The 144179-nt window shown below is 46.0% G+C and overlaps 2 protein-coding genes across 7 annotated transcripts; one reads left to right on the top strand and one right to left on the bottom strand.

Annotated features, from left to right (window-relative positions):
* Nucleotides 1-68113: 68113 nt before the first annotated feature.
* Nucleotides 68114-80378, top strand: PNOC (prepronociceptin). The gene is made up of 2 exons (XM_007192722.2): nt 68114-68239; nt 79974-80378. The coding sequence occupies exons 1-2, from the start codon at nt 68114-68116 to the stop codon at nt 80376-80378; spliced, it is 531 nt and encodes a 176-aa protein (XP_007192784.1).
* A 6627-nt stretch (nt 80379-87005) lies between these two features.
* On the bottom strand, nt 87006-126983 carry ZNF395 (zinc finger protein 395). Of its 6 annotated transcripts, none has more exons than XM_057548735.1 (11): nt 126948-126983; nt 103218-103464; nt 101631-101863; nt 100253-100360; nt 99133-99242; nt 94635-94870; nt 94085-94185; nt 93095-93374; nt 91657-91749; nt 90669-90772; nt 87006-90441 (listed from the first exon to the last, which is right to left on the bottom strand). In XM_057548735.1, exons 1-11 carry the CDS (start codon nt 126953-126955, stop codon nt 90330-90332), a joined length of 1632 nt encoding a protein of 543 aa, XP_057404718.1. In that variant the 5' UTR covers nt 126956-126983; the 3' UTR covers nt 87006-90329. The 6 variants fall into 6 exon arrangements, with proteins under 6 accessions (XP_057404718.1, XP_057404722.1, XP_057404720.1 ...); XM_057548739.1 differs by lacking the exon at nt 126948-126983 and adding an exon at nt 126560-126598; XM_057548737.1 differs by lacking the exon at nt 126948-126983 and adding an exon at nt 126289-126416.
* Between the last annotated feature and the right edge of the window lie 17196 nt (nt 126984-144179).

The following is a 144179-nucleotide window of genomic DNA, read 5'->3' as shown; positions in this document are numbered from 1 at the left end:
CTTTCCTTCTTGGTATTTGGACCAATTTTGAGAGAATGGTTTGGATGTTCCAGTTGTCCTAAAGAGATAATTGGGAAAGTTTGAACAGATGTAGCAAAGAGAAGTATTGAAATGATCTGGTTAATCTCAGAGTGACCTCAGAGTTTGTAGGTGGTAAGCAGAGCAGGTGAGGGTGGTGGGAAAAGTGTGAAAGCCGAAGAGAGTGCCCCAAATTATTTTGGAAGGAGAGAAGAATGCAAGGAGTCATCCAACCTTTAGTGAAATTTTTGCTGGTAGGAGGGGGAGAGGAGGACCAATATAGATACTGAGGTGACAGCAGCCCACATTCTCTTTGTGGTGGTGAACTCTGTGTGTCAATTTGGCTGGGCTCTGGTGCCCAGTTGTTTGGTCATACACTAGTCTAAATGTTTCTATGAAGGTATTTCTTAGATGTGATTACATTTAAATCAGTAGACTGTGAGTAAAGCAGATGACCTTCCAGAATGTGGGTGGGCCTCATCTAATCAGCTGAAGACCTTAAGAGTAAAGACTGAGGTTTCCCAGAGAAGAAGGAATTCTCCTCAAGATGGCCGGATAGAAATGTTACCTGAGTTTCCAGTCTGTCACCCTGTGGAATCCAGGTTCAAGAGGGCGGCATCCACTTTTACCCAGCTTAGCAACCTGCCCTACAGATTTCAGATTTGCTAGTGCCCACAATCACATGAGCCAATTCCTTACAATAGATCTAGAGAGATAGATAGGTAGGTAGGTAGGTAGATAGATAGATAGATAGATAGATAGACAGACAGACAGACAGATATGTATATCCTGCCATTTCTGTTTCCCTGGAGAACCCTGACTAATATACTAATAAACTTTCTGTTTCCCTGGAGAACCCTGACTAATATACTTTTCCAGCACCCGTGGGCCCCAGATGGGAGCAAGTTATACAAAGAGGGGCCTGGACAGAAGAGAAACTCCAAAAAATGAGGAAAACTATGGCTGAGGACTCCAGTTCACTCCATCCATAGATCTCTCTTCCAAAGACAAGAAGAGACTTCTGAGGTTATTGGACAGCCCTGGACACCACACTTTTCTTTTCTTTTTTTTTTTTTTTGGCCATGTGGCATGCAGGATCTTAGTTTCCCAACCAAGGATCAAACCCACGGCCCCTGCAGTGGAAGCACCAAGTCTTCACCACGAGACCACCAGGGAAGTCCCCGGGCTGGCCTTGATATTGCTTTGGGCAGCAGAATGTGGTAGAAGTGGCCTTGAGTGAGTTCTAGAACTGAAGAGGTCTGCAGCTCCCACTCTCTCTTTTTTCACAATCAGTGTGTAAAGAAGTCTACACTCTCCTGCGGGAGAGAGGTCACACAGAGGGAGGGATCCCGAAGGATGAGAGGCCGTGGGCAGAGAGAGGTCACAGGAAAGAGACCCAAGAGCCCCCAGATAAGAGCCCCACGAGGCTCCCTCGACGCGAGGAGCTCAGACTGCATCCCTGCTGACACCGCGTGGAGCAGAGACCAGCTGGCGTCACTGAACTCTGCCCACATCCCTGACCCACGGAGTCGTAAGCAACAAGGTAGGCATTTGTGCCCACAGAGTTCTGAGGTGCTTTGCTACCTGGCAATAGATACCTGACCCATGGTGCCAGAACAAGGAGATGAAAATACAGCTCAGTTAACTGAGAGTTTTCAGGACCCAGTCATGGAGAGCAAACAGGAAGTCAGACTGTAACTGGGCCACCTGACTCTCATCAACTCAGCCAAAAAAAGACAAATCTGACACCAAATTCTCTGTTTTTTTTTTTTAATTTTTTTTTTTTTTTTCTTTCGTGTGAGGGCTTTCTCTAGTTGCGGCAAGTGGGGGCCACTCTTCATCGCGGTGCGGGGGCCGCTCTTCATCGCGGTGCGCGGGCCTTTCACTATCGCGGCCCCTCCCGTTGCGGGGCACAGGCTCCAGACGCGCAGGCTCAGTAGTTGTGGCTCACGGGCCCAGTCGCTCCGTGGCATGTGGGATCTTCCCAGACCAGGGCTCGAACCCGTGTCCCCTGCATTGGCAGGCAGATTCTCAACCACTGCACCACCAGGGAAGCCCAAATTCTCTGTTTTTTAATTGAAGTATAGTTGATTTACAATGCTGTGTTAGTTTCAGATGTATAGCAAAGTGATTCAGTTATGCATATATATATACACATATATATTTTTTTTTCAGACTCTTTTCCATTATAGGTTATTACAAGATATTGAATATAGTTCCCTGTGCTATACAGATAGTATAGGGGAAGTCCACCAGGGAAGTCCATCAAATGTAATTTAAACTAGCTCATCAATTCAGGTCCATTCCAAGAAAATTGACATTTGCTGAGATAAGCTGGGGACATTTGCATACTGAGCCCAGCCAAACTGGAAGCAACATCAAATAATAAATTACTAAAAATATAAAAATTATTTTAGGGACTTCCCTGGTGGCTCAGTGGTTAAGAATCCACCTATCAATGCAGGGGACATGGGTTCGAGCCCTGGTCCAGGAAAATCCCACATGCTGTGGAGCAGCTAAGCCTGTGAGCCACAATTACTGAGACTGCGAGCCACAACTACTGAGTCTGCGTGCCACAACTACTAAAGCCCGCATGCCTCGAGCCCATGCTCCGCAACAAGAGAAGCCACCGCAGTGAGAAGCCCGTTCACCACAACGAAGAATAGCCCCCGCTCGCCGCAACTAGAGAAAGCCCACGTGCAGCAACGAAGATCCAATGCAGCCAAAAATAAATAAATTTTAAAAAATAAATAAAAATGATTTTATAGTTTATACCCAAAAAAGTAATAGACTTTGTTTGCAAAGTGATAATAGGACTGATTTTTTTCTTCTACTTTTTCAGTGTTTTCCTAATTTTCTTAAGTAAATGTGTGCTTAGTCATAATAAAAATTAACTTTTAAATGAGTAAATCAGAAAACAGAAATTAAATTATCATTATGTTTAGTCCACTGGATGCTTTTTTTCAAAGTGGTATTAAGGCAGATGTATTGTTTCTTCAGGCTGAAAGAATCATTCACCAGTTTTCTGATCACCAGCTAAATATGATGTGTGGTCCAGCTCTCTGACAGAAAGAAGCCAAGCATCTAAAAGCCGGTCAACCCACGTGCCCAGCTGGCCAGCTTCCCTGTTTCCAGCTGATCCTTGGAATTTAATCTCAGTCCCAGATTTATGGGTGAAATTCTCCCATCATACCCCCCATCCATATGAATGATCAAAATGGCTCTAGTTTCATTATTTGAAATCTTTTCAAAGTTAAACTTCAAGAAACACCTCTGTTCTTATTTGAGGATCCTTCACCTTGATATCTTTCCTTAAGAGAGTCTAAAGTTGTCTTTAAATTAAAATAGGATCTTCACTCCTCGATCTACCATAAAAATCCTTCACCGCCTGGTCCAGTCTGCCCTTTCAGCCTCATCTCTAGGTTCTCCCTGGAACCCTGTTTCTCAGTGTGGCTGGTAGAGCACCCGTATCAGAATCACCTGGGTCTGATTAAAATGCAGATTCCTGAGCCCATGTACTGATGCAGAATTGAAAACAGGTTCCCCAGGTGATGTTCTGGTCCACAAAATCTTGAGAGTCACTGCTGCAGAGCCAGAAGACTGCTCACCATTCTTCCAGCATAGCATGTAGTTTTGTACCCTCTGCCTAGAACGCTCTGTCTTCCTCCTTTGCTGATGCCTGCCTATTTTTCTAGACCTTGCTTAAATGTCACCTGCCCTCTGAAGCCTTCACTAGCCCTCTGAGTGTAGACTGAATGCTTGTATCCCCCAAAGTTCATCTGCTGAAGTCCTAACTGTCATGTAGCTGTAATTAAGTTTACATGAGGTTCATAAGGATGAAGTCCTAATCTGATAGGATTAGTATCCTTATAGGAAGAGACACCAGAGAACTCACCCCCTTTCTCTCTCTGCATACACACAAAGAACTGGCCTCCAAGCCAAGACAAGGGGCCTCAGAATGAAATTTACTCTGCCTGAACCTTGATCTTGAACTTCCCAACCTCCTGAGCTGAGAGAAAACAAATTTCTGTTGTTTAAGCCGTGCAATCTATAGTATGTTGTCAGGCAGAATAAGTCATTTCCTTGACTGGTCCACCACACTGATCACTTTGTACTGTCATTAGCTGGACACTTCTCTGGCCTCTGCTGGACGGGAACTTTGTGAGGACGGGGATGCCTTCGTCACAGAGCACAGGGCCCCATCAGAGCTGAGTGCAGTAGAGGAGAGGTCAGGCTGCAGGTAACTTAGGGCCAGGCCAGGAGGGTATCGAGTGCGGTCTAAACACAACGTGTTGGCAAGACCATGAACTTTCAAGTCCAAAAAACTGTTTCAATCCGGCACTAGTCCTTACTGGCTCTGTGACCCAAGAAAGTCACTCAAGCCTCCCTGAAGCTCCACTTCCTCATCTGAAAAATGAGGATGGTACCACCTACTTCCCAGGTGGGGTGTCAGATAAAAGGCAGGATATGCAGTTAAATGTGAATTTCAGATAAATAACAATTTTTTAGTATAAGCATATTCTGTGTAATGTTTGGGACATACTTCTACTGTGAAAAAATATTATTTCTTCCTCTGTAATGAACTATATGGGAAAAGAATCTAAAAAAGATATATATATATGTATAACTGATTCACTTTACTGTACACCTGAAACTAACACAACATTGTAAATCAACTATACTCCAATAAAAAAAATTGTTTAAATATTATTTCTCTGAAATTCAAATTTAACTGGGCATCCTGGTTTTTTGTTTGTTTGTTATTGTTGTGAAATCTGTGAACCTCTCCAGGGGTATTGTGAAGATTAAAGAAAATAATAACAGGGGCCTGTCAGCAGCATGCATACAGTAGGCGCTCTGTGGTAGTACTTACTAAATAACAGGACACCGTGAACATTACTTGAGCAAGAGGATGACAGAACCATCCATCTTAGAGGTTCTAAATTTAGCTCTGGCCAAAAACAATTATTTAAGATTTCTTAATGTGCCTAGAAGTATAAAGTTGAACTCATTTAAAATATATCACGTAAGTAGCTTTCAATTATAACTTCATCTTTTGCAGGTTCTGCCCCAGCAACTTTGTAATCTAGTGGTTTTTGAAGTGTCTGAAGTCTCTGCACATAATGAATGGGGATAATCATCCTCTCCCAAAATGCCTTGGCTTTGATGATACAGTGTTAGACATATGGCCTGACTCGAATGACAATTGACTAAATCATTGTTTCCGCTCAATTAACTTCCAGCCCCGGGGAACAGAGCCTGAGTTCTGAGCTCAGGTCTCCTGACAAGCCCCCTCCCCATTAACAGCCCCAGATCTCAACCCCAGGCTTTACTTGAAGAATGGAATATATCTTCCTTTCATAGGTGACCCCTGCAGCAAACAAAAAATTTCACAAATTTGCAGAGAAATCATGTAAAACTTAAAACAGGTGTATTTAACTCTCGCATCACTAAAAACACGATGCACAGATCCACTAGCCAGCTATCCCCCAGTTATTTCTCCTCTCTTTCCTGGACACGTGGCTATACAGCTGGAGACAGGCTCTCCCAGTTTCCCTTGCAGCCCAGTGTGTCCATGGACTTGTTCCAGCCCCTGGGTTGTAGATGAAATTGACGTGTGTGAGTTTCAGGCACGTGGTGAGAACCGCACCTGCTACTCTGGGCTCCTGGATGAGGTCATGGTGCAGAGGCCACCCACCTGCCCTGGACCAAATTGTGAGAGAGGAATAAACTGCTATGTTCTCGAAGCCATCAAATGTTCTCGAGTAGCTTTGTTACATCAGCCTCACGTTTACTCTAACTGTGAGAAAATTAGTCCATGTAACTCGTTTCACTCACATCAATTACGAGTGAAATCCAAATGCCTTGATCAAAGCCTACAGGACCGCGCATGATCTGGCGGCTCCACCTGCCTCTGCAAACATGAAGCCCCTGCTTCTTCTGCTTCTGCCTCCTTTCTGACTCCTCCTCAGTAAGTCTCACTTGCTGCTATGGGCTGAATGCTTGTGTCCTCTCCAGATTTATATGTTGAGCCTCTAATCCCCGGTGTGGCTGTGTTTGGAGGTGGGGCCTTTGGGCAGTAACTGGGTTTGGATGAGGTCATGGGGGTGGAGCCCCCAGGATGGAATTGGTGCCCTTCATAAATGGATGAAGAGACCAGAGCACTCTCTCTGCCAAGAAGGCCCTCTGCAAACCAGGAAGAGGGTCCTCGCTAGAACCCAACCACACTGGCACCCTGATCTGAGACCTCCAGCCTCTGGAACAACAAGACATAAATGTTTGGTGTTTAAACCATCCAGTCTATAGTTTTTGTTACAGCAGCCCGAGCAGACTAAGACACCCAGCCAACAGCTCTAAAGTAAGTGTCTCACACCCTATATCTCTACCTGCTCTATTGATCTCCTTCTCGGCATTGATCACACTCCGTAATTTTCTTGTTGATGTATTCTTGTACTCGCTCATTGGTTCTGTCACTATGTAGGCCCCCTGACAGCAGCAGTATTCCCTCTCTTGTCCCCATTGCATCCCCAGCACCTGGAGCAATGCCTGACACATAGCAGTGCTCCATAAACATGTATCAAAATAATGAATTATTGATTATTTATATAGAGAGAGCTAGAGATAGAGATGGAGGCCAAGGGGCTAAGAATGAGGAACGCCGGACCTGAGGATGCGAGCAGACATCTGGAGGGGACACCAAAGGGATCCCTCCACCTAGACAGCTGAGAAACTCTCCAGAGACCGTCTCTCCACCTTGACTTAGCTTTCTACCCCCTACCAAAACTCCAGGTCTGCTTCTGTCAGATTCCTGAGGCCAAAGGAGAGAGGGCGAATAACAAAGGAACAAAGTAGGATTAGACTAACCTGGCCCTCTGACGATTATAATTCATTGAGTTTCAGGTCCTGTTCTAAGTGCTTCTATTTAATCCTCACTGTGGGGTAATCCTATCCCTGAGGTAGGTCCTGTTATATCTTTCGAAGGGATGAGAAGACAGACACAGAGAGGTTACAGGATAAGCCCAAGGCTGTACAGCCAAGATTTGACGTTTGAGGTCTGGCCTCAGAGCCTGTGCTCTGACCCCCTTTGCGCACTGAGGGACAGAATACGTAATCCACAGCCTGCACACTGGCCCCGTGCTGGAATGAGGGACACCAAGAGTAGCTAACTGCAGCAGAACGGCAGGACAAGGAGTCCAAGAGAGGTGGCCACTCGATGCTCAGCAGCACCAGGCTTGTTGGCAGGAAGCAGAAAACACCATATCGAAGCTTGTGGGGATAAACAATAAGGTCCTACTGTAGAGCACAGGGAACCATATTCAATATCCTGTGATAAACCATAATGGAAAAGAGTATGAAAAAGAATGTATATATGTGCATAACTGAGTCACTTTGCTGTACAGCAGAGATTAGCACAACATTGTAAATCAACAACACTTCAATTTAGAAAATTTAAAAAGGAAAACAGAAATGCCTGTGGGACCTGGCATGAGGGCAGGGCCACTTCCAAAGGGAGGGGAAATTTGTCTACACTCTGGACAGGGTTATGTGTGTAAGGCTGCATCTATGCTATGTCTACGTGATGCATCGTGTGTGTGTGTGTGTGTGTGTGTGTGTGTGTGTGTGTGTGTGTGTGTGATCAGAATAAAGGTTAGAGCTGCCTTAGATACAACTCTAAGGGTAAAACCTAACTAGAGAAACATCGACTTGTGACTTGGCAACTGAAGCTTCTGTGCCCTGAGCCAACAGTCTCTGTCATCACTGACAACAAGGATTTGAGACCCCGATGAGAGGCAGGAGCTCTTCCCTTTCTACCTTGAACCCCACAGTCTGCTCATAGAAACTGCCTTAAGATGCTTCTATTTCATTCTTCAATGCCTTGGCCCAGCTCTTTGTCAGTTTGGGAACTGATTAGTTCCAGAAGCCCAAGTAAATTCAATCTTCAGTTCACAAACCCAAGGTAGTGAGCATGGACTGAATAAGTGACCACACAGACCTAAGGAAAAGTTAAATTATTTTTTTCTGTTCTTTCTTTTTCTTTCTGATATCATCTGCAGGGACATGCCACAGTGAAAGGTTAGGACTGCTTGAAATGAGGGTTCTTCCCTCTACTGAACTAGTGTCTGAGTTCCCAAGATACAATCATATCTGAACAGCAGGGCCTTGTTGCTCTCCCTGGAACGCCTTCTTAGAGCTGCTTCCCTGTAAGTCACTCTCTCAAGCAAGGCCCAGCATCATCTTAAGAGCTAAGATACTCAGCACAGCAGCAGCCGTCTCTCACTCTGGGTGTCTTGTGGAAGTGAGAAGAACCATGCTGCATGCAGAAGAAACTGAAATGGTGACTCTCTCTTGCTTTCTCCTGGCACACTCGACTCAAGACTAAATTTGTTCCCGCAGAACAATAGGGAAGAAGTATTCACTGGGTTGAGTGTGAGACACCATTTCAACAAAGAGAGATTTCCAAGCTATTGACTCTAAAGAGTAGAATGGGGTCCCCAGCCAAGAGGCATCAGATAACAGTCAGAGAAACACAAAATAACAAGAGAAAGGGAAAAAAGAGCCACAGACACAAGAAAAAGAGCAGGGAAAAAAGAGAAAACATCCAAGAAAGTAAGAGACTGTGGCCAGCAGCAGCAGCAAAGGGCTTGGAGGAGAAATAAGGGGAGAAGATAAGTTACTTGAATCCACATAAAGAAATTGGGGAGTTCCCTGGTGGCCTAGGGGTTAGGATGTCAGGTTTTCACTGCCATGGCCCAGGTTCAATCCCTGGTCAGGGAACTGAGATCCTGCAAGCCACGCAGTGTGGCCAAAAAAAAAAAAAGAACATCAGTAAATGTAACTACATAGGTAAATATAAAAGACAGTTTAAAAGGAGTCAAAAGGAACAAACTCCCAGTTATAAAATAAAAAGTAGGGCATCCCTGGTGGCGCAGTGGTTGAGAATCTGCCTGCCAGTGCAGGGGACACGGGTTCGAGCCCTGGTCTGGGAAGATCCCACATGCCACCGAGCAGCTAGGCCCGTGAGCCACAATTGCTGAGCCTGCGCGTCTGGAGCCTGTGCTCCGCAACAAGAGAGGCCACGATAGTGAGAGGCCCGCGCACCGCGATGAAGAGTGGCCCCCGCTCGCTGCAACTAGAGAAAGCCCTCGCACAGAAACGAAGACCCAACATAGCAATCAATCAATCAATAAATAAATCTTTAAAAAAAAAAAAAAAAAGACATCTCCAGGGCTTCCCTGGTGGCGCAGTGGTTGAGAATCTGCCTGCCAATGCAGGGCACACGGGTTCGAGCCCTGGTCTGGGAAGATCCCACATGCCGCGGAGCAACTGGGCCCGTGAGCCACAATTACTGAGCCTGCGCGTCTGGAGCCTGTGCTCCGCAACAAGAGAGGCCGCGACGGTGAGAGGCCCGCACACCGCGATGAAGAGTGGTCCCCACTTGCCGCAACTAGAGAAAGCCCTCGCACAGAAACGAAGACTCAACACAGTCATAAATAAATAAATAAAAGAACGTGAATTTCTTTAAAAAAAAAAAAAAGACATCTCCAAATGGGTCATGAATGATATGAAAAACCAAAATCAGAGCATCATCAGAACCTGGGAAGCACCTAGAGAAGTGTAAGTCTGGTAGAATCAGGGTAAATATAATCTCTGAGCCACACTTAACTAAAGGTTTTTAGAAGGCTCTTTGTAGGGAAGAATTAAAAATTAATAATACTTTTGCATTAATATTAGGCATGAGTTAACTCTACCTTAAAGTATATTTAGATTTTTTTCAATATTTTTGATTCAATTATTCTTATGTTCTTGACTTCAGAAAATTTTAGGTTAAAGACTCTACCATTGCAGTGATCCTTAAATTGGGGACAGCCATGGACTTATTTGATTATCTATTAAAATGCATACGTTCTTTTCACTAAAAAAGGAAAAGAAATAGGGGAGAAGAAAAATGACAGGTAAGGCTTAGAAGGAAATAAACAGACACAGTAAGAGTCAGCCAGAAATGGTGATAGAGATAGACACGCAGAGATAAATGCAAAATCCACAAAAAAACAATAGGCAAAATGACCATAGGCAGAGGTCCTGTGTCTTAAAATAAGCCAAAACAGGGACTTCCCTGGCGGTCCAGTGGTTAAGACTTTGCCTTCCGGTGCAGGGGGTGCGGGTTCTATCCCTGGTCGGGGAGCTAAGACCCCACATGCCTTGCAGCCAAAAAACCAAAATATAAAAGAAAAAAGAAGCAATATTGTAACAAATTCAATAAAGACTTTTAAAATGGTCCACATCAAAGAAATCTTTAACCACCCCCCCCCGAAAAACAAAAAATCTTAAAAAAAAAAAAAAACCCAAAACAATCAGTCAAAGCCCTTGGAGGCAAGTATGTCATTGAAAGACCATCTTTTAAGGGAAGACTGCAGGTGAAAGTCCACGGTATAATTTCATCCCACCTGTGTCTCAAGTATGCCATCCCCAGTGGAAAAGCCTGGAAAGACAGAGAGCCCTCAGGCTCATGCAGCCAAGTGAATCTTGCACAAGTATTCATGCCCTTGAAGAAGAGTGGGTGATCAGCCACAGGTAACAGCGGACCATTTCACTTCAAGGTAATATCAGATGTTCTTTCCCATCCACCCTCTTCCCTTTGTACCCAGTGAGCGTGTACACAGCATCTTCTGGAAGGTTCCAATGAGCATTAATGGGGGTAGAGATGTGGGTGGGAACGTGGACCATGGGCAAGGTTGAGGGATATTTTCCCTCAATGACTGTCAGGTTTTCCCCATATGTTTTGAAATATTTCATTTTCTGTTTCTAAGCTCTAAATTGCTGATAAATACAGAGGTCCCTGGCTATAGCCTGGTTACTAACCTCAATTTTTTCCTGGCTTCACCATATTTACTCTAAAGGTCTAACTGGTTGCAAATAACCTCTCTTTTGCAAAACACTCAACAGTCATCAGAATGTATTCATATACACTGAGTAAAGGATGTTCACAGAAACACTTTAAAGAAGGTAGGGCCACATATGAATTTTCTCTACTCTACAAAAGGAAGCCCAGAGGAAACTCGTGGAAGAAATTCATCCAAGGTCTCACAACCCAGCCAAGGCAGAGACAAGACCCAAATTTAGGTCCCCCGCCCAGTGACCTTCACTGCCGACTATATTTCCTTGGCTGTATCCCTGGGGTACAGAGCTTCTGATCTCACCCAGTTTCCCTCCTTTTGCTTCAGATCTTTGTTGTTGTTGTTAAATTTATTTTTGTTGAAGTATAGTTGCTGTACATGATCTTTGTTGTTTTTAATTAAAATATCACATTACTTGAGTCCCTACCTAGATCCCATCATCTTTCCTCCCTCTCCAGAGATAACCACTCTCCTGAACCCAGAATTTGTCCTTTCCGTGTATACTTGATAGTTTTATTACTAGGTTATATACATACAAATAACCTAACGCCTTGTTTTGTAGATTTCAAAATCATTTCTATTATTCCGCAACTTGATTTTTTCTTTCCACAATTGTTTCTGAGCTTTGTCCATACCTGAGCTCTGATTCATTCATTTAAACTGCTATTAGTATTCCATGGCCTCACCTGTTTTCAACAGCCACAAGCCATGCTGCAAGTCCAATGTTTCCCTTTTTTCCACCCTCCTCCTCAGGACTAAGCATCAGAATTTGGAACCAGATGGGCTCCATGAGCCCTCCTGGGCTTTCAGTGGGCCCATCTCCTGCTGTGTTACAGCCTTTACTAATTTCCATTGGGGTTTATCCTGAGTGATTGGATTAATGAGACTTGATATTGTCATTTCACTGCCATCTTCATAATTAGTTCTCAGTGGAAATTGTTATAGTCATGACCCTTCTCAGTAGGAAGAAGTCAAGATCAAATTTGGGAATAGAGCTTTTGAAACTACGTGAAGCAGGAAATTTGAAATGGGACCTGACTCATTGCTCCTCAAGAAGATGACTAAAACTAGGTAAATAAAAGTAAAGTAAAAGTTGTGGTTTGGGAATGTTGGGAAAGCATGTGTATGTAGGGATGTCATATTCTAAAAATATTCTGATATAATAATTAAACCAAACAATCATTATCTGAACACTCATTTTGGGGGAAAACCCTAGGAATTATATGGCATAACAAAGCAATAAAATGGCTTGTTTCTTGGGATAGGTGCTCATGAGAGTTGCTCATTGTCTATGCTTACCTCTACTGCAGCCCTCAGCATTACATGATAGCTGTTTACAAGCCCATCCCTCCTACTGCAAACTTCATGATGGTGGGATCCATGTCATTGGTCCCTGGACCCTGACACATATTTGGAGTTCCATTTGTCAAATGAACTGTTTAGTAAGAATAGAAGAGTAGCACCAGTGAAGTCCTATTGGCATGTAAGAATCTCCTAGAGGCTGCCCGTGAAAAAACGAATCACACCAAGCTACTAAAATCGCTGCAGAGCAAGCTCAAATATGGCAGCCATGAGAGGAAGGGGCAGAAGCACATTTACAGATGTGATGAAGCCAAGTTCATTCACTCAGCAAACACCAGCTGAGTGAGGACCTGAGGAGGAACAGAAACAGTCGAAAGGGAAGGGAAGGAGGGAAATATATAGTTACTGAACCTCTACTTTCTAAGCTTATTTATGTTGGATATAATATTTACCACACAGAAAAGTGGGTACAATCTCTATTTACTCATGAAGATACCAAGTCTCAGGGAGGCTGCCTTAGATAACCACTATCATTTCGCTCATCAGTGATAAACCCAGGATGCAAGCTCAGTTCCATCTGACCTGAAGGCCAGTGGGCTTTCCATAGCAAACATGGCATCTCTCCAAGGTGAGGAATAATTCCTAACTTTGAGGAGCTTATGGTCCAATAAGGGAGATTATTTTGGCTTAATAAAAAAAATAATAATAATGACAAATTAGAAAATAAACACATCGCAAGAGGGAGGAGATATGGGGATATATGTATACATATGGCTGATTCACTTTGCTATACAGCAGAAACTAACACAACATTGTAAAGCAATTATAGTCCAATAAAGATGTTAAAAAAAGAAAAGAAAAGAAAAGAAACAGAGACTGAGATGTCAACATTCCTCATAACCAGGTAAAGTTTAGCCTATTAAATTTTGCCTCCTACTACTTTTTTCCTACCTTCTAGAAAAACACCATGTCAATGTTCTCATTTCTTCTGTTTCCTCTACCTAGGATGCTTTCTTTACTCACTCTACCTGACCACATGCCTTGCAGGTTTGTCATGGACATGTTCACTTTTGGACCACCCAGAATCTGAAACTCTGTCCAACATTTGGGAAATTCCCAACCTTATGAATTTTAGTGAGAGGCAGAGCCCACCTCCCACTTCAGAGGCCAAAAATGTCAATTGGTCACCTTCTGCCTACCTTGCAGCTAGAACACAGCTCAAGTTCTGCCAATCAGGCATACTCACCACAGACTTGGAAACAGGAGCAAGTGAGGTGAAGAAGCAAGGACCACAGATGATTCTGTCTGGAAGCTTAACAAGATTGAGGTTCTAGAGTGAAACTGAACAGGAGTGGGCACAGAAGCCTTTCTGTGTCCCCCATTTCTTGTTTGTAGGGAATAGACCCCAGCCACCATGACCTTCCCTGAGTTCCAAAGGGCAGATTCAAACAGCTGCTAATCAGGGAAGGGAGGGGTTGCAGAGACAAGGGAGGAGCAGGCAAGAAACAACAGTGCTGCCTTGGGGCAGGGTCCTGGTTCTGCCTCAAGGGATACACATAACAATGTCTTTGAGCTCTTTACAGAACCAAAACCCCCAACAAATGGAGTTAGCATTCTTCATGCCAGAGAAGACCACCTGAGGCCAGATTAAAGGAACCAGAGAAGCTCATCAAGAGATTACCTGAGGCCAGATTAAAGGAGTGCAGGCCCTGCACACACCCTAATCTTATCAGTAACCTCACCCTTGAACTATTGCTATAAAGCTCCTCACCAAATTCTCCCAGGTTGGGAAACACAGTTTTCGAGGGCAGGAGCCCTGTGTCCCCCTTTGCCTGGCAAAGCAATAAAGCTATTCTTTTCTACTTTACCCAAAACTCTGTCTCCGAGATTCAATTCAGCATCACTACACAGAGACTGAATATTCAGCCTCAAGAGTAAGAGTGGTGAGTACTAGTGGTGGCAGCCTGAGTCCAGAGCCAATGGTCTTGGTGCTGCAAGACATGGTCCAGTACTCGGCAGGACAGCAGTGGCGTCCTCCCCAGGCCAGCTCTGTGTTGGAATGGCCTGAGATTTTACCCCTTAATCCTGGCTTGATGGTCTCAGAGCCCACATCTATGTGCCTCTACCACTCCAGTAAGCTAGCTGATATAATTTCTCATAACAGTTTAATTCAGTGAGCAAGATGTCAGGCATAGTGGGTACAAAGATAATAAACCTCAAAAGTAAATCTTTGACAAATCAGCTAAATCCCACTTGCCTCTTCCCAGCAAGGCAAGCACGCTGCTCTGAATTGGTATTCTCATTCTCAAGCATCTTTAATACTTTACTATACATGTATGTAACCCTGAGCACTAGATGGTAATCATCTTGTTTATTCTTAAATTTCAAATAAATGATGTCATACTATATGTATCCTTCTGCAACTGGCTTTTTTGCACTCAACATTGTGATTATGGAATCCTTTCAGGATGATATATGTGCCTACTAGTTCATACATTTTTACTGCTGTGATGTTATAGAATTCCACTGAATGAACATGCCACAATTTATACATTCCCTTATGGGCAGACATTTAAGTTATCCTAATTTTATGCTAATAGATATACTACTGCTACAGACCCTTCTGTACATGTCTTCTGGTGTGTGTGTGCAAGGGCTTCCAGAAGGTATATTTCTAGGAGTAGAATTGCTGGGTCATACCATATGAGCATTTCCAAGTCTCCTAGTTATTGCCATATATCTAGTCCTCTAAAGCAGTTGTATCTTACATCATTTTAACAAGTTTCTTCTTCTGCTTAAACCAGCTAGAGTCAGCTTGTAACCAAGAACGCAGATGGATGCTGGGAAACAATTATCCATGGGTCTCCCACATTTCTGCATGTCTTAGAGCAGAGGCTCTTACTGTCTTTATTTCCAGCCTATCTTTTTAAGAATGTTTGTATAGTGAACAGCCTCGGGAAACAGAGATAAGGTCTCCTTCAGGAGCGGAAGGGAGGACAGATTGTTATTGTCTAGTTTAATAAAGACAATGTCTCCTTCTAGGACAAAAGTCAGGCAGGCTCACGTCCATTATAAAAGATACAGTTTACTTAAGCTTAGGGCTCCTCTCTTGAAATTCACCCCACTGTGTGTGGAGGTATCATCTGGACCTCTTTGCGTCCCCCTGTGGGAACTGAGGCTCAGAAAACTGGTGGAAATGTTGATATTCTGGTTATTGACATTACAGTGACCAAGGAAGGAGTTTCATGTCTTCTGCCAGCACCTATGAAACTTGGGAGAGCTAACTTATTAGCTTGCAAGTAGGATAAAATCTCAGACTTTTCAGTTTTTGACAATTGATACAGGAAGTGGGGTGGTTTGGAAAATGAACCATCAGGGAAACCAGGAGAGGAAAATAGGATTGGTTGTCTGAAATGGTCATAGCTTAAGACAGTAAAAAATCCCACTAGCATTAACAAAAGGGACTTCAGCAGTTCATGTGATTCCATTAGGAACACTTTCTGCTCTAAGTCATAGAATATTCATGTTAATAGTGAAACTGAGCAGGACCCTGTGGGGTTCCTGGGCACAGAATTTCCTTGTTTGTAGGGAAGAGAGGAGGGAGGGGATGAAGAGACAAGGGAGGAGCAGCCAAGAAACAATAGTGCAGCCTTGGGGCAGGGTCCTGGTTCTGCCTCAGTTCCATAAGCAAGAAAGGAAAAGCCAAAGGAAAGTGGGATGAATGTTTATCAAAGATCCAATGGTGTGGCCATAGTCTACCCATGAGACCAGCCAACATCTCCATATGTGACAATCGAGCTCAAAGTCCAGTATCTTAGACCCAAACATGCCTTCTCAACGTCTGGTGACCTGGAAGCTTCAGAACACATTATTTAATTCACTCAGTTGAATTCACCCAATAAATAGCAATAAGGAAGGCATAGGATAAGTGAATCAACATTATGCAGAAAAGGGAAGAATGGAAAACACAAAGCAAGCACCAGTCCTAACATGTGTCATATTCCACTGAATAGGACAGGTACTCTGGTTGGCAGAACAGTGAGTTCCTTTGCGGGTTAATCCAGAAATCCCTGGTTCTACTTTTGGAATGCTCCTCTTTGTCCCCTGGCCTCTGCGATCCCTTGTCCTGGCCTCTGAGAGAAACTTCCAGGCCCACTGTCCTCACAGCCCCCTCTGAGGTGGGCCTTGAGGAAGACAGCCTTCTGGGAGGTGCATGGCTTTCGTGGTCTTTTTAAAATTGATGCAAGTAGTTTTTATTATTATGAGTAAGACTACTATGTACATTCTGCACAGTTCTTTCTGTGGATATCAGAGACCATCTTTCACTTAACAGATTGGAAAAGATCAAAAACTTTGATAACACACTGCATTGGCAAGCCAGTACTGGCAGACACTTTCATATATATGCTGACAGGAGCATAAACTGCAGCTCCTTCCATGGAGGGCAATTTGACTAAATATATTACTCATAAGTACATATGAGTAATTTTGAGATATATATAGCTATCTATCTATATACATTTGGTTATATACATATACATTACTCATGCAATATCTTTTGACTAATTCCACTTCTAGGAATTGATCACACAAACGTATTCACACAAATAAAATGACATTTCTGCAAGATTATTCACTGCAGCTGTGGTTCTAAAGCACAAGATTGGAAACCACCTAAATGACAATCAATAAAGGATGGTTAAATAAAGCATGGTACACCCATACGATGACGTCCTATACAGCTACAAAAAAAGAATGATAAAGCTCTTAATTTAGGTCTCCTAGAAACATTGTTAAATTTTTTAAAAAACAGGTGCAAAACAGTATAAGGTAGTAAGTGTCACCTGAGTCAGAAAGAAAGGACAGTCACACATCTCTGGGAGGACCCCCAAGAAACAGATAACAGAAGTTGCCACTGGGGAAGGGAGCTGGGTGGCTGTGAGCATGAGTGGGAGCAAAACTTTTCACTGTGTTTCCATTCTTTTGTATTTGAGCCATATGAATACGTAAGCCATTTAAAACCTTTTAAATTGAAGTATAGTTGATTTATAATGTTGTGTTAGTTTCAGGTGTACAGCAAAGTGATTCCATTTTATATATATATGTATATACATATATATCTATTCTTTTTCAGATTATTTTCCATTATACGTTATTACAAGCTGTTGAATATAGTTCCCTGTGCTATAGAGTAGGTCCTTGTTGTTTAGCTATTTTATATATAGTAGTGTGTTTCTGTTCATTCCAAACTCCTAATTTCTCTCTCACCCCCCTCACTATCCCTTTTGGTAACCAAAAATTTATTTTCTATGTCTGGGAGTCTATTTCTGTTTTGTAAATAAGTTCATTTGTATCACTTTTTTAGATTCCACATATGAGTGATATCATATGATATTTGTCTTTCTCTTTGTGACTTACTTCACTTAGCGTGATAATCTCTAGGTCCATCCATGTTGCTGCAAATGGTATTATTTCATTATTTTTTATGGCTTAGTAGTACACAGCCGTAAAATGTCAAGTGGTACACACTTGACTTTTAACCCAAGGTCACCTCATGGTCCGAGATGGGTACTGGAGTGCCAGCCACCACAACTAAGTGCAGGCAGAAGAAGGAAAAAGAAGAAAGGACAAAAAGGAACCTGTAAAACTGAATTATCTCCCTTTGAAATAGCCTTTCCAGAAATTCTGATATCTCACTGACAAAACATAAATCCCATGTTCAACCTTACCAAGGGGACTGAGAAATGTAGTCCTTTATTCCAGAAAGCAACATATTCTACAACGTGTTACTAAAACGGGGAAATGGATTTGGGGATAAATAACCTTTAGTCTTGCTAATAGTGGGTAAGGCTGCTGCTGACACTGGCTTCCGTTTGGCCTACAGAAGTTGGCTTTCCCAGTCCCTCCAGGCTCCAACTGTAGAAACTTCAGTTAATGCAGACATCAGGCTATAGGAAAAGAAGATCTCTCTTTAAAAATTTCTATTTTCTTTTCTCTCTCTCTGCTCTAAATTATTCCCTCTTTGGTAGGACTTTGCTGAAATCTAGATGCAAATGAACTAACACAATTTAGTATCCTGAATTTCCCCTGCTATTTGCCCCAATACTAGAGGCCCAGGTCTCAGAGGAAGAGCCACCCACGCTTCGTGGAAGCAGCAATGCCACTTGGCCTGCCTTGTGACCCAGTGAGACCTGTGCTGTTCCATGTGCCTGGGCCGAACTCACGTTAACCTAATTACAGACCCCAGTGGATGCTCTGGGGCCGCAGCAAGCCCAAGACGGAGAATCTTAGCAGAAGCCCCGAAGTTATGGAGCAAAGTCATATTCCCTCTTCAGTACATAACCATTTTCCTTTTGAGGAAGAGAACACCTGATGGGGGGCCCCAGGAGGCCATGGCAATGAAGTGTTTATGAGCTAGATTATCTGAACCACCTAGCAGCCATAAAATCGGAGGAGCTCAGCACCAACAGAAGAAAGCGGTACATGCAGGACAGGACCAAGCAACTGCGAGCCCAGTTTCCTGATGTCTCAGGGGGAAGTTACAGGTAAAAAAGGAAGACTATGGTGAGCCATGTGGTACTGGATAAGAGTTGAAGACATCAGTATGAACTCATGTTAACCTTATTACAGATACAGATATATAGTACAGTTGAAAAGATACAGAATGATTATAGATATATGTGTACACATGGATTAGTACATACACATATATTTCCTAGCTCTGCCCACAAAAAAGCCCAACGGCAGTAACACCCAAGTAGCAATAAGAACACCCAGCCCCCAAATCTTGTTATCTAAATACCATTTCTCTGCCTAGGGCTGAGGAATGGAAAACACAAGATGAGTCTGGAGTATCTTGTCGTGCCAGAAAGTAAGAAATTGTTCAAAAAATAGCAGAAGAGGGCATGTCAATGGCCAAGGCTGGAACAATTTAATCAGTGAGATAAATAACATAATACTGGATTATAATCCAAAGTAAAACATTTCATAAATAAATAAATGGGGAAGAAGAAGAAGCACATCATCCTTACAGAAGGATTCCAAATAATTTATGTAGATGATGCCCCGTGCCAGAGGTGGAGTTTAATCCACCACTCTCAACCTTCACCCCCACATCCTTGACCACAAGTGTGGACCAGATTTATGACTTGATTCCAAATATCAGAGTGTGGAAATGGGGGAAAGGTAACTTGAGACTGAAGAAGCCTGGCAAGCACAACCTTGATCAAGGTTAACCTCACCAGTGTTAAGTCATGTTGATATCGTATACCCTGTGATATGATGTGACAAGAAGCATGCTTCTCCTCTTTGGTACTCTTCCCCAATACCAATAACCCAGGCTTATTTATTTATCAATAATTTGATAAATTATTTTCATATAAGTAACAGAAAGGAAAACCAACATGTCGGACAAACAAGGTCCTGAAGCATGAGCATCGATCATTTGGTCAAAGGCAGGGGACAAAACAAGCAGTAACAAGAAGAAACAAACCAAGGCAGGTCCCTACAGTCTGTCCTAAGGAAATAAGATCTTGTAAGGGGCGGAAGGGAGACAGACCTGAAAACTAATCTGAGTGCAAAGGGGAGTGCAAGAGGCATTCTGCAAAATACGTGACCAGTACTCCTCAAAACTGTCAAAATGATGAAAAACAAAGACTGTTACAGATCTGCTATAGAATGAATGTCTATGCCTCCCCCCAAAATTCATATGTTGAAATCCTAACCCCCAAGGTGATGGTATTATAAGGTGGGGCCTTTGGGAGGAGATTAAGTCATGAGGGTGGAGCCCCCATTAATGAGATTAGTGCCCTTGTAAAGGAGACCCCACAGAACTCCCTTGCCCCTTCTGCCATGTGAGGACACAGAGAAACGATAGCCATCTATGACCAGGAAGTGGACCCAAACCAGACGCCAAACCCTCCAGCGCCTTGATCTTGGACAACCCAGCCTCCAGACTGAGAGAAACAAATGCTGTGTCTATAAGTTGTCCAGTCTATGGTATCCTGTTATAGCAGCCTGATCAGAAGGCAAGATCAGAAGAAACTAAGGAGACATAACAACTAAATGCAAGGTGGTATCCAGGATTAGATCCTGGAACAGAAAATGAGCATTAGTTTAAAAACTAATGAGATCTGAATAATGTCTAGAGTTTATGTATTAGTAATGTGCCAATGCCAGTTTTCTACTTTTGACAAAGGTACCATTGTTATGCAAGATGTTAACAATAAAGGGAACTGGGTGAGGGGTAAACCACACTCTCTGTACTAGCTTGGTGATTTTTCTGTTTTCCCAACATTTTTAGTTAATTTCAGAAATAGAATTTGTCAAAATAATCTGACTCACCTAAATTTGACAAGGGAACTCCTTCCCCCAGGTACTCCCATAAGTATGTCCTTCAGGTCTCTGCCCAAACGTCACCTTCTCAAGGACTCCTTTGACCACCCTATTAAAAATAGCAAACCCTATCTTACCTGGTTACTCTAACCTGCTTTGTTTTTCTCCCTGGCACTTATCACCATCTAATACTCTACATGTAATTTATTGGTTTATTTTCTTCCTTCCCACCTCCTCCAGCCAGAGGAGGGCAGGAAATTTTGTTCTCTGAATCCTCAGCACATGGATGGGTACCTAGTATACAGTTAGCACTCAGTAAACATTTTTCAAATGAGTGAACGAACCTTCTTTTAAACTATTTAATTGGGATTTCTATTACTTGCAGACAAAAGCATCCTAACTAATATGCATGTACTGTGGTTTAAGTCAATGGAGAACCAGAACCACCTGACACAGGCAGGGCCACCATGGCTTCAGACTCTCAAGAATGATGATTTGGGTCACCGTATGGAGTGGCAAACCCCAGTCAACTGACAAAGAGAACAAGGGTTGGATGGTGCTGCAGAAGGACAGTCCCGATTATCAACCATGGCCTCATGAGTAGTCTAGAAACAAGAACTGTAACATCTCACCCTAACTTTTTTCCTAATGTGTCAAAGAAACATTTATGTATTTTAACTAATTTTACCCCTGGTGTCCATCTCCCTTTTCCTCATCACTCTATAAAGGATTTTGGTAGGTGGTCTACAAGAACGGCTTCTATCCCAAGACACTATGATGGGACCAAAGAGGTAATTGATGAGTATTTGGGTCATTCCTCTTTGGGGGAGGGATGGATGCATTTTCTATTGTACTAACGCTGCACTATGTGAGTCTGGAGTTGTTAAATTTCTATTTGAAAACGTAAATATGGGAAGAAGTGCGTGTGTATGTGACATTGGACAACCATACTGGCGGACTCTGATGGACATTTATCTATCTCTTTGGCCACACAGCATTTGAACTCCCCACTTTTATAGCTAAGATTTATTGAGTGCTTATCATGTGTCAGGCACTGTTTCAAATGCTTCGTCTATGTTACCTAATAAAATCCTCACAGCAACCCTATGAGATAGGTACTATTATTCTCCTCCTTTTACAGATGAGGAAACTGAGTAACAGGGACATTTCATAATTTAACAAAAGCCATACAGTTAGTAAGTGACAGACCTTGAATTTGTATCCAGAGAGTTTGATCCCAGTGTCCACACTCTTAACTACTACTCAATATTGTCCTCACTATATTGACTATATTCAGAAAATTTCCCATCTTGTGGTTTCTAGTGGAAGGCAGAACCCAACTGCCATTTTAGAAGCATTGAGAAAATTCCAGAAATTCACCTCCCCAGGCTCCCTGCAGGTCAGTCATGAGTACAGAATCTAGACTCCATCAATCTGAAGCAACTGCCCCAGACTCTAAGTCAGTAGGCATTTTGTAAAGATATAAAAATCACGGAGAATTTTTTCTGGAGGCAGTGGCATTGTACCAAGATTGAACTCCTGAGCTTGAATTCCTACTGAGATTGAACTCCTGAACTCCTACTGCCCTGTCCAGTGTCAATGGTGTTACCCACACATGCAGTGTTTGGTGGTGGAGTCAGTCTGTCAGATAGATAGAACCAGTCTACAGCAGTAATTTTGATCCTGACTTCTGGCTGTATAGCCTCCAAGTCTAGTTTTCCAAGCCACTTCCCCCATGTGCTTCTCTGAGCTACCCAATATCTTTTTATAAGAATGATTATTATCTTATTACTGAGTTTATTTTTTTCTTTTTTAATTGAGCTATAATTGACAGTTAACATTGTATTTGTTTTAGACATACAACATAAAGATTTGATATATGTATACATTGCAAAATGATCACCACAATAAATTTAGTTAACATCCATCACCTCACATAGTCCCAATTGTTTTTTCTTGAGATGAGAACTTTTTAACTGTCTTAGTGACTTTTAAAAATGTAATACCATAATGTTAACTGTAGTCACCATGCAGTACATTACATCCCCAGGACTTATTTATCTTATATCTGGAAGTTTGTACCTTTGGACCACCTTCATCCAGTTCCTCCAGCCCCTACCACTCACCTCTGGCAACCACCAATCTATTCTATGTTTGTTTGCATTCCATTTTTTTTTCAGATTCCACATACAAGTGAGATCACACAGTATTTGTCTTGCTCTGTCTGACTTATTTCACTTGGCATAATGCCCTCAAGGTCCATCCAATTTGTCGTAAATGGCAAAACTTCCTTCTTTTTTATGGCTGAGTAATAGTTCATTGTGTGAATAGACCACATCTTCTTTATCCATTCTTGCACTGATGGACATTTAGGTTGTTTCGATGTCTTGGCTATTGTAAATAATGCTACAATGAACATGGGAGTTCAGATATCTTTTCAAGATAGTAACCTTGTTTTCTTCAGATAAATACCTAGAAGCAGAATTGTTGGATCACATAGTAGTTCCATTTTTAATTTTTTGAGGCACCTCCATACTGCTTTCCATAGTGGCTGCACCAATTTACCTTCCCATCAACAGTGCACAAGGGTTCCCTTCCCAATATGATTTTAAGAAATGCCTTTGCTACTAATAGCAATGAGAATCAACTTCTGTTGCTTGCAGCCAAGGACCTTGGTATATGAGTCCTTTCCTGAGGATGAGAGACCCAGAAACATCTAGGCTCTAGTCATACCTGGGAAGTTGGTGGCACAGTCATGCCAGAAGCCTATCAGTACAGGACTCATGTGGGCTGTGGTGCCTCTTGGAAAGAGAACTTAAGCTCTATTCTCTGCTGGACCTCATCCATATCTTGTATGGCAGACTGATGGAATGGCCACACGTAATCCTCTGTTCAGGAGAGCTGAGGACCCTGTGATGGTTCATTTTATGTACCAACATGACTGGGCCACAGGGTGCCCAGACATTTGGTTAAATCTTATTCTGAGTGTGTCTATGAGGGTGTTTGGTGATGAGATGAGCATCTGAATCAGGAGACTGAATAAAGCAGATTGCACACCGCAGTGAGGGTGGGCCACATCCAGTCCACTGAGGGCCTGAATAGAACAAAAGGCTGAGCAAGCCAGAATTTGCTCTCTCTCTCTACCTGACGGTGTTCATGCTGGAACATCGGTCTTCTTCTGCCTTTGGACTCGTATGGAACTTACACCATCAACTCTCCTGGTTCTTAGGCCTTTAGACTGTATATCTTTGGACTTCTCACCCTCCATAATCATGTGAGCTAATTTCTTAATAATGAATGGATGAGTGAATGAATGAATGAATATTCTTTTGTTCTGTTTCTCTGGAGAACCTTGGCCAATACAGACCCCCTTGAGAGAGAAATGATCCTAGGGGAATAAAGAAATGTACTTGACCTAGTAAGGAAAGGAAAGGCAATTCTTTAAGAAGAGTTGTTATGTTGAACCAGGATTTCTCTGACTTTGAAATCCACAGACCACTTAACGAGCCAAAGTTTAGGTCATTTCTAAAGAGAGTCATCGTGATTTTAATAATAAACATAAAAACCTTTAAAATCAATAGTTTATTTCATATCAATTGAAAGGGTTGAGACTTTGAAATCTTTCACTCTTTGGCTTGGTGACGTAGTTTTGTCACCAGATTCCACATCTAATTGGTTTCTCCTCTCTATTTTTTTCTACCTAATTATAAAATTCTAAATTCCAATTATAAGTTATTGAGCATGGCAGGAAGAGTTAGGCTCTGTCAGATAATGCTAGGTATTTGGGTTGAACAGGGACACGGAAGTCATGGAGAGATGACTCACTGAAGTCTTCTTTCAGCTTTGCATCAGATGCTCAGTCAATAAGCATATCACACTCAAAAGCTGGAGGAATGACTCGCAGCTTGGGAATCGGTGCTGAATGGATTCCTAATCTACTCTTTGGAAAGTAGCTTTTCATGCGCCCTTGCAGCCCCTGGACATAATTTTAAAATATGGCCAATAATACATCATTGATTTCTTCTCCCTGAGAAGGAAATCAGCAAGTGCTGGAGAAAAGACAAACTTTCTGCAACTGAGCTATTTGCACCATGAAGAAATTCTGGTATCTTACCCTCAGTATTAAAATTTATGATCATTCAGCCCTGAGGCAGTAGGCTCAGGCTCTCAAGACAATAAACACATTGCTGAAATACCCAGTTGAGCAAAACACTTGAAGTCCTAGAAATGGAGTTTATGACATTTATCAGTGTCATAGACAAATGTTTTTATTTCCTTACTGACTTCAAAAATTCTTGAGCTCCTTTCTCTCTGACAGTTGGGTACTTCAGTATGGAAGAAGTCTTGTACTAGGTGCCCATTTCTTGACATCCCACATTAAAAAGATATGCTGCCAGTGGGTATAATTTGAATGGATTCACAGTTTTCACTATTTCTATTAACTTTGAATCAAGATCAAGATGTGTTTGAAAATGCAGGCTTTATTATTATTCGGGTATGATGAGGCCAATAGATCAGGCGAAGCTTGCCATTGAAAAAAATAGATTTGTTATACAGATCCCAAAAAGTAAGGGCACACCATACCATGAGGGGGGCCACGTGAGGAAACACCAGGGTTGGTCACAAGGCAGAGGGAGAGGGACTTCCCTGGCCGTCCGGTGGTTAAAACTCTGAGCTTCCACTGCAGGGGGCACAGGTTCAATCCCTGGTCAGGGAGCTAAGATCCCACATGCCACGTGTGGCCGGTGAGGGGGCGGGGAAGGCAGAGGGAGAAGGAGAGAAACCTGAGCAATAGCCTTTATTGCGGTTCCCACGGGAAGGAATATGTGAGGCAGGGTAAACTGTTTTAGGATTGGCTAAATTAATATTTCAGCAGGCCCTGGGGCATAGCATAGGGACTGTCCCTAATTTCTGCTATGTTGTCTTGGAGGTTTTAGAGCAGATGGAGAGTGGCCCGGAGTGTGAGAGGCTGATAAAGAAGGTGGTTGGAGGTATGGGCTCTGGATTGGTTGGTCTGCATATAAAAGGCAATTCCGGTGATTTTCATGTACTTTCTCTAGGAATTAGCTATCCTGGGAGGGGTAGTCTCTCCAGTGTCAGCAAGGCCCCAGATGTCAAAGCATCAGCACACAGACAATGAAAGACACATTGAAGATAGGATGCATACTGTTGGCCAACAATTATTCTCAGTAAATAGAGCAGTGTGGGCACGACATTACAGAGGACTTTTTTTTTTTTTTCAGGTATAATCTCTATGCTTTCTTCATTTCTTTTTCTTTTTTTAAATTTTTTATTGTAGTACAGTTGATTTACAATGTTGTGCCAGTTTCTGCTGTACAGCAAAGTGAATCAGTTATACATATACATATATCCACTCTTTTTTAGATTCTGTTCCCATACAGGCCATTACAGAGTACTGAGTAGAATTCCCTGTGCTATACAGTAGGCCCTTATTAGTTATCTATTTTATATACAGTAGTGTGTATATGTCAATCCCCACCTCCCAATATATCCCTCCCCCCCATTTTCCCTGGGTAACCATAAGTTTGTTTTCTACATCTGGAATGCCCCTCCTTGCTTTACACACAGCTATGTATATTCAGGGAAGGTCCCAACATTTATTTTCTAGTCTACACCATCACTCATGAACCAATCAGCAGCTAGGTGAAAACTCTCTTCTGCAGCACATGCCTTTTGACTGAGAAACAAGACAAAAAGTCTCTAAACACTTCTCCCTCATGTTTGCATCACACGTATTCCAAGAGCTATTTCACCCTCTATACATCAGTAGTTTCGTCCAATCATACATGATGATAATTGCTCTTTCATGTGATATCCAACAGCATCATTTTTTAAAATTTATTTATTTATTTTTGGCTGTGTTGGGTCTTCGTTGCCGCGCGCGGGCTTCCTCTAGTTGCGGCGAGCAGGGGCTACTCTTCATTGCGGTGCGCGGGCTGCTCGTTGCGGTGGCTTCTCTTGTTGCAGAGCACGGGCTGTAGGCGTGCGGGCTTCAGTAGGTGTGGCTCGCGGGCTCTAGAGCGCAGGCTCAGCAGTTGTGGCGCACGGGCTTAGTTGCTCCGCGGCATGTGGGATCTTCCCAGACCAGGGCTCGAACCCGTGTGCCCTGCATTGGCAGGCAGATTCTTAACCACTGCACCACCAGGGAAGTCCCAACAGCATCATTTTTTTAATGAATTTTTCAATAATTTGTTATGCTTTCTCTCTGAGTACAATTGTCATCGTATTTAGCTGGTTTTATAAGCTTCCCTTCAATAACATAAATAATACCTCTTTTTCCTCTGAGGATAGCAATTCTGAATGATGCCTCTAGTTTTGGTCTCCCTTCTGCCTTTAACGGGAAAATTAATCAGTTCAAGGTTTACTAAGGAGGTTTCTGTGCTTCATTTGCAAGAAATTTGATGGCTCTCTTTCACTACTTGACAAAGTTTCAGACAACATATGAGGGACTGGGGGAAATAGATGACCTGTCCAACAAAATCCAATTTCTAATTTATTATCACGCTTCTTTGCACTCCTCTTTTGACAAATTGTGTGGTCTTACTTGTTCCAGCACATAGACTCACATACTACATTTGAGTTGTACTCTTTACATTATTGTTTTCACCTCTATTTGTAATGCTTCATTGAAGCACTTCCAAGCCATCTATCTTTCTTTGTAAACTAGGGAAATGCTACAACACATTTTAAACTAGAAATTTTCCCTTAAATGTTGCTTTCACTGTGTCCAACCGGTTTTGACATAAAATGTTCTCCTGTTCTCCACTTCACTGGTTTTCTCGATATTACAATAAAAAAATTAACTATGACAAATGCAAACTTCAACAAATGTATACACTAACTCACGAATGACATGGAAGTACGATGAGCTAGATGAACTGAATTCTATTCACTGAAACTTTACATGAGATGATATAGCAAAATTGGAGGAAATACACAATACATTTTGTAATAAATACAAGATGTTTAAGAAGACAAACAATAATGTAGTGAGATTTTAGTTAAAATTATAACTGAGATTATAAATTTGTAAAACTCAGATGAATAATATCGTCCCATTGTTTTTTCTTTTGAAAGTCCCTGTGAATCACTTGATAGCTGGACAGGGATCACAATAATCACAGTAGGTCTGGTTTCCCTTTTGATCTTCCGGATAACTAAATCAGTCATGTTTGTTCCATTGTTTCAGGTACTCTGTTCACTTTTTTAAATTCAGAAACAACTTTGTATTTCCAGAAATTTTTTTTTTCTATTTGACTGTTCCTTTGCAATATAGTAAGATTTGTATAATTTTTTTAATCTCTAATTTCTTCCTAAGTCTGTGTCAGAACTCCCTATTCTAGTTTTGGTTAGATTTGCCTTCTGGCTACTGAGCCCATTATATGATTCAGGGGCTTTCTTTGCCTGTTTGCATCACTTAATGCAAGTCAGGATGCTGGGCTCTTGCAGGCACTGGGGAGCTGACTGCTTCAGAAGAAACTGCTTCTTCTGTAGGTCAGAGCCAAACAAACTGGCAAGCTGGGACTTTTTTTTAAAAAAACAGGGTATTTATTTATTTATTTTTGGCTGTGTTGGGTCTTCATTGCGGTGCGTGGGCTTCTCATTGCAGTGGCTTCTCTTGTTGCCGAGCATGGGCTCTAGGCACACGGGCTTCAGTAGTTGCAGTGCATAGGCTCAGTAGTTGTGGCTCGCAGGCTCTAGAGCACAGGCTCAGTAGTTGTGGCGCCCAAGCCTAGCTGCTCCACGACATGTGGGATCTTCCCAGATCAGGGCTTGACCCACGTCCCCTGCATTGGCAGGCGCATTCTTAACCACTGCGCCACCAGGGAAGTCCCAGCACACTCATTCTTAAGTGTGAAGGAAAGGAGAGAAAGAAAAAAGAAGAAAGGGAGGGAGGGAGGGAATGAAGAAGGAAGGAAGGAAGGAAAGAAAGGAGGGAGGGAGGGAGAGAGGAGGAAGGCAAAGAAAAAGAGAGAAAGAGAAAAGCAGCATAGAGGACATTTTAAAACTTAACCAAGAGGATGGATTTTTGTATCCGCATGACAACAAGCCACTACATGATTACCTAGTTTCCCAAAAGATAAGGGTTTGTCCCGAATCAACAACGGAGATACCACCATTGCAGGCCACTGTCAGAAAATACAACCTTGAACCACCTACTCTGCTCTTTTAGAAAGTCTTGCTAAGAGGTGTGGCATTTAAGGGGGTCATAGAGCCACCTACTTCTAACCTCAGTCCTACCAATTGTTCAGGTGAAGCCACCAAAAGGCTTCATACTTGGCCCCCAATAGCCTGAGCTACAGAACCATCTTCACTGAAGTGTTCTTAAGTTTTAACATCAACTTTCATTGAGCATTACTACAGAGACAGACGGTGTATGAAATGTGATTTTGCTTTTGTTAAAAATCTTGTTATTAAGTAAATTATTCAACATTCCTGATAACAAGGATAACAACAATAAAAACCCTGTGTGAAGGAAAGCCTGAGAAACTCACAATCCAGAGGAAACTAGGGAGACCAGATGACTAAATCCAAGATTCGGTCCTGGATATATGGATACCTGGATACCAGGACTGAATCTTGGACACCCAGATACTAGAACTGAATCTTGGATGAGAAAAAGTATGTTAGTGGGAAAACTGGTGAAATCTGAATAAAGTTAGAGTTTAATTAATATTTATGTACCAATGTTAATTCCTTAGTTTTGGTAAATGTTAGGGGAAATTGAATGGAGAGTCTGCAGGAACACTATTATCTCTGAAACTTTTCAGTAAATCTAAAATTACTCCAAAATAAAATATGTATTTAGGGGATAAAAAGCTCACATGAGAAGCTTAGAAGCTTAGAAGAAAAAACACATCTCCCAAGAGAGCCCAAGAGAGTCTTCTATGCATTCCTCTTTTTTAACAATAAGTTCCCATAACTTACTGTCCTTATTTTTATGTTTGCTATTCAGAAGCTCAGAGCCAAATTCCACGCTGGGTCACATCAACTTCATTAACCCTTAGAGTTATCATATTTGTTTCCTCATTTTTCCTGATCCTGATTTCCCATTTCAGTTAGGAATAAAGCCTAACCTTGCTGTGTTTTTGCTATTGTTGTCCTAAGCCACCTCTAATCCTTTCAGGAAGGAGGCTCTGCATTAATTATAGATGTGAAAATTGTCCTAAAGCAGGGAAGCAAGATTGTGAAGGCTCAGAAAGTCATGGGTCACAAGGAACGGCTCCTTTAGGCAGAAAGATGACTCAGGGGAGAAACAATGGTTGTCTTCAAATAACTGAAAGATTGCCCTTGAGAAAGCAGGAGAGACTTTCTCCATGCTGCACCAGAAGGCCAAACCCCAACCAGGGGTGCTCATCACCAGAGGAAGACCCTCAACTCAAAGTAAGGAAGAACTAACAAAGCTGACCAATGGGGAAGTAGTTAGTTCCCTGGCCCTAGAGACACTCAAGGCATATCTAGATTATTTTAGCAGGATCCTCTATTTTTTTAAATGCTATTAAAATGCAGTAAGTCTGATTCAATGGGTACCAAGACTCTAGTCTAGACCATCTGTCAGGAATTCCTCATTGAAGAGGTTCAGCTAGGAGATCTGAACATTTCTTTCAGCTGCGTATTCTGCATAGTTCATACTACAGTTCTGGGATGTAGAATGAATAAACGTAACAGCAGTGGGTGATATTAAATGCATACTCTGTGTCAGGAGCTGCGGGGTGTGCTTTGCATCCATTATCTCTAGTAACCTTCCAACAACTCTTCCAGTTGGCCCAACAGGAGAGTTTATGCCCTCCTGGCCATGCCTTTTCACACTGCTCTTGTCTCTAGTGGCAGTGTTGGTAAGATAGCTGCAGCATGATACCCCAAAGGCAGAGTCTGAGATAGTTACTTGTGTCTTTTTGGAAAGAAGTATGGGTGACTGAGTCAGGGGACCCATTTAGTCGATGGCTATGGCCTTAGCAATCAACTTAATAATGTATTGAGGAGATGGCAAGTCTATCTGTTCAGGAAGAAAATCTCCTTTCCCTCAGCATCCCTAGCCTCAAGCAGAACTTCCTCTTCTTTCTATATTTGGGTGAGTGCTGTGTAATATATATTATATAATATGGCATCCACTAGCTGTGTGACCTTGGGCCAGTCACTTAACTTCTGTCCACCCCTCACTTGCTCCAGGGGGTCAGACAAATATTTTTGAGAACCCTTAGTGCTAACATTACCAATGATGGACTTCCCTGGTGACGCAGTGTTTAAGAATCCGCCTGCCAATGCAGGTGACACGGGTTCGAGCCCTGGTCCAGGAAGATCCCACATGCCGCGGAGCAACTAAGCCCGTGCACCACAACTACTGAGCCTGCACTCTAGAGCCCGCAAGCCACAACTACTGAAGCCTGTGCGGCTAGAGCCCGTGCTCCGCAACAAAAAGAAGCCACCACAATAAGAAGCCCAAGCACCTCATCGAAGAGTAGCCCCAGCTCGCTGCAAGTAGGGAAAGTCTGCACGCAGCAACGAAGACCCAACACAGCCAAAAATTAATTAACTAATTAATTTAAAAAATAATAATAACATTACAGACAATGGATGGAGGTGAACTGGTATTTTCAACAACATCCAAAAGTCAAGTAATGAGTGAAGGATCATCTGCATGTTTCATCTTGAGGTTTAAACTTTTTTTACAAAGTGCTCATTTGCCAGCGATTTTATTTTTATCCTTACTACCCCTTGAGAAGTAGCTATTGAGCTCCATTTTTAACATCTGCAAAATGGGGACATGGGCCTTACCCAATGACTCAGCCCTTCTGACCCTGGTGGGTTACCGGGCTGGGTTCCAGGACAGTGAAAACAGAGCTCTTGTGAAATCACAGTTTCTGCCACAGGAAAGGGCTAATGATATCGACTGTTATTACACCATCCAGAGGAACATTTGGAAGCAGAATAGCATGGGCCCTACAGAGAATAAAACACAGGAGTTTGTGGAAGGGATCTTGGTCCCTAAGAGGAATAGCTTGTAGGAAGAGAATCAGTGATGCCCAAGGTTCAAGGGAGAGAGAACCTTGTTAACAAGGTAACAAGTTATAACAATTTGTAACAGTTATAACAATTTGTCTCTCAGTGCCCAGATGGCATGTGGCATATACAGATCCATCAGACACCTTCCCTGCCCCTAATTACCAGCAGTTCACAGGAAAGGCAGAAAAACAACCAATAAACAAGGCAAACTGGGTTACATGGAATAATAATACTGTGCCCGCAGAGAAGAGAACAAGGTGGATTCAGAGAAGTCTTGATAAGCTTTTTGAAAAAAAGCGGCATCAGAATTTTGTCTTAGGGATGGTAAGAGTTCTATAGATGAGTTTAAGGGAGGAAGGAGGAGAAGGAAGATATTCTGACCAGGAAGACAAGTTATAAATAAAGACACAGAAGCAGCCAAATTAAAATTGTGAGTTTCTATAAGATGAGGAAGAAAGGGGATACAGGAGATAAGGGGGAAAAAAGCAAGGTGAAGGCTAAGGCTTGCTAAGGAAATCAGCTGCCCTCGGAGGGTTTGGGGGGATTTGGAGAGTTTTCAGCCAGAGGAGAGGATTGTAGCTGTGTTTTAGTAAGACTGCTCCAGAGGCTGTGAAGAGGTTGTGATCAGATGCAGAGATTGAGGCAGGAAGCTCAGGAACGAAGCTTTTATAATGGTCCAAGTTCACAATATCAAAGGGCTCGGGTAGGGGCAGGGCAGTGAAGTGGAAACGGTGCGTGTGGAGCTCTATGGGATGCCCCCCAGGGTTGGAGGTCCAGGTTTCTGGAAGACATTGGTGACATAAAGCAAGAGGGGACACATTTGCTCAGCACTTGCGTTTCCACACCACTTCCCCTTCCTTTCTCTCATCCCTGAGCCACCCCCGTCTCCCTCTAGGTGTCACTCCCCTACCACCCAGTCTCTACTGTGATCCATTCCCAAGAGGCTGCTAGAATCACACTCCAAACACATTTTCCCACTGGCTCGAGAACCTGAAGTGGTTCCCAGATCAACCCCTCAGATTCCTGGCAAAAAATAGAGAGGAAGGACTTCTGATTATTAACAGTGGATCTATTTCATCCACATTCTTTCCCCACTTGGGCCCCGGTGCAGCCAAGGCCTGTTTTCCAGCATGTATGAGTGACCAGTTGAGTCCTGCTGCTGCTGGTATTTCCTGATGTCATTTGCCCGACTCCCCTCCATCCGTCTACACCCCTCTCCTTCTTCAAAATCCAGCCTGGAACTCACCCCTAGGAAACCCGAGAGTAGCACACAGATGACCATTATCAACTGGACATGCCCCCCACTTTGGGCTCCCTGTCCCCCCCTCACTGCTGAAGACTAGCAGCCCCAGAGGTGGCTCTTCTGCCCAAAGGGACCCCATCTACTCTCCCACACCTGGTGGGAATCAAGGCTCCCTGAATCTCTTCCTGACAGAATTGTACATGCTGCAGAGACGTCCACCATCCAAAGTCCCTGGCTTCCCCTTTACCTTCCACCTGTTCTCCAAGGAGTCAGGGGGCAGAATATTTTAAGACACGGGCACCTCAACCTCACTGAAACTTGACCGCCAGGAAGACTCTCAGGTCTCTGGATGACCTACCATCCCCTTCCTGCCAGCAATCTGCCAGAAGCAGTGAAGGTGCCAAGATTTCTTCAACTAAAGAAAAGAGGATCCTCAGCCAGGCAGAGAAAGATACTGTAGATAACTGAATAAAGCGCTTGAAATCACTCAGTGGTGCAGCTATCTTTTAATTACCTTGGAAACAGGAGATAAGAATAACGGAAAGCTACAGATAAGCCATTAGTTTCAAAAAAACCTTCCACGTCAAATGCGCAGTTTAAGTTGATGCTTATGAGACACAAAAGAGGCCAGGGAAGAATTTTCGGAAAGGAAGTAAAATCCAAAAGACAGGAAAGACACAAAAACCTTCCGCGGTTATTCACTGAAACTCCGCACACTCTTTCCCATTAACGGAAACGCTAAAGCTTTTCCAAGTATGACAAGTAACATCTGATCACTCCCTAGGGATTCTCTGTTCTTTAGCCACTTAACAGTCACAATTTTCTGTAGTTCCATTTAAAACATTATTCTCCGTGGGGGTATTCTAGTTTACCTTGAATAGCCTGTGACAAATACCCCAACCAAGAGCAAAAATGCTTAATTCAACCCACTGTAAGAGGCAGAAAAGTCTGCCCAGCCCAGGTAACTTTGTGAGCCAGGACAGAGGCTGGTTCCAAGTCTAATTCGGCCCTCTCGCTTTTACAGGCAAGACTGTTCAGTCCAAGAAAGGGGAAAAGACACGCCCGTGGTCATATAACTCATTAGTGACAGAGTCTGCTCCAGGTCTGGGTCCCTTAAATCTGAGACCACCTCCCCAAGAATCCTTCCTTCCTACCCCTTACAGCAGGTTGTGCCAACTACTGCTTCTGGAAGCTGTGGAGAATGTAAGGTCTTGTGTAAGTGACTAAGTAGACCTGTTAAGAGCTTTCTTCTCTTTCTACTCCTAACCCCCTACCCCTCAGCGGTAGTTAGAGAAGTCCCCCAAAGAAACCACTGTTTTGACCTATGAGGCATTAGAACTAAGCTGTTCAATTGGTAGCCACTTTTTTTTAATATATAAAATTATTTATTTCTTTATTTATTTTTGGCTGCGTTGGGTCTTCGTTGCTGTGCTCAGGCTTTCTCTAGTTGCGGCGAGCAGGGGCTACTCTTCGTTGTGCTGCACGGGCTTCACATTGCAGTGGTTTCTCTTGTTGCGGAGCACGGGCTCTAGGCACGCGGGCTTCAGTAGTTGTGGCACACGGGCTCAGTAGTTGTGGCTCACGGGCTCTAGAGTGCAGGCTCAGTAGCTGTGGTGCACGGGCTTAGTTGCTCCGCGGCATGTGGGATCTTCCCGGACCAGGGCTTGAACCCGTGTCCCCTGCACTGGCAGGCGGATTCTTAACTACTGCACCACCAGGGAATCCCCGGTAGGCACTTTTTAAAGTGGCTAAATTTAAGCCTTATTAAAAATTCAGTTCAATTATATTAGCCACATTGGGAGTATTCATGTGGCTGGTGGATTCTGTATTAGACAGCACAGAGATGATGAAACATTTCCATCATCACTGAAAGTTCTACTGGGCAGCAATGCATTAGAATACTTTTGCATTACCCTTCCTCAGATCAGTTAATTTTTGTTAGAGAATATTGATACCTTAATTTGATCAGTTACAATGTTCCATGAAAAATCTTGAAGACACTTTTTTATGTTCTTTATGTCCTTCACCACAAACAAATCTTGCTTTGCTCATTTTCAGTTTCCTGTAAAGTTTCTCACCTTCAAAAAAAAAAACATCTGAGACCACACCTAATTTAAAATAGAACTTTTCTTCCTATTTTTCTGTCCCTCCTGTAACCGCCTGGGATGGACGTGGGGAAGCACCCCCCTGGACTCCCTTTCAGGAAGGACAGTGGCCCAGCTGTGGGATGCATATGTGGTCAGCACACAGCCACCGGCTTTCAGCTCCTTCAGGGTCTGCCTGCGCTGTACAAGCCTATGCCACGCAGGGTCACACCCTTCCTGGGCAGCCTGCATCCACTGACTGAATGAAGCGGAGTGTAAAGACCCAGCCATGTCTGCCCAACAGGGGCAGCGCAGATAGGCAACATTCACTCCAGAGCTTCCTGCTGGGCTAACCAGGGTTTTATCAGACCCACATCACACTGTGACTTCTTCCTCCGCCCGATCTTGTTTCTTTCCCCTTTCTTTCACAGATACTGATCCCTGAGACACACCTCTCACAACCCAGACTCCTCCTCAGTACCTGCTTCTGGAGAACCCGACCTGCCCCACACCACACCCCAGGCCAGGCCACCCCACACTCAACTGGCGGCCCCCTGTGCTCGATTTGTTCTTCCCTGACTTGCCCATCCCAATGCTAGGCTTGAGCTGTAGGCCACCAATTCAGGCAGTCTTTCTTTCCTCACTTTGTACCCCAAGTCTTCCCCTTGACCCTGAACTGCGGCTCTCTGGTGTGTGGTCTTCCTGCCTCTCTGAAATCAGTGACACAGCACAGCAGAAGAGAAGCTTAGGACAGCTGGACCATCTCCTCACAGGCCTCTGCCCACCAGCCCAAACCCATACACAGGGGCCTCAGCTCACGTGGGACGAGCCAGGTTCCGGGAGCTGGTAGAGCAGCTGCGTGTAAGTGCGTGTGAAAATGCCCCTTATCCTGGGGCGTGTGGATTGCTCATGTACTTATGGCTCCCTTAGCATTTGCTGGGTTTGCTTTAAGGGACAGGAAATTTAAAAACATAGAGTTACCATATGATTCTGCAATCCCACTCCTGGGCATATATCCGGAGAAAACTCTAATTCGAAAAGATCCATGCACCCCAGTGTTCATAGCAGCATTATTTATTGATACAATAGCCAGGACATGAAAGCAACCTAAGTGTCCATCGACAGATGAATGGATAATGAAGATGTGGTACATATATACGATGGAATACTACTCAGCCATAAAAAAGAACAAAATAATGCCATTTTGCTGCAACACGGATAGACCTAGAGAATATCATACTAAGTGAAGTAAGTCAGACAGAGAAAGACAAACATCATGATATCACTTATATGTGGAATCTAAAAAAATGATAAAAATGAACTTACTTACAAAACAGACGTAGACCCACAGACAGAAAACAAACTTATGGTTACCATAAGGGGAAAGGGGGCTGGAGGGATAAATTAGGAGTTTGGGAATAACAGATACACACTACTATATATAAACTAGGTGAACAACGAGGACCTACTGTATAGCACAGGGAAATATACTCAATATTTTGTAATAACCTCTAAGGGAAAAGAATCTGAAAATATACATACATATATATATATATATATATATATATATATATATATATATATATATATCTGAATCACTGTGCTGTACAACTGAAACTAACACAACATTGTAAATCAACTACACTTAAATAAAATACAGTTTTTAAAAAAGAGAAGTTTAAAAATTAAGGCAGGATTTTGGTGGAAAAACACTTGTGTTCCAGTGAAGTTTGCCTATTTGTGGGTAGAGTGCCCATAGGTCTGGTTTACCTGGAACGGTTCTGATTTAAGCCTGCCATCATGGTATAACTAGCAAGTAGCATCATGTTTCAGTCTCAAGTGTCCTGGTTTGGTGATAATGAGGTCACCCAGTGTAAAGGCCATGTGACTTCACAGCAAGTCTCTGTCTGTCTAACCGCCCCCCCCCCCCTCAATCTTGGCCATGCTGAGAGAGAGGGATGGTGGTGCTCTAGGTAGTGAGTGGAAAGAACATGGTCCCAGGACAGACTTGGGAATGAGTAACCTCTGGACCAGGCACCAGCTCAGACACTTGGATGAGTTCCTGAGTCTCCTCTTGCTTTATCTGAAAAAATGGAATAAAGTACACTCAGCCTTTTACACGTGGTTGTTGAGAATATCAAGTAGAATAATGGATGTAAAGTTGCTCTGAAACTATAAAGCCCTATTCAGATGTCAAGTAGGAACAAAATGCCCAACATAATAAATAGTTGCTAAATGAGTGAATGAATGATTAACTGATTGATTGAATGGCAAGGGAGAGATGTTAGGTATAATTATTATCAATTTGTGGGAATGAAAACCAGCATTTTTTCCTAAAAGTCAATGGGCCTCCCGTCAAGAGGTAGAGTCTAATTCCCCTACCCTTGTATTGGGCTGGACTTAGGGACTCACGTCTAATGAAGAGAATGCAGCAGAGGTGACACTGTGTGACTTCCAAGGCTAGGTTATAAAAGGTGCTTTAGCCTGGCTCTCCCTTTCTTGGGATGCCTACTCTTCAATCTCAGCCGCCATGATGTGAGGAAGCCCAGGTAACAATGGAGAGCCCAAGTGTAGGGTTTTCAATCCTCAGCCTCAGTCAAGGTCTTAACAAACAGACAGCTTTTGAGATGACTCCAGCTCCGGTCACTATCTGATTGCAACCTCAGGAGAGACCCTGAGTGAGAACCTCCTCAGCCCAGTCAACAATAAGTGATCGCTTTGTTTAAAAAGAAGAAGAAGTCAATGGGCATGTGTTCTGAAAACAAGATGCTTTTCTTGGTACAGACTACTTCCCAAGGATGTAAGAAGGAGCACACTAAATGTGACTTTGCCTACACAGCTAGAAATGTATGGCCCTGACAATAGTCTTAGGGAAGGGCCACTCAAAATATTCTTTTCCTTTTTAATAGCCAATTATGACTGTCATCTCCACATTTATCTTAATCTTTGAAATTACATTTTCAGGCAATACCACCTCTTGGGATAATAGTCCCATAAGCTTCTTGCCTATGAAACACTTCCAGAATTTGAAAAACAAATGTGTGCTCAATTTCTGTACTGCACTTAACCATTTCAGAACTTACAATCCCATTCGCTCTCAAATTTAACCTTTCCAGACTGAGAAGTCTGGTATTTTTCATCACATCCCCTATTGGCAAACAAACGTGGCACCTAAAACACTCAAGGCCTGTGAAGTCAGTGCAAACTCCCAATGAAATGGAGTTTAACTAAGTAGGTTATTTGTTAATATGTGTATGGTTTTAATTGAGTTTGAAGACAGCATGTGGGTTTTTAATTTGTGTAAAAGAATGTAATACATACTGGAGTACTTGAAAATAAATGTATAATGCTCTGAACTGAATGTTAAGATTCTTATGTGTGATTTTTATTACACATTAAAAACTAAAATTTTTCCTTGGGAATAAAGCATCACAATCATAGTATAATAAAAAAAACAGCCAGAAAATGTTTGAATGCATCAGGCCACCCCTGCTCAAAACCTTTTCTTTTTTGTTTGACTTTTTACATTTTTTTCCCACCTTTGAGATATTATTGACATATAACATATGTGCATATGTACATATATTGACATATAACATGTACAATGTGATGATTAGATATATGTATATATTGCAAAGTGATTACCACAATAAACTTAGTTAACATCTCTTATCCCTTCACATAATTACAATTATTATGTGTGAGGTGCTAACATTTAAGATCTACTCTCTTAAAAACTGTCAAGTACATAATACACTATTGTTAATTATAGTCACCACGCTGCACAAAATGTATTTAAAACAATGTAGATGTCCCTCAATTTACTGGTCAAATTATGGTGCTTCCATACTATGAAATGTTATTCATTTGTTTAGAAAAATAAAGTGAATTGATATTTAGAAAGTTCTTCATAACATACTACCACTTGATTAAAGTAGGCTAGAAAATAATTATTAATACCGTCGTGCAATTTATGAAACTAAATGTATTTTTTAAGTCTAGAAAGGTATAAACAAAAAAAAAGAACAAGAAAAGAACTTAAAAAAGTATAAACGAATATTTATATATAAACAGGTTGGCTATGAATGGTTGGACTGTGAATACCTTTTTCCTTCCTTTTGTTTCTTTTAAAAACCTTTAAGAGTTACTACACCCTTGGACATATACACACTACCAAACGTAAAATAGATAGCTAGTGGGAAGCAGCCGCATAGCACAGGGAGATCAGCTTGGTGCTTTGTGACCACCTAGAGGGGTGGGATAGGGAGGGTGGAAGGGAGGGAGACGCAAGAGGGAAGAGATATGGGAACATATGTATATGTATAACTGATTCACTTTGTTATAAAGCAGAAACTAACACAACATTGTAAAGCAATTATACTCCAATAAAGATGTTAAAAAAAAAAAAAAGAGTTACTATGACTTGCCTTGCAGAATCGAGTCTACATTGCTCAAATGGATGGTGTCCACAATTGGACCTCCAACCAGATGCTCCCTACTTCTCAACAAAACATCAGATGTGATAAATAGGATCTACTTACTGATTCCCATACACACAGGGCTACGTTGCCTCTCCCCGTCATATCTGTTTGCCAACCCTGCCTCCACAGCTGGAGTGTCTGTCCATCTTCACCCACTTTTCCAAATCCCCTTTTGCATTTCTTTTTTGAGTCCTAACTATTTATAAGGATTGATATTTTAGGACTATCTTCTTTCTTAGAGGTCTTCCAAAGAACAAAAAGAGAATTCCCATAGTTTTAATTAAGTAAAAACTTCTATCTTGCCATTACCATATGGACCCTTTTATCTAAGGGTAATGTGTCTAAGATACAACGTGGGATCTTAATGATCTTATTTTCCCTACATCTTAAAACATGTTACTCTTCCATTACCTGGGATATTGTTGCTCATCTTTCCCCATCATTACTCATCGACTGTTCCCAACTATGCTAAAAAAGATGAAAATAATTTTTAAATGGAAGGATGACGGCATTGCCTAGGAAGATGGTGCAAAGTGAAGAAATCATCATTCTTTTGTTTTCTTGTTGCCAAAAGAAATACATCATCTTTTAAGACGGTATAGAAGAAGGCAGTGGACACAATCTTTGTAGTCTGCTCTCAGCCTTCATTAAACACAAAGGACAATTTGGAATTTTCACCTTCCTACCTTTGAAGGCAAAGAAAATAAAACGAACAGAGAAAGACATTTTAAATTATTAGACAAACCAGAAAACGAAATGAAAAGCGACAGACAGCAGCACCCTAGACTAGAATCATGATGGGAAAATGTAACCTGTAAGTGAAATCTCAGACTGCAGGTCATCAGATGATGGTATCCTGATGATTCTTCTCAAATTTATGAACCAATGTGTGGACAATGTATTTTTAAGGACAGAAGGGAATACAGTATTTTCATCATTAGTCTGTCAAAGGATGGATAATTGTTACAAGCACCTGGCCTATCCCATTTTGCTAAAAGGACATGTGATAGCAGTTTCATTTTTTATGATGTTTGTGACTCAAAATTTACTTGATACAAAGAGGTTTACTATGTTTGAATTCTTATTAAAATTTCTAATGAAGTTGTTTTTCACTATTCCTTTATGTTCACTTCAATAAAGTATTCATAGAGAGACTTAAAATATAAAAAACAAATAAATAAACCATTGGACCCTGATGGTGACTATTTTTCCATCTACCTCCTGGAAACCTCCCTTCTGTTCCAGCCCACCCTGATATTCCCTTTCTAGAATTGCTGTCCCCAAACTTCCACCATAACAATAGTTTCATGTGATTTTTACATATGCTTGGTTTCTTACCTAAACCAAATTATAATGCTCTTTAGGGCAAAGATACTCAGCCAACAAACATTTGAGTGCTGTGACTGGCCCTGCAGCAGGCCACAGGGACACAACAGTAAGCACATTACACATCATCCTTGCCTCTATGGTGGTGCTTACTTCAGCTGTGGCAATGCCAGAAACTGACCAAGGGGGAGCACAGTGAAAAACGTCATAGCTTCAGTGTGAGACAGACCTGGATTTGAATTCTGGTATCACCACTTCCTACCTGCAGGACTTGGGAAAGTTTCTTTGCCTCTCTGAACCTTGGTCTCTTTATCTGAGAAGTGGCGGTCCTAGTTCCTTCCTTGAATAAGTGTGTATTAGTTTGCTAGAGCTTCCATAACAAAATACCACAGACTGGGGGGGCTTAAAAACAGAAATTCATTTTCTCACAGTTCTGAAGGCTGGAAGTCCAAGATCAAAGTGGTGGCAAAGTTTCTCCTGCAGCCTCGCTCTTCGCCTTGCCAACGGCCAACTTCTCACTGTGTCCTCACACAGCCTTTCCTCTGTGCACATATCCCTGGTGTCTCCTCTTCTTCTTATAAGGACACCACTCATACTGGATAGGGCCCCACCCTTATGACCTCATTTAACCTTAATTATCTCCTTAAAGACCTTATTTCCAAATATAGTCACATGGGGGGTTATGGCTTCCACATATAAATTTTGGGAGGACAAAACTCAGTCTGTAACAAAGCATTATGAGGATTAGAGCATATACCATATATAACATACCTGGCACACAGTAGATGTGCAATTTAAAAGTATGAATTATCATTAAAGTCTTTTAGCTCCTGGGTCAATACTTTTTTCACAAAGTCCTTCAAACAAGTTGAAATGACATTTCACAGTTGCTACAGAATTGACTCATTTGACATTTATATGGCACTTTTTTTCACATTCTTCAAGCCAACATGCACCTGTTCCTCTGTACAAGTCTTTCCCGGTGTTTCCCCTCACTTCCAAGTGTGAGTATAACGTCCTGAACAATGGGAAGCATGTCTCCCATTCATTTGTACATTAACGAGTTTAACACTCAACACACAGTCCGTGCTTAATAAATGCTACATCCTTGAACATGCCTGATGCAATACATAGTAGGTACTCAGGACGCACTTGATTGACTGTAGCAGGGTACCTGTTGTTTACACGTACAGGGTCATATGACACAAGAGCGAAAGTGCCACCTTTGGGGTCTCAAGAACTGGTTCAAGTCTGGACTCTGCCACTTACTAGCATGTGACCTGGAGCAGGTTTCCTAACCTGACATTCCTTCCCTCTTTGTAAAAACAGAATAATAGTATCTATTTTGCATGGTTGTTTTGAAATCTAAATGAGATACTGGGACTTCCCTGGTGGTGCAGTGGTTAAGAATCCACCTGCCAATGCAGGGGACACGGGTTCGAGCCCTGGTCTGGGAAGATCCCACGTGCCGCGGAGCAACTAAGCCTGTGCGCCACAACTACTGAGCCTGCGCTCTAGAGCCCGCGTGCCACAAGTACTGAGCCCACGTGCCACAACTACTGAAGCCTGCACACCTAGAGCCCATGCTCCGCAACGAGATGCTACCGCAATGGGAAGCCCGCGCCCCGCAACGAAGAGTAGCCCCCGCTCACCGCAACTAGAGAAAGCCCACGCGCAGCAATGAAGACCCAATAACGAAGACCCAATTCAGCCAAAAATAAATAAATAAATTTAAAAATAAATAAGTAAATGAGATACTGCCTGTGACATCAGCTATCCTGGCAAATAATGGGAGATCAGTAAATATTAGCTGAATTTTGAGAGTTTGTCTGCATATGGACCCCTAGGGGGGTAAGGGGCCCAACAAATAAAGCTGTTTGCTCCCACCAACATATTCATATGGGTAAACCTGGGTTCAAACAAACATCAGAGGTAGGTTTGAAGTAGAAAAATGGGATGGACGTGTCTCAAAAAGGTAACATGCGGAAGGCTTGGGGTAGGCCCTTGGTCCCAGTCCTGATGTCCTGGAGTATTAAACCTTCCAGATTTTTCCAGCACCCAAGGGAATCCCCTCCCCTCTAACACACACACACACACACACACACACACACACACACACACACACAAGCAGGAAGGTTTGTTCCATGGGCCCCTCACCTCGCACCTCAGCCCCCTCCATAGCCACTGGGGTAAAGGGTGGGGGGTAACATATTCGTGTTAAGCCATTCAGATTCTCTCTTTTGGTTGGTCCCAGATCTGGGGTGAGGAAGTCCAAGATAATTCTGGAACATATTGTGCCAGAAGACACAAAGTATTCATGGGGTTAGCTCAGGACACAGGAGCCAACTTGAAGGACTCCCACTGGCCAAATTTGGGGCAACGTATCAAAAAAAGAGTAATTACAGTAAGTATTGACAGTTTTTTTTTTTTAAGATATAAATTCTATAACGCTCCTAAAGAAAGAGGAGGAAATAGAAGGAAAATGGGGGAAACTCTTCTTTATAAGACTGCCATGTAAAAATAAGGAAGGACTGATAGAAAATCATTTTGCAACCTGCAACACAGTAATTAATTTAGGCAAAGATCATCAAAGAATATTGGGTAAAAGTTGCAGGGAAACAGAATATTCACACTGCCTCCAAGTTATCACCCCACAGATTGTTTACGGATTAGAAAAGCCAAATGTAACGTTACAATAGAAGAACTTGGTGGTTTCTATATTAACTAAATAATCAAGTTTAGTCTCACCAGAAATTGCCTCCTGATGTGTGAAATAGGAAGTATACAACATCACCAAGTTCATTGTTTTACCAAAAAATGTTTAACCTAAATCTAATCATGAAGAAACACCAGACAAATCCAGAATGAAGGACATCCTATAAGACAACTGGCCAGAAGGTTTCAAAATGGTCAATGTCGAGAAACATGAAAGAAGGCAGAATGACTGTTCTAGATTTTTAAATGACCAAAAATATGCAGCGTAATAACCTTGACTGGAGATTATCATACTAAATGAAGTAAATCAGTTAGAGAAAGACAAATATCATATAATATCCCTTTATGAGGAATCTAAAAAAAAATGATACAAATGAATTTATTCACAAAACAGAAACAGATTCACAGACTTAGAGAACGGAACTTAGGGTTACCGGGGGGAAGGGTAGGGGGGAGGGATAGGCTGGAAGTTTGGGATTGACATGTACACACTGCTAAATTTAAAACAGATAACCCACAAGGACCTACTGTATAGCACAGGGAACTCTGCTCAATATTCTGTAATAATCTAAATGGGAAAAGAATTTGAAAAAGAAAAGATGCATGTATATGTATAACTGAATCACTTCGCTGTACACCTGAAACTAACACAACATTGTTAATCAACTATACCCCAATATAAATAAAAAATTTTTAAAAACCCTTGATTGGATCCTCAATTTAAAAAATTATAAAGGGAAATTTGGGATACTTGCAAAATTTTGAATATATACTGGACATTACATGATATTGTTGAATTGTGGTTAATTTTCTTAGGTGTGATGAGGGTATGGTGGTTCAGAAGAAGAAAATCTTTACCTTAGGAGGCCGTGCTGAAGAATTCGGGGGAAAGCATCATAGTATCTACAACATACTTTCAAATGGTTTAGTCAAAAAACAGCGCACGCGTGTGTGTGTATAGGGTGAGAAAGAGAAAGCGCATGAACATGGCAAAATGTTAATTGATGAATCTGATTGATTGAAGGTTCATTGTTCTATTCGTTCAACTTTTCTATGGGCTTGAAATTTTTCAAGATACACTTGGGAGCAAATAATCTCTTTCCTGGGAATTTGCGATTCGGATTTAGAAATGTCGTTCTAGGTTGATCAATCAAACCTAAAAATTGAGTTTTGGGTGTTTTTTTATTGTTTTTTTATTTTTTGTTGTTGTTGTTTTTTTCTCAAAGAAGACAAGTATGTAAATCCAGAAGCTAAGGGCAGCTACCTTCTACCACATGCTCGGAAAAACAGAGAAAACAGCCCAGATGAAGAAACGGAAGAAACAGACGTCCAGAATGATACAGAAAAGAGAGACCAGGCAACCCCAAAGACAGAGAGGCTGATAAGAGCATCTCCTTGTTTCTGAAGCCTTAGTTCTTGGTCCCAGTCTAAAAAGCCAGCCGCATGCCTGCCATTGGGTTCTTGGAGACATTCCTATAACTAATGTCCTCCTTTTGCTGAAACTAATTTGAGTGAGTTTTTCTGTTACCTGCAACCAAGTGGTGGTGGTAGGGGGGGTGGTTATGTGGTGAGGAGAAGGTGGTAGGGTTTTATTTTAATTGAACATTTTTTATAGTGGTAAAGTATACATAGCCTGTGGGATTAACAGGTACAAACTACTAAAATAGATAAGCAACAAGGTACTACTGTATAGGGGCTTCCCTGGTGGCGCAGTGGTTGAGAATCTGCCTGCTAATGCAGGGGACACGGGTTCGAGCCCTGGTCTGGGAAGATCCCACATGCCGCGGAGCAGCTGGGCCCGTGAGCCACAACTACTGAGCCTGCGCATCTGGAGCCTGTGCTCCGCAACAAGAGAGGCCGCGACAGTGAGAGGCCCGCGCACCGCGATGAAGAGTGGCCCCCGCTCGCTGCAACTAGAGAAAGCCCTCGCACAGAAATGAAGACCCAACACAGCCAAATAAATAAGTAAATAAATAATAATTAAAAAAAAAAAAAAAAAAGAATCCGCCTGCCAAAGCAGAGGACATGGGTTCGAGCCCTGGTCCGGGAAGATCCCACATACCGCGGAGCAACTAAGCCCATGCGCCACAACTACTGAAGCCTGTGCACCTAGAGCCTGTGTTCCGCAACAAGAGAAGCCACCGCAATGAGAAACCCGCGCACCGCAACGAAGAGTAGCCCCCGCTCGCCACAACTAGAGAAAGCACGCGCACAGCTACGAAGACCCAACGCAGCCAAAACTAAAATAAATTAAATTAATTAATTAAAAAAAAAGGTACTGTATAGCACAGGGAACTATATTTAATATCCTGTAATAACCTATAATAGAAAAGAATATGGAAATATATATACTTATACATAACTGAATCACTGCTGCACACCTAAAACTAACACAATATTGTAAATCAACTATACTTCAATTTGAAAAAAATACATATATAAATACATAACATAAAATTGACCATTTTAACATTTTTTAAGTGTACAGTTCAGTGGCATTACATACATTCACCTTGTGCAACCTTCACTCCCACCCATCTCCAGAACTTTTCCATCTTCCCCAACTGAAACTCTGTACCCATTAAACAACAACTCCCCATTCTCCCCTCCTGCACCCCCTAGGCAACCACCATTGTGCTCTGTGTTACCATGATTTTGAATCCTGTAGTTATCTCACATAAGTGGAATCCTACAGTATACGTCCTTTTGTGACTGACTTATTTCACTTAGTATCCTGTCTTCAAGATTCATCCATGTTGTAGCCTGTGCCGGCATTTACTTCCTTTCTAAGGCTGAATAATGTTCCATTGTACGTATATACACATTTTGTTTATCTATTCATTGTTGATAGACTACCTTTTGACTATTATGAATAATGCTGTTATGAGCATGGTGGTAGGGTTTTAAAGATACATGCATAAAGAAAAGTTCAGTAGTCTATGCAATCAAATATTAATAGAAGTTATCTCTAAGAGATAGAAGTAGAGATACATTTTTTTTAAGATTTTATTTTTTTAGAGCAGTTTTAGATTCACGGCAAAATTGAGAGGAAGGTGCAGAGAGTTCCCACACACCCCCTGCCCCCCTCACATGCACATCCCCTCACCATCAACAATCCTCACCTGATGGTACATTTGTTGTAATTAATGAACCTACACTGACACGACATAATCATCCAAAGTCCATAGGTGACATTAGGATTCGCTCTTGGTGCTGTACCTTCTGAGTTTGGACAAATGTACCCACCATTATAGTATCATATAGAGTACTTTCACGGCCCTAAAATCCTCTGTGCTCTGCCTATTCATCCCTCCCTCTCCACAACCCTTGGTAACCAGTAATCCTTTTACTGCCTCCACAGTTTTGCTTTTTCTAGAATGTTATACAGTTGGAATCATACAGTATATAGTCTTTGCAGATTGGCTTCTGTCACTGGGTAATATGCATCTAATCTTCCTCCATGCCTTTTCATGCTTGATAGCTCATTTCTCTTTAGCACTGAATAACATTCCATTGCCTGGATATACCACAGTGTATTTATCTATTCACCTACTGAAGGACATCCTGGTTGCTTCCAAGTTTGGGCAATTATTATGAACGAAGCTGCTATAAACACCTGTGTGCAGATTTTTGTGTGGACATAAGTTTGCAACTCCTTTGGATAAATACCAAGGAGCACAATTGCTGGATAATTTGGTAAGAGTGTATTTAGTCTCATAAGAAACCACCAAACTGACTTCCAAAGTGGCTGTACCATTTTGCTTTCCCACCAGTGAAGTGTCTCTTAAAGTCTTTGGCTCATTTTTTATTCTGGTTGTTTTCTTATTATTGAGTTTTAAGAGTTCTTTGCATATTACAGACAATAGTCTTTTGTAAATATTTTCTTTCAGTCTATGGCTTGTCTTCTCATTCTTTGACATTGTCTTCTGCAGAAAAGTTTTTAGTTTGAATGAAGTCCAGATTATCAATTCTTCCTTTTATGGATCATTCCTTTGGTGTCATCATATCTAAAATGTCACCTTTATACTCAAGGTCATCTAAGTTTTCTCCCATGTTATCTTCTTGGAGTTTTATAGTTTTGTGTTTTACATTTCAGTCTATGATGGATTTTGAGTTAATTTTTGTGAAGAGTATAAGGTCTGTGACTAGATTTTTTTCTTTTTCTTTTTTTTTTGCATGTGGATGTCAAGTTGCTTCAGCACCATTTGTTGAGAAGACTGTCTTTGCTCCTGTGTCAAAGATCAGTTGACTATATCTATGTGGGTCTCCAGATAAATTTTTACTTTTATTTTTATGCTTTTTTTGTATAGTCTAAATATTATTTGTTACAATGAACACACATTGCTTATATAGTCAGAGAAAAAAAACTACTTTCATTTTGGGGGAAATACCATTTTCTGTTCCATAAGTGGTCATTCCATCCCTGAAAATTACTGGAATAATTGTCTGTGTGATGAAACATTCATTCATTTAGCAAACATTTCAGTATGAGAGAATATCGTATTGCTTGCAAAGACTCTGGATAGATCTTGAAGGTTTTCTCATCTAAACTTACGTTTTTTTCCCCGTTTTACTCTATAAATATTACTGTAAGAACATGAAATAAAACTTTAAAAAGAAGGAAAAATCACCACGTTGATTTCTTTCTTGTTTCCACCCCCCCCCCCACCCCATCTGTGTCCGTATCATTTTACCCAGTTGTAATCACCTGGCCTTCCTTTTAATTCTCTCTTCGGAATCTATCAACCCATTCATTTAAAACCCTCCAGAATCTATTCATATTTGGAGCATGTTCTGCTTTGTGTTCATTCTAAACGCATTTTTCAAGCTTCGACAGTTACTGTGTGCTAGAGACGGGATCTTGTCTCCTTGTCTGTGTGCCCAGCCCCGAGCACAGTGCCAGCACAGAGGAGGTCAGTAGTCCGTGTTCGTCGAATGCATGAACAGGAATACGGACAGTTGTGTTGGCGGGGGAGGGGATGGTCTGTGTGTGTTTAGACCAAGCACACGTGCAAAGCTATGGAATTGCAAATGAGAACGTTTCCACCCCAATCCTGAGCCCTGACTCAGAGGCCTCTGGTGTCTTTTGTCTCCAAGCTGCAGGGAATCCAAGCAGAAAATTCACTATTAATGGTTCCATAAAACATTCAGGTCCTGGATGCAGCCCCGTGGAGGCCACGTGGCAGCCCGGAATACAGATGTGCTGGCTCAGGAGGGAGTCCCGTTCTCATTTAGTCTTATCTGTCATTAGGGCAGGAGCCTGAGCCCCCGAGCCAGGCCTGGGGAGCTCTTCACCATCGGAGGGTAAAACGGAGCCAAGTTTTGGCCAGCCCCGGTTAGTGTCTGGAAAAGTTCCCCTCCTGGAGGTCTGCACTGGGTTTTGTTATATATGACACAAGAGGCTAACCTCCTACCTTTCCCTCAGAGGAACAATTCCATTATCTTAAGCGACCATGTGGCTCTGGATTTTTTTAGGCGCTGGGCTTGTGTGACTCAACAAGACACATTTTGCGAGTAATTCTGATGGCATCAGCTCATGTGGGTGGTTGGGAAAAGCTCTCTGATTGTAATGGTGGCAGACAGAGCTGGGGGTACCAGCTGTGTGCGAGTGCGTGCGGCCGGCGGAGGCCCAGCGTGGGTAGAGGACACGAGGGAGGGAGACAGTCACGACGAGGTTCTTAGGACATATCTTTTAATTGATGCAGAAAACTTGGACTTGGAGATCTAGTATTTCATTTTGCAAAGAATGAAAACAATTTCCTTTCTCAAAAAAAAAAAAAAAAATATATATATATATATATATATATATATATGTTTTGTATTCTCCTCTCCCGAAACCATGAAATAGCTTTGGGGAGATAGTCATCTTGTGTGAAAAACAACACAATTTCGTGAAATGGCATTCTGTGAACTTTGGGGAGAGGGAGGAAGAAGGGGCCCAGACACTCTCCCGCTTTCTCCCAATCAGTAAGTATTTCCCATCTGCCCTAGCGTAGCGCTCCCCAAAGACTGCCTTGAGCCTCTCACCTGCTGAGCAAAAACTCTCCATGTCTTCCGATCGCCAAGACAGAACACAAATCATTGAGGCCACCATTCCAGGCCTGCGACTGTCTCACCCAGTGGGCCTGTCCAGCCCCTCCTCTGACCGCCCTCTTCTGCAAAGCCTCCTCCACTGCAGGTGAGCTGGCCTGTTCGCTGTAACCCACTTCCCCGCATCTCCATCTATCCGGATCTCACCCATCGTCCAAGAGCCGGGTCAAATCTTGCCTTTTGGCCAAGTCTTTCCCACCACCCCAGCTGGAGGGGGATCCATCACCCTTAAACACCCACGTGTCTTTTGTAACAGTCTTATGCATCTTTTTCCATTCCTGCAGGTCATCTTCCAAGCCAGACTGTAAGCTCTTTGAGTGCAGGTATTTTTATTATAGTTCACTGAATCTCTTGCTTATTCATATGTGCCTCGTGTGAATCAAATATCTGATGCTCAGTCAGTGTACGTGGGATTGGTTGACTTCAGTGTGCTTGACACCGTGCTCCACTGGAGAGGAACAGGAGAGAATGTAAGCGCGTCCCTCGGGTGGTTTACAATCCTCCTGGACAGGCAAGATGTGACACCGGCAGAGAACAGCAGGGGGCGCACCATGCAATGCAAACTGCAAATCTGAATACCACAAGCAGTTGTCAGGAAAAGCGTTAGGGAAGCTCAGGAAAGAAAAAGGCCAGCTTTTAATTAGTTGTAAGAAGTGGTTGTGCTTGAGATGGCCTTGAGGGGTAATTATATTTTGTAGTATTTGTGTGGTAGCTTAGTGTTTTCAAAGCCCCTTTACTTACACTGGCTGAATAAATGAATAACAACACCGCTGTTGTTAGGGATTACTATTTTAAAGAATAAGAGGACAAGGTCCTGGAAGCAGGAGTGATTTGGCCAAAGTCACATGGCAGGGGAGGGGCAAAGCTAGGACTCAAATCTGGGTTTTGGAGTTCAAGTTCACTGGGCCCCCACTGCCTTCCGACTCTATCACCCTTTGCCTTTAAATTAGAATTTTGGAGCAAGGTAGTGAAGCAAAATGAAAACGTCATTTAAAAAAATATTGGGGGGGGGGGCTTTCCTGGTGGCGCAGTGGTTGAGAATCTGCCTGCTAATGCAGGGGACACGGGTTCGAGCCCTGGTCTGGGAAGATCCCACATGCCGTGGAGCAACTGGGCCCGTGAACCACAACTGCTGAGCCTGCGCGTCTGGAGCCTGTGCTCCGCAACAAGAGAGGCCGCGATAGTGAGAGGCCCGCGCACCGCGATGAAGAGTGGCCCCCACTTGCCGCAGCTAGAGAAAGCCCTAGCACAGAAACGAAGACCCAACATAGCAATCAATCAATCAATAAATAAATCTTTAAAAAATATATATATATTGGGGGCTTCCCTGGTGGCGCAGTGGTTAAGAATCCACCTGCCAATGCAGGGGACACGGGTTCGAGCCCTGGTCCGGGAAGACCCTACATGCTGGCGAGCAACTAAGCCCGTGCACCACAACTACTGAGCCTGAGCTCTAAAGCCCACGAGCCACAACTACTGAGCCCACGTGCCACAACTACTGAAGCCCGCGTGCCTAGAGCCCGTGCTCCACAACAAGAGAAGCCACTGCAATGAGAAGCCCACGCACCGCAACGAAGAGTAGCCCCCGCTCGCCACAACTAGAGAAAGCCCGCATTCAGCAACAAAGACCCAACACAGCCAAAAGTAAATAAAATAAATAAATTTTAAAAATATATATTGGGCACAAAAACAGAATCATGGACATAAAGAACAGACTGGTGGGAGGGGTTTGGGGGAGGGATGGAGATGGGAGGTGGGGTTAGCAGATGTAAGCTTTTATATATAAACTGGATAAACAACAAGGTCCTACTGTGTAGCACAGAGAACTATATTCCATAGCCTATGAGAAACCATAATGGAAAAGAATATTTTAAAAAAAGAATGGATATGTATGTATAACTGAGTCACTTTGTTGTACAGCAGAAATTAACATAGCATTGTAAATCAATTATGCCTCAATATAAAAAGTGATAAAAATAATAAATTTTTTAAAATAAAAATAAAAAATACTGGGCAAGCTGCTCTGTATAGGATAGATTGAAGGGGAGGGGCCGGTTGGGAGCTCTGACAAATGGCAATAAAGATGAAATGATGACACTTGATAACACCCTGGTTACAAAGGCTAGGGAAAGAAGGGGGCGGAAGACGACTCAGGTTGTAGGGCTGAGTGGACGTGCGGGTGTTGTTTGCAACACTGGAAAGGTGAGGGAGGTGGGCTAGAGTAGATAGGACAGCATCCCTGTGGGTGTCGAGGTGACATTAGTGAGAACTCCTGAAGGCATTGGCAACGTGGCACCGGAAGTCCAAGGGAAGCTTTGGGCTGAGGGAGACCTAAGGATCCCCCCAGTGGGTCAAGGAAATAAGCTCACTGACGAAACTTGTGCCTAATTTAACAGACGAACCAGCTCGAGAGGGGTTTTGTAGCATTATTTACACGAAACGATGAAACATAAGGATGTTGCAGCCATGCCCCGGCATTCAGATACTGACCTCAAGTGGCTGCAGGCCTTCTTCCTCTGAGCATGGCACTCCTTAAGTTTCCATGATCTTCACATTCCAAGTTTCAGGATACACCTCCCTATAGGGATGGGACTCTTAAGACATGGCCCTGAGAACGGCACGGGTGCCAGGCACACCATGATACAGCAAAGCGGGACATGTATGGTCAGGGGTTGGTGTCCGGGGTTACCAGGGTCTGGTTCTGGGGGTCTGGGCGGGGGAAGGAACCCACTGTGCACATGAGTCGCCAGGTGTCCCACAGTGACCTTTAGTTCCCTTTCTGGGACTTTATCCCCATTATCTGATGGGCACAGTATCATTTCCCCCATTACAGGTTGAATTGTGCTCTCCCATCCCCAGAATGTGTACGTGGAAGTCCTAATCCCCAGGACCTCGGAATGTGACTGTATTTGGAGAAAGGGTCATTACAGGAGGTGATTAAGGTTAAATAAAATCATCAGGGTGGGCCCTCATCCCATATGACTGGTGTCCTTATAAGAAGAGGAGATGAGGACACAGACACACAGAGAGAGAAGACCACGTGAGGACACAGGGAGGAGAAGACAGAAGGAGAGGGGCCTCTGGAGGATGCAACCCTGCTGATACCTTGACCTCAGATATCCAGCCCCCGGAACCGTGAGAAAATGAATGTCTGTCGTTAAGCCACTTGGTCTGTGGTGCTCTGCTGTGGCCACCTGAGCGGACCAATATACCCCCGATCCTGATACTTACCCAGACTGAAGCCCAGCTGCCCCTTTTCTACCCACTCAGAACCTGCAGTTGATCTTCAGCTTCTTAACATTTCGTTCAAAAAATAAGACAAACATCCTGTCTCTCCCGTCTCACCCGAACTTTTCTCTCACTTCCAGGCAGATCTGCAATTAGCCCCTTATGACGTGCGCTCTCATTCTCTCATTTCTAAGCCACCGGAGTGTGTGCTGTCCTGTCCCGCAGGCTCACTTCTCAAGGGCGGGACACCTGAGTCCGTCTCGCTTTTGCTCTCCCGTCACCTGGAGTAGCACTGGGCTGAATGCTTTGGGTCACAAAACCTACCCTTGTGACAGTAACAACGGGTTCTTTGCCTTGACATTGGATTTGCCTAACTCTTCATTTAAAACGATCACTACCACTCAACTTTCCCCCAATACCCCCAAAAGCCCATCCATTTGGGGAAGCAAGGTTGGGGAGAAACAAGGGAGTCTCTCCATTTTCAAAAGCTATCTGTGTTCTGATTTAGGGTGTTTTACAGTGTGAAGAGGGTTTGCCCTCTTTGAAAATATGAAGCAGCTTTTCCAGCTGGGACCCTGCTCGCATGGTTACTAAGGAGACCAACTGGCCTAGGTGCTGTAATCACTAAATTCTGAGCAGCCAAATCCCCAGTGATGAGGGCCTCTTTCCTTCGAGAGGGACAAGTGCTGGGTAGGTGGAAGGTTGAGATGTTCACGGTGGAAGCCCAGCTCTGGCTGTCCCTTCCCCCTGCACTCCCTCCACCGAAATTTGCCAGCGGCTGTTTTAAGAGCTTCTAGATCTGCTTCCAAACTTACCTGTCAGAACTGAATGAAGAATAGATATAGGGACTTCCCTGGTTGTCCAGTGGTTAAGACTCTGCACTTCCAATGCAGGGGGCCCAGATTCGATCCCTGGTCAGGGAACTAGATCCCGCATGCCGCAACTAAAGACCCCGCAGGCGGCAACGAAGACCCAGTGCAGCCAAATAAATAAATATATAAAATTTAAAAATTAAAACAACGACAAAAATGGAATAGATACATGTATATGTATAACTGAATCACTTTGCTGTACACCTGAGACTAACACAACATTGATAATCAACTAGACTCCAATATGAAATAAAAATTTTTTTTCAAAAAAGAACTGAATGGAGTCTAATGCTTGCAGCCACCCTGGCTCGGGCCCCTTGGCTGCAAGAGGATGGGGAGCTGGGATGGGCAGAGGTGACCTCTCCTCTCCAATGATTTGAATAAGTAGGTGCTGTCAGTCAGAAGAGCAGAGGGCAGCTTGCTTTTCCAAGACCAGGTCCCACCCCCGAGGGAAGCCCACGGGCCTCAAGGTGTCTTGATTCAGCCACCAAGTGCAGAGGAGAAAGCCTTTAAGTGACCCTGACCACCCAGTTTGCACCCACAGTTGGCACCCCTGCTAGTTCACTCCTGCTGTTCCGAGAGGCAAGCTTCTCACACTCACACACACCCCCCACACACACACACACACACAACTGTGGCCGTAAACTCCCTCTGGGCTCATTCCTGCCCTCCCTTCCAGGCGGTACAGGAAACAACCCCCCACAAAAAGCAGCTTCATTCAACCCAGGAGGAACGTCCGGCTCATTCGGTTCAACGCTTCCATTTGGTAAAGGAGCAAAGAAAAGTTCAGAGAAGTTAAGAGGCTTTTCACTCTTGCTTTTTCTCTCCCTCCACTGCAAGGACAGAAAAGCATCTGGTCCCCCCAACACGCAGGGAACGATGAGATGCTCGAGGGCAGGGAGATCATGGAAGATGCTTTTCTACTGCGAGTAACAGAAAACCCAAGAAGGGTTTAAACAAAATGTGGTGGCTAAAGTTAGCAATGGGGCTTCCCTGGTGGCGCAGTGGTTGAGAATCTGCCTGCCAATGCAGGGGACACGGGTTCGAGCCCTGGTCTGGGAAGATCACACAAGCCGCGGAGCAACTAGGCCCGTGAGCCACAACTACTGAGCCTGCGCTCCGCAACAAGAGAGGCCGCAATAGTGAGAGGCCCGCGCACCGCAATGAAAAGTGGCCCCCGCTTGCCGCAACTAGAGAAAGCCCTCGCACAGAAACGAAGACCCAACATAGCCAAAAATATAAATTAATTAATTTTTTTAAAAAAGTATATTATCAATTATTAAAAAAAAAAAAGTTAGCAATGGCTCCAGTGAACAGCCTCGGTATAGCCACCCCTTTGTCCTCTGACCCTGTGGTCTCCACCCAACCTGGCTCTGGACTGGCCTTGTGATGACCTTTAGCAAATAAATGCAGCCAGAGCAAACGGAGTGCCAGCGCCAGGCTTAGGCTTCCAGGGAGTCTACGTGCTTCTGCTTGGCGCCTTGCTTGATTGTACTTGCTTGCACTCGCACCTCAGCCTTGCTATGAGACCATGCCAGACCAGGCCTGCTGAGGGGATGTGAGAAACACAGGAAGGATAAGACACTTGGCAAAGAACCAAGATGCCTCCAACCGACAGCCAGCCAACGTGCAGCTGACTACAGATTCACGAGGGTGCCTGAGACCAAGACTTCCCTGCTGATCCCAGCCTAAGTCGCCAATCTGAAGGATCAGAGCCAAATAAATGGTTTGTTGTTTAACAAAGCCTCTGACTTTGGTGTGGTTTGTTACTAAGCAACAGTGAACTGAATCCTGACATTTGAAATAAATATTTGAGTTTTTTCTCTTAAAAAAAGTTGGAGGTTTCAAATCCAGGATTGGTGTGGCAGCTCCATAGTCAACCAGGACCCAGAATGCTTCTATCCTGATGCTCCACCATCTTTAGTTCATGGCTTTCAAGCTTAAAGCTGTCTCATGATCCAACATAGCTGCTGAAGCTCCAGCCATCACATTTGTGTTCCAGGCAGGGAGGAAGAAAGAAAGGCAAATAAGAGGCCTCTTCTACCTGAATTGTTCCCCTTTAAAAGAGTTGGAAGCCCTACCCAATGACTGGCAGCTTGATTCTTATTGGCTACCCTTGGCTGCAAGGAAAGCTGGGAAAGGTAGCCTTTTAGTGGAGCACATTGCCACCTAGAATAAAATCAAGTATACTGTGTAGTAAGGAGGAACAGGGGAATGGGTGTCGAGTAGGCAACCAGCAACATCTGCCGCAGCGTGTGTAAAATCAAGCTCCAGGCCCCAACATACAACAGGATGCAAAATTGACCACATGTCATGCTGATTTCTCAGAGTTCATAGTGGTGGCTTTGCCCTGTAGTAACAAAGTGTAAGATTTGGGCAATAGACATCTAAGTGGAAAATCGTGAGTGTGCCGGTCTCCTGGGCCCTTTTGTAGTCAATACAGATGGAAGCGAAATTTGTTCTTAGAAGATGTTGCTCTTAACCTGGGGCAGGTGTTGCTTGCTTGCTTGCTCTCTTCCTTGCTTTCTTCCTGTTGTTTTTTTTTTTTTTTAATTGAGATATACTTCACATAAAATTCACAATTTTAAAGCATACAATTCAGTGGGGTTTTAGTATATTTACTACGTTGTGCAACCATCAGCACTATCTAATTCCAGAACATTTCTATCACCCCAAAAAGAAACCCCATATCCATTAGCAGTCAGAGCAGATGTTTTCTTTAATCCTTCTCCACCAAGTCTCAGGTCCATCAGAGAGCCAGACTCGCCACATGAGAGCGTACTGAAGATCCTTGGACCACTTAGGCTCAAACCCTGGGATTCTAGAATATTTGTGGATCTTCTTGGGAGAGCCAAGGAGGAGGTCATGGTGTAACTCACTTACAGCTGGGAAAGGAGGGATCCACAAGGGCGCTGCAGAATCTAAACATTCTCTGCCTGGGCTGACCGTGAGGCTACCTTCCCACAGGGAAAGGAAGGGAAGGGAAGGAGGCTGCACACTGAGGGGTGGGTGCTTGGTGGTGACACCCTAAAGTAGAGCAGCAGCTTTAAAAGCACTCTACTGTGACGGTAGATGTCGGGAGAGGAGTTTCAGATTCAGTCGGAATGATTTTTGTGAAAGGATGGAGAGGATGCCGAACTCGCATTTATTAAATGTCTCAAAGGTTCCAAATACACACAGAATCTCGTTTTTCTACCCACAACCATCCTGGGAGATATTTCACCCCTTTACAGAAGGAGGACCTGAGGTTCACACAGAGAACTTGCTCTAACCAGAATTTCAGACACTTCATGCTGAGTCTAAAACCTCAGCATCTTCCATTGTGCTGCGCGGTGGGCACCTGTGAGGCATCTCCGGCCCCGGCCCATGGCAGGTGGAGCCACTCCCTTGAGTGGCCTAGTTGCTGCTGCCTGTGGGGCGGTGACAGCAGGAGGGGGCTCATCTGAGCTCAGCTCTGGGCTTCTCTGTGCCGGTGGGAGCTCCCCCCTTTTCTGCCCACTCCCTGTTCTTCATTCCTCAGGCACAAAGGTTGCTCAAGGAGACTCCAGGACTGGGGTCTGCCTTGTCACTGTCATCAGGAGCCTTTTTTTCTTCCTGACTAGCCAGAGCTCCCCGTCAGTCTTCGCAGCGCCTCTGGAAGCAAAGGGAAGGCAGCTGTGGGATCCTGGCTGAGCTGTGTCCAGGTAAAGCAGGCTTGGGAATGGACTGATGGGGAGGTTGGGATGTCACAGGTCTGAGCACAGAGCCAGGGGGGCGGGGAACAGCCAGGAAGGATGGTAGGTTCTGCTGCTCGCCTGATTAAGGGGGTCAGCGTGTGTCTGTGTCATCGAGGTGGGCAGGGAAGGGGAGGGCTGTGTGGGGCGCGGGGGGGGGGGGGAGCGTATATATGCTGGTGTGGCTGATACCGTGCAGCCTCACATCCGAAGGAGCCTGGCTACTGACAGCTCCCAGGTAGGCGACTGCAAGCAAGCCCCAGCCCCAAGACTCGCCGCTGAGAGCCTGGGGAAGTAGCCGGGCGGCAGGGCTTTCTCCCCAGCCCCTCTCCTTTGTCCAGTGTGGATGCTGCTGGCCTCCTGTGAGATTATCCCTTCATTCGTCTTCTTTTCTGGGCTCGGATGGGCGGGTGGAGGGGAGGGCTGAGGCTTTTATCCTGAAGAGAGATGCCGAAGAAGAGCTGAACTTGGAAATGAGGAAAAGTTTTGATTCCCCAGCTGTGGCCCCTACTTTGTCACTGCTGTCTGTGGCGACAAGGTGGTTATAGGTGTGAGGTTAGGGGACCGGCAGGCACTTGGGGGTGGGAGTGAGGGCTTGCATTTCAAGGCAACCCTCCAGAAGCCCCCAGCCCTCCAAGCACCCTTGTGAGTGATTTCTCTCTGCACCTGACTTCTTTTCATAGGGCGTGCAGGCTGTTTTCAGCATATCACTGAACTTGATTCGGATTTGGGTTTTTAATCCTGAGGGAACCCTGCTCCCCTAGGCACCGAATACAAATCGCTAGTAATGATGCGGGGGGCGGAAATCGGACCCTGCCTTGTGTGCTCCACCAGTACGTGGCTGATCGCCGTCGCTGTGTGTGAATTCCGCGTAGATTTCTGCAAGGTTGACCTTGATCTCCAGACGCTGAATCCTTTGGAGGTCTCCTCTCTTTCTTTGCATCTTTCTTCCTCCCGCCCGTCTCTCCCACCTAAAGGTCTCTGCCGGGGTCCTGTGGAATACGATGTTCAGAAGTCATCCAAACTCTCTCTGGCTCAGCCTTTTTCCTCCTTCTCTCTTTGTGCGGCTCTCCCTTTGCGTCTGGCTTCCCCTCCCACCGCTACCCATCCCATCCTCCCCCATCTCATTCTGAACATGGGCAAGTTCTGGGGGAATTTCAAGTAAGGCAGGATGATTCGGGAAATGGACTATTTAAAGCAAGCAGCTTTGGACTTGAATACCCTGATCCTGGGCTTCAACATCTGTGTTTCGTTTCCTTGAGCAGCCCATAATTGTCCCAATTATAACCCATAACATTGGTCGGCAGACTAACAAAAGATGAGCTTCGCATGGCATTCGCCAGCAAGCCTAAACCGGAGTTTTCAACATAGAGGGGGGGAAAGTAAGTGCCTGGCTTCTTATCAAAACCTCCCAGGGAAACTGCTGCTCTCTCGCTTCCTGTAGCTGGCTACTGCAGACACTCCTCTCTCTCATTTATAAAGTGTGGCAGGGAGAAAGTCTGCACGCTTCCACCGCTGCTGTGATACCATTCACAAAAAGCATGCGTGTTCCTTTGGCCTTGCTGAGTCTTCTGCAGGGGAGGGTCCCTGAAAAGACTGCCCCCAACCACCATCTTGGTAAAAGGAGCAGCTTCCACCGTTCCCTGTGCTGCCCATGGAGGGCGCTGTGGTGCAGCCTGGGGTCATTCAGGGGGTGCAGTTTTGTTCTCCCAGGGGCGGCAGCCCTGGCTTTATCAGCTGAAGGCTGAGGGTACTGGGGGATTGAGAGGATGCCGATTTTGCATTGTCAACGAAGGGAATAATTGCAGGATTAGGCGCAAACCGGTGCTCTCTGGAGCCCAAGACAGGAGCTGTCACAAAGCTATTCTGCATTCAATCAGGTATTTATCATCTACACTCCACCAGGCAGGGTGGATCCAACAGAGGTGATAATAACAGCCCTTTACACTCATACAACGATTGACATCTTAGCGCTTTTCACACCCACTAGCCCCCGCAACAGCCGTGAGAGATGGTGTCATTATCTCCATGTTGCAGTTGAAGAAACTGAAGCTGAGAGGTTAAATAATTTGTTGAGGATGTGGCAGAGAGGGGACTGAGTCCAGCCTTGCTGGTTCCTTTGCATCCCCCTCTTCGGGCCAGGGGTGCTTACAAACTAACGGGGTGGGCTCGGGGCAACACACACAGTGAAACAACTCGCGGATGATGCGAGGCTGGGTGTAATTAAGTCCTGAATTGCATGGTCCAGACAGCAAGTGCTGGAGGAATTTGCAGGAAGGAGTCCTTGCTCAGAGATTCCAGGGATTCGAACCGGGCAGGGAAGGAGGTAGAATCTGGAAGAGCCAAGGGCTTTGGAGAGGGAGGTGGCAGCCGGGACAAGGGCACAAAAGGAGGGCAAAGAAATGAACCTTTATTGGAACCTACTATGTGCCAGGTAGTGAGCTAAATTTGTCTACATGCCTATTTCATGCTAATACACACACGCACAGTAGGGATGGCAGGTTTAGGGTGAGTGTTCTCTACGCTTTTATCCACACGGTTCAATTAGCCTCACGCCCCCAGCCCCAGAGCTCCCATGAAGGAAATCTACCTGATGTGAATCTGGGTGGAACTACTCATCAGATATCCTAGGGAGGGGATGGCCCCCCCCCCGCCCCCCAGAGAACAGGAGTCATAGTGATGACAGCCTGCAGTGGCTTGAATGGCTGGGAGTTCATTAGGCAAACTGGATGTTCTAAACACTTCTATGTAAATATCTATAGGTCCTCCCACTAACCAACATGCTGCTTTCCTTCTCACCACACACTGGCTGTGAGATTGAGGGCACACCAGTTTGGGGGGCAAGCCGGTTTTCTGGGCATCTCCCTAGATAGCCAGTGATCACGTTCGGTTTTGATTTTCTGCCATCCTGTGATTTTTCAAATACTGGTTGCTGCCTCAGTGTTGCAGAAACACAGTATCGCCAGCTCTGAAGGGCCTGGCTCGGCATGTGACTTGTGGAGCTGGCCTCCGAGGAGTCCTGGGTCTCGGTGAAAATGTCAGCGGATCACCAGCACACACCCAGGGCTCTGCCTTGCAACCAGGGCTCAGAGCCAACCTCCCCTCAGCTCACACTCATCCTGTGCCCCTCCCCCACCAAGTCCCCATTCATCCTTTCATTCATTCAGCCGAGAAACGTGCTTGGCTTGCTGATAGGAGCCCGCAGTGCTGAGTGCCAGGAAAACAGACCTGGCAGCCTGTCCTCAGAGCTCTGGCCAATGTCACTAGATGTGAACGAGTCTAGGCCAAGTGGTCTCCAAAAGGGGCGTGGGTGCCCGACAGTCCACTGGGCTTTGGGAAACTGAGGCTTAATTTTCTATGTGGTTATCTTGTCTTTCTTAATTTGTACTTTAGTGGGTTTTATATTGCATGTAACTTTTATAAATAAATTGGGAAGGTGAGCTCAAAACGGTCTGATTGCTAGAAGTATAAAGTTAAAGAAGTTTGAAGATTATTGGTCTAGATCCATTGCTCTTTTGCTTATCTGTATTTTCTAATCTTTTTGAAAGGAACCTTAAGAGGCTTTATTGTAAAAAGTAAATAAAAGCTTTGAAAACTCCATTTAAGTTATTTTGACAGTATATGTGGAACTGTGGACCAGAATCAGGAAGATCCAAGTTAAGAGCGATGACACCTTTCCACTTTTGTGGCAGCCCTGATAGAAAATGTGTCCCTTGGGACTTCTCTGGCAGCCCAGTGGTTAGGACTCGGCGACGGGGCCCCGGTTCAATCCCTGGCGGGGGGCGGGGGGAGGAGGGTAGAAGCAAAAATAAAAAATAATAATAAACATAAAATTTTAAAATAAAATAAAAACAAAGACTTTAAAAAAAGAAAGAAAGAAAATGTGGCCCTCTCCTGAGACCCAGCTGGGCTACTGTAACAAATATCTGGCCACTTATAATATCAAAAATATTGACCATCTAATCTATTGTAACTGCCTCTTTTTGGAGAAGGGGAAACTGAGCCCCACAGAAAGAAAGGGCCTTGTTCAAGATCCCACAGGTGAGGGCAGAGCCAGGCCTCTCGCTTCCAAGCAGAGGGCTTTTGTTCATTCACTGCCCACCAGCTCCAGGCACACCCGGTCTGTGCAGGGCGGGGGCGTGCTTTGCCCTCCACCTCCTCTGCGCCCATCCCCTCCTTCCAGGTGGAAATTTAGAGCAGAAGAGGGACCTTTTTGGATGTAAGTGTATTCGTCAGAGGAGGAAAAGAAATAAAGGGGCCTCAGTCATAGCTGGTGAACAAGCAAAACTCAGTGTAGGAGTCACATCTGCATTAAAGAAATGGGGCGTGTGGAAGACAAACCCCCGTACTGGTGGGCAAGGAAACACTCCTCCAGGAACTCGGGAGAGGCAACAATAAAGAGGGTGTCATCAGAGAGGGGGAGGCCAGAGTTCAGGACAAAAGGAGCTCCTTACAATGAATTCACGTACACGAACACAGACAGAAAACTGCCGAAAACTTTTTTTTCTTTTTTGGCAGCGGCACGTGGGATCTTAGTTCCCTGTCCAGGGATCGAAGAGTCCTAACCACTGGACTGCCAGGGAATTCCCCTGCCGAGATCACTGAGAGGTCTGGTGAGAGCATGAGCTTGCAAATCAGATGGGTTGGGTTCTCAGCTCTGCCACTTCAAGTTATTTCTCCTCTTCAAGCCTCAATATTCTCAACTGTAAAATGGGGACAACAGCATTTACCCCATAGGGTGGATGCTTATAAAGCAATCAGCACAGTGCCTGGCACAGAAGATGCTAAATATAATAATAATGTGATTACTATTAAATACAAACAGAGACCATCCCAACGAGATTCCACCAGAATTTGCCAACCTTTCCAAAGCAGGTCTAGTGTGTGGAACTTACGGTTTCCCAGAACACGTTTTAGAGTCAAAACATCTGAGTTTGTCTGGCTCTTGTATAAGCTGGATGATCTTAGGCAAGTTGCTTAACCTCTATGAACATATGTTCATCTCAAAAGGGGGGATAATATTAACCATAGATTATAGGATTGTGTAAGAATATAAAACTCTTTTGTAACCTACAAGAACAATATTTATATATGTGGTTGATGAGAAGAATGGGGACAGATATACCTCTAGCAGAAAGGCATATCTGTCATCTTCCCTTCTCCACTAGAAGCACTAAAATTACAGGCTTTCTCATAGGTCATAAGACAAAACCCAATTAACTTTTAGCTTTGGCTAAATCTTCATATGTAATCCTCCAAACAGATAAGCAACTAATTACATTGCCCTTGGAAGCAAGATTACAAGCAAATAGATTAACCTAAACACAGTGGTATTTTATCTTCGTAAAGAGTGAGGCACGATTAATTTATGAGGTGTTATTACTGAAATAAAAGGTAATTAAACATTTCTTTACTCAATAGAAGATGTCCAGACGCATAGCATCCCCACATAGAAGGGTTAGCTGAGTTTGGTTCACTAAGTGAATACAAGCCATGTAAAATTCAAACACACTTAGGGTAGTGTTATTTACCGATGGTCTCTATTGTACAATTTAGAACAACAATAACAACAAAAACTGTTGTTACCCCCATTTTGCAGGTGAGAAGACTGAGGCTCTCAGAGGGGAAACAACTTGCCCAAAGTCACACAAAGTGCAAAGATCAAACATAAATATAACTCGGGAATTAACTAATTCCTCACCTTCATTTTACTTCACATTAACTGATATACAGAGCAACAAAGCACACAGATGTTGTCAAGTCTTCTCAAAAATGAAAAACTTCTATTGAGTTTTCAAGAAAGTTTAGTCTTAACCTAGAACACAATTGTTCGAGGGTTGTGAGGAGTACCAAAAAGGACAAAGCGTTGTCCCCTTTATAAGGATTATTACATATATTTTGAGCTTTTATTTATATTCATCTCATTTAAATATCAGAAACCATCTTTGAGTTGGACTGTGTGGTGATTCCCATTTTAAGGATTCTTTGAATTGCAGAGGAGAATGAATAACGTTGAGTAATGACTGGTTTTTAATCACTAGGTGGAGTCCCTAGTTAAAAGCAAGGGGTAGAAATCTCTGTCTTCCGGCTTCTTTTACAGGCTAAATGCCCACTGAAATTCATCAATCTTTCTGTTTCAGTATGGCTGGAACATTGTTACGAAAAAGAAAGAAAACCTTTAGCCTTCAGCATCAACTACTCTTTAAACTCATGCTAATTCATAAACAAGGATAATAACCAACCATGCCTCCCGGGCACTCAATTGCTTCCAAGTGTTTTTCATTAAATCTAAGTGAAAACACTTCCCACGATGCAATTTTAAGGGAATATTATTAATCACATGCCTTGATTAGCCTTGGGGAATGGAATAAGCAAATTGGCTGAATAAAAATGACTTTCTTCTTTCTGAAAAAAATACAACTTTAAAATTTTAAATTTTAAGTAAATAAAAGTGCGGGGTAGGACGTGGAGGGGTAGGGAGGTCAGAGATGGGAAGAGAGGTAAGTGTACCATGGACCAGCAAGGAGGGCCAGGCTAATGCCAAGTAGATTTGATAAGGTTTTTCCAAGGGCCAGACCAACAAAGGCCCACATTTTACATGCAGGAAACGTATCAAATGGAACACATGCTCAATGTCCCAGGAGCTCATCTTCTTTCCTCAACTCATCCTAAAAACCCATTTACCCAGAATTTGAGATAACAGGAGCAGTCAATCCATCAAACATTTCCTGAATGTGCAAATTGCCACGGTTAATGAAGTTCATGAAAAACCTCAGCAGGAGAGCACTTCATTAACATCTGCCACAACTTATCAGCTCAGCCTGTGCAAACATGTGTTGCAATTTTGTATTAGGAAGCAGTCCCTTTTCTCCCCGCCTTTCCGTCTTCTGTGAAGTACAGACACTGCCATCATGTGGCCAAAGAGAGCATAGCATGCTGGACAAATCCTACAAAACCGTCTCCTGCCTAGAATGAAATTGAGTAGAACAAGAAACGTAAAGGCAATTACCAAATTAAACAAAAGATCTATCCAAGCAGTCCTCAGTTTAAGACCTTTGCTTATATGGTGGCTGTTTGGAACTCAAGATAACGTGTTCTCTTCAAAAGAGCCTGTAAGTGGTGATGGGTTTCCCTGGATTGTCTACCAACACGTTGCACCAGAGCAAACTTAGCACATAGCTAACCATTCCAACCATGCCTCCCGGCCACTAGCAACCAGCCTTCTTACAGAACGGGCATGGGGTTCCAGCTTAGGATGGCATCTTGCCTTGCTCTGGAGCAAAACTCATTCCCACCCCTCCCTGCCAACCCCCCCGCCAAGCGGAACAGTTAGCTACTGTACACTTTGTCAGTGACACAGGTCCTGAAGTGACTCCTGTGCCATGAGCATCCCGGGCCCCCAGGGGGCCGGTGATCCCAGACACTCCCCAGTTCTCTTCTCACTAATTTGTGAAGGAGAAGGGAGAGGGCTCCTGAGATACTCCACTGTCACTTATCAAACTTTCTTGAGCACCTCCTAAGTGCCTGGCCCTGTGCTGGGTGCTGGAAATTCAGAGAACCATACAACGAGATCTCTGCCCTTCAGGAACTCACAGCCAGTGGGAGACATAGACACATAAGTCCAAGCTTACCACGTAGAGTGCTAAGGGCCGCGCGAAAGACAATGATAGTATCACAGAGTGAAGGCTATGTCCTAGGCTCTTTCTTTGACAAGCTTTTACGTTGTACCTGTTCTGTGCCAGGTGTTATTTTAACGGCTTAAAAACATCAACCCATTAATCGTCCGATAAGATAGGTACTATTATTATCCCAGTTTTACAGAGGAGAACCTGAGAGGGTGACTTGCAGGTGTGGGATCTGAACCCACGTCCATAGCGATGAGCAGCTGAGAAAACGTGAATCCCAACAACCCCATCTCGGGAGGTCTGTTGTGCCTATTTGACAGGCCCCTGGGCCTCGCTTGCTTCCTGGTGTGATGTGCTGCTTAGCGAAGCCACAAGAGCAGAGGAGACTCATCTAACTCAGACCAGGGCTTGGAGAGGGCTTCCCAGAGGGGATAATTCCTGAGGTGTGTATGAAGTATGAGCTGGTGGCGGGTATTCTGGGCAGAAGATAGAGCAAGGGCCAAAGCGCAGTAGGCGTGAAGGACGCGATAGAGTTGGGAATTATGTGTGATTCACTAGGAATGGAGGAGATTCAAGGGTGAGTGACAGGAGCTGAAGCCAGAGAGCTGGGCAGGAGCAGCGCCGCCTCCCACTGGGGGTTACAGAATTATCTTAAGTATGAGTAACATCATCAGATGTAGAGATGGCTTGGCTGGGGAGGGGGATCATTAGGCAGACTAATTAGGGGGCGATCACAGTAACCAAGGCAATAAATCTCAGCTAAGGCACTAGCCCTCGGGGTACAGGAGAAAAATGCATTTGAGATATATTCATCTGAATAGATGTTCAAGTTCATTATTCATTAACCCCAGACATCCCAATCTGTAGGGTAAAGGTCAGACCCTTTAGGATGGCCAACATGACCCTGTTTCATCTAGACGGAGCCTCTCTCTCTCTAAGCAAGTGCTTCCCTTAGGGAGGGGGCCCCAGTGCAGCTGCCTGTTTATCTCCCCCCACCCCCCGATCCCGGGCTGTGGTCCCGATTCCAATACGCCTTTGAAAAGGTGGAGTCACTAGTTAAAAGCGAGGTAGTTCTGTGTCTCTCAGATGCCCTCTTCTTTGTCCTCTTGGCAGACTCTTACTCATTATTCAAAACCCATCTCAAATGTCACCTCATTGACTTAACAAACATTGATTGAGCATCTTTCATTCGACATCCTCTTGGTATGAAATGCTTGGATGACGCCCAAGAAGAGCTGGGGTGGTCTCCCAACATGGCCACTGGCACGTGATCCCCCTCCTTCCCCATTGACTTGCTCCATTTCACATCCCTCTTCTACCATTGCTAACTTCAGCATGTGTATGAATCCCCTGAGAATCTTACTGAAAAGATCCAGATTCAGTGGTTCTGGGGTAGGGCCTGAAATACTGCATTTCTTACAAGATCCCAGGGGGTGCTGCTGATCTGCAGACCGCATTTGAACAGCAAGGCTTTCACGTTTTCTCAGTACAGTCTGATGAAAAAGCAATTAAGGCAATTATTTTTGTTTTTCTATGCTCAACTCTTATTAAGGTAAAGTTTACGTACAGTGAAATGCACAGAATCTAAATGTACAATTCAGTGGGTTTTTGGCAAACGTATACACCCCTGTGACCTACACCTCAATCAAGAACATTCACATTTCCAGAAAGTTCCCTTGTTCCCCTTTCCATTTAATCCTCCAAATAAAGATGGTTCTACAGGGACCCAAAGTGAGGTAGTCCAAGAAAATAGCTTTCTGATTCAGGAGACTTGATCACAGGAAAAATTTAAAGGGAAACAGGAAGCACTGTACATCTTTGAGACAATCCTACATAAAGAATATAAACGACTGATCTAACTAATAATCATTAGAGCTATTACCTTAGAAGAGTCTCTTTGTTTTTTTAAGATTTTTTTTTTGATGTGGACCATTTTTAAAGTTTTTATTGAATTTGTTACAATATTGCTTCTGTTTTATGTTTTGGTTTTTTGGCTGTGAGGTATGTGGGATCTTAACTCCCCGACCAGGGATGGAACCCACACCCCCTGCATTGGAAGGGGAAGTCTTTTTTTTTTTTTTTTTATAGATTTTTTTTAAAAATATTTATTTATTTATTTATTTATTTATGGCTGTGTTGGGTCTTCGTTTCTGTGCGAGGGCTTTCTCTAGTTGTGGCAAGCGGGGGCCACTCTTCATCGCGGTGCGCAGGCCTCTCACTATCGTGGCCTCTCTTGTTGCGGAGCACAGGCTCCAGATGCGCAGGCTCAGTAATTGTGGCTCACGGGCCTAGTTGCTCCGCGGCATGTGGGATCCTCCCAGACCAGGGCTCGAACCCGTGTCCCCTGCATTGGCAGGCGGATTCTCAACCACTGCGCCACCAGGGAAGCCCAGGAAGGCGAAGTCTTAACTACTGAACCACCAGGGAAGTCCTTCTTTGTTCATTTTTCAATAGATAACTCCAAAGCCTGGTTCTGCAAAGCCTCGTCCTGTGCTTTGCACGGCTTAGCAAGGTGAACATATTAGCTCTGTGCTCAGGAAGCTGACTCATGTCTAGCAGGGGAAACAGACAAGGAACCTAGCAGAACCGTCCCGGAAGAGTGAATTCTGGGCCTCGGGGCATTCCTGGCAGAGGCAGGGGAGTTTGGGGAGGACCAGTCGCACATAAATCTACTTTACATGTCTCACTCATCACCGCACTTTGCAAAACGTCCCTTATGGGTCTAATCTTTGCAATAGCCCTGGGACAAGGTGGGTACCACTATTCCCCTTTTAGAGTTATGAAAACTGAGGCTGGGAGAGGTTGTCTTCAGGCCGCACGCTGGTAAATTGCAAAGTGAGGCCTTTAGCTCCCTGGAAGTGTTCATGCCCGTGGAGGTCAGCTGAGTGGCAGGAATCGCAGGGGTGCTCCCCCCAGGAGCCCAGACACTAGCCCTGCCTGAACATTATGCCTGGCAGTTAGGCCCGGGCCACCTGTGCTCTCAACAGTCCACTCCCTGGGAGGTGGAATCTCAGGCCCGGCTGCACAGTCCCCTCAGAAGAGTGTCTTTCCCGCATCCCCTGTGTGAGGGTCTCCAGCCCCTACCGGCCCCCACAGAAGGGCTGTGCTAATTGCCACCCGCCCTCACTTGTGTTTTAGCATCCTGCTTCCAGCTCCTGCACCATGAAGATCCTGTTCTGTGACCTCCTGCTGCTCAGCCTGTTCTCCAGCGCATCCAGCAGCTGTCAGGAGGACTGTATGACCTGCAGAGAGAAGCTCCGCCCAGCTCTTGACAGCTTCAACCTTGAGGTAGGTCCAGGAGCTGCCCTGTCTTCTCCTCCCTCCCCCCCCCAGGCCACGTGACTCTCCCAGTGTCAGAGGGTCTGTAGGAAACAGATGTGGACTTGAGCATCTTCTGAAAGCAAACCCTGTCATCTTTCCACTTTACCACGTTCATATAAAGACCCACCCATGCTGCCATTTTGTTCCCATCATTAAAATAATGCATACTCATTCTAGAGAATTTGGCAAATTCCAAAAACTATTAAAAAAATTTAAATCACCTTTAATCCCACCAGAGAAAGAATCCTAGTTTTTTCACTTGCTATGTTACACAAGGATAATTTTCCCCTGTTATTAACATTATTTTAAATTACTTCTTCCCATGAATACAGTATACTTTGCTTAACCAATCCCCTCCTGTTGAACATGTATGTTGCCCTTCCGTTTTGATATTATAGACAGTTCTACAATGAACACCTAAATGCTCTCTCGTATTTTAAATTTTGATTTGAGCACTAAATTTCTTTTTACTAAATAAGCTGCTTTCTCAACTGCTTTCATTACAGTTTAGTTATTCCTCTCCTATTAAATCCAATATAACTCAATTACTTTTTCTCTGTAGTCAAGTAAACTCTTTTCAAAAGAGTTTGAAACTCCTCAACCTTTAAGAACAAACTTTCGCCTACTGTTCCTTAAGGCAAGCGTACTGTTTCTTAAGGCAAGCATACAAATACAGGAACCAAGTACTCACGCTGGGATAACACCCTAACGTGAGCAGACACAGCCCCCGACGCACCCAAACACCAAGCTCCTCCTGAGCCAGCTCAGTGGTTTTCAAGTCTGTTTTCTGAACGGTAATAACCACCGAATCATGAAGCGCATCCCCAGAGAACCCATTCAAAGTTCATCCATCCTCCTCATTCAGCCATGGTGGGTTTCCTGAGCACCTACTATGTGCTGAGCACTGGGCTAGGCCAAGGGCCCCGAGGTGAGCGGATGGATGGCTTTTGCAACTGGTGGGAGAGAAGAACCCCCAATCCCTCCATGAGCGTAATTACTGAGCCCCGGGGAAGCAAGAACAGGGGACCCCAACCTAGTCTAGAGGGGCAGAGGGGGCTTTTGGAGGAACTAAGTCTCTAAGGAAACCGAAAGAGGATCGGGAGTGAAGAGGCAGGGAGCCAGAGCCCCAGGTGCCCAGGTAATGGAGGGAGGCGTGGGGGAGGGGAGGGGGGCACATGTGCAAATGCCTTTCCGGGGAGGGGAGCGGCAATTAAGGAACTGAGAAAAGCTGAGTTTGGCTAGAACTCAGAAGGCCCACCTGCCTTTTCTGTGCAGCCCAGAGAGGCTTAAAAGTTCACCCAAAACAAAACGCTTTCCCTTGGTCTTAGGAAACAGAGCAGACAACTAGTTTACACGTAAACCAGCGAAGGAGTTGATTAAGCAATAATCTCATAAATGCCACACTTTTACGGCTCTGAGGTTGCAGCCTAGACAAGACTGAAAGTTGTGAACAATTCCTGAATCACGAGCTTTAACTGCAACCCTTTATCTCCCACTGAAAAAAGCATTAGGACTCGAACAGATATTTGTACACCCATGTTCATAACAGCACTACTCACAAGAGTCAAAAGGTGGAAATGACTCAACTGACCACCGAGAGATGAATGGATAAAGAAAATATGGTCTATGCATACGGTGGAATATTATTCAGCTTTAAAAAGGAAGGGAATTGTGACACATGCTACAGCATGGATGAGCCCTGAAGATGTATGCTAAGTGAAATACGCCAGTCACAAAAGGACAAATGCTGTATGATTCCACTTACCTGAGGTTCCTAGAGTAGTCTGATTCGCAGAAACAGAAAGTAGAATGGGGGTTGCCAAGGGCTGGGGAAAGAGAAAAGGGGAGTTAGTGTTTAATGGGTACAAAGTTTCAGTTTGGGAAAATGAAAAAGTTCTAGAGATGGCTGAGGGAGGTGATGGTAGGACAATAATGTGAATATATCAATACTTAATACCACTGAGCTGTACACTTAAAAAGGGTTCAAATGCTAAATTTGATGATATGTGTATTTCACAATAGAAAAAAAAAGTGTTAGGACCTCAGCTGTAAGGATAACCCTAAGTCTGCTCTAATTTATTTTCTACAAAGTAAAGCATTCACGGATTTAGGTGATTTGTTTGTAACAAACATCGCACCTGACTGTGAAGCACTATAATGCTCCTACTCCCGGGACACCTTGACCTTGGGAGCCCTGTTCTGAGACAACAGAGGCCACCAGGGACAGATTATCTCCAGCCTCCTTATTGCCATCTCAGGATCTGTCCTCCTGCCCTTTCTTCTTCCTTCTTCCTTTGTACCATTGATTTTCCTGCTGGGAATTTTTCCTTTTTTCCCCTCTCCCACTTGCTCTTTCCTTCCCTCCGTTGTCAGGTTTTTGAAAGAGTATCTACACTTGTGACTTTGAGCCCCTTGCCTCTGCCTCACTCCTTAGCTGCTCTCGGAGGTCACCAGCAGCTCCTAACCACAGAACCCCCGGCAGATATGCAGGTTTCCTCTCCTCGTCCTCTCTGGGTGAACCCGGCTCTCTTCCCCCCTATGTCTCTTCCTTTTCTGCCTCCTGTTGGGGTCCTGTTCCTTTTCCTGCCCCCTGAACATAAGCAATCGCCAAGATTCCCTGCTTCTTACCTCCTTCTGAGATGCCGCACCCACTTTCCAGGCCGTCCGCTCTCCCCAGACAGCAGGTAACGCCCAAAGGTACACTCCTCACTTCTTCTCTGCTGGGCTTCCATCACTTTCCATAGTTTCTGGGAAATCCAGGCTTCCCTTCCCTTTCCACGGCTCCAAGAACCTGACCTGCCATCTTGCTCATGGCTCTCCCTCCTCCCCCAGCCAATAAATCCTACTCATTCTTCAGAACCCAGATTAGGTTTCCCCTCTTAGGAGAATCTTTGCTGATTCTCCCCACCTGGCCCCAATTGAGCCAGCCCCTAGCTCCTTTGCTCTCTGATGATTACTTGCATCGGCTAGTCTCTCACCACCAGGTATGAGCTTTCTTTGCTGATTATTCTGGGTATCCCCAGCATGTTGCAGTGTGCGGCACAGAGCAGTACTCAGTTAAGAGGTCCCATGGAAACTGTAAAATTGCAAGACCTTTAGTCTCCTAAGAGGTGCAGGCACTGCACAGTTTTTACACTGGTGTCTTTCAAAGTCAGGAAAGAATTTGGAGCCTGTTTCCATTTCTCCGTAGCATCTTCAGTCTCTGGGGTCCAGACAACACTGTTAGAAACTGGCCAGTTCTAGCCTCACAGTGCGGGATAATCCCCGCCAGTGCCTGCCGACCCCCAGAGGACCTGGCTGCCTGGTTGTCTGGTTTCTAGCTTGTGTTCACGTTTAACCTATTTTTTAAAGTTTCATGAGATGCCTAGAATTGAGGCAACCACACCTCATTTCCGAATCTTTCAACCCTTGAGTATGTCCACTCTGTGAATGATGGGGGACTCAGATATTTAGGCAAGGGTCACCCCCCCCAATCCCTCCACCAAATGATGTAATCCTGAGCTATTCCCAGGACCCTCTGGACCCTTGGCTTCATCAAGAATTTCTTTATTTCTCATTCCAGGGCAATGGTCCAAGTATGGTTGTCTTTTTGTTAGACTATCATTTTGGTCAGTAAATGATTCACACACACCCCAAACCATTGCAATGTCCTGGGCTTTCAGCTAAATTGTGAATGGTACTTACACCAACGGCTTAAGAAGAAAAAAACTAGATTCACTGAGTTGTTTTAGAGACAAAGAAGAAGGTAACTCCCAAGAAAGGACTGGGGAAATTTATTTAAATTCCCTAAAACTCTATTAACAGCAGAAGAGACTACCTTCTGCTAGTACTTTCTGTCTTCATTACATGAAAATTCTTAGTAGTTGACTTGCAGTAGGAGTTCCTAATACGTTTTTCTTTTGTTCTATTCCTCTGCTGGCCTGCTAGTGTTGGCCCTCAGATATCCTGGCAGAACCTCCTAAAGAAAATAGATCTCAAATGTCTCTCTGTCAGAAGTGGTTGGATTCCTTAGTGGCAGAAACGTGACAAACTCAATGAGCTGCTTCTTTTCCTTCCAATGGGCTCGTGGGCCTGTTTCCCTAATCTTCGATCCCAGACATCCAAATGGCCCTTTGCTCAGTTTCCTCCCAAGCCCAGCTTTACAGATCAATTTGGCACCAATCTGGGACTTTCCAGATGCTCCTCCGTACTGTGGCTTAATATAGCAATGTCATCAGTGTGGGCTGTGAAAATGTGTCCAGCTCACTTAACAGGCCATTAACCCATCTCTGGAAAGAAGCTGGTGGGTCCCTCAGACCAGAGAGTTTAGGCATTAAGCTCATATGCCCATCTGGTGTTACAAATGCTGTTGTGAATTTGGACTCCTCATTTTTGCCCAAAACCTTCTCCTAAATCAAGAATTGAGATGATTTTGTTAGTACCTAATTCATCTAATAGTATGTTGAGTCCCGGTGCGGGCTCTGCATCTGGTTTGATCGTAGAATTTCATTTTCTCTGATTGACACACGACCTAATTACCATCTGGGCTTAGAAACTCAGGGGCTCACAGAAGATCTGATAGCCTCTGGGCTTAACAGCTTCCACCTGTTTCTGTAAATGGAAGGAGCAGAACAATACAACAAGCACTTTGAGGCTCCTATTCTGTGAGAATCGGACCCAGTGTGCTCCAAAGGTCCATTTCACCTCTACACTTCTACACTTCTGAAACCGCACAACTCAGATTGGGACTTGAACCAATGGGGCTGGGACTGGAATCCAGCCAAAACCCAGACTGGGACTTGAACCCACGATCTTTTAATTGAGATCACACACCTGGTCTCAGGACTTAATGAAGCTCAGATTCTTTATGTCTCATCACAGACAGAATTCAGTAAAAGACAAAGTGAAGGGTAGGAAGTGGATTTATTTAGAGTGGATTTATTTAGAGAGATACACATTCCATAGACAGAGTGTGGGCCATCTCAGAAGGAGAGAGGCCCCGAAATATGGGGTGGTTAGTTTTTATGGGCTGGGTAATTTCACAGGCTAATGAGTGGGAGGATTATTCCAACTATTTTGCAGAGGGGGAGGAGATTTCCAGGAATTGGACCACCACCCACTTTTTGACCTTTTATGGTCAGCCCCGGAACTGTCATGGCACCTGTAAGTGTGTCATTAAATGTTAATGTATTACAGTGAGTGTATAATGAGGCTCAACATTCCACTGGAAGTCGAATCTTCCACCATCTTGGACCTAGTTGGTTCTAACCTGTTTATGTCATGTCTTCTAGGGCTATGTCCTTCTTTTAGAGGCTGTGCCCTGCCCCCTTCCCTCCTGTTTCACTTCTACTGGCTTTCCCAGTGCTACCCATGCTTTCCTGTTATCTCCTTGACCCTGTGGTGTAGGGTTTCTCAGACTCATCACTGTAGATATATTAGGCTGGATAATGATTTGTTGGGGAGAAGGGGGCTGTCCTATGCATTGTAGGATGTTTGCTAGTGTCCCTGTGAAACAGAGCAGGACTCTGTGGGGCCCTCCTGGGTACAAATCCTTTCTGTGTCCCCCATTTCTTGTTTGTAGGAAATAGGCTTCATCTAGCCTCCAGAACTTTCCCTGAGTTCCAAAGGGTAGGTTCAAACAGTTGTTAATCAGGGACAAGGGTGGAGCAATCAAACAATAGTGCAGCCTTGGGGCAGGGTTCCTCCTCAAGGGATACATATAACAATACCTTTGTGTTCTTCTGTGGGAACTAAGGCCCCCACCCTTAGGAGGATGGTAACTCCAGCCTGAGCACAAGATTCCTGGAGCACCTGTTACCTCACCACCAACACATCAGAACAAAGTCACACACGCTGCAGCCTTCACCCCAAATTTTGCCTATTAAAAACTTCTCCCCGAAAACCATCAGGGGTTTTGGGATTTTTGAACATGAGCCACCTGTTCTCCTTGCTTGGCCCTGCAATAAACCTTTCTCTGCTCCAGACTCCAGTGTTTCGGTTTGTCTGGCATCACTGTGCGTCGGGCACACAACCTCGTGTTCAGTAACAGCTGGCCTCTACTCACTGGATAGCAGTAGCCTCCCTGCTCCCACCCACTGTGTGACAACCAAATGTGTCCCCAGACATTGCCAAATGTCCCCTGGGGGGGCAAAATTGCTCCCAATTGAGACCCACTGCTGTAGAGCAATAACCCAATAGGATGATGTTCTAAAAGAACAAACTACAAATTGGTTCTACTCAGTTTTCTTCAAAGTGTTTCAGGAGCAGGCGAAGTGCAGACCCAAGTGACTCTCTGAAGGAGTCCCCAACCACCATGTTCCATGATGGTTTCTTCCTCCTCAGAGCCAGTTCCAAAGCAGGGTTTCTCAAAGTGTAATTCAGCCTCAGAATTGCCTGGGATGCTTGCAAATGCAAATTCCTGGGCCCCACCCTCAGTTTACTGCATCAGAATCTCCAGGGGTATAGATTAAGAATTTGCATTCTAACAAATCCCAGTAGGGGTTCATAAAGACCACTCAAGTCTGCAGCCCCATTGTTCTAGAGTCCACCCTCCCCATCTGTGGAATTTGCCCATCATTCTTTCTTACCCAGTGAGTTTGTGGGTGTGAAAAACTGGTTTCTCTATGTATCTCACTGAGTTGTCAGCATCTCGGAGGAAACTCTAAATGGAAAAGACATACTCGAAAAAATCTTGTGTATCAGTAGGGGCCAACCTCACCACCTCTGGCCAGCAGGTGGTCTGGGCAAAGGTGTTCCTTGGAAACCTTACCAGTGAAGGAGAGTGAGAGTAACACTCCCACTGGATACCATCTCTTTCTTCTCTCTGGTCCAGCGGAAAATGAGCAATTTCCCCATCAGAACCTTACTTTTTGATCTCATAGAATCCTTATTTTCCCATTAGTTTCCACCAATTCGTATTGCAAGCACAGAGAAGTCGCTGACTAGGAGGTGTCCTGGGTTGGGACTTGAAACATTGGAGTTCCGTTCAGGTTATACTGTTATTTCACCATGTAGTTTTGGACCCATTACTGAACCTCATTATAACATGCGAACATGGACCACACTGGTCGTTTCCAAACCTAGGCAAATCTCACAGTTACCTGAGCTTTGTAAAAATAAGCTTTAAACCCTGGTTCTATTCCTCAGAGATTTAACTGGGTTATGAAATTCTGTGTTTTAAAAAGTTCTGCAGATGATTCAGATTCACACCCAGGTGTAGGACCCATTGGACTAGGTGTTGCCCAAGGAGTCTATGCAATGCCTTGATGATGCACAAGAAGAGTTGAGGCATCTCCCAGTGTGGCCATTGGGCAACCTCAGCTGCAGACCCCCTCTTCCTCCTCTTGTTTCTCTTCATTTCACATCCTCACTATGGACTCCACTTTGTATTCCAGCTATGAGATGCCTGGAATGCATACACGTTCTCCCTACAGCACAGCTAGCAGCCAAGTGAAGAGGTCCTAAGCCTGGAGTCCATGGGTGCCTGTCCATGGCTAGGCTTTAGAAGATGTATGAACCCCCTAAAATTATATGCAAATGTGACATGAATGTGCATTTATACGGTGAAAGGGAGGGAATCCCTTATGGAGAATCACTAGATTCTCAAAAGAGTCCATGACCCAAAAAAAGGTGAAGAACCCTGGTCTAATGGGACAGACAAGACAAAGAGCTGCAACAGGGTGACAAGCACTACATCAGAAGCATGTGCTAAATGCCAGAGGAGTTCAAGTCTGGTTGCAACTAGCTGCAACTCCTGTTCTTCCAGTGACTCCCTTTCTCATCTTTTTTCTTTTCTTCTTTTTTTAAAAAAAGTTCTCCCTTTGTCACGCTTAGCTAAATATAAAGTGAATTCTTTATTAATACAGCTCAGGGCAACAAACCTCTACTTGAAACCCTCTTATTTACTGGATGGAGAAGATTCCTCCATGAGTAAGATGTGGTCCCTAACTTGTCATATTCTGTCTTGTAAGGTGTTACAACTATACTAAGCATTCAAATTTCCACAAGCGCAAAACAAAGTTTTGTGGGAGCACAGAAGCAGGAGAGAGCAATTCCAGCCAGGGAGCCAGGAGCAGGTGTCATTGAGGGGTAGCTCTGGAGCCTGGCTGGCCCCAAAGGATGGATGGAAGGAGGTTATTCCATCAGAAGGAACAGAGTGAGAAAAGACACGCGGGGAAGGCGAGGGAGCTTGCTGTGTTTGAGGCACTAGGAGCAGCCTCATATGCCTGAAGCAATGAGGGGTGTTGAGAGGAAGATTCAGAAATAAGACTGAGGGACTTCCCTGGTGGTCCAGTGGTTAGGACTCTGCGCTTCCACTGCAGGGGGCACAGGTTCGATCCCTGGTCAGAGAACTAAGATCCTGCATGCCGCGCGGCCAAAAAAAAAAAACAAAAACTGAAAGACAGGCGAGGACAGGATGGTGGGGCCACTTGAATGCTCTGCTCAGGGGTTTGGAGTTACAGTATTTTATAGACAAAGACAGATATTGGACAGTTGTCGGTAAGTAATGATATGTTTAGATCCAGTCTTCAGGAAGGTTATTCTGCCAGGGATATAAAATGCATTAAGGCAAAGCAAAGATCAGAGATGGAGAGATCTGTTAGGAAGCCACTGCACCCCAAGAGGAACTTAGGCAGAGGGTATGGAAAGGAGGGGGCAGACTCACATGCTGATTGGATGGAGGAATGGGGTCCTGAGAAGGGAGACGTCAGAGTGATGCCCAGGGTTCTAAACCTGAGTCAACTGGCGAATAAGGTGCTGTTCAGAGATAGACAAAGAGACACAGAGCAGAAGGACAGACTTGGGGTGGAGAAAGTATATCAGATAAGAATTAAATTCACCTGCTAGTAACAAACACCTAAAGTAACAGCTTTAATAAGATGGAGATTTGGGAATTCTCTGGTGGTCCAGTGGTTAGGATTTTGGGCTTTCACTGCCCTGGCCTGGGTTCAATCCCTGATCCGGGAACTGAGACTGCGTGGTGCAACCAAAAAAAAAAAGATGAAAAGATGGAGATTTGATTCCTCACAAAGAAGTCAGGAGGTGGCCAGTCCACGGCTGGTATGGCAGCTCCATCACATCACCAGACTCCTTCGCTTTCTGCTTTACCTGTCTACGGCTGCCACCCTCATATGGTTCCATCCTCTGAGTCTCCTCAAGATTTCAAGATGGCCCATTGAACACCAGCCAAAATGTCCACATTCTAAGCAGGAGGCTGGAGGAAGGGGAGGAAGAAAGGAAAAAAAAAGATGTTCTTCCCGGATAAATCAGCTCCCTACTTTCCCAGAAGCCCCACCTGATCCTTTCCATGTATATGTCATCGGCCACCTCTGGCTACAAAGGAGGTTGGGAAACATATATGTGGCCTTCAGGAAGAAAACAAGTGTTCTCTCTCTTTTTTCTTTTAATATTTATTTATTTATTTGGTTGCACCTGGTCTTAGTTGCAGCAGGCGGGCTCCTTAGTTGTGGCATGCGAACTCTTAGTTGTGGCATGCGTGTGGGATCTTAGTTCTCCGACCAGGGATCGAACCCATGTCCCCTGTATTGGGAGAGCAGAGTATTAACCACTGCGCCACCAAGGAAGTCCCACAAGTGCTCTCTTAGTAAGGAAGAGGGGAGATGGGTAGAGAATGGGCAGTTGGTAGCCTCTGCCCCAGAAGAGAAGGTGGGCTTTATTCTTAACAAATTGCACTTAATGTGTTGGTCAGACATTTTGATGGAGATAGAAGACAGGGATCAGAGAAGTGTCTGGACTTCAGGAGGTAACAGGTACCAGATATAGAGACCTGGGGTGCCCTGAAAGAAGTGATGACCAAAATCACAGAAATGAACAAAGTCACCAAAGGGCAGATTGTAAAGAGAGATGAGAAGTGTAAAGACCGAATCTTAGGAACACAGGAGGAAGGAGCACAAACAGTCTGAGAGGTGACTGCACTGTCAGACAGAGAATTTTCAGGAGGGTGTGGTCCCCATTACCAGATGCTGCAGGTCAAGGACTAAGTAGGACCATTGGATCTGGTGACTGGGAAGTCGCTGGAGGTCCCTCAAGTAGGGATGAGGGTGGGAAGCAGATTTCAAGGAGTTGAGGAGAAAGTGGAAGATGCTGAGATAGAGACATGGGCACATGACCACATCTTGGAGAACCTGGGCAGTGACAGAAGAGGGGCAGGGTTGGAGGTGGCAAAGGCTTCAGGAGAAGTCGGATTGAAGGGAACGTTTTGAGGGTTTGGTGGAACAGCCTGTGAGGTCCGTGGTTTAAGCTGCACACGTATCTCACTCCTTGGTTAGAGATCAGGTTGGAAACCTTGCCTGTAGAGGCATCTGTGCCACTCTGAACACCTGGGTGGATGGTTTTGCTCCTCAGGTAGGGCCGATGAGGCACACACACATCTTCTCACGTCCCACACCTGCCCAGGCAGAGCAGTAACTCTTGATGCCCTATAAGCCAAGCAAAGACTCTGAGGTCTGACGAAGGGTTCTGCAGCTTCCTGCTGACCATGATGTCAAGGTCAGGTTGAAAGGTGGTTTCCATCTGGCTAAGGCCAGAAACACAGAGAGGAGCATTCAGGGTGAAGTCAAAACAGCAAATAGGAAAAAAAAGTTGGAGGCAGAGGCTTCCAGGAGACCTAATCGGAGACTGGAACGTGGGAGGAAAGGGCCAAGGCCAGGACCAGTCAGGAGGGTGGGAGATATCATGGTCAGGCTGATAGTGTAGATGAGAAATGGAGATGCCTGGAGAGACAGAGCAGCAGCAGGAGTTCCTCGGGGGCTTGTAGGTCTACTGGATTGTGTCGGATGTTCCCCAAATGCCCATCCTGCCCACATCCCAAAGTCTTGACCACCATTTTCTTTTTTAAAAAATTTATTTTATTGAAGTATAGTTGATTTACAATGTTGTGTTAATTTCTGCTGTACAGCAAAGTGACTCAGTTATACACATATATACATTCTTTTTCATATTCTTTTCCATTATGGTTTATCCCAGGACATTGAATACAGTTCCCTGTGCTATGCAGTAGGACCTCGTTATCCATCCATTCTATACGTAATAGTTTGCATCTACTAACCTCGAACTCCCAATCCATCCCTCCCCCACTCTCCCTCCCCCTTGGCAACCACAAGTCAGTTTGACCCCCATTTTCTATAACTGATGCACAGATAGTGATGACTAGTGTATGTGAGGTGAAAAATGAATCACACCAAGGTTGATCTTTACCTGGTGACCTTAAAATAACCATGCAGATTTAACTACGTGACTAATACTTTGACATCTCCAATTTCTTAAACCGATCTGACCTCTCCTAAGCTTGATAAGAGAACAAAATAAAATTCTTCTTTATGGGTGACCCTGATGAGTTGTGTTTGGCTCCAAAAACCCGACGAAGGCTATAACGCGGGGCAGATTTGGTGCACTCATTCTGTTAACTTGCTGTGTCTCCTGTGGTGAGTTAACCTCACCTCCCTGAGCCCCAGTTTTCTTTGTGAAATGACAGAGCTGGGCTAGTTTTCTGCTTCTTTCCAATTCTGAAATTCTACGAACTTAAATAACTGCACGTAAAACTGCTGCACGGTACTTGATAAATAGGTGCTTCAGGAGCACTTGCATTGGCACCAAAGTAGACGACAGAAGGACTTGATCTCCTCACGGACTTGATCTCCTCATTGCCTTGGACCAATAGCTGTCCCTGGTCTTTCTCCCTCCTCCACCTCCATCTTTGCAGGTGTGCATCCTCGAGTGTGAAGGGAAGGTTTTCTCCGGCCCTCTCTGGACTCCGTGCACCAAGGTCATGGCGAGGGGCTCCTGGCAGCTCAGCCCTGCTGACCCAGAACACGTGGCAGCTGCTCTTGACCAGCCAAGAGCCTCTGAGATGCAGCATCTGAAGAGAATGCCCCGTGTCAGGAGCCTCTTCCAAGCTCAGAAAGGGACAGAGCCCGGCATGGAGGAGGTGGGGGAGATGGAGCAGAGGCAGCTGCAGAAGAGGTTCGGGGGTTTCACCGGAGCCCGGAAGTCAGCCCGGAAGCTGGCCAACCAGAAGCGGTTCAGTGAGTTTATGAGGCAGTACCTGGTCCTGAGCTTGCGGTCCAGCCAACGCCGGCGCACCCTGAACCAGAATGGTAATGCGTAGCCGGAAGGGGAGCCCCTCCCAGCTGTACCGTCCACTTCAACCCATGAGTGAGTGGGGCCCGAATGAGCTGGGGGCAAAAAGAAACCTCCTCTACCCCTGTCTTAGCCATCCTCCCTGGCCTGGGGAAGCACGCTGGCCCCCAAACACATGCACACACCCTACACCACCTCCAGGGGTTCAGCTCCTGGGAGGCCTGGGAGGTAAAGCCACCTCCCTACCTCCTGCCCACCTTCTCTCTGGGAGCAAAGATTTTTCTGGGAGTACTCTCGACGCTGACCACTGCCATTAAGAGACTGGTTACCATGGGGATAATAGTAGTGTGTTGAGATAACTAATTCCTCTATATCTCTCCAGGAGCTTAGTTTCTATGGGGACAGTTAAGTGGACCAATCCTCCTATCTGGTTGCCATAGAAACCATTCACTCACCTTTCCTCCGAGACTAAGAACCGAGAACTGGACCTACGCTTAGCCATTCGCAGAGAGTCTGATTTCTGTGGCTGTGATGTTGCTATTTCACCTTCAAAGATGGCTTAGCTGTCCCTTCCCTTCCCCTCTGTATCGCAAGGTGACTGGCTTCCATGGAAACCATTAAACTTTCCCAATCTCCCCCAGTCAAGGAGTTCTGGTTAAGACCAGTTCTTGTCAGGACACTTTCTGCTTTTCTTTCTTCCACACATCACTCGTCCATCTGACCACTTTGCCAGAGACGGGCTGATTCTTTGCAGCCAATGGTACCTGATCAAGGCTTTGAGAATCTGGCCCAAATGGCCTGAGTTGCTTTTGGAAGAGGGACTAAGGGATCATCATCTTTCCTCAGTTTTTGCCTCTTTCCAGGTGCCATTTTTGTTTTGTGTTTGTTTGCTTGCTTGCCCTTCTTCCTCTCTCCCTTCTGGTATGTTCTTACCCCCATAGACATGTTTATACATGTGCCTATAATGCAGACCAGATGATAAACATCAGAGATGCTAATTTATTGCCCAGTCATTACAAACTCAGCTTTCCTCAGCCCATCAACTTACACGTAACTTTGAGTGGCAAAGGGAACCAGCACAGTGGAATTGTCTGAAAATCTAAGAAAATCCCAACCATCAAGCATATATGCCTTAATTCATGTGTGGGAATATGATTATCTGCAGTATCTCATATCTTTCCTTAAACAGTCTGGAAACTTCCCCTAACAGAAAGAACTAATCAGTTGGTCAAAAACTTTCCCCAAACATTGTTACCCAGGTGGGGGCTTTTCCCTGACTCAGAGGCATAAGAGGAAAAAGTCTGCATGTGCTGTGTTATTTTGCTTCCCGTACGTCAAAGGTAGCCAGATTGTTAAAAATCTTCCTCCAAAGTATATTAATACACGTGTGAATCTTTGGCAACCACACTTTAGCAGGGAGGCAGCCCACGTAGTGCTTTGTGGGTAGGCTGGCTTGTTTGCAAAACATCCACTGCCAGACACGGGTATAGGTATTAAGTTGTGAGCCGAAGGCCGCCGTGTTTATTTTAGCGGAATGACTAATCTCCAAAGGCCCTGAATTAACCTGCACTGTTTTTGAAGTCATATTCTTGGATCCTTAACAAGCATTCTATTTTTCCTAAGCCATACCTGCACAGGACCTAATGGTAAAATTTTCAGAACTAGCATGGATTGAATTCTTTCAAATCTTAAAAGATATTCTTCTTTAAAGGGACCCTCAAGGAACACTGAAGACATGTCTAACTCTGAACTGCAACCATTTTCTTTACCTAAAGACAGTTCAGAATCAGTCACATTAGCAAGAATCGATTTATTTAAAAAAACAAAACAAAAACTATTTGAGCCCCTATTCAGGTAATTGGTTTTTCTAGTTACCTATTAAGCTTCCAACTGAGTGGCACTGAAACATAACTGGTAACCAGCTTCTGTCTGTGGCTTTGCTCAAGATGTAAAGTTCTTGATGGAAACACTGCAGATATTAACCAGCTCATTTGGGTGTTATTGATTGCTCTCCTCCTGTGACCATCTCACTCATTCTTTTTTCCACGCATTCATGGTTGCTGAGTTCCAGTGCGGATGTGTATTTATGAGTCCCGTAAGCCTGTCTTTATTCGCCTACACATACTCCAACCAGCCCCACACATGCTTGAGATTTCTCCAAGGCTGGGGGACTCCTGTTGCCAGGCTGTTCTGGACTCCTGAGACATCCAACACCAACCTATATTTAGAAGGCTGGAGGAAATGGTGCCACCTAACACACGGGATAAAGAGCCCTTATTCAGGGACTTCTCTGGCTGTCCAGTGGTTAAGACTCTGCGCTTCCAACGCAGGGGGGGTGTGAGTTCAATCCCTGGCCGGGGAACTGAGATCCCACATGCCACACGGTGCGTCCAAAATATTAAAAAAAAAAAAAAAAAAAAACCTTATTCAGAAAGTATAATTGTTACTGGGTCTAAGCTCAGCCACACGACAGGCCAATAACTGAGAGATGAGTTGTTGGGACAAAGCATAATGAGTTTACTCGGGAAGCCAGCAAACCGAGAAGACGGAGAGCCAAACCATCTTACCTGAGTTAGAATTCAGGCTCCTTTTATACTAAAAGGGGAGGGCGTAAGGTCAAACACTTCCTGGTTCCCATCAGCCTCTGGAGGGGATGTGTTAATTTCTTCCTCCCTGCAGTCATTCACAGGTGGGCCTAGTCAGGATGTTTCCTGGGAGCTAAACAAAGGTATTTTAGCTTAATGCTCATTACCTGGGAAGCAGGATTCCCAGAGATGGGCCTTTATGTATAACTTAAGCTTATAGGCAGCATCTCTTTAGTGATTAACATGTAATAGAATACAAAAGTTCTTCCCTGTTACATAATGATGTCCTAGAAAGGAAGGACACTGGGGTGCAGGACCAGTCCTAGACAGACCTGTGAAAAGTGCACAACTGGTCGTGGTATATACCATCCCTTTCCCTGGCCCTATACTTCCCTCCTCTCTTCTGCTGTCCCTGGCCTTGAACTTCTAGACTGTGGAAAGTAAGCAGATTCCTTCCTGGTGAGAAACTAGTGAAGTTAGCACTTGTATTATAAAAGAGAGCCATAAATGAGGGCTCTATTTAGCCTGAAGAAATGAATTACCACACACAGATTCCAGACTCCAGGGATGAGAGAACTGCTTCTGGGCAGTTCTCCCCTTCTGCCTTTCAAGCCCTAGCCCACAGACCTCCCTTCATTCTGTTGGTCCTGCCACTAGACCGGGGGCCAGGAAAGCAGGTGTGCAGAGGGAGACAGGGAACCCTTCTTGCTGCTTTTGGGGCTAATTATGTGAATGATAGCTTTTCTTTGCCTCCTGTCTATTGCTCAGGCACTAGGGAAAACAGAACTGAAGGGTCAGAAAAACTGTCAGATTTGCCACTGTAATCATTTCTGTCTCCCCAGGTGTCCGGGTGATCCCCAAATCAGCATGTCTCCAGCCCCAGACCTGCAGGCTGGGAATCAGGATTCCTTCCTCCCCGAGGCCCTGAGGAAGGCCTTGTCTCCAGGCCTCCACCCCCAGGGCCCAGCCGCATCTGGTTGTCTTTCCTTTCCCCCCTCCTTCCTGCCCCCTCCCCCCATGGCATGCTTCATGACCACCCTGTTACTACATCAGAGTGTATTTTTGTAATTCTTCCAGCTAACATTTAAAAAGCCCCATCTTTCCTTCTCACCCGCCTCTTCCCTCTTCTAGGGGTGGGTTCAAGGAACAGGAAATCAAGAGTGGGGTTTTGACTCGTCACTGCCATAACTTGTTTGTAAAAGAGTTGTTCTTTTTGACCTATTGTTTTAAACAGATATTTCTCCATTAAAATTCTACTGAGCAAATGGTTAGCAAATTGGTTGGCTGGGTTTTTTTTTCTTAAAAAGTGAGCATTTTTATTCCTGAAGAGCCTTTAGTGAGAATAAAAACAGGGACAAAGAGGGACTTCCCTGGTGGTCCAGTGGTTAAGACTCCACGCTCCCAATGCAGGGGGCTGGGTTTTGATCCCTGATGGGGGAATTAGACCCCGCATGCATGCCACAACTCACACCTGGTACAGCCAAGATAAATAAATAAATATTTTTTTTAAAAAAAGAAAAGACAAAATGTTTAAATCCAGAAATTACCCAGAAATATGATCCAAAATGCAAAGGGGGGAGGGGTGGGGAGGGGTGGGAGGCTGGGATTAGCAGATGCAAACTATTATGTATAGGATTGATAAACAAGGTCCTACTATATAGCACAGGGAAATACACTCAGTATCCTGTGACAAAGCATAATGGAAACGAATATGAAAAAAAAATATATATATATGTATAACTGGATCACCCCGCTGCACAGCAGAAACTGGTTGGCTGTTTTTCTTGTCGTTTTTTATAAATGTGTTTATTTTTTATTTTATTTATTTATTTTTGGCTGCATTGGGTCTTCGTTGCTGCGCACAGGCTTTCTCTAGTTGTGGTGTGCGGGCTTCTCATTGAGGTGGCTTCTCTTGTTGAGGAGCATGGACTCTAGGTGGGCGGGCTTCAGTAGTTGTGGCATGCAGGCTCAGCAGTTGTGGTGCATGGGCTTCGTTGCTCGGCGGTATGTGGGATCTCCCCTTACCAGGGCTCGAACCACAGTCCCCTGAGTTGGCAGAGCGGATTCTTAACCACTGCGCCACCAGGGAGGCCCTGGTTGGCTGTTTTTAAGTGAAGTAAGTGAGAAGCACAGACGCCGGACACACGGTCAGAGCTGCTTCTCCTGGGAGGCAGAGGCAAAAGGAGAGAGGCTCTGCTTTATGTAAAGTGTGACGGGCGAGATACATGAGCAGAAACGCCGCGACTGTGCTGGGTCCCCAGATGAAAGCCCACAGCTGCGTGATTGGACCGGGCAGGATGGCGGGGGCCAGGTTGCTGGGCACCACCCCCAGTTTCTGACTCACTAGAAATTTGCATTTTTAACAAGTTCCAGGTGATGTAGAGCCTGCAGGTTTGGGACCCCTGGATTGGGTCGCAATTAACACGAAACATGTTACGATGTGTAATCAGTTCAGCCAAGAAACCTCGGGTCCACCCAAACGGAGTGCCTGCAGAGAGTCAAACATCTACAGAAGTAGACGGGGCCGTGGGAAATCAGTAAGGGAGGGAGGATAAGGCTCTCTGTTGGGGAACTGGGGGGCCCTGGTGAGGGATTACTGGAACCCAGTGAGAACTGTAGCTCCCTCTAGCGGTCAGTAGGGAAACGGCCACTCACTGTGCAGGGCAGTAAAGGGCGGCGAGATTCAAATACCCCAGACTCCTCTCCTCCGTCCCTTCCAACTCCAGCCTGTTGTCCCCAGTTGGTCAAACCCAACTGGAAGCCAGAAAGTTAGGGAGTCCTCGGATGCAGCCACAAAGGTAGGCCTGGGAGGGCCCAGGGCCGCAAACGGACAATGTCCAGCCCAAAGGCAGTAAACTGATTTAAAGGAGGGATGGGGGAAGGGGGTCAAACTGCAACAGAGCAATGATTCTATTGGGGCTTTCTTAGAGAAGTGGGGCAAGGACAAGGGAAGGGGGAGAAAGGAGCCCTCTGTTCTACCCCAAGGTGAGGAAAAGGCCAAGGACAACCTCCTCCACAGGCTGCTGAGCTTGACAGACTTCAGCGGTAATCTAGTCCCTGGGTCTTCTCCAAGTGGCCTCATCCTCCCCACTGGGTGCTGTTAGGGGGCCCTAGAACCCCCTCCCAGAGATGCCTCACCGTCCCAGAAACGCCTCCAATTTCGTAAAGCAGTCCCTGAGCTACCAGAATGAGACATAGCTTTCTGCACCAGCTCCCCTCCCACCCACGCCAGCTCTGAACCAGCTACGTGGGCCATCATAGGACACGGAACCCATGAATTCAGGGAGCAGCCCATGTCACTCCCTAGCATCAGAGCTCACTCCATAAGCAGAATGTGACTCATTTTCTCCTTAGTCACTTGCCCACTCCCCAACAAACTCAGGTACACAGCCAGGAACATCTCCCTGTTGTCAATACAAGCAGGAGAGAAAATGGTTACTTCCTAAAGCAAGAAAGTAACTGACATAGAAAGTCAAAGAATAGTGGTTGCTTTTATGGGGAAGAGAGGAGTGGCACTTTGCTTGAGGTACAAAGGCAATTTCTGTAATGCTGGCAGTGATCTGTTTCTTGAATGACTGGTAGATACTTTGGTGTTTGCTTTGTGATAAATCATTAAACTGTAAAAATAAAAATTGGAGACCAAAAAGAAAAAAAAAAAAAGAAAATGGTTACTTCCTAGATTATAATCCTAGTGCCATTATTTCCCAGATGATGACTTTGGTCAAGTTTTGTAACCTCTGGGCCTCACTCTCCTCATCTGTAAAATGGGAATGATGAAAAGAAGAAAATAAATTAAATTAAATTAAATAAATTTTAAAAATAAAAAATTTTTAAATTTTTAAAATAAAATAAATAAAATAAAAACGGGACTGACAATAGTAACTCTTTAGTGGGTTATTCAGGTAATCCATGTAAGCAATTGGCTGGGTCCCTGATAATGTTGCCTGTTGTTATTATAAGCAAATGAGTGTGTATGCTTCGCCCCCAGGGCTATCACTTGTTTAACACCAAGGACAATGATATCTTATCCTTTGTAGGGGGAGAGGGTAAAGGGACAGGCACACATTAAATCAGACAATGTACCATTTTATTCCTTATAAAATATATTTCATATTGTTGCTGTAAAAACATTACATTTCACATTTTTAAAAAAATTTTTTGACAGTAAAAATAATACTTGGAAGACAGCTGGGGGAAAAGGCGCCAATAAGACAAGTTCACAGATGGGATTTGTCTCCCTCTTCTCCTTTTTTTCTTTTTATTTGCCCCTGGTAAAGTCAGAACCTGGGAGGACCAGAAAGTAGCAGGACAGATTTCTTCAAACAAATCAGAGTTTCCACATCCAAATTCATTACGTCCTCCAAGAAGTCGAGCCACGGGCCGACTGCAACAATGAGGACGTCGCTCAGAATGCCTCCTGAAATTACACAATTGCTTTCACAGCCGGCTTAGGAGTCAGATCATTAAATCCAAGCCATTTTACTAGCACGTTGGTCCTTATGCTTTGCACCTGTGACCTCATTTGCCCACAGCTACTATTCGCCGGTCTCTCTCTTAATGCACAAGCACGTGTGCAGATTTGGTATCATTAAGGCTGTTCAGAGCAGGCACCACAGACTCCAAAGGTACTTCCAGAAATATTCTGAATAAGGGAAACGTCCCTGGAATAGAGAGTTTCCCAAGACACCTGCTTTTGCCGATCCGTCCTGTTAGTTTCCAGTGCGCACCTGTGGCCTCTTACCTCCTATCAGATTCTGCCGCCCGGGTGGGCCGGGAAGGAGGGAGAGATACAGAGATGAAGAAAACAGGCGTGATAGCGGGATCAGTTCACAAACCCCCACCCCCACCCCCGAGAAGAGACGAATGGGACAACCCCAGGACAGACCACACGTCAAGAACCAACACGATAGCCACAGATGGGGCAGCGGGAGGAGGGCGGCCAGAGGAGGCCACCGCCTCCAGAAAGGAGGCAGGAGCGAATGCTGACGGGGAAAGCCGCACCAGAACATTAAAGAAAAAAAGACCTCAGTTTTTAAATTGTTGCATCAATTTCTTCTCTCTTCCTTTTCTGCCCTGTGCACCAGTGACATAAGAAGCCTGCCTTACTTAAACAAAATCTTTATATCCAGTTATATCTACACGGTCCAAACTGAGGGGGAAATTAAAACAGCTTTTCTAAAGGCGAGACCCAGCAAGAGCTCTGATTAAGAAGGGAAGGCAAGAGGCTGCTGGGCTGAGCCTCCCCCCACCCCCATCTCAGAAGCCCCTTCCCCCCTCGGGGAGGACCTGCAGATACACAGGTGGGAAGTGAGGTGTCAGCACAGCAAACCCTGCATTAGCTTTTAATCAGGGAGCTTGAAGGGGCAGCAGGAAGAACCCAGGGCACCCCTTGCTGGCCTGGTTTCAAGCTTTACCAAAGGACAGAATTCCACATAACATTTTTCTTTTTTTGACTAAATGATAAAAATATACCCCATCACCACCAAAAACACTCATGCATAAGAGTGTCTTTCCCTTCTGTCACCAAACCCAGGTCACTGTCACCCTTCACAACATCACAGCCCTATTCTCAAGTTTGCAACACTCGGAAACCTGCACGTTTGCAGGTGTGTCTCGGACTGAAAGGCATCTGCACGGTTCCTGCTTCAGCAGCCAGATGATCCCACCTGGACCAGGAGAACAGCCTCGCTCACAGCCAAGGGCTGGACGCCGCTGTGCAGGCCCCAGAGGGGTGGCCTGGTGGGATTCCCTGAGCCCCTGACATCTGGGACGCAGGCCCTGAGGAGTCCCCAGACCAGTCCCGCTCAGAAGAAAGGTGAGGCTTCCAGACAAAAACACGCCCTTCCCTCAGCCCAGCTCACCCAGCCTTGATCCATCACTGACTGGCATGGCGCGGAACCCCCCTCTTCTCCCTCAACAAGAAGAGCTTGGCTTATTTACCTCCCAAGCATCGCAATCCGGGCTCCCCTCCATTCCTGAGGTCTCCAGAAGCGCCAGCAGCTGCTAAATCAACCCTGGTGCCCCTCACGTGACCTCCTCAGGATCCTAATTTCCTGCATCCTGCCGGCAGGCAGAAACGGCGCTCAGCAGGTATCTGGGAAGGTGACACTGTATCCAAGTGCCCCTCCCCATCACACTGACTGGACCAACCAGAAGTCTCCTGCACTGACTGAAGAGTCCGGTCCTACTTGTCACCTCAGGAAGGAGACCAGATGGTCCCCAAAGGGGCAGGTGAGCCAGTGGACCCTTTGGGGACCACTCAACACCCTCTCACAATGGGGGAAGCTGCCACCTACCTTTCAGTCTGTTCTCTCCGCCAGCCCAGCCCTGCGGCCTTGGAGGGACATGGGAAAATCCCTGGTGAAACCAGAGATAAAGAGGAACCTCAGGGCAGGGTCTCTCAGCCAAACAAAAGGGATCTTTACTCAGAAAGAGGCTTCTGAATACACCGTAACAGAAAACAAAGTGTTTCCGGGGTGTCTTCCAGAGCTGGGGGGAGTTGATTCACTCGGGGAACAGGGGACAACTCTCACAAATACTATACCCTCTGGTCTCTCCTCAAGGAAAGAGGAAAGAGTGATCAAGGTAGTGTTGAACTGCCACACCGCACAACGTGAATTCATTTGAGCCTTTTGGCTCAGTTATTTGGGGACAGTCTTTACAAACCTACGAGGAGTCTGGGCTTGGAGAAGAAGCCATACAATATCTGTTGGGCTGCAACTCAGCGTCAGGGAGCCCAGATTCAAAGAGTCGTCACCAGGAAAATGGTTTTCCTTCGACTTCCACGGAAGCTGACTGGTGAGGACGAGGTCTCCCTTCTCCCAGGTTCGGGCGGAGAAGAGGGCCGGCTGCACCTTACAAAGCCCCCAGATTCCCCCCACTCTCCCACCCCAGCCTCGGCAGGTCCTGCTCTCTGAGTCATCAGCCAGAAATTTCTTTCTTTCTTCTTTTTTTTTTTAAAGAAAAATAAATCCATCTTGCTCACCGTCCCTTCTGGAAGAGTGGAGGAAGCAGAGAATTCACCTCAGCAGGAAACAGAACGAGCTGTTCCTTCTTTCCATACGTACAAACTAATCCCCTAGGGAGGCGGGCTGGGGGGAGGGGAGCGGAATCAGTTCTTTGGTCTCTGGTTCGCTGCAGAATACCCTTGGTCAGTTTTGGCTCTCTTCTATTTTAGGGGGGAAAAAACATTTTTGTGGGGGTTTTTTTTGTTTTTTTTTTGTTTTTTTTGAATAAAACGTTCCCACGAGGGAGGGAAAAACGTTTTAAGTATTAAACCTTAGCCAATAGAGCCCAAACTCCCAATGTCCACGCTTTAGCTTTTAGGTCCCTGCTGAGGGCTTAGGACGCGGCTGCCTCTGTCCTCTGGCCGTCGGGCAGGGCTGCGGGACAGTTCAGTCCAGGAAGCGCTGGCAGGCCTTCTTCCAGCGGCAGGCTGTGCACCACTGGTCCCGGTGCTCGATGCCGTACACCTTGCGGCACTTCTTAGCCTCCCCACGGGCTTTCCTGCGAGACGGAGCGACGAGGGGACGGTCACGCGCTGGCCGGAGCGCGGCCGGGCCCGAGGCTGAGCCAGAAGCGGTGGCGGGAAGGGGTGGGAGCCACCGGGACCAGAGGAGCAGCTGCCTCCCCACCCCCCCGCACCCAGGGTGGTTCCCTGGGACTGACCCTGCGGACGAGGGTCGGGCGGGGACCGAAGCCAGAAGGGAGGCCACGGGAGCACACGGTCTCACCTGGTGCTGCTCTGGGCCCGGGGTGAAGAAGTGACAATCAGGTGAGATTTCATGGCGGGTGGAGGCTGCTGGGGCTCGCTGAAGCTGAGCGACCGGCTCCGGACCTGGGCACGGCGGGGGGTGGGGGGAAAGGGCCGTGAGCACGAGGGCGGATGTGCAAGGTGAGACGACCATCCCAAGGCACAGCCGGCCACACCCGCCTTGTGCCAGGAGGCCTTCTCTGGAAGGACGTTCTGGGCAGAGGTGAGCAGGGACCAGCCAGGGAGGGGAGGCGGAGAGGGCGGAGCCGGCCTGGAAAGCCACACTCCTGCTGGGAGTAGGGAGCACGGGCCGGGGGAGCCCGTTGGCCTGGCCACCTTGCGGACTGCTCCCTGCAGATGTGGGTGCAGCCACCACGTGTGGGGCAAAAGCAGGGACGGCCCTGCCGCAACGGCACCTCCCAGGCACGTGGGTTTTACAACGTGTGATGCCTTCCTGCAGGAGATGTTTCGGACTGGAACCCACCAAGCGTGGTTCAAAAGGACTTCCGATGTAGTTTAGTTCAGAGGCGAGCCACCTAAGGCGCTGGTCCCCAGTGGCCTGGGGACCTCTGATCCACCCGCACAGCCCACCCACAAGCTCCTCTCTCCTTTCCCACCCGCCCTCTTCCTCTCCAGCTTTCCCGCCTTCTCTCCCTTCTCCTCTCAGCATTAAAACCTTACCAAGCACGCACAGATGCTCACGGCTAAATAGGGCACGGACCCCGCCTGGCCCCGTGATCTTCTTGGCAATCAACTTGCTTGATCTGCGTGCTCCTCTGCAGGTGCGCCCCTCCCACCTTCTACAGGAGCCTGTGACCCGCTGGGGGTGGTGGGGGTGGGGGGGCGAGCTGGGGGGTGAGGGCACACAGACCTTCGAGAAGCTGGGGTACAGGAGGCGTGCGCGGGGAGGCGGCCTCCAGCACCGGGTCCCTGGAAGTGCTGACGGGCTCAGAGCTGGGCACACTCACCGGAGAGAGGGAGGAGGCTGTAGAGGGGGCAGCGGCCCAGCTAATACTGGTGTAGATGTGCGGTGAGACGGGGATCTGGAAGGACGGCAGGGCCTGCTGGAGATCAGAGAGCGTCAGCCTGGGCCGCAGCTCAGGAAGCCTTCGGGGCCCAGCCCTCCCCCCGTGACCTCACGGTCTGCAGCAGCAGGTGCACCTCGGACCAGGAAATTCTGGGACACCCCGAAATGCTCTTCCAAAGAGAAACAGGAGAGTACCGACTCCGTGGAGTCGCCTGAGTCTCAGGCTCCAATCTTTTTTTGGAGCCCTCCTCTCGGAGCTGGTGCACATGCCAGCCTCATGACTTAATCATCTCCGCAGATTAATTTCTTGGCTGGATCACCCACCAAGCACATGCTCGAGGCAGTTTCCCCCAAGAAGTCCAAAAGCCTTCCGAGTGGGAGCTTCTGGGTCTGCGCTAAGGGTCTGGCGTCCCCAGGCAACCGCGTGGAAGCGGCACGTCCAGGTTGAGGGTTGTTTGTAAAAACACCAGCCGCCCTCTCCAGGCCCCATCTCACAGAGTTGGCCGGCTGCCCGAAGGGCCACCTGAGGTTGGCCCAACATGAAATAGCTAAGCAGCCACTCATTCTAATGAGCAGGAGAGATGCCTCAATCTGTAAAGGCTTCCTGATGGGAAACACTGCTTTTTAATTACAAACTTGCAGATCAGCCTAGAGTCGGATAAAACCAAGCTGTAGGCATACAAGGATTTTAAGAAAAACCGACACGTGGCAAGCAGGGTGTTCAGTACCTGCGACGTGCAGTAAAGACCATCCTAATGCCACTCCCTCCATGACAGCTTTACCAACCCCACAGGCATAGTAGCTTGGTCTTTCCTGTCCCCACAACAATTTCTTATGCCTCCAGTAAGATACTTTGATTACTTATTATAATTAACCATAGTTACCAATTCATTTCTCTCTCCAGCTAAAGCACACACTTCACAAGGTCAGGAACTATGTCTTATTCTATCCGTAAAGCTTAGCCCGAGGCTTAGTAGGTATTCAAAAAACTCAGTGCCAGGTTATTTCTTAACACAATTCTAGGAACTGGGGATTTGCTTTGGGAAACCCAACTACACTATTCTATCCCCTTTTATAGCCAGCGATGTACCAATTCCCCAGCCCAAATCCATCAGCCTGGTTACCCAGGGATTCATCCAGATTTCTCATAACCGCTCATGACGGCCACTGAGGTAGAACTCTGGAATCCCCATATTTATCGAGCGTGAAGTCATTTTTCTTTTCTTCTTTGTATAAATCAGAGATTAGTGATGCAGCCAAAGGACTCGGCCTTCAGCCGGGGTGGCCAGCGGCCCGTGATCAGGCTGCCCAGTGACAGTCGGACGCTGAATGTCCTCACGGCCACCAGACTGAGCTCCCAGCAGGTCCCCACCCTGTACCTGGTATGCATGGTCGGCCTGAATATGCCAGAAGGAGCCAGGAGCTGACTTGCTGAGAGCACCAGAGGGCAGGTAGGACTCCAGGCCAGGGTGATCTGGGCCTGAGGACTGGGCTTTGGGAGGAGGCGGAGGGAGAATGGCAAGGGGCGGGCTGGTCAGGCTGGGGCTGGGAGCCGGGTCGGCGGCGGGGCCGCCAGCGGCAGCAGCTTCCTCCTTCGTCTGCACCTCTGTGTAGTAGAAATCCTCCTCCCGCTTGAACTGGCCGGAGTCCACGCTGTCCCTGCGCGGGAGGGAGACGCACTGATGACCAGGGACACGCTGCCTCGGTCCAAACACAGGCGAGAGTGAGGCGCGAGGGGAGCACTTGCCCAGGGCCACCTGGCAAGTCTGGGAAGAAGGCCAGCAGGACACCCGGGAGCCCTGCTCCTGACGTGGGCTCGCAGGGGATTCCATGCTGGCCCGTCAACGGGAACTGTTTTCCCCATCACTGAAGGCTTCTCCTCCCGCAAGACCTGACTCTGATCTCCGCCCCGGGTCCTCTCCAGGCCCCACCCACTCGCAGTTGCTCTCCTTCAGGGAAAGGGCTCTGAGTCAGTTTCCTTGGCCGTAAGCTGCCCCGGCTCCAGGGAGTCAGTGCAAAGAGAGCCCTGGCTTCCCGAGGGGAAGCTACAAGCTCTCACCAATCGCCCTCTATCTGTCCAGAACTGAAACACCTTCCTTCCTATGGTGAGGTGAGAAGACACAACAGCCAAGGTGGAGAGAGCTCCCTTCCCATCAACAGCATCAACATCCACTACTGCAGGAGGGGCCTCCTTCCCGGCAAAGATCTCTTTCCAAGGGGCTGTTTTGCAGGGCACAAGGCCGGGGACAGGTGGCGTCCTCAGCCGGCCAGTTTCTCAGAGGCATTCGGGACTGCGGGTCTCGGGGAATCGGCAGGTGGAGGAAGCCTGAACGGCACCCTCGGCAGAGGGGCCCTGGGCTCGTACCTACCCCAGGTGGAGGGCTTTGACGTGGCGCTTGATGCCCACGATGGAGCGCAGGACTTTGCCACAGTTGGGCCACAGGCACTTGTACATCACCTTCACCGAGTTCTGGGGGAAAGGAAGACGTGGTAAGGGGGACGTGTCCTCCCCTTCAGCCCCCTCCCAGCCTCACCCAGTGGGGGCTTTAGCTGCCTTCGAACAGGACCCAGCAGAAGGCCGAGGAAAGGGTTTCCCAGGGACCAAAGACACTGACAAGCAGGGGCACAGAGCCTGGACTCGGCAGCTGGTCCCGGGGGCCGGCATCGGCGCCTGGGGTGGGGAGGGTTGGCGGGGAGGAAGGAAGGCCTGCCGGAGGCCTCTGCAGGAGAGCAGGAACGAAGGCAGGGTTGGGGCAGAGGTGAGAAGGCCAAGGACGTGGCATTGGAGAGGAGGTGCAGGCTCCTGGGAATGCCAGGAGGGAAGAGAAGCAGCAAAGAAAAGCTGAAACGGGATGGAGCCTGAGAAGGCCCAGGACCCGGGGCCCGTCCACGGCTGAGCTCCCCACTCACGCCACGTACCTTTCTTTTGCGGGGAGCTGGTTCATCCAACAGGAAAGCGTCCGGGTCGGTCTCGAATCCATTATCAGTCTGGGGAGAGCCAAAGGCGTCCCCCAAATACTTGGGGCTGGCCTGGGGGTGGGGGGGCGAGGGGGTGGAGACGCCACTGCTCCCGCTCCAGTGCCCGCTGGTGGTGCTGCTGCCGCTGTCCGACACGTCGCCGCTCTCCTTCCACGGGTCACAGGCCGCGCGGGAAGCTGGGCAGAGACAAGACAGGATGCTCAGGGGCCTGTCCCTGGGTCCACTCCGGATTCCGCACGGACAGCCCAGGGCAGAGGCCAGGAAACTCTAGTCTGGAGTCTGGGTTCTCGCATCTAATTCCTGGCTCTGGCTTGCCTGGCTTTGCCACTCCAAGGGGGAAAAACAAAAAGACAAAAAAATGTCGCTCCGCCCCCAACGAGCCCCTCCCCTTTCTGAGCTTCAGTAAAAATGAGGAGTGGGTCCATTCATCACAGCGCTGTCTGTCTGTGGGTGGCCCTGCTCCACTGTAGTGGACACTTCCTGGCAACAGCCACGCTGATAATCTGACCGCCAGACACACGCTGCAACTGCATTTTGTGTGCAGGTGTCCCCCACTTTTCGAAAGTTTGCTTTACACCATTTCCGTTTGATGAAAGACCCACAGTCGGCCCTCCGAATCTGCAGTTTCCGCATCCAAGAATTCAACCAACCGTGGATTGAAAATATTTGGGAAGAAAAAATTCCAGAAAGTTCCCCAAAGCAAAACTTGAATTTGCCACACACCAATTAAACATTTAAACAGCAACATTTAAAAGGCATTTACATTGTATTTACAACTATTTACATTGTACGCAGCATTTACATTGTTTTAGGTATTAAACGTAATCTAGAGGTGATTTAAACTATACAGGAGGATATGCGTAGGTTACATGCAAGTACTACGCCACTTGATACAAGGGACTTGAGCATCTATGGATTTTGGTATCCGCACGGGTCCTGGACCAATCCCCCACAAATACCAAGTGACAACCATACATTAGTATCTGTTCTCATTAACTAAAAGAAATCTAAGGAGGGTTTTCACTTTATGAAAAGAGGTGAAAATAGCGTTCGATGTTGGTTTTGCAGCGAGCTGTGACAGAGGCAGTGCGCGCCCCAAGCAGTAGGAGTGGCCCCACTGAGCTCCTTTCTGGGAACCACACTCAGCGCCTCAGCACCTAGCCACCACAGCTTTGAACTGCGTCTGTGAGCATCCGTGCTTTGTCTCGATTTATTCTGTGCATCTGTTAGCAAGATGTGTCCTAAGGTAATTGCTCCGCTTTATACCACTTCAGCTTTCATCGAAACGTTCTACTTTCAGATAGCAGGGGAAACCTGTATTATTAATGGAAAGATAACCTAATTAAAATGTACTTGTCACTTTAAAGGCAGGGGGAGAGCGGGGAGAGGGGAGGGGCAAAGCCTCTCCTGCCTCCCTCCCAAGCACAGACAAGCGGGCTGGGTACCACTTGGGAAGCTTTCCCTGCAGCAAAGTAGGAATGGAGAGGCCAGGTTAAGGGCTTGTTAACCAGGCTTTCTTGAAAAATGCCTGTTTGATCATTTAAACCCAGGCAAGTACATCAAAACCGGCGTGTGAAAAGAAACCAGCCAGCCAGCTCTCGCAGCTGTCAGGAGGTGTAGCCTTTACCAGAGCTAGCTGTGGCCCAGGTGGCTCCTCTTTTATCCACAGGCAACACGCTTAGAGAAGGAAACACGAGCTCCGAGAGCAGTTCAGACTCATCACAAGATGACAGGAGGCCCACACAGCCGACGTGGCCTAAACCCGCTGCCCTGCTCCCAGCAATGCGTCTGAACAGGAAGGTCACAGGTGAGACATGTCAAATTTTCAGTTTTTAAGCTGCCTTTCTTCGGGCTGCTTTAGGCCCGACCCAGATTCTTCCATGCCGACACCATAAATCCATATTAATTTTTACTATAGGAGAATCTGAAATTTTGACATGTGGAAATAGCAAGAAAAGGGGGGAACACTGTGACACACGCAGGTATGGTGGCCTTGTCCCCAAAAGCCCCAACTCCCAACATGGGCAGCATTCCACAGAGCCTCCTTACCCTGGATTCCGAGACGGTCTACCACATCCCCTGTGGCAGGATAAACATCCCACTGCTCTTCTCTCATCCTGCTCCATATTCCAAACCGCTTCTAGGCTAATCTAGACACCCAGCATTTCGTGTTTCCAATGCAGGCGCTCCTTAATTAAGTCTCACACGCTAGGAAAAGCCCACCCAAACAGAAGGGGACAGATGAACTCTGCCCTTCCTAAGTGTCACTGTCAAGTCTCAAAGCAATGACTTCCTGGAAACCAAAGAGTTTACGACATCTACACATGGGGCTAAAAATAGGGTAGCCCTTCAGGAAAGATCTCAGGAGCTGCCAGCAGGTCAACAGTTCGCACACGTCCACTCAAGAAACCTATCAGGGAGAGAAGGGCAAGGGAGCGGAAGTGCTACATCTAGCATCAGGACAGGAGAAGAGAGCAGGTCAAACGGCAGGCCCGCCCTACAATACAGCAGCCTTCCACCGAGGAACCATTCAAGTGGCTCAACAATGACACTGGCAAATTGGCACACAAGGAAAAATACGAAACAAAGCAAAAAGTGAATCTCATAAATTAACCTATACCTTGTAAGAGGAACATAAATCACTCTACCTTAGGTCGTAAGATTTTCTAGGGCAGGGTCAACAGAGCATGAAAGCAAAGTGCTCCCCCTGCAAACGTGTGGTGAACGTCTAAGAAATCCCTGTGACTCCCTCTGCTCTCTACATGCCCACGCAGAGCCATCCTAACAGTACGGAGACCAGAGGGAATGGGTGGATTCTGCACAAAGAGTATCCACGATTAGAGCAAGGTTCTGGTTGTTGTACAGACCTCACCTTGCAGAATACATCAACGTAATTAGCTGCCAAGGGGGCCTTATTTCTCCACTGACTTCAGCGTAAGATCAGAAATATATTGGAACTTCCCTGGTGGTCCAGTGGTTCAGACTCCACAGTCCCAATGCAGGGGGCCCGCGTTCGATCCCTGGTCAGGGAACTAGATCCCACATGCCACAACTAAAGATCCTGCGAGCAGCAACTAAGACCCGGGGCAGCCAAATCAATCAATCAATCCACAAATTTTTTTTTTTTTTTAAAGATACTGTAATGGGAAAAAAAGTCTTTAATAGACAATGAAAAATGTTTATCAATGGGGACTTAAGATGTCATGGCATATTATCAGTTAAGATACATATATACTGGTGTTGGGATGTGTGTGTGAACATATGTAGATGGATTATACATACACACACACACACACACACACACACACACACACACACACACACACACACACACCCTAATGGGAATTGCAATCAACGATTTTCTTTCCCTTTATGACACTTTCCTGGATCTTCTTCCTGTTGACCAACCTCCTGCATCTCCTAAACTCGTAGAGTTTCCTAAGAACTTAAAATTGACTCCTTTCCTCCCTGCGTTGCCTGTGTGGCCCCCAGGTGCTCACAGAGCAGGTGTGCGATGCTTTGCCTCACAACTGGTACCGTCAGACTGCAATAGCTTCCTCTAGCAGCCTAGCCATTGACGACAGGCCTTGGGTGAAACAAGTAAGTCTGCCTTATCACCCCCTTAAATTGATTTTCTATGTAGGGAGATTACTTATGAGGGATGCTTATAAAGGCCACTTTCCTCCTGGTATGTGTTCAGAGCTGACTCCGTATTTTCCTATAAGCTTTTAAGGAGCTTGCAATTCAGTTAGATCTCACCAATGAAAAAGTTATTCCCTGGGAGTAAGTTAGGCCAGCCTGATGACAAGTTTCCAAAAAAACCCATTCAGGTTCACTACCAGTCTTATCAAGCTACTAATATCCAGCAACCCTCCTTCCTCCCATATTACTCGTGATGTATTTTGGGGGTTGTGCTAGAATTTTCTTTTAATTTATAAATTTGCTGTGAAGTCTTACTATCGATTTGTATTACTCAATTAGATTTATTTTAGACTTCAGCTCATTTGTTCCACATTAATTTACAAGGCTGAATCAGGCACTTGTAACGGGGGAGTGAATCGGCTGAGGCCACTAGGGGACCATTTGGTAAGTTTCTACCTTTAGAACTCAATGTTCCTCCACTGGCCATGTTCAGCCCCACAAGTGCCTCGCTCGCTTACTCCCATTGAAGAACTTACTCAAGTGGCCAGTGTGGCTCAGTCCCGTGCTCAATCATCTTCACAATGCACCAGGAAGCTTCTCCCCAGAGGAGGAAACTGAGGAAAAAGAATGGAAGCGGCTAACTCCGTGTCACTCAGCCACTCTGGGATGCCAGGGAGAAGAGACTCCAGAAACCCTGCTGCCAAGCCAGCAACGTAGGCAATTAGCTGCCCAAAGCAGAAGAGGTCGGACGTGGGCCTCTGCCACACCCAGAACCCACCCGGGCCCCATTCCTCACCAGAGAAGTTGGTCTCGACCCCAGGAGGACTCTGCACCACAGGGCTGCAGGACAGGGACGTCAGCACCATGGCTGCCATCATCTCGTCCATTTCCACTGCATCCGACTTCCTGGATTCAGACAGGTGAGAGCCAAAGGTTACTTCCCGACACAGCTGGTCATGTGAGCATCTTACATTCCTAGACTGTCCCCTCCACGCCTTGACTCCAATCAGTCAGTGTGTGCTCAAGTAATATCGTTAAATAAAGCATGCAGACCTCTCCTCATTCTTCATGAAAAATACTCAATTCTGAGCTACACTGATAATATCAGTCAATGCCCACAGAAGCAGGCTGGTCCCCATCCCACTGCTGACACCAGGAGGCAGTTCCACTCTCCCTTGAATTCCCTTCCTAACTCTTAAGTCTGCAGCTTAAAATCAAGAATTTTATTTGGGGGAAAGGAAAATGAGTCCAAGCAATGAAATAAAGCATGGGCATAAAAGACGGCCAGCTAGAATTCAAAATCACCAAAATTACCTTCCTTTCCTCGTTTTATATTTAAATTTAAGAGGGAGCAATTACACTAACCAATTCCTTCCCCTCCCCCCAAGATTAATGATGAGGTATTGTGATAGCTTCTGAATGTGAACAGAACCTGGTACATAAGCCAATGAGCAAAAAACCCAGAAATACTAAAATAAATCTTCCAGTGTAAATCTCAATGCTTTATACAGCAGAGTTCTATAAAATTTTACACATAATTTTTTTAATCCATATAAAGTTACATTATTTGGAAATAAAATTAAAGCTATCTATAAGTTAATGCTAAAGTATGAAAAGTCAGTCTGAAATAAATTTCTAGGTGGCTCCTCTATTTCAAAGGACTGTATTATACAATTCATTCTTTACAATTCAGATCCACTAAAATATACGACTGGGCTTGAAGCAGCTAAACAAAAACTAGTAATATATTAAATGTGTCAGCATCCCCCTTTTTATATGATTATTTGTATTTTTATTTCCACAGAATAGAAAGACAAATTCTTTGCCAGTATTCCATTGAATTGACAATCACAAATGTTGTTGCTCTGGTCTGGTCTCAAGACACGGGGTGTACTGTCAGTAACAGTAATACTCACAGACAAACACAGATGGGGCGGGGGCCAGGGCTCAACTGCTTACACATCCTGTATACGAGAATCTCATTGGCAGGGGCTTCCCTGGTGGCGCAGTGGTTAAGAATCCACCTGCCAATGCAGGGGACACCGGTTCGAGCCCTGGTCCGGGAAGATCCCACATGCCGCGGAGCAACTAAGCCCGTGCGCCACAACTACTGAGCCTGAGCTCTAGAGCCCGCGAGCCACAACTACTGAGCCTGTGTGTCACAACTACTGAAGCCCACATGCCTAGAGCCCGTGCTCCACAACAAGAGAAGCCACTGCAATAAGAAGCCCGCACACCGCAACAGAGTAGCGCCTGCTCGCTGCAACTAGAGAAAGCCCGCATGCAGCAACAAAGACCCAACACAGCGAAAAATAATAAATAAAAATAAGTAAATTTATTTAAAAAAAAAAATCTCATTGGCAGATTTTCTTTTTTAATCTTAAAATATCAATGTGCATAAAGTATATAACATAGAAATTAGAATATACATATTCTCAGGGAAAAAAATCATGTCATAAAATTCTAAAGCAGGGACTTCCCTGGGGGGTCCAGTGGTTAAGACTGCGCTTCCACTGCAGGGGGCGCGGGTTCAATCCCTTGTCGGGAGCTAAGATCCTGCATACTGTGCGGTGTGGCCAGAAAAGTAAAAATAATTTTTTAAAAAAATTCTAAAGCAAAGTAAGCATTCTTCATTCAACGTCAATAGTTTTAAATATCTAGCCAGGGGTCTGCAATCTCTAGACTGAGCCTTCCGCCTGTTTTAGCCTGGCTCACAAGCTAAGAATGGCTTAACAATTTTTAAATGGTTTTAAAAATCGAAAGAAGAATATTCCTTCTTGACATGACACATGGAAATGACATGAAATTGAAATCTGAGTGTCCGTAAGTAAGGTTTTATTGGGGCACAACACGCCCGCCTGTTTACATACTATCTGTGGCTGATTTCACGTGACCACAGCCAAGCAGAGCAGCTGTGACAGAGATCATTTGGCCCACAAAGCCTACGTTATTTACTCTCTGGCCCATTCTGAACACGTTTGCTGACTCCTGATCTAAGCCATTTTTTCTCTCTCATCATGAAAAACTAAGACCTAATTTTAGTTTGAGCATGAAACGGGAAAAAAATAGCCCTTAGCCAGACAAAGCTATATCACCCATAATAGAGTTACAGGGAAGAAAAGATGCCCTTCTGGGTCTTTTCAAAAGGATGCCCTCTCACTGTATCCCATTTGTCCGATATCTTGACAACTAGACACCTGGTAGTTCCACATTCCTTCCCCAACACAAGGCATCCCAAAACCCCAAACCTCACCACCCATGTGTCTTTCAGAGCCCAGGTTCTGTCACACAAACCTCTTTGGGACATCAATGTTCCTGGAGACAGGCCTGTAGGCTGGCGCCTGGGTTCCCTGCTCGGGAGGTGGTGCCTGGGGGATGGGGCTCTGTAGCTCGGCCGGCCACACCTCCTCCGCTTTGCAGCAGATTTGTAACTTCTGGTCCAACAGCCAGACAGTCACCTTATCCTCTGCCCAACTATGCCGCTCCACCAGTCCTGTACACTCTTGACCCCCGTACCACACACAAACCTGGGGAGAGAAAAACAGCAAACAGTGGTCAGCACTTGGGAGTTCTCACTCCATATGTCCCAAGTTCTGGGAGCCAGGAGCCGTATGCCACAAACTGCATGCTCTGACTCATCTTTAATTCTCGCAGATGCTCCCAGGTACCTGATTCCCACCTGAACACCCATACTAGCCACAGTGGATTGGTTCTTCCCAAAACAAATCCTTATAAATTCTCTAGATGGAGAGAGCAAATGTGTCAGTTTCTGGGATTTTTTTTTTTAACTTGGGAGTCTATATGCAATTAAAGTTGTTATCATCTTAAAATAGACTGTTATAACTATAGCGACGTTTTCTGTAAGCCTCATGGTAACCACAAAGAAAAAACCTCTAGGAGATACACAAAAGATAAATAAACGCACAGGACTCCAAAAAAAAAAAAAAAATCAACAAATCACCAAAAAAAAGACAGCAAGAGAAGAAGAAAGAAACAAAGGAATTACAAACCAGTCAGAAAACAGTTAACAAGACAGCAATACCAAGTCCTTACCTATTACTAATTACTTTAAATGTAAACGGATTAAATTCTCAAATCAAACGAATTTGGAATCTGTGTCCCTCCTCCTGATTTCTTGCCCTGACTAGCCTCTGAAGTCCTACATATCTGCTGGTCCCCAACTATTGCCTTGAATTGCTCACACCCTGCATTTTTCCCTTCAGAGAATCCTGAGTCTACCTGGGAGCAAGATGGTAGTGGTGAAGAAGTAGGCTGACTGCTTTCAAGGGTGCCTAGCAGTTGCCAGGTGGCCTCACCTCATGGGAAGAGATGTCTGGATGACACAAGCCTTGAAACAGAGGCAGAAAGCAGAGCCTCTATTATCAGCTCTTGAGACAGCAATGAAAGAGAAGCCCATGCATCTGGATCTAGTGACAATATCAGGCACAGGTGATGCCTGAGCCCTGCCACAGGGGAGGAAACACTGGAAAAGGGACTCCAAATGGCATTCTAACTAAACAAACGCCTTCATCTCTTGAAAACATCTAAAGGTAATTCAAAGATGCAATCTTATCTGTCTCCTGTTAAGTCTGAGATTCTTTCCCTTGTTTTTGTAAAGTTGCAAACTGAGACAGATTAAGAGAAACAGCTCTGGCCATGCTTTGAACTGAGGTTCTGAACAGGCCTGAGCCCAGAACTGTCGTGGAGGAACCCTGGGTCTGCTCATTCCCTTGGGAAGCCTGCTGCCCAAGGGCCCATATGGCTGCAGGGGAAAGGTCTATGCTAAAGCCAGTGCCCAGAGAGTTTCACTCAGGGCACCACTGGGCCGCCAGACGCAAGCCTGGGGAGATCGGACATTTGTCCACTCGGGGATCAACCTACCTTCTGCCCGGGCTGAAAGGCCACCTGCTGGAGGCCTGAGGTGCCTGGAGCCTTGAGGAGTTCCTTGGGCTGCTCCTGGCAGGACGTGTCCTTAGAGGCAAGGAAGGGCTGGGGAGCCGCCCCCTCAAGCAGCTCCACCTGAGGCTCCAAGGGTGGGGCAGCCCCGGGTGGCCCCAACACCCGGGCGCCCAGGAGGGACCTCTTGCCAAGGCGCCGGGACAGAACGCTGGCCATGCTGCTGCCTTTCCTGGGAGGCAAAGGGGACACAGAGTCCTTTATCCCATATCTGCAGGCATCAGGAAGCCGTACACACAGCCGGAACCCGTGAGCGTCCGGTAAAAAGGATGAAACACTTTAAAGTAACTTTTACAACTTTTTTCTTTTTACAAAAGCAATACCTGTTACTAGTAGGACATTTAGAATATACTGATAAGCACAAAGAAAAACAAATCCCTCAAGAAGCAGCCTCCCAGAGATACCCGTGTTTCCTATACAGCATTCCAAGCTTTCTTCTACACATAGATTTTTTTTTTAATAAATTTATTTATGTATTTATTTTTGGCTGCATTGGGTCTTCTTTGCTGTGCGTGGGCTTTCTCTAGTTGCGGCGAGCGGGGGCTACTCTTTGTTGCGGTGCACGGGCTTCTCACTGCGGTGGCTTCTCTTGTTGTGGAGCACGGGCTCTAGGCACGTGGGCTTCAGTAGTTGCGGCACGTGGGCTCAGTAGTTGTGGCTCGCGGGCTCTAGAGCACAGGCTCAGTAGTTGTGGCGCACGGGCTTAGTTGCTCTGCGGCATGTGGGATCTTCCCGGACCAGGGCTTGAACCCGTGTCCCCTGCCTTGGCAGGCGGATTCTTAACCCCTGCGCCACCAGGGAAGTCCCCTACACATGGATTTATATATTTCTATTTCTACAAAAATGGGATCATGGTTTGGTAAACTGAATTTACACTTACCCTGTGTGGGTTATACTGCATCACTAAATGTTATTCTACAATCTCACTTTTATAAGTCACACAGTGTTTTCTTAGGCGGATGCGTCACTGCCAATTTAACAAATTCCTTATTCTTCTTCCTGAGGGCTGTACCCAGGGTTGTGTTGCTGAAACTGCTCTGCCCGCAGGGAGCATCTCAGCACACACACCAATGTCCGCTTCCCGGGTCAGGATGCTATTACCACAGCACTAAGTCAGAGCGGGAGGGGGTCTGTCAGACACTCAGATTCTCAAGCTCAGCTGGCTTCAAAGTTGCCAACAGCCACAGAAGTGAGCCGTGCTAACTATCCTTGTTTTCCACTTGAGGGAACTCATGTGCGGAGCTTAAGCGACTTATTCCTGGCGGTACAGGGAGTTGGTGTCAGGGCCTGAACGAGATCTGGTCTCCTGACTCCAAACCCAGGTCTTCTCAGCGCCTCCCAGCTGCCTGCACCCTGCCCCCGACAGGCTCCGGGCTTAGGCCACTCGAGCATTCAGGGCCGATGGAAACGCAGGACCACAGCCCTGACGTGGACCAAGGAGAACCGTTCCAGGCCTCTGCACGGTCACCCCACGATGGACAGGAGCTGCTCTGGAAACCGCACACATCATCTCTGCGTGCTCAGAGCCATCAGCTCACCCCCACGTATACTACTCCAGAAAGCAGGGCACTGGGGAGCGCCGTCCTCTGCATTTTATAGGGAAGCAGAGCTAGGAAGGAGACAACACCAGAAGGCTTGGTGTGATGCTCCTTTAGTCAAAATCCTCCTGCCTGAGAGGCGGGGTTCTAACCAGCCGACACTCTAATAAGCCCCAGGGCGGGGGACACCCCTTGACCTTCAGGTGCCTTCACCATTCCAGAAAAGAGGAAGTCAATCTCATGGGACCTCAGAGATTCAAAACAGTCAACGAGCTTGCTCTTGGGAAATCCCAGCCTGGATCCACAGCCTCCCTGCTAAGCAGGATGCAGGGAAAACACGGTAGATCTGCCTCCGGCCGCACTGTGGACCCCGCTCAGAGCCTGTTTCCTCATCTGTAAGTCACAATGCTAATACTCCCCTTGTCAACCTTCAAGGAGCAATGAGAACGTTCCAGTAGAAGCCCTCTGGACACAGGCTTCTAAATAATTCTGTATTAGACTAACCTTTCATGTTCTTAAAAAGATGATGCATAATCCCTTTTTCCCCCATTAGGTAATAAGATGTAACCCCCAGGTTATTTGGACAGCTCACCTCTTAACACCTCATTTATGTGTAGACACGGTATCCATACCTAACACTGAAGAGCATTTCCTATGTGCTAGACTCTAAGTGTGGTACTGGCATTCTCTCATTCCACAGGTACCATTAGCGTCCATCCTTATTCTGTTCTCAAAAAAACAAAGACCCAGAGAGATTAAAAGACTTGACCAAGGTCAGGGTAAAAGGCCAAATCAGGGCCCCTCAGGACCTACTGACTTCAAAGTCTGTGTTTTTTTTTAGGACGACACCACGCTCCCCCTCCTCTTTCCAAATACACTCTGCCTGGGGCCCATGACCTATGGCCTCTACTTCCCTATTCTCACCTCCTTGGACTCCACTGACTTCCATCTCTGCTGTCCATGTCATGACCTGGGTCACAAGGCACTGCCCAGCACCAGAGGGTCATGCTTTGTGCTCACAACCCCAGGCATACCCTCCTTCCTGGTTCCCCCTCCCGGTCCTCAGGTTACTGGTTGCCCTTCTCAGCAGCTTCATTCCCACCAGCTCCTCTCCAAGAACTGACTTCCACTGGTCACCCAACAACAGGTCAGAACTTTGCAGTCCCTTCACCCCCAGAAACCAGAATCCCTCGCATCCGCACAGGGCTCGAGGGGTGGATTGCTACCAGGGGGCACAACTGCTCCCAGGCCTGCTGGGTCTGCTGGCAGAAGGGGAAGACTCAGACCTGGCACCCTGCGAACTCACGCTGCCCCTTCTCCAGAGCGCTCGTGGCTCCTCAGCCATCCTGTGGCTCATTCCCTCCGGGTACCCTAGCACACTCCGAGTCTCTGCTGCCCCAGGCCCTCTGTTCCCTCTTAACTCACCTCTCCAGTCAGTATTTAGCCGAGGAACTGATTTGTACAGAGCATATCCCCGGTGCTGTGGCAGGTGTAAAATACTAGGATTTTCACGGACTCAATACCAACACCATTTCCCTACCTGGAATGCCCATCAGGCTAACTCCACCCCTGTCTATTAAGCTTGGCATTCCCAGAGACTGTTCCAGCGGCCTTTCTCCTCCCTCCCACCCCTCTGCCCCTGGCCGCACCCACGCCAGGAGAAAACTGCACCACAGCTATGGGTTCAAACTTTCTTTGAATAGTTCCATAAACCTTCTTTACTTTTCACCCTTGTCCAGAAGTACGTCGGGGCTTCGTTTGGGTCCCATGCCATCTTCACGTCTCCCGATTCCTGGCCTCCTTCCCAACCATCCCAGGAAAGTATGCTCAGCAAACATCTCCACAATAACAAAACGTGAAGGGTAAAAATAAGCTTAAAAGAATAAAGTCGCAAATATAGAGGAAAAGGGTTTGGCACATTTTTATCAGTGTTTTACTCAGAGCTTCAAGGGCTAGAATCAGAGAGCATGGTATCTCCACCATGAATTCCCTAGAAAGCAAAGAGATAAGAAAAAGGTCAAAATCACAGCATCCTACAGAGTTCCTCTCTAGGTGTCTGGTGACTTTATATTTAGTAACACTCTATTGGAAAGCTTTACTATGTATGTCATCAAAAGGAATAAAAACGTAAGGAGTAAATTCTTTACCACTACCAAAAAAAAATGTCCAAGCTAATTTGGTGCTAATTTGCGTTTAAAAACTCAGTCACCTACCACCATCCTCGAAGCCTCAAGCCAGAAACAAGAACCTCTAACCCTCAGTTTAATGTCGCTGAGCTAGAAGTGAAGCCACAGTGCCACTTAGAGACATCAGATGGCAGCATCCATCCAGAGAAAGAAACAATCCTGCTCTTGACCCAAAAAAAAAAAAAAAAAAAAAAAGAAAGAAAGAAAAAAACACAGTGGCCACCCCCACTTTCCACAGCAGGAAGTTTGAGGTTTCTACCACTGAAAATGAAGAAAGGGTAGTATTTCCAAAATTCCTGGGCTTCCAGACGGAGCCTGAAATATTTGGCTAACAGACTCTGACGATGTTTTTGTTAAGTCTTTTTTTTTTTAAATGTAAAGAACGCTTTTTACTTGGTTTGTGAAGCTGCACCTTCCAAAGCCTGCTGGATTTGCACAGTTGGTGAACCTGCCCACTTCCGGCTTCTTCCCACATGCGTTCTCTGGCCTTTCACCTTTAACTGGCCTGAATTCCACCCTGAAATACCTTTTATTATTTATTTATAGTGCGCCCAAATCTTAATTTTTAAAAGCAGAAGAGAAAGAAGGAAGGGAAACTGCCTTTATTAAATGCCTAATAGCACCAGCTTTCGCAAATTGTACCTAATTTAATCCTCAGAGCGACTTAAGATAAACATACAGTCTTTTATTTCTGATGAGGAAACTGAGCCACTGAGAGGTTAGGTTGCCAAGGCTACACAACCAGGAAAGGCAGCCACTAGGGACTGAACTCATGTCTATCTGGTGTCAATGTCAAATACCATTATTCCAATAGGTGTGAGATCTCTCAAAATAAAACACTCAAGTTGCTTTTCATCTACCTGGTATATTTTTCCCCTATGTCAGTGAACCTCTACAGGGAAAAAAAAAAAAAAAAAAGCAAAAGCAAAACAAACAAACAAAAAACCAGCTCCCCATCCTGCAAGTCTCCTTGTGCACGTTTTCTTTCCTTGAAAACCCATTCTCCACTTGCATCCTAGCCTCCCACCTACAAAATAAAGGTCAATGCTTTCCTCCAACCTTGTTCAGCAGTCCAGGTCACTGTTAATCATTGAGCGGTTTGGGAAGACCTTTATACACAATATTGCCCTCTGAGAGGGTGCAGAGAGACAATCAATCCCAAAAGTTAAGGGAAATCTTAGCCAAATTTACACTGCGGATTGATAGCATGGAAGTGAAAAAACATGAATCTAGACTAAATGTAGGCTGGGCAGGATGGCCAGGTTTGTTGATCAGCATTACATTAGGAACATGGCTCAACAGATAACACCATCCCTCGAGTCCTTCGGGGATTCGGAAATGAATTCAAGCACCTACAGAGGTCTGCCATGCAGGCAGGAAGAGGATCCAGGTTAATCTGGACTCTAGAGGGACTTTCCAGGACGGCCTGTTACTTTATACCTTAGCTCGAGGGTCCCAACCCCCTCCCAGCATGTTTCTACCAATGTAACCACCGCTTCCTTCAAATCTTTCTTCCCTGATCTCTACTTTCAACTCACTCCCCTATTGGTTTCTTTCTTGGGAGCTATTGATGGTCCATAATAACCAGCCAGCCCCTAACCTGCCATATGGTTCTGGTACAGCAAAGAGAAATCAAGAAACATCTATTTCAGGGTAACAATAACAGTGTTTCAACACATAGTCAAATCCAGCTTTACAATGTTACATTTTCGACTTACTGAAGTCCTTGACCAAAACATAAACTCAAGCTAAAAAAGACTTCCTGGCTGATGTACAGTTTTAAGATATCCCGAGTCCTCTTTGCTTCTCACCACACCACTGTCACCCACAGGGAGGGTTGGCTACCCGAGAAGATGTATTTTGGTCCATGTAAAAGGGGTTAGCCCTTTTCCAGGCTCGGCAAACATCTTCTGATGCGCTAATAGCCCTTAATGAGGACATCTGCCATCAGTTAAATAACTGGGACAGACAGAATAGGAAAACAAACCCTCTCTGTGGTTCTAAGTTGCAAATTGCCATTTGACATGTCACTGTTGCCAGACAATCCCAGGTCTCAGCACATCCATGTGTGTGTGCGCGCACGCGCATGTGCCCACGCTCAACAGACGCTCTCTCTTACCTCCTGTGGCAACAGGCCATGACATCACCGAGTAGCACTTCCAGGACACAGGTCATAAAGTCAAACTGATTACACAACTAATGGGGTTTTTGGCGATGGGTTTTTTTTTTGTCGTTAAGGAGGGTGAAGTTTGGAGTAAGACTCCCATTTGCCGAAGCATGGGTGCTTTGCTGCCTCTCTAATGAACAATTTAGGGACCAAGGTGCTGGGCATTACTCCTCTTCCAAGAGTTTCAGGTTCTCCACTAACCCTCAGCTTTCTACTCTATGATCTCCCCTGGTAACCACTGCACAGAACATCGATTTGAGTTTTGGGTTCTTTGGCTAATATTTTGCATATCATTCTTAATCTTTTATCAGAAAGTTGTTAATGTTTTCTTTTTAATTTTATTTATTTACTTATGTCTGCGTTGGGTCTTCGTTGCTGTGTGCGGGCTTCCTCTAGTTGTGGCACGTGGGCTTCTCATTGCAGTGGCTTCTCTTGTTGCGGAGCACGGGCTCTAGGCACACGGCTTCAGTAGTTGTGGCACGTGGGCTCAGTAGTTGTGGCGCACAGGCTTAGTTGTTCCACGGCATATGGGATCTTCCCAGATCAGGGCTCGAACCCGTGTCCCCTGCATTGGCGGGCGGATTCTTAACCACTGCGCCACCAGGGAAGTCCCTAATGTTTTCTTTTAAATCTGTAAAGTTTTAACTTAATTTCTTTTTTCAATGCGACATTCTAAGCTCATGCAAAGGTCAAAATGTTGCAGCACACCACATCTTTTATTTTATAACAGAATTCAGTGGAGAATAGGACAATTCATTTGTCCAAAACAATTCATTTTTCAGCAGTTCTTGGCCAGGGACGATCTCTGTTGAGAGACGCCATGTGCATCCACAGCATATTGATGACTATATGCAAACACGTCTGTGGTCCTTGCCATCTGAACCCTGGCAGAAAGATGTAAGTTGTCATACTCCACCATCACCGCCCAAACGCTGCCTGGTAGTTTCTTAAACCTTATTTTCTTCTGGGGTGACTTCTCCAGAAAAAGTAAAAAAAAAAAAAAAAAAATTCACTTCACTGAGCATATATTGACCGTTTCTTCCCAGAGGATTTTCTTCCCAGCCTGGCTTTGGACAGAAAAACCTCCAAGGGTAGCCAAGGGCCTGCACTAAAACATCTAGGTCTCTCAAGTTATACATCAGGTCCTGTTACACCATTTTTTAAATGTGTGGTATGCATTTTAGGTTTTCATGATATGAGCTTAAGATCACAGCACTGAGCATATTAGTACTTGATTCAATACCAAGATTTCTAAATCAGCTGTTCAGAGAATGACCATTTGGAGTCTCAGGTCATTCTAATTGTTGTCTTCTTCTGAAGGTTTTTGGGTTTTTTTAAATAGTTATTTATTTATTTATTTGGCTGTGCCGGGTCTTAGTTGCAACACACAGGATCTTCGTTGCCACGTGCAGGGTCTTTAGTTGTGGCACGTCTGAAGGTTTTTAAAAACTGGATTACACTGCCTCAATGTATAATAGTTTAGACTACCGGTAAAATTAAAATTAGACGATCAGGATTGGCAGGGATCTTAAAGGTTGCCCATCCCCCATTCGGGGCTGGATCCTCTCCACAGCATTTCCTATAACTGAGTGTCCAGCCTTCCCGTCACTGAGTACTAGATGTAACAGAAAAATGGAAGGAGAAAATAAGGGCCCCAAATAGCCATGCTATTTTCATATCCCAGCAGATGGGCCACAGAAATAGGTCACCTGATCTGGTTACACTGAATTTTCTCCAGCAAATAACAAATGACCCTGATCAACAAATACTTTTGTTGGTCTGACTGCACAACAGCCATTCAGTCAAGTAAAAGAGACCATTCTGTTTGCACTGCCGGCAGGGAAGGAAAGCATTTTCACAGTTCAGCCCAGAACTATACTTCCCCTTCCTTCACACCTAGCTCCCCATTTGCTTTCAAAACCACCAGTGCCCTTTATTCATTGCTCTGTCGTGCATACACTACTCTGTATGAAACAAGACAATCCTTAGCACACCACTGGGCACACGGGGCTCAGTGATCTGTAACTACTTCTGTTAGTTCCGACGGGCTGCATCTCCCTTAGACGGCAAGCCCTTGCTTATCCCATCAAATTTATGATTTTGAAGAGATGCTATTCCCATAGGTGAGGAGAGCCCCAGATTTAAAAAATAATGTGTTGGGCTTCCCTGGTGGCGCAGTGGTTGAGAATCTGCCTGCCAATGCAGGAGACACAGGTTCGAGCCCTGGTCTGGGAAGATCCCACATGCCGCGGAGCAACTAGGCCCGTGAGCCACAACTACTGAGCCTGCGCGTCTGGAGCCTGTGCCCCGCAACAAGAGAGGCCGCGATAGTGAGAGGCCCGCGCACCGCGATGAAGAGTGGCCCCCACTTGCCACAACTAGAGAAAGCCCTCGCACGAAACGAAGACCCAACACAGCCATAAATAAATAAATAAATAAAAAATCCTTCCCTCTACTTTAAAAAAATAATAATAATAATGTGTTGTAAGAAATAAGACCTGCTGCTCGCCCAAAAATGAAGAACAGTCATAGCGTCTTAGTAGCGCTTCAGTGTTCAGACTTGGTTCTAAGATAGCAGTGTTTTCTTGAAAACAGGTAGAGAATGCTTTGTAAGGAAGCAGGGATAAGTAAAAGCATGCCTACGAACGTGCCACGTGAGAGGGAGAGATGATCCAGCACTGTTTTCGTACATGCACGGGGCACGCATGCATGTGTATACATGTGGGTGCCTGCACTGTGGTTAAACCTGATTTGGCTGTACCAAAACTATGTGAGACGCAGGAGGCACGGAGATGCATGACTGCTGACTCAGCATCCTACCCAGAGCCAGCAGGAAGGAGGGAGCCAGGAGCTGAGTATCTCCGCGAGAACAAGCCTCCGAGAACTGACAGTTCCCTCCAGCAGTTTGCAGGGTAAGCTTCCAACCTGAACGTTAACCACCAATGAATGCCTGAATGGCATTTGGGTTTACAGTCACTTTGATACACACATTCGAGGCTTCCTTTTTTTTCTGACCTCCTGGCAACTCAAGGAAACACGGAGGGACAATTTAATCCCAATTTTATAGCTCAGAAAACTGAGGTTCCTCCAGAAGGCCACTGATTTGCCCGAGCTAGCCAGCTGGGGTGCCTGCAGCTTTCCTGGCCCCTCCCTGGACTCGTTCTCTCTTCCCCTCAACGGGAGACCCAGCAGCAGGACAGGGGCTCGGGCTGGAAGGGCTCCAGAGTTCCCAGCCCCAGTGCCTTCACATTGCCTTGTCTGATCCTCACAATGAACGCTGTGAGGAAGAAAGCGTGAGTTTCATTGGGAAGAAGGGATCTATTAGAGGCACTTACAGTAATGAAAAGGGAAAGCTGGCAATAAAAGAACCACCCCCCAAAATATAAAACACAGAGGGGAGAATTTAAAACGTCTAACAGTCCAGGACCCATTAGTGTAAGGCCCTGAGTGGTGCACACGCCAGAAAAGCTCTGTGATCATGATGCCTGAGGTGCCAACCCCGAGATGCAAGAAAAGGGCCCCTTATGTTCTCCCCCACTTTGAAGGCAGAGAAATGCAGGCTCTCTCTATTTTGTCATTGAAGTGGTTAAAGTAGAAAAACTATTCGGAACTCAACAGTCATTTGAATGAATAATCACATTCCCTGACTATGCTAAATAAACAGACGGTGGGGGGCGGCAGTTGTAGGGAAGGTGAGAGCCACCTGGTGACTTTCCTGGCTGGAATCAATAGGTAATAAAAAGGCAGCAGCCCTCTACAGGGGTGGATAATCAGAGCACACAGGGCTGCAGGTGCCCAAGAAAGGAACCACCTGGTCCGGGGAGTGGCCCGGAGTGGCCTGGCCAGCAGTTGAAGATGCAAAATTATAGATGAGAAACTATGCACACGCAGACAGGATGAGTCAACTGGAGACACCAAACCAGAAAAGAGAAATAGGTACGGGAAGGGATCAAGGTGCCCAAGATACCCCTCCGGAATCCAAGTCTCATCTGGGAGCCACCGGTGCCAAACCAGCCAGTGGGAAATAAAAGTGTAATCTTGGCAGTTATAAGTCACGAGATAAGAAACACGTGCTGTTGGGATGACAGAACATTCTAGTGGCTGATAACATTTAAAAACCTGAAATAAGAGCTGGGTGCCAGAATTCGTTCCAAGACCAGGATGGCTGACCAGCCAAGGGAATAGATGTGTCTAGCCAGAAGGGCGATAACAGGCCTCCACAGATCAACTTTTAATCCAACTTTTCCCTCCCTTCTGACTTCCCGGCTGACTGTACAGGCTTTCTGTCTCAGGATGGCAGTGGCTCCTCACGCTGTCACTCTATCACCTTCTCCCGGGAGATTGCTCTGATCTCCTGGGATTGGAGCATCTCCCCCAATACCAACGGGAATGCTTCCCATCCCCCAGGAATGCTGTGGCTGAGGGGGGAAAAAAAGGCTGGTTACACCTGAGCAACTAAAACTGGCTCCTTGAAATGGAAACAGAACGTGCAAGAGAAGCTGACCCCGGGCACACTGCCAAGGACGCCTCTCCAGGGAAAGGGCTCGTGGCAGCCCGTCACCTTGACCTGTGTGACTTTCGGCAACAAGCCACCACCTCGGAGCCTCAGTTTCCTGCCTCACCGTGAAAAATGAGAACAGTGCCCAGCATGTGAAAGGATCTCAACAGATGTGTTGCCTCCCCTGTTCCCCGATTTCAGACCAGCACTAGACAGCTAAATGACACGGTAGGCCACTCAGAGAGCTTAGGAGCCAGTGTCCCGCTGGCATCTGGAAACTGAGGTTGCAAAAGGATATTCAACCCGAACCAGTAATACAACTACTGACTCTAAAGAGAATCAAGAAGTTGACCACGGGTGAGCCGCTGATTAACTGAAATCCCAACAGAACTGATTTCGGCAAGACAGGGGAACAGAGAAATCCAGCATATTCCATTTAGAGGCCAGCTGGCCACGGTGAACCAACCCCAGGGCTCCCTGCTTCGAGAGCTCAACACCCAGCCGGCCGGCTCTGCCCTGTGGCCCAAAGCAGAGCCCACGTGACCTGGCCCCTCACCTCACCCTCAGCACACAGGTCCCAACCCTGCCCTCCTCTTCCAGATGAAATCTCCATCTTGGTACCTGCCCAGGGCGGTTCAAGGCCCGCTGCCAGGCCTTCCCGAGGCAGAGCGTGACCAGCCTCTGTGAGAACAACCCCCCCAAATCTGACGCTTCAGTCCCTGGTTCCAGCTGTCCCAGATCTGGATCCACATTCACCCGTGCAGACCTACACAGCACACAGAGCAGCACCGACTCACCAGAAACCCAGGGCAAGGGGAGCCGCAGAACCAAAACACCAGCGTTCTAAACAATCTGCGGGCACCCAACACACGTGCAGGCTCTTGCCGATGAACTGAACAGAAGAATGACAGAGCCTCAGCTTCAGACCTGCCTTTAGAGAGCTTTAGGCCTCGCTGAGTTCCTCCTGCATCCCACACCCAGCACTTGTTTATTAAAGCACTTAATACGCTCCAGAGTGACGTTCATAGATCTGTGCTGTATAATTAGCGTGAGGCCACACTTTGTATTCTAAAGACGGACGGAGAAGACTCACAGATGCGTTGAAGATGTCCAGCTAGGGAATGAACTGGGTTTAGAATTTACCATCCAGAGTCCACCACTTCTGTTCATCCATCCGGTAATTCCTCTCCAACACGCAGGCCAAAGTCCTCAGGGGGCCAGACAGAACTGACTATGGGGCTCAGCGGAGCCCTTCCCAACACCCACCCTTCCAGCCAAACCGTGCTGAAGCATGGGGGCCACACACTCGCACACCCTAAAGCCTGCCCCATTCTTAGAAAACAATTGCTTCGTGTCTGAGCCCACCTCATGTATGCCCGGCCTACGTTAAATCTAAGCTTGGAACTGACCTTGTAATGGGTCTTTATTAAGATTTAAAATTAATGTACCCTGTTACCTAGCAAGTTCCCTTTCTCAGGATCTACCCTAGAGAAACACTCACGTGTGTGACAAAGAGGCATGTACGGCCATGTTTATTGTAACAGCATTTGTAACAGCAGAGGATTTGGAAATAACTTAAATGGCCATCAATTAGGCTAAATCAACCAACAGTTTAGCCTTGTGATTCTAAAGAAGGCTATGCAGGAGTTAAACAAAATCAATAAGACCTATATATATTGACAGGAAGCCATCCCTGAGATGTAGTGGGGTGGAGGGGGCCAGCACACTACTACTCGTAGTGAGTGCACTTAGCTTCTTTTAAGTTCTTTAGGTATAAATGCAAGTATGTTAAGCATTTGGAGAATACCAACAAACTCGTAACAGTGGTTAACCTCTGGGGAAGGGCTGGGATTAGGAGTGGTTGTCAAGGAAGATTTTGTTTGCTCTGGAAGGTTTGCATTTTTTTTCCCCCTACAGAGAATGTGTTCAAGTACTACTTGTGTAATGAAAATTTCATTTCACCATGTAATTTTTTAAAAAAAGAAAGAAACTGACCCTGCTCCGTACATTTCAGTCATGTGTTTGGGGGCAATTTCTACTCAAATCTCACACACGGCTTCCCGGGAGGCTGAGCGCTCAGCAGTACAAAGCAGTGAGCTCTGCAACACAGATCTTGTTTCAATATTAGAAGCCCAACTCTGTGACTCTGTGGACCGTTCAATTTATACACTAGTTCAAGGAAGAGGCAAGAAAAAAGAGAAAGGCATGTCAGAGGACTTCTGGGTAATTCAAAGGGATGTCCAAGGAGCGATTTCAGTTCTTCTAGTTGAGCGTTCCAGCTCTCCACCACACACACACACACACACACACACAGACACACATGCACACGCACACACGCACTTGCCAATAATGGCAGCCCTCGCCCAACCACACGTAATCCACACCAGGCCTAGCCGGCTGTGCCTCAGACTCTTCCATCCGGGAATCAGGATTTCTAACATAAATTCAGATCCTGTGGGCTAATGAGAAGGAAGAATCTGACCACCACATTAGAAAAGCTCCAAAATATCATTTACTCCCCCAGGGCCACCTAACCACACAGAACGCTGATTTTTAAACACTCCTCCACCTCCACCTCTTCAAGACACTACGTGAAAAGTCCTTAGAGACACAAAATTCTAATATTAACGACCTAGGGTAGGCAAAACTAACCTAGGGTGATAGAAAACAGAGCTGTGGTCCTTCCGATCGGGGGGAAGATTCACTGGAAAAGGTCACATGGAACACTTCGGAGGTGATGGAAATGTTCTGTCTCGAAATGCATTTGTCAGAACTGATCAAACAGCACATTTCAGATCTGAGCATTCCACTGTATGCAAATTACACCTCAATTTAAAAAAAACAAAACAAAACAAAAAACTACCCCAGTACAGTTTCTCTGCTAGCTGCAGCAGAACTTTGAGCTGTCCTATCAGACATCTGAAATCTCTGTTGTGCTATGTAAAGAGCACAAGTACCATGGCGACAGTCACCATAAAAATAGATAACAAGATTAAAATGGATAGAGGACACAGGAATTTAAGAACGGCGCACCAGGAGCAATTCGTTTTCGGCAGAAGAAAAATAGAGGACAGGGAGTTTTTCATTCCCCCTGCACTTTGAAAAACAACCATTGAGTGTGGTTGTTTTTACTAAAAGAGTTTTACGGCTTCCCAATACTCAAAGGACAAAAAAGGCTGAGAGCTGTTACTTCTTATCATGTTTTGCCTTAAAAAAAAAAAAAAAAAGTATGATACCCTAAGTTTTTCCCATACCCACTGTTCTGTGGCCCCGGGAGCCGATTCACAGCAATGCGACAAGCACAGATGACGTACCATACACTGTGTGAGGTCCAAACGATACTGAGATAAAGGCGGCCTGGGCCCTTTATCAAGTGCACAAAGACTTCCAACTTTAGTTCCAATTACCAAGCTCTGCCTACATTTTTTACATACATCGAAAACTGACGCCCCCTAGGTGTGCACCCTGAAATTACTCCACGTGAAGAGAGCACTTCCTTGCCCAATACTGACTTTTTTCAAATGCCAAAATGTAGGCATGAATCACTTGCTGACAGAAATCTTGTGTTCTTCTCCAAAAGATGAGATAAACCTCTGTTCTCCTTGTGGATTTTCTCTAAGAAATGCCTGCTAAGTGACTTAGCCCTTGCAGTGTCCCCAATAGCAAAAGAAGTAATCCAAAAATATCAAGAAGAAAATCTAAAATTTTTAAATAATCAGGGTGGATTCTAAATAAACCATATATTTAAGTAAAATTTAGGCAAAATTAAACTTCCACGTGTAAGGTACAAATAATAAAAATGCAAAAACAAAAAAAATTTTCATTCAAACCACAAATTTACTGTCGGATAGCAACTAAATATATGCATTCCTGGAAAATCCCACCCGAAAGTTTCTTTAAATCTGTCTCTTGTTCCCTCTGTCACTAAGCCTACAGAGCAATCACAAGGTTCAGACTCGTCCCTGATGTTGGGATGGTTTTTAACGTGCTACACCTGGTGATATAAATCTGCAGGGGAGAAAATGAAGGAGGAGATGGTCAAGGACACTCCCAGATCCTCCGCAGCCAAGCAGAGGACCCAGGAGTCAGTTAAAGGTCCCCATCTTGGTTCATTCATTATACTGAATACAACCGGCCAATAAACACATTAGTCCTCCGTATGTCAATCTGTTTTATTTATTGTTATTTGCCATTTTCCACCCCACACCCACCTTCTTGCTTTCCCTAAAGACAAAATTCCATTTTCAGCAGCCCTGGGGCCACAAACTGAGTCCTGACCCACCTTGGAATAGTTCTCTTCCTCCTTTCTAAAATAACCCCAGAAGATCTCTTGAAAATGTTAGGACCCACTTATTGACATTTTTTTAAAGAGCTTAAAATGATGATTTGACCCCAGTACTACACACTAGAGGTATATTCCATATTCCACATAATCTTTCAGCTTTGACAAGTCACACAATAACCCAAGAATGAGAAAGGACCTTGGAGGCCAGCCTAATTCCTGTTCTCTTCTACAGCACCCCTAATCCACAGCATTCAGCCCAACCTGAATACCTTCAATGATGGGGAGCTCACTACTCCACGGGCAGACATTTCCACTGCTGATCAGACCTGCCAGCTAGAAAATTCCTCTTCTGATGGAACTGAAATCTGCTCTCCCAGTCTTTAGGGTTAAAAGGAACCTTAAAGCTCGTCACCTTCAGTGTAATCATTCAGTGGATAAGGAATCATGTAATGCAATCACTCTACAGAAGAAGAATCTGAAGCTAGAGAGGATAAAGCAGTTGTTCTATCCATTGGTCATACTCCAACACCAGAGCAGAAATGAACAAGTCGACTCCTTCCTATACCTCATAACCACGAAAATATTTGAAAAGGGCTATTGTGTACCCACCCCATGAATGCACTCCGGTCATTCCTGATCCCACAGCATCCTAGTCTCCTTCCTGTGGGTGAAGCCTTGTTTGTTCATGTTTCTTTTAAATCATGGCCCCCCCAGTGGTCCGAATGTCACATGACCAGCAGAGGTCATTAAAACTAGACCCTGTGATTGGACTGATAAATTTCTGATCCAGTTATTAATGGGATTCCATTTCTAAAAAGCTTCATCCCACTCAGGGCTCACATTTAACTCATGAACAGAACAATCTCAAAACTTTTTTCCCACATGATCTGCCCCTTCCTCGGCACCTGGAGGACCACCAGGGTTACACTGTGCTTGTCTGTTTACCTGTCAGTCTCCCCCTTTCAATCAGATTATCAACTTCAGGTCAGGGACTGAGTCTTCTTTTTTTGACTCCAGTACCTAGTCAGTGCTTGACACACGCAGGTAAATACTCAAGATTAGTCACTAAATGAATCATCTACCTTTACCCATCCTGTCCTTGAATGATAAAATGTTTTTAAAATAGCAGTGTTCAAGAGAATGAAGAGACAAACCACAGGCTGGGAGAAAATATTTGCAAAAGACACATCTGATAAAGGACTGTTATCCATAATATACAAAGAACTCTTAAAACTCAACAATAAGAAAACAAACAACTCAATTTTTAAAAGGGAGCCAAAGACCTTAACAGATACCTCACCAAAGAAGACATACAGATAACAAAAAAAGCACATAAGATGTCATCACAAATCATTAGGGAAATGCAAATTAAAATGAGATACCACTACACAGTTAAGAGAATGGCCAAAATCCAGATAACTGACAACACCAAATGCTGGTGAGGATACAGAGCAACAGGAACTCTCATTCTTTGCTGGTAGGAATGCAAAATGGTGCAGGCACTTTGGAAGACAGTTTGGTGCTTTCTTACAAAACTAAACACACTCTTACCATATGACCCAGCAACTGCCCTCCTTGGTATTTATCCAAAGGAGTTGCAAATTTATGTCCACACTAAAACCTGCATACGGGTGTCTATAGCAGCTTCATTCATAATGATTGCCAAAACTTGGAAGCAACCAGGACGTCCTTCAGTAGCTGAATGGATAAATACACTGTGGGACATCCAGATAATGGAATATTATTCAGTGCTAAAAAGAAATGAGCTATCAAGCCACGAAAAGACATGGAGGAAGATTAGACGCATATTACCCAGTGACAGAAGCCAATCTGAAAAGACTATATACTGTATGATTCCAACTGTATAATGTTCTAGAAAAAGCAAAACTGTGGAGGCAGTAAAAGGATTACTGGTTACCAAAGGTTGTGGGGAGGGAGGGATGAATAGGCAGAGCACAGAGGATTTTAGGGCCGTGAAAGTACTCTATATGATACTATAATGGTGGGTACATTTGTCCAAACTCAGAAGGTACAGCACCAAGAGTGAACCCTAATGTCACCTATGGACTTTGGGTGATTATGACGGTGTAGGTTCATCAGTTACAACAAATGTACCATCTGGTAGGGGATGTTGATGGTAGGGGGATGTGCATGTGAAGGGGGCAGGGGGTATGTGGGAACTCTCTGCACCTTCCTCTCAGTTTTGCTGTGAACATAAAACTGGTCTAAAAAATAAAGTATATTTTAAAAAATATACTTACATATATGGTAGTGTTTTTTCCACTGTGATATACATACACACTACAAAAAATACAAATAGTAAATTTAAAATGTAAAAAAAGAAAGTCACTCAACTCATCCATTTAGAAGTAACCAATATTAGTATTTCGGTATTAGAATTTTTAATATATTTCCTTCCAGTCATTTTCTATGCACTTTGTTCCTTTAAGATTTGAAATCATATTGTAGATGCACCTTAACTTTTAGCAGAAACATCTGTCCATGTTATTTTAAAATTATTCCTAAACATTATTTTTAATGGCCATAATATTCCACTATTACAGAATATTAGTGGAATCACTTTCGGATTACTTCCAGCCCAGTCGCACCATTGGATATTTAGGTTGTTTCCAATTTTCCATTATAGTTTAAAAAAAAAAGGAAAAAAAAAAAACCTCTAAATAATCTCTGTGCACAAAGCATCATCTACATTTTGGATGTGGTCTCCAGAAGTGGAATTATCTTACCAGAATGTACGAACATTACAATTCAAATTTTAAAAACTAAAATCAGACTTTACATTTATCCCTTACTGAATTTCTTTTTTAAATTTGGGCCCTTATTCTGGATATCTCTGAACCTTGGTTTATCTACTAAATAAGCAATTCCTCCCACCTCTATGCCATCAACAAAGCTGACAAACATACCTTCTGTATCTTGATCCACGGCACTGCAATAAATGTTGAACAGCTCAAGGCCAAGAATAGAACCCTACGGCACTCATTTTCAGACCCCTTTCCAGGCTGACTCGGTGCCACTAATTAACAGTTTTTGCATATGACAATCGAATTAAAATAATAACACCATCCAGCCCACATTCTACCACTTACTTAATATGGACCTTCATATCTTCAGAAATTGTTAAGTACTTTACTAAAGACAAAGTGTACTATAGCTGCTGCACCATTTCTCTGATATAGTAACCATCATATAAAACAGGAAATGGGTTTAATTTGATACGATCTGGCTGACTTCTGATTATCCCTGCATCCTAAGGGCACACTTTTTCAAGCAATTAAGCAAAAAGCATTTCAGTTTCTACGTTTTTTTCCCCAAAACCTGTATTTTAAAATAATCAGATTGCGTACCTGTATAAAGCAGGGTGGCTCTTATTCAGTCCCTGTCACCTGTGGCCCCCCCAGGGAAGGGCTCTGAATCACAGGCGGTTATGGACCCCCAGGGTAAACCAAACTGTCTCCAGACCACAGAGATCTGAACTTATTCATTTCAGCTGGTCCCAAATCAGCCTAGTTTTCCAGGAGTCATTTGCATTCACACCTTGAACCAATTATTCCGTAGTCATTACGAATCCTGGCTTCTCAATCTCTGGATCCTGGAGGCCTACCCCCGGGCCCATCCTAGGAAGAAGGAAATAAGAAGTGACACAGCCCCTCTCCTTGCCGTTCCTTTATTACTGACTCACAGAACCAAGGCTCCTGAGAATCTAATGTCTTGCGGCACTTGGCGGCCATGACTCACATCTCACCAAGTTATTACCCCGACATCGTTCTCAGAGGATACGTGCCAGGAGCCACCAGCTAACCAGGTCAGCCTGAAGTGGAAAACGGCAAGGCCTGAGAGATCTTGGGGTCGCTAGAAATGGGCTTCACCATAGAGAATACAGCCCAAAGCCGTCTCTAATTAGTACCATTCCAGTCATCAGAAAAATATTTCACAGTGCCAGCCGGCAGCAACTCAGAAAGCGCTGCTCACCTGCCCAAAACAAATCATTTGCACACAAGGCTCTCAGATTCCATGTCACGCTCCTACCCGAATCCCTGCGGTGGCCACCCAGAGCCAGGGACGCGATCCCAAAGTCCCTACTTGGCCTTCGAGTCTCTTGAAAACTCAGGTCACAAACCCAAAGGCCTGCAGGGCTGAGCAGGGAATTGACTTCGACTGGATTGAGGCAACAGAGAGAATGGGAACTGGGACGGCTGGGAGCCCCGGGCCATCTCCCGCCCACAGGGGGCAGCTGCCACTCAGCTGCACAGACCTGCCTGCTCTCTTTACCAGAGTCCCAACTCCAGAGGTTTTCTGGATTGCTCCTAATTTTTGAAAACCTTTGCGTGGTCCCAATGACAACTCATCTGAAGGTTGAACACATTCTTCGGGCCTCCCGTTTACAACCCTTCCACTACCCTTTGATCCTAACCGACCTTTCCAGCCTGACCGCTCCCTCCTCTCACAAGGACCTCTGTTCTTCACTCTTCCGCACACTATGTACACCCCTAACTCCAAGCTGTGGCCCGTGAGCCACACCCCACCTGTGCGGCACCATGAGACACCCCAAAGGGTTCTTCCCAGACTTCCTTCCCTATTCCAGCAAGTTTCTCCAAGCCAAACAAGCGTGGCCCCTTCTCCTGAGCCCTATGGCTACTTATTTTTCATCTTGGCGTTTCGTCATCTTGCCTTGCTCCTTAATCACAGGTGGATCCTATCTTTCCATGGAGCCTGTAAACTTTCAATCCCTTCCTCATGCTTCCTTCCACCTCCAGCACAAATAAGGGTAGCTCTGCCCAGGCGCAGCTTACTAAATACTTCCTAGATATGAAAATGCCCTATAGCTGTTTTCCCAACTGTGAGTGATGATCCATTACAGACTGGTTACATCGACTTAGTGGGAAACAATAAGCATTTTTAAATGAAAAATAATGGAATAGAAAATAAAAGTACCAGAGGAGATTGCACCAAGCAAAAGAGGTAATACTCGTGAACTTAAATTAGATTTTTACATACATGATTGAGTATACTAGGCCATGATACAAAGTTTATTTCCTAATGTAGGTCATGGTTGAAAGTGTAGAAAACACTGCTAACGAGATGAGCTCCACCAGTGCTCTATGCAACTTTGCTTTTTTTTTTGACAGTCATATATTCCCTAAAAAGAAAAAACTATCTGATGGCTACCTCTTCCCACACGAGTCAGCTTCCCCTGCTAGTTCACTGGTCCTGCAACTCAGAGAAACAGGGAGGCTAAGTAACTGCAATTACATCCTCACTCATTCTGCAACTTTTTGCAATCACCCTTCAAATTCACCAGCCCTCGGATGCTGCAAGTTGAGGCTTAGGGAATTTGTTCAGCAAATCACCCTAAGTCACCCTTGCAACAGGAAAGCAGAATTCAGAGCTCAGGAGAAGCCCCAGCTCCCCTCTGCGGGCTGGTCGCTGGCTTCCTGGAAACTGGCAAGGGCTCTGGTTCGGAGGGACCTGGCCCAGGGAAAGGCACTATCCCTAGGCCCACAATCTTCTCCTTCCTCTTTTAGATCATCTTGCTGCCCCCTCATCTTGTTGCTTCCCCCATGCACATCTACAAGGGGACAACAGGACTAGACTGAAGGTCTCAGTGGAGAGCAAAATTCAACGTATTTCAAAGCCCAGCAATGTATGTGCTTATTGAATTCCATTCTACTTCCCTCCAATCTCCAATCCCACCCTCACCCTCCTGGTTAGCAGAAGTGGCCCATCTTCCTTGGAGCCTCATTTCCTCCGAGTTACTTTGCCAAATTCATGTTCAGGACCAGGTGGTATCTTCTGAATGGCAAGACAGAACAGAACCTTCCAACTCAGACCCCCAGTCCCCCTCAACAGCATCCTCTACTGCCCCCCACCCCATGACCAAGAAGACACTCCTCGGAGTGCCTTCCCTCCCCGGCTTTGGCAGCCTTTTCCACCCTACACACCCTGGTTTCCCACCAACCTCAGAGCCACAGCTGCTAGCAGGACACCTATGTTTCGACTTCTTGGCAAACACAAGAAACTTCCCTGCAGCCTGAGTGTCAATTACTTCTCTCCAAAACACACATTTCCGATTTCTCAAGTTACCAACTACAGCAGCTCCAAGGCCCTGGCGTGTAATCAATTTCCACAAAGAATTAATTTCCATTCATCTCCTTCCTTCACCCTGCCCCTGTCAACAGATTATTTCAACAGTAATGCTTCTAAAATCCACCCTGTTTTCCATTTCCAGTTATCCCAGTCCAAGCCCTGGGCACTCCACAACTGTAACAGCCTACTGATTTGTCTCCTAACATTACTTTTAAAAATCTTTCCAAATACCCTTTCCTTACATCAGTCTCTGGCTCAGAAACCTTTACTATCTCCCCAGTACACACAGGGTAAAATGCAATCCCCCAGTCTGGCTTTCTAGGACATTCACAACCTCAACCATTGTTCCTCTCTATCTTTATCTCCTACTGTTCAGGAAACATCTCCCGGTCTGGCCAAGGCCATCTCCTTGTCTCTCAGGAAAAGTCATGTTCATTTGCACCTCATGGCCCATCTCAAAGGTCTCACGCTCCAGAAATACAGTTCTGGTGGTTCCTACCCTATTCCTTCTCTGAACGCCAACAGCACCTATTCTACACCTCGCAGTTTGCCAGGTCATTGTGCCCTATCTTGAGGTCTTATTTCCCATGCTCAAGTCTTTCTGTCCCCCCGCCCCCCGAGGTTATAAACCCTGGAGGGAATCATCTCATGTATCTTTTGCATCCTCCTCACTAAGATAACTGTTTGAACCTCTTCTACTCCGTAGTCCCTTTCTGACCTCTCACACCCGTTATTTCTTTCTCCCTTGCCTTTGGCCTTTGCCGGTTATCCTTCACGTGCATAACTTATTTCCTAACTTAGGACTCTAAGTCCATTCCCCAACTCTGACCTTGCCTTTGATAGTCCCCCTGTCCCCCAGCATTTGCAGTCACTTACGCAGTCTGCGCACATTAATTTGAACTTGAGCTCTCAAATCACTTCTACCTGGTCAGTAGGCTTTCTGAGGCCTTAGATTTCTTGAGTGTCTTTTATCTCCCAGAGAACCTGGCATGGTGCTGAGAACGCAGCAGCCCCCCAGAGGTACCTGTGGAGTTGAACTTAATTGCTATGTTTCCTGGTGTTTCAAGTTCCCTGAGACCCAGAACCTCTGTTTACACAACATCTTAGGAGGGTGTCAAAAAGGCCTTCAATACCTGTGGATCACTCACTTCCAGGCAAAATGCACCAAATACACTTTTCTAGAAAAGGGGGTGTAAAGAACGGACCGGTGGCCTGTAGGTAACCCCTGCACCTGGCCGCCTGGCATCAGGAGAACGCCGGCCTGCGAGAAGCGCTCCAAAGCCACCGAACATTGGCCCAGGCTGCCTGCGATCAAGGGGGCAGCGGGACCCCCCTCGCCGCCTGGCAGGTGGGCTTCTTTAGGTTACTGCCTCCGTCCCAAAGTGAAGGTGCTGAGCCCTGAATTCCCAGGCAGGAAAGAAAATGCTGCCTTTGAAATTGCACATGACAAACTCCCCGTCCAGGTCCCCACCCGGGCACCCCACATGCCCACAGTGCCAGTGCTGAGGAGGGTCAGGGGCCGCCGGAGAGGAGAGGCAGGGTGAAGGCGCGCAGAAAAAAGCGGGGGTGGGCAGAAGGGGACCAGGAGGGTGGGGGCCAGCCCCCGAGGTGGAGGGTGTGTCGCGCCGCGCGTCCCGGAGCGCGGCACTCGCCCGCCCGGCCGCCCGGCGGAGCGGGCAGGAACGCGCGGGGCGCCGGGAGAACTGGGCCGGCGGCCCGGCCGGAAAGGGTCAGGGAGGGGGCAGGTCACCCTCCGGCGGAGAGGCGACTCCCGGCCGGCGCTCAAAGTTGGGGAGGGGATTCCTCGGCGAGCGCCGGCGGCGGGCGAGATAAACAAGGCGGCGCACGGGAGGGCGGGCGGCCACCCTCTCCCGGCCGGCGCGGCCACTGCCGCAGCGCCCCCGCGCCCCGACCGGCCGCTGCCCCGGCGGCGCCTGCCTCCCGGGCCCTCCTGTCGCCTGCCCGGCCCCCGCGGGCGTGCGGAGCGTGGGAAGTTCCCGGGCCGCCCCCGTCCCCGGGCTGCAGCGCCGCGAGGTCCCCGCGCAGCTCACCTCGCCCCGCCACGAGCGGTGGCGCGGGCCGGGCAGCTCCCGCTCGGACAGCTCGGCTCGGCTCGGGGCTGCGGCTGTCGCGGCCCCCGCCCACCCGGCGCGGCCCACCGCCCGGCTCCGCTCCGGTCGCCCGCCCGCCCGCCGAGGCTCCGTTCGCGCCCACCTGGCCGGCCTGCCCTCCCTCTCCGGGACACTGCGCTCACGTACGCGGCCGCGGCCACAACCCGGCCCGGATTCCCCGCCCGGGAAGGGAGCGGAGGCGCGCGCCAGCCAGCGAGCGCCGGGGCGAGGCGGGGGACACACCCCCCCGCCCCCCGTCCCCCGCCCCCCTCCCCCGGCGCCGCGCGCGCACGCCGCCTGCGCGCGCCTCGCCGGCCACGCGCGCCCGCGCCCCCCGCCCCAACATCCCCCCAGCGCGCGCCCGGCGTACACACCCCCGGCCGCTCGTAGACAGTGGGCGCTCAATAAGTGCCCGAGCGACTCCTCGCGCACATGCGCACTTGAACCTGACCGAGTGGTGAAGCCCCCGCCCCCACCCCCAAATCGGACCCGCCGGCTGCAGCCCCGAACCAAACTTGAGTCTTAGCCTGTTTTCACTGAACCGGCAACCGAGCCAAAGTTTCTTGCTGTTGTTTTTCCAGGCCGGGCTCTGGGACAGGCTTCTCCGAGAGAGGCCGAGCTCGCCCCAAGGCGGGAAATGCCGCCAGCGGGCTCCGGGCGCCTCCGACGGGCGCTTGGCGGGGGCGATCGAGACCCAGGCCGCGCCGCCCCGACCCGCCGAGCGTGAGCGAAAGGCGAGAGGGAGGGAACGCGGGAACCAACCTTTCCATCTTCCTTTGCTTTAATGTTGTCTTCTCCATTTTATGACATTTTACTCGATCTCACTCGTTTGTAGTTGTAAAGTGAGGCGTTATTTGCTGTTTCTGGAATTAACTTGAGAGAAAGTTAACTATTAGCCTTCAGCCCTTATGTAAACAATACCAGTTGCTTTTGGCACCGTTAGGCTCTGGCTTTTGTATAATTTGTAACAAGGAGAATTGAAGCTGATCCATTGTGTTGCTCTGTGTTTTTCAGAGATAACACCAGAGCCACAACGGTAGTGAGGAGCCCCAGTACCTATATGTGTGAGCATACAGAGTCATATTCAAATAAGTTTAATGGATAAAAGAAATAAATCCCCTCCCCCCAGAAGTTTTAAAATATTTTTGGACATACTTGTTGAGTTTGCAGTCCGTTCACCTTCAATTTGAGGTATGCTGTTTTTCCTGCAGAGAGGCAGTGGGGAGTGTGTAGGAAAGGACTAAAGGCTTTGCAGTCAGACAAGACTGGTTTGCAATCCTGATTTTACTGCTGAACTAGTTTTATGATCTTCAGCAGGTTCTTTTATGTCTCTGAAACTCAGTTTCTTTATCTGTAAGATGAAATAAAAAACATAGGTATAGTGCCTAGCTCACACCAAATAAACACTAGATATTATTTCCCTTCCCCCACGTCCACCATTTGTTACAAAAGAAAAAAATCTAAAAAAAAAAAAAAAAAATTCCTATAGGACATTAGTTCTCAACTGGGGGTGATTTTGGCCCCAGGAGACATTTGGCAATGTCTGGAGACATTTTTAATTGTCACAACTTGGGGTAGTGGTGCTCCTAGCATCTAATAGGTATAGGCCAACGAAGCTGCTAAACGTCCAGCAATGCAGAGGACAGCCCCATACAACAAAGAATTACCTGGTCTGAATTGTCAATAGTGACATCATTGAGAAATCCTGCTATAGGCTAATTCTGCCATCGAATAATTCACCAAAGACTGGTTCTACCTTTTAATTCTCATCCTCAAGGAAACATCCTTGTTTTGCATTCAAGAGCACAAGAATGAAAGCATTTGGGGGATCACAGCAATTATATTAATATGCAAAGCCTGCCCTTAACATGAAAACGCAGATTCGAATTTTACATTTTATTATTAAAGGAATATTTTACTTAATTAACAACCAATGTATGTGCCCTAATTATTAAGGTATCTTATGATATATTATGTATTACTACAAGTCACAAATAGCTTTTGGTTCTGTTTCCCTTTTTCCTCAAACAGTGGGTGTTTACTCACTTCCGCAGATTCAGCTCTCTGCTAAGTCCCTCACCTATCCTGAAGTTTATAACATAGTCCCTGCCCCCAAGGAACATCCAGCCTAGTTGGAAGTAGATGAATGCACATGCAACAATTAAGGAACAATACAAGATAGCATATAATTAAGCTTTAATTGCAGCACCCAGACTAAGGTGGCACAGAGGCAAGGGAAATGAGTTCCAGCAACAACACCCAGTGCCGCCTGGCCGAGGTGTTCTGTAAATGTTTGTTGAATGAAATGAAATAGCGAAAGCTTTTGACATGAGATAGGACTCCAGCTAGTATATAAATTCCATTCCAGGATTTAAACTGCTAGACTTTGTAAATGGATGTTGGTGCCTGGCTGTGAGTTTATTTTTCTTAAAACATCCAGTTCAAACTTGTAACCCAACCTATATATTTCCTAAAACGATCAAACTTTAATAAAATGGAAACAATCATTCGTTTGACAACTATGTGAGTGCCTGCTGTGTGCAGTGTGAACCGAAAGAGTTTCTAAATTTGAACAGAACCCAGAGCTTGTTCTGTCTGAGACAGGCCATCAAAAGGCACGTGCTCTCTTACAGCATATATTGAATGAATATCCTCTTTGACTGCAGGTATGTACTTGTCAGTATGCATTCCAGAGTTTTGCACATTAACACAGACTGAGAACTTTCCCTCACAAACATCCATTCCCAAACACACACCCAGCTCTCAGAACCTTCACAGGGACTCCAGGCCCTGTCCTAAACACATACTGCGCAGCACACGGGACATAAAGCAGGAGGTGCTTAGAAAACTCTAACTGGTTGGTTTCCGATCTTGGCTCCAGCCCCACCCCCCAGAGTAGAGCTCGTCCTCCCTGGAGGCTGTCCCATCCTAGAACTGCCCCTTACCGTGGCCCCCTATTAAAATGTAGACATCTGGTACCTCCTTTCCATCAAAGTCATTAGCTTCTCAGAGAACATCTCCCATTAAGCTGGGGTTCAGCAAAGCAGACCCAGGCCTCGTCTCATGTTATATGGACACATTTAGAGGAGATTTTCAGGGCACTGCGAGTCTGAAATTGCCACAATCTCCCATCCCCTGATGTAACCCTTTCCAGGCTTGCCTCCCTCCAATCCATGCTTTACACCAGCCTCCTTCCTCTGCTTCAAACTCCTCCAAGGCTTCCTGTAGCTTTTATAATAAAGTCCCAGCATTGCTCATTAAGATCCTTCATGGTGGGGCTCTTAATTAGTTCTCCAGCCACTACTTGCGGCTCTCAGCCTCCAGCCCCTTCACTCTGCACTCCACACATGCTAAACTGAACTTCTGTCCAGACGTTTTCGTTGCTTGACCCATGCTCTTCTCTCCGCCCTGAACACCCTCCGCCCCCTCTCTCATGTCTTTATCTGGCTATCCCTACCCAGCCTTCAGAGTCAGCTTAGATAGCACTTTCTCTGGCCTCCAAGGCTGGATTAGGTGCCTCTCCTTTACGTCCAGTAGGACCTATACTCACTCCCCGGCCCAGTGCATTGTACCGAAATCTCCCTTCCCTTGTCCTAATTTCCCACAACACTGAACATCCTAGTAGGACAAGGAGTGTGTCTCGTCTCCATGGAATACCCAACATTTGGCAGAGTGCTGGGCGTGGGGTAGGCACTTGATAAATACTGGTGAGTAATGAATTGCTGGTTGAAACCTGGGGCGTGACTAGAGCTTTTCCATCCATGGTCCAGGCAATCCCTAGTTGGAAGCGTGCCTCAGATGTTCAGAAGATGTCAGGGCCGGTGAAGACTTTCTAACCACTTATTTAGAACAGGACGCAGCCTATGGAATGAACTGAGTTTTCAGGTTCCACCAGAGCCTCACTTTATACCTAACCTGGCTTCTTGAACACCAGTGATCTACCTAACACCTCCACTTGGATGTCAGATTGGATCTCAAATGTCCACGTCCAAAACCAGACTTTGATTTCCCTCCCAAATCGGCTTCTCCCTATCTCGGTAAATGGCAATTCCATTTTTCTAGTTGCTCAGGAAACAAAGAAACAAGAAAACCTTGGAGTCCTTTCTTTAATCCTTAACGCCTTTCTTTTTCTTTTACTACACATCGAATCCACCAGAAAATCTTCTTGATTCCATCTAGGAAATACATCCAGAATCAGTGACATCCCTCCATTTCCAGCCCTCCATCACTAGGCAGACCACCATCTCTCTGAGCTGGATTTCCACAATAGACTTCTACCGGCTCTCCCTGCTTTTTCTGTTGCCTCCTTACACTCTGCTCAACACCATAGCGGCCAGAATGATCCTTTTAAAACCTAAGTCAGATCACATTACCATTCTGTTCAAAACCTTCAACTGCTTCCCACCTCCCTCACTGCAAGGCCCCCAGTCAACTCTCTGGTCCCACCACCCACCGCTCTCCCCTGGGTCCCCCAGTGCCAGCCACACGGGCCCCCTTGCTCTTCCTCAGACCCACTTCCAACTCAGTCTTTTCAAGTCTGTTCCTTTGGGCTGGAATGATCTTCCTCCAGATACCACATGGCCAGCTCCGTCACTTGACTCAGGTCCCTGCTCAAAAGCACTCTTATGAGAAAGACATTCCCTCGCTAACCTATCTAAATAGCACCACCCAACCATCCCTTGGCCCAGCTTTATTTCCCTTCTTAGCATTTATCACCACCTGACAGCCTGTTTCCACCCACTCGACTATAAGTTCAAGGATAGTAGAGACTGTAGTTTTGTTTACTGTGTATCCCCAGCTTCTAGAACAGTGTCTAGCATATGGTAAACATTTAAGAAATAATCACGAGGGACTTCCCTGGTGGTTCAGTGGATAGGACTCCACGCTCCCAATGCAGGGGGCCCGGGTTTGATCCCTGGTCAGGGAACTAGATCCCACATGCATGCCGCAACTAAAAGTTTGCATGCCACAACCAAGGAGCCCACGTGCTGCAACTAAGGAGCCTGAGAGCCGCAACTAAGACCCGGTGCAACCAAATAAATAAATATTTTTAAAAAAGAAAGAAAGAATCACGAATCAAGGATCGGGTTAGACTACCAAAAAGTTATCCCTGAACAGGTTCCTATCCACTGCTTTAATCCCAACTAGTCCCTCCAGAATTTAGCTCTCCTACATTAGGGCATCAGGACACCAGCAGCCCTATGGCTTGCCACCCTGCTTCTCATCCACTTAGACCAGGGACATCTATTACCTCTATGATACACAGTTTGAAACACAGCTTCCATATCACAGCCTCAAACCAGGCTATGAGTTTCAAATGAAAAGGATGATACTGCAAATTTTGCATTTGTAGCAGACTTTATCCTTTTCTTTTGATTTAGAAAAAGTACAATGTGTCCTAGTGACCAAAACAGACCCAACACCTAGTTGAAGCTTTTCATTCTAAAAGGCACAAGACTCAGGAACTCTAAAGAGAAAGTCAGGGACTTCCCTGGTGGCGCAGTGGTTAACAATCCTCCTGCCAACGCAGGGGACACGGGTTCGATCCCTGGTCCGGGAAAATTCCCCCATGCCACGGAGCAACTAAGCCCGTGCACCACAACTACTGAGCCCATGCGCTGCAACTACTGAAGCCCGCGCACCTAGGGCCCAAGCTCCTCAACAAGAGAAGCCACCGGGATGAGAAGCCCGCACACCGCAAAGAAGGGTGGCCCCCACTCGCCGCAATTAGAGAAAGCCCACGCGCAGCAATGAAGACCCAACGCAGCCAAAAAGAAAAAAAAATTTAAATAATAATAAAGAGAAAGTCGGTTGCAGTTATGCCTGAGGCAACTGGCATCTTCTCTCTGATCTACCCAATCTGTAAGGCTTTCCTGGAGAAGGTGGGCTTTGCATTTCATTGAAGAGAAAGGATTGACAGGTTGCAAGTAGGCTGTTCAAAGCTTAAGGGTATCCCTGGAGTAGTTGCTTAGATCTGCACAGCCATACTTTTTAACAAACAAGCTCCCACATGTGTAAGGATACTCACAGACACACCCCAGTGCATAAACACCCAGATCCTTGCTTACGTCTTCCTAGCTCTGAAACTGGGAATACAAGAAAGAGTGCATATTCACAAGGGGAAAAAATGAGCTGACTTTGGGAAGACAGACCATAAAGCCCTATAATTCTGGGTATGAAAGAATGTGTAAGCCCAGGCAGGCTCTCTGTGCACATCTGGTTTTTCCTTTTATGCTTCTGTGATTTCTATGACACAGGAAATCCATTCTGGAACAACCCTGTCTGCTTTCTAGTGAGGACATAAAAAATGAGGATTAAAAGTATGTTCCTCTCACTGTTCAGGGCAGGAAGATAAAATCCAGAACAGTACCAATTTGAGGGTGGACCAACTCCAGCTTCATCGTACATGGTGCCCCAGGGGAGATGCTAGTAACTGAGACACAGGAACGAGAGGCCTAGGAAAAAACTTCTGCCCAGGCTTAAGACTATCTAGGCATGGCTCTCACGCTGAAGCATACCAGGTACAGGAAAATACCACGTGGTGTAAATACCAGTTCCGTCAACTCAACAAATACTATTGGAACCGCTCCCAATCTCACTGGGAGTCCTTCTCCATTCGGCTTTCCCAGTGTAACCTTTGTAAAAACAGTCTTCTCATAGAAAGTCCTTAAAATGGGCTGAAGCAGCCAGCTTTCCCACTCCAGGAGATAACACAGAGCTGTTTAAGAGATAAGCAACATTAAATAAGGTGGAAAAGGACAGGAAAACTTAGACTGTGAAACTGAAGAGGACTGGGTCACACCCCAGTGGGGTTGGGGGCTGAAGTCATCTCACCCCCGAGATAACAAGTGTGATGAGAAAAGCAGATTGGGAGAAAAGAGAGATCAAGCAAAGGCAAAACAACCGGTAAGAAGCAAAGCAGTGCCAGAAAAGTGTGCATTGTGAATACACCTCCATGCCACCCCTTATTTTAGTTTCTTAGGTTCCAATCAACAATAATTACTTTTCTGGGACTTTCCTGGCAGTCCAGTGGTTAAGACTCCGTGCTTCCAGTGCAGGGGGCGAGAGTTCGATCCCTAGTCTGGGAACTAAGATCCCACATGTGGCATGGCCAAAAAACCCCACAAAAACAATAATTACTTTCCTGCCCTGTGTTTTTTGTCATGTGATTTTGCTCTTAAGCCTTCTATTTTTGTTTTCCCTCCCATGGCGGTAGTACTCTCCCCAGTCCACAGCTTCCCAGAGAAGGGGCTGGTGACCTTTCCTCTGGAGAACTTGCCAGAGTTTCATTTTGCCAAGCTGTCAACCCCCTCAAATACATGCCATTTCGTTCACTAGCCCTACATAAGGTCTGAAACTTAGCTTCTCCTTCAAATTTAATTTTTTCTAATTGAAATCATTTACGGACAAAAAATTTCTCCTCTTTCCATAGACCTGCCTAAACTAATTTAGATGAAAAGAGTGAGCCTTCCTGATCTTTGGTTTTCTGAAGAAAGTCAGTCAAATGCTTGCCCAGGAAACCTATAACTTACCTTGATAATATATCCATATAGTCACCATGGTGATTCTTTTTTTTTTTTTTTCACGGTGATTCTCTACAATTCATCTAGCTTTAGGGCACACCCTGCCTTAATAATCCTTATAATACGTTAGAGTAGGGGCTTCCCTGGTGGCGCAGTGGTTAAGAATCCGCCTGCCAAGGCAAGGGACTCGGGTTCGAGCCCTGGTCCGGGAAGATCCCACATGCCGCAGAGCCACCAACCGAGTGCACCACAACTACTGAGCCTGTGCTCCAAAGCCCGCGAGCCACAACTATTGAGCCCAAAGTGCTGCAACTACTGAAGCCTCGTACCTAGAGCCCGTGCTCCGCAACAAGAGAAGCCACCACGATGAGAAGCCTGCGCACCGCAACGAAGAGTAGCCCCCCCCCACCCCGCTCGCCACAACTAGAGAAAAGCCCTCGCGCAGCAATGAAGACCCAGCGCAGCCAAAAATAAATAAATAAATATTTTAAAACAATACATTAGAGTAGAAATCCTGTGAGTTAACAAAATCCTGTTCAGTTATCCTTTTGCGTTATCCACCTGGGAGCACTCCGATTTGCCAGTACTTGTTTTCGACATGGCCACTCGCAATCTTCTCACTTATAAATTGTTGAATCACCAAATCCCAACTTTCTCCATCGGACAGTATAATTGACTGCCTCTCCGGTCACCCCTGATAAGCTTTAAATGATCCCTGAGGGCAAGAGAAGTGGCTGGCACCTCACCCAGGTTTTCAGCCATTTAGCATCCAAACGTGGGAGTGAAGATCTGCCATATATAGGAACCAGATTTCTATCCAGTCCCAGACCACCCTAGGTTGTTATTTGTCTGATATTTCTCTTCTTCCCTCACGGCTGACCTCCCAATCCAAACTAATCACCCAAAGAGAAAATTCACTAGCCAATAACCTGCCAAGCTTCTTTGACATGAATACTAAAAGCCAAAATGGCTGGGAAATCATTACTATCACATACTTTGGCATCCGCTGGTCCCACGGCCAACATGCTAACCCACCACTTGATAAATGAAAGTTATCGTTGTCACTGATTTCTTCTATGCATTGGGAAAGGTGCAGGAGGTGAGATGTTATAGCACCTTCAGTGAGTTAGAGGGGTGATGAAATGCTGACGGCAGACTTGTGAAATCTGGGTGACACAGCCAGGAGAAAAACCAATTCAGTTCAAAAAACCCTTAAAAATAATATGTCTTTGTTGACATTTTCTTTAGGAGGAAGCCAAGAAGGAATTTCATCTCACCACACGTAACAAAGCTTCCAAAAATCCTCTCTTCAAGCTTCTGTCCCCAAAAATCCTACCCCCATTAGCAGCTGTCTCTCTCCCCTCCTCCTCCTCCTCCTCCTGTCTTCCACTGTCCTCACCTTGTTCTCTTCGTCTCCTTACTACCCCTTCCCCTCTTTCTCCTCCTTCTTCAAATGGATAAATAGCGTGCTCCTGACTTCTGTCTCTGAACTTTGTCAAAGACCTAGCAGCTGACTGAGCCAGCCAAGAATCCTCCCCGTGGAAGCCAGGGAGTGGCAAGGGGTTGGTATCGTATATATTGAAATTTTAATGTTTTTCTTTTCTTCTTCTCATGACAACAGTATCAGTATCAGACCAGTTCCAGTCTCTCTGGTGCCTCTATAGTTTTATCCCCAGACCCTTAGAGTAGCTGAAAAAGTATGTGAAGGACCTGCTCATACTTCCCTGCTCTCCTTGGACCACTGACCACCTTTTGCTCAATGGCCTACTTAGCTGTCCATCACCAGAATCGTTCAGGAGGAAGAAGAATGATCTGTCAGGGACTCCATCTGTCTCTAAGATCCCGTGATGCCTAAGGCCCCTGCTCCTTGTAGTTCAGTGTCGTTTTTCATTGCATCTCTGAAACTGACCGGTCCCCTTCCCACACTTCAGCTTGAATCCACTAATAGAGTAGTCGTTACTGGACCCTCTTTCTTTACCCTTTCACTAAAAGCCTTCTAATAATCTCATCTCAAAAATCTCAGTCTTATCCTCTTCATGATTCAGACTGTTACAATAGCCCAAGGTTAAATGTTATCTATCCAACTTCTAATTTGGGTTTGTTGGCTGGTGTCCTGTTTACCATACAATAATACTGAGGAAGAATTCTATTTTCTTCTGTCTACCCATATCCATGGGACACTTGGTATGACTCATGGGAACTAGAATACTTAAGAAGTGATAGTTGTGGCCAGAACCCAACTTCCATTATTTTCTGAGGGATAAAGAAATAATCCTGTGCCAAACTTATTAGTCAGCCCTCTCTTTGGAGACAAGTGACAGGAACTGAATTCATGCTAACTTAAGCAAAAAAATGAATTTGTTGGCTCACTTAACTGGGAAATCCAGGAGTTTATACTGGCCACAGACACAGCCAGACCTCAGGTTTAAACAAAGTTGTCAGGGTTTGTGCTCTAAATCTCTCCTTTCTGCTTGCCCCCTTTTACGAGTCCCCTTCTTTCCTATTTCAAAAGAACCACCCCCCCCCCTGCAAAAAAAAGAGCTTCCTTCATACACTTGGGAAGCCTGTTGCTGGCAACTACCAACTATGACATCCCGATTTAGCAACACCAGCAGAAAACAAAATTCTCTGCCTCACTATTCACATATTAGTTCCAGGGAGAGACTCTAATTGATTCTGCTTAGTTAAAATGCCCCACTTTGGACTACTGTTGCCAGAGGGATGGGTTACTATGATTTTGAGCCTAAGTAAAACCACAGGGAATAGAGGACAGATGTCCCAGAGGAATGAACGCTGGAGAGAGACATCACATATGTCCACTACACAAACGGGAGGGAGGGAAGGAAGGATAGCATTTAGGAGACAAAGGACTCATGTTCCTGTGCTCTTTTACCAGCTGGGTGATTTCGGACATGCCACTTCGTCTTTCTGAGCCACAGTTCCTCAGGTATAAAATGGTCACATGGTAGTTACTAGTACAATATCAAATTATATGTGACAGTATCTCTGTATGGTACCAGGTGATTTTTCAGATAATGGAAAACTGACTTAGTTGAGGAAGGCATTTTATACGAATACATTATAGAGCACTTTACATTTTACCAAAAGTTTTTTCATCTACCGTGCAAATTAGAAAATGAAGTTCAAGAGGCTGGAATGCCTAGAATATAAACTAACTTATTTGCGTAACTGTAGCCACACGCAGACACGCAAAAATATATGACGATCCTTCAACTGAATCATTTCCTGGATTAAGAAAAGTGGCAGAGACCCACTCCGAGACAACACGCACGCAGACATCCACCTCGTAAGGCAGGGAGCTCTACGAGCACGTCTGCACAGCCCTCTCCTCCGGGGAGGGGAGCCCATTCTAGGTTTAAGGAATTTCAGGGCCGAAAGGCTTGCGGGCGAGCACCCTTCACCAACGTGTGTGTGTGTGTGTGTGCGCGTGTGTGTGTAGGCGGGGGGGGGGGGAACGGGAGCTGTACAGGCTAGGAAATTTAAAAACACCCACACACACAAAAATACAACAAAAAACAAAACTGTCCTGGGCGTCTTTAGCTGGACCCTTCCAGGAACGCAGCGGCCTTGGCACCTTCGCTGCAGTCCCGCCTTTCGCCCCTCCTCCGCCCCACTCCCGCTCCGGGAGCTCGCAGATCCAGCTCCGTGTTTTCCCAGCCGCCCTCCCGCCCTTCGGGTTAAAGCTCCCCCGCCAGGAGTAAACAAGCAGCCCGACAGGCAGCCGGTAGGACCGGCCCCCTCTCCCCGTTTCCTGCGCCAGCCCCAGCAACAGGCCCCGCCCTTCGCGACAGGCCCCGCCCCGCCCGACCGCCCTCCACCTCTCGACGTCCGTCGGTCCCGGCCGGGTCCGGGCTGCCGACCCAGTCCCCGGCCCGCCCCCGGAGCCGCCTCCCTCAGGACCCCGCTCCCCGCCCGCCCGCGAGCCCCCAGCCCGCGCCGAGGGAGGGTGCGTGGCGCACACGTGACTCGTGTTGTGGGCGGAGCCTGCGGGGGCCCAGGCGGCGACGGCCGCGGGGGCCGGGAGGGCGGGTCCAGCCTCGCCTCTCACACTCCCGCGAGCCCGCCTGGGCCGCGGCCTGCCGCCAGCCCCTCCTCCGGCCGGGCTGGGGCCCTGCTCTGGCCCCTCGCCCGGCGAGCGCTGCGCTAGGCCTCCCAGTGACTTTGCCACTGTGACTGCTCCTCCTTGCGCAGTCTCCCCCTGCAGCCCGGCCGCTGGGCTCGCTCCCGACTCCTCGCCCCCAAGTCCCCACTCGGCAGAGCCTCTGAAGTTTCCTGCCCCGTCCGCAGCGCCCTGCGTACTCACAAGCCCCCTGCTGCACAGACACACCGCCTTCCTGCTTCCACCCGCAGAGAAGTCCTCCTGCACACACAGACCTGTATTGTACCGCCTTCCGACACCTCTCCATTCATTAACTATCCCGGCCCAGCTCCCTTTCCTTTCTCTTACTTTGAAGGTGGGGAAACCTGAGGTTCAAAAAGGTGAAAAGATTTCCTAGATCCGGAACCAAGACCAGACCTCCTGTGGCCAGGGCCTTCTCTGCCCTGATCCTTTCCTGCAATTCAGGGTCAAACTGACTACCCTGAACCGGTAGTTCCAGCCTTGGTTATCAGTTAATACCCTCTAGATCTCCCCACACACACACACCCCCGGGGAAAATGTATCCGCCCTCTACCTTCTGTCCGTCTCAGGGTAGCTCAGGAAATAGATCAGAGCTGGCAAAAAAGAAAACCTTTACTGAGAGGCAGTTTCATCTCGAGGTTGGGAGCGTGGACTTGGAACCAGTCGGCCTGAATTCCAGTCCTAGCTCTTCCCCCTACTAGGTATCTTGGGCAAGCCATGTGACTTCTCTCTGCCTCTAGTTCCTCACTTGTAAATCGAGGATAATGACACTACCTACCTCACAGAGATGCTGTGAGGATTAAATGAGTTAATATAAGTAGAGTTAGGACAGCGCCTGTCATATAATAAAGCCATCAAAGAAATCACTTTGAGCTAGCCACTGTGCTGGGTTTCTTTACGTCCTAGCTCTCTTTCCCGATGCCTCCCTCTATGTATTGCAGGCAGGTTAATCTATCAGGCCAGGCTCAGCTTTAGAGGAGTGACTTCAGGCTCCAGCAGATAGTGACTGGAAGGGCAGAGGCAGGGGAGCCATGATGGCTGGGGCCGCCCCAGGTTAAGAGCAGCACGCTGACGTCTGAGGAGGGGAACAGGATGTGCGGCAGAGTGAGCACAGAGGCAGGGAGCTTCTGAGCTCTGCCCTTATAGGGTGTACATGGTGGGGTGCTGGAATAGGGGGAACGCTGCGATTCAGAGGTGGGATTCAAACAGTGCAGTGGGGAGACAAAGGCCACTCCCAGAGAGAATGTCAGATAGATACTCCACCAGTTGCTGACCTTTTAGCTCCTGACCCCTCATTCAATAAATTCCGCAAGTGAATATGTGCATCTAATCCTCCCTTGTAAATTTCTTGAGCGCAAGCTCTGTGTTTTGGTCTCCTTTTTTCATCCTTTAGCACCTAGCTCAGTGCTTTGGAAAGAAGTGATCAACAAATGTTTGAATGTTTTTTAAATGGAAGTATAACATGCCTATCACTGAGTTGGGCCTTGGCCGGAGGGTCCTAATTTTAAGAAAAGGAGTCTTAGAGTTTCCCTATCCAACCCCCTCACTTCTGAGTTAATTTGCCCCGGGGTTATACAGAAAGTTAGAAACAGAAGCCAAGTCTCTGCTTTCCGTCTGATGTTATTTCCATGACATTGCACTGGACTTACAACGCAATTGAAAGGAAAAACAAACTCCCTAAAAGCTATAAAACAAAATAAGGCAGTGTGTGGTTAATTCCTGAATGCAGGGTTCAAATCGGAGGAGTGGTAGGGGTTGGGACGACTGCAATCCCCAGGGCCTGGGGTCAGTCAGAAAATGCTCACTCCAAGAGAGGGGACCAGTCCTGAAGAATGGGTAGGATTCAGGACTGTGGAGACGAGAGACAATTCCTGGCTTTCCCTGAGGCCGTGGTGGATATTTAAAGGTCAGTGAAGAAACCACTCTGGTTAGAAAACAGGTTTGGGTTGGGTTAAGGCGGTGGGGGGGAGGGGGGGATGCTAGAAGGTTAAGTTGAATCCTTTTTTTTGGCAGCACTGCTTGCTGGATCTTTGTTCCCCCCCAGCCCCTCCGCAGGGATTGAACCCGGGGCCTCAGCACGAAAGGGCGGAGTCCTAACCACTGGACCGCCAGGGAATTCCCAGAACGTTAACTTGAGATGTGGGGAAATTTCAAATACCAGGATAAGGAGTTTCAGCCTTGCTCTGTGGATGATTGGGAACCCCTGAAAATAGACACTGAGCTAGGCGCTGCACCAAGGCAAGACACCAGACAAATATCTGCCAACTTGGTCTGATTTGCATCTTTCGTAGACAGTTGCTTGCCATATATGTGCATTTACTTAATTTACCCACACAAGAAGGGAAACGCCACCAACTAGCTTGTCTATATTTGTTTTGTCTCCAAATATACATGATATCTGTGTGGGAGCAGAGGAAAGAGAGGGAGATTGAGTTGTGTGCCTGCCACAGAACAGGGACTTTCATCTGTGATATCTCATGTAACCCTCACAGTCCTGTGGGGTGTGGGTTTTATTGCTCCAGTAACACCAGAGATGGTAAGTGACTTGCCCAGATCACAGAGTTGGAAGTGGTGGAGCTGGAATTCAAACTCAGCTTTGATGCCAAAGCCCTTTCCAGTCCCCTGTCACAACTTTCCAGTGAGAGGATACAGAAATTGCATTCCCATTCTCAGGTTCCTTCTTACAGAGGGTCAAGTGCGGAGATGCCCCAGCTAGGCTGACATTTCTAGGAGTGCTTTCACATCCCTGGTTTTCTATTTTCATCTTTCCATTCTTATCTTCCTATTCTTATCATTTCTAGTCTTATTCTTATCTTAAGCATCAGGACCCCTCCTTGCATAGGCCCCTGGCAAGCCCTCTACCCAATTCTGAACCCCTAATTGTGCATTATTGTCTGTACAGAGAGCTTCAACAATTGTATATGCTTCAGATCCTGTGAAACCTGGATCTGCCTCATCTGGATGACCTCCATCAAGTTACTTTCTGAGACTTAATTTCCTTGTCTATATAAAAATCATCCTAGACTCTGGCCTATCTATTTTTTTTTTAATTCCTATTGCTTTATTTTATAAAATATTTCCATTTTGTAATAATTAGATATCAATTTTACATCCCCAGATCTACACAGGGAATTTGGAATTATTTTGATTTCATTATCAAGTATCTTCATTTCTTAGAGCAAAAATAATTCAAACCATGACAACTTAAGTTAAATAAAGGGTATATCCACCACGCACTATAGGTTAAAAAGTAGATCACTTATTAATTTCCCCATTCGAGTGCCTTCATAAATTCCTCTTCAGTGAAAGACAACATCTTGGCAGCTTCAATATGCATCTTCTGCCTTTTTAAAACATCAATTAATTTTCATTGTTTCTTGAACCCTATCATTAATTCTCCTTTTTGTCTTTCTAGCTTCTTGTTTTCTGATTTTAACACTTCAATTTTTTTGTGTTATTTTATTTCATTTATTTCAGGCCACACCGTGTGGCATGCAGGATGTTAGTTCCCCAGCTACAATCACGTACTCATGAAATTTGTGCACCCGTGGAGCTCTGCAAACTTCTCAAACCTTGGAATCAGAATGTGCACAACACCCTCTTTTCCTTTTCCTCGTCAATTTTCTTTTTAACACAGCAGCCGCAGAAAACCCAACTCCATAAACATAGGATGTCATTGAAACAATGTCATGCAACCTTATGTTGAAATTGTGGATTTCCTTTAACTAGTAACGCATACAGTGTGGAACCGGTGTTACCCATCAGTGCGCTTCCCTCAACAACGTATAATATCCCAAGGTGCCCCTGTGAATTTTCTGCAGCACCCTGGGGTGAGATGGCACACAGTTTGGGAACCTGGGACTGAGGACTGTGTTAGAGACTATTTAAGGAAGCAGCCAGAGGGCAGCAGAGTCCTCTCCCAGAGAATGGGGGAGGGGGACTTACATACCCTTGTTCAAGGTTTGCCACAGTGTTATTACTCAGCTATCCACAGGGAATTTTCCAGAAGTTGCCCTTCCAGCTGCCTCTCCACTCTGCCTTGTGGCTATTTACATGACATTAACAATGCAAGGAATGATGGTGGTTTGTTGGGAGTCTTGGGCTCCAGTTCTAGATCTGCCACTTGAGAGGTCCAACGCCTTGACCATAACTTCTGCTTACCAAAGTCCCTTCCAGGTTTAAGTATGTATGAATCTATGAATCTACCCTCAGGCTTTCTCCTGAGAAGCCAGAGTTTTTAATGCACTTGATTTTAACTTGGCCTCATGACTAGGAAGGAAAGAAGTAGTTCTTCTGTTGTACACGTGCTGCATGCGAGGAAGCTGGGGAATGAGCCATCTTTAAATCAGATAAAAATCCATTTTCGTGTCAGGCAAATTTATGAAAAGAGGGAAGAAAGAACAACAATAAGAAGCTCTATACAGGGGGGCTTCTGGGGTGAAGGAAATGTTGTTTCTTGATCTGAATAAGAAGCTCTATACAGGGGGGCTTCTGGGGTGAAGGAAATGTTGTTTCTTGATCTGAATACAAGTAACTGGGTGTGTTCAGTTTGGGAAAGTTCATCAAGCTATAGACTTTTGATATTTGCATCTCTCTGTATAAATAAATAAATAAATAAATAAATAAATAAATAATTTACAAAAAGGGAGGAAAGTAAATTGCAGAATTGAAGTGATGTATAACTTACATAAAAATATAACACAAACAATGCTTTTTAAAAAAATATTTATTCATTATTTATTTTCTATTTTTTGGCTGTGTCGGGTCTTAGTTGCAGCGCACGGGATCTTCGTTGAGGCACGCGGGATCTCTCTTTGCGGTGCACAGACTTCTCTCTAGTTGTGTTGTGCGGGTTTTCTCTCTCTAGTTGAGGTGCGCAGGCTCAGGAGTTGTGGTGCGAGGCTTAGTTGGCCCATAGCATGTGGGATCTTAGTTTCCCGACCAGGGATCGAACCTGCGTCCCCTGCATCGGAAGGCGGATTCTTTACCACTGGACCACCAAGGAAGTCCCCAAACAATGCTTTTAAAATTAAAAACAAAAACAAAAAAAACCCTGAGAATAAATTGTAAAGGTGTTAGTATGCTGTATGTTTGTGGTAAGGTTTTAAAATAAATTTTAAAGCATTTGAAAAACAGAATAAAATAAAACTCTTGCCAGCTCCAAGGAAGCTTTAAGCCTTGGGCCAGAAGTAGGGATGCTCCTTTCCTTCTGCATGAAAGAGTGGGATTTTTGAAAGGTCCTCTTTGGTCCCTGCTCTTTTCCCTGTCATACTACTGAGGGTCAGATGCTAAGCCAGTCCAGTGCAGACCCATTATGGGAATCCCCTGGTGGTCCAGTGGTTAGGACTCTGCGCTTTCACTGCTGAGGGCCTGGGTTCAATCCCTGGTCAGGGAACTAAGATCCCATAAGCCTCGTGGCACAGCAAAAAAAAAAAAAAAAAAAAAAAAGTTTATCAGGATATTCTGCAGAGTTAATATAGGCAAAATCCACATTGCTCAAGAATTCAGGATTGGCTAAGCAATCATCTTGAGTAGCCAAGAGGCAGAGGCCTCTGCTCAATCTAAGGGCATTGATGGGTTACCTGTTCTCATTGAAGCTAGTTCAGGAGAGCCTGGAGCCAAGGAAACAGTCAGTGATCAGAGGCTGCAGGAAAGAGCATGGGATGCCTGTGTCCTAGCCTTGGTGACTCAACTAGCAGAGTGGCCAGAGAGTACCTCCTCTTGAAAATGATGAGTAGACACTGGATAAGGTCTCTTCTAGCTTGAAGATTCAATCATTTTGTGAGTTAGTGATGCTAAGAGAATGTTTAATTGTCTTAAGGAAACCCCAAAGAAGAAGTAAGCAACTCATCCACTCTGGAAAGAATAGTTAAAGCAGTCTTTAAAAACATCACAAGGGGGCTTCCCTGGTGGCGCAGTGGTTAAGAATCCGCCTGCCAATGCAGGGGAGACGGGTTCAAGCCCTGGTCTGGGAAGATCCCACATGCCGCGGAGCAACTAAGCCTGTGTGCCACAACTGCTGAGCCTGCGCTCTAGAGCCCGCGAGCCACAACTACTGAGCCCACGTGCCACAACTACTGAAGCCCGTGCACCTAGAGCCCATGCTCCGCAACAAGAGAAGCCACCGCAATGAGAAGCCCGTGCGCCGCAGTGAAGAGTAGACCCCACTAGCTGCACCTAGAGAAAGCCCGCACGCAGCAATGAAAACCCAATGCAGCCAAAAATAAATAAATAAATTTATTTAAAAAAAAAAAAGAACATCACAAGGCCAGCGGCCCAGATGGGAGATGCAAGGCAAATACATGAATATAACTAACTTCAAAGGTAAGG

Source organism: Balaenoptera acutorostrata, chromosome 6 (genome assembly GCF_949987535.1).
Source record: "Balaenoptera acutorostrata chromosome 6, mBalAcu1.1, whole genome shotgun sequence".
Classification (NCBI taxonomy): Eukaryota; Metazoa; Chordata; class Mammalia; order Artiodactyla; family Balaenopteridae; genus Balaenoptera; species Balaenoptera acutorostrata.
The sequence above is the reverse complement of the archived record's forward strand: the minus strand, read 5'-3'. Positions and strand labels throughout refer to the sequence as shown.

Excerpts from the sequence above, each read along its gene's own strand:
- ZNF395 (XM_057548735.1), bottom strand. Across the intron at positions 94,871-99,132 it reads GGTCGAGACCAACTTCTCTG|CTTCCCGCGCGGCCTGTGAC; the intron begins GTGAGGAATGGG and ends GTCTCTGCCCAG. Across the intron at positions 91,750-93,094 it reads AGGCCGACCATGCATACCAG|GCCCTGCCGTCCTTCCAGAT; the intron begins GTACAGGGTGGG and ends GATCTCCAGCAG.
- PNOC (XM_007192722.2), top strand. The coding sequence starts at position 68,114 with ATGAAGATCCTGTTCTGTGACCTCCTGCTGCTCAGCCTGTTCTCCAGC. Across the intron at positions 68,240-79,973 it reads TTGACAGCTTCAACCTTGAG|GTGTGCATCCTCGAGTGTGA; the intron begins GTAGGTCCAGGA and ends CCATCTTTGCAG.